Source organism: Nelumbo lutea, chromosome 2 (assembly GCF_056320005.1).
Source record: "Nelumbo lutea isolate HS-2025 chromosome 2, American lotus-T2T, whole genome shotgun sequence".
In the NCBI taxonomy this organism is placed as follows: Eukaryota; Viridiplantae; Streptophyta; class Magnoliopsida; order Proteales; family Nelumbonaceae; genus Nelumbo; species Nelumbo lutea.
This window is the reverse complement of record NC_142685.1, coordinates 66,387,038-66,531,216: the sequence shown is the minus strand read 5'-3', so window position 1 is coordinate 66,531,216 and position 144,179 is coordinate 66,387,038. Positions and strand designations below refer to the sequence as shown.

The following is a 144,179-nucleotide window of genomic DNA, read 5'->3' as shown; positions in this document are numbered from 1 at the left end:
CTGCTTGGAAAACAGATGGAAGAGGTGGGGTGAGGGAGAGGAAGATAGTGAAGGTGGAAATAAATTTGTATTTATCATCTGACGTAATAGCTTCATTATTCTCAACCGTCTCAATTACTCTTGCATTAAATTGTTTTTATGAAGATTAAATCCAAAATAGCGCCTTCTTTTCAATGCTCGAACTACCCAACCCCACTTCCTCCCCATCCCCTCCAACCCCATTTAAACTTTTTACTTTGATATTTGATAACACCCCCCTCTCTGTCTATCTTTTTATCCATAATCCATTAGATCTGTAATTCTTTTTTTTTCTGCCCCTAACAAAATCCTATATGGATAAATGTCAACAAGAGAGACTAGAGATTTCTTCAAGGTTCAAGGTAAAAGCTCCTGTTTACATTGCATACACATGCTTAACAAAAATAATCTTTGCTTTAGAAAACCATGTTCTTCAATTTATAGCTTTCAAAAAAGGTTTTTATAATTTCTTAATGCAATTTGTTGGTCTATCCTTGTTTTTCGGGAATTTCACTGTTTACCTTTTTATCACTTCCCTAAATATTAAATATTAAAAAACTAAAAATAGATATTATATACATATATACAGAGAGAGAGAGAGAGAGAGAGAGAGGTTTATACGTAACATCTGATGATGAGAAAGTCTGGGCAGTTGCAGTTAACCCATTTACATTATCTTCAGCCAAAGTGGGAGAGAAGCAGAACTAAGCAGAACACTATCTATATTGATATTGCCGATATTCCATGGTTAGATCGTGAGAAAAACAAGAAAAAGAAAAAAAGTAGAAGCCGGCCGTGGGGAGAGAGAGAGAGAGACTATAGGAACTAGTGATAACTAATAACAGAGGTAGAATACTAGTTCTTCCTTGTCTTGTTGGTATTCTTACTGCTACTGCCGCTGTTGTTGTTATCGTTAAGGAAATCCAACAAAACGGTGCTCTTGCATTTCGGGCACTTGGGGTCGTCTTCCGACAACATAACGTACATGAGACAACGAGGGCAACCAACCAACACCATTGAGGTCGCTTCAGGACTGTTGGAATTGCGGTGGGTCTGTTCTGGACTCTGCTCCGATGACACACAGGAGCTTGGTGGAGACGGAGATGATGACCGGTCAGGCGACTCAACTTGCGGATTGGCTCTTGGTGGTGACAGGTTCAGCTTCAAGTCTAGCTTTGGGCTCTTCCCGTTGCGGCTCATGGCTGCCTCTGCGATCGAATGGCTTTGGGTGTCCTTGCTGGTGTAGCAGATGGCGCCGGTCTATGCATACAGAACCAAATTATAGAAATCATCTAAAACAAAGTCACCCCATATCTTTCTATCATAATGAAACAGTATCATCAAATCAAGCACAAACTAATTCAACAAAGATGAAGAGATAATGGTAAGTATGATTGTCTTTGTGTTAATAGAAATGGAGACCGTGAGACTCAGTCAAGGCACGTTACCTTGGGGTCAAGCAACTTCTGCCAACCTAAAGGAAGAGGAGGAGAAGGCTTCTGTAATTCGACCGAGGAAGAAGCAAGCTTAGAATGGAAGAGATCGAGCGTGACTGGGATGTTTCGGCCAGGATGGGCTAGGCCGACTGAAGTGGTGACATAACAACCAGCAACACCACCAAAACCAGCATCAGTTATGGGCGTACCGCCACTCCAATCAACACCACCACTAGTACCACCAACACGGTCTAGCTGTTGTTGTTGATGATGATGGTGTTTAACCTCTGTGGCCATTATATAATGAGCTGAAGGAGAGAGAGAGAGAGAGGGAGGGAGATGGATTTTCCTTAAATCTTAATTTATTAATGGAGAGGGTTGGAGGGTATATAGAGAGACAGTAGAGAGAGAGAGAGAGAAAGGAATAGAAATAGAGAGAGAGGGGGGGGGGGGGAGGGAGGATTGAATTGAATTGAAGGATTGATAGAAGATGAGTGTAAATTGAGGCCAGGAAATGTATTAATTGTGGAAAAAATCCCAAGATGTTTGCAGAAGAAAAAATGCAGTAAATATTGCAATTACAAGTGCAGGGTGCCTTCATTCATTGCTCACATAGTCGGTGTGTATGTGTAAGTATGTGAGAGAGGAGAATCGAATCCAACGGGCAACGGCTAAAAGAGGGAAAACAAAGAGTATATTGAACTCAAATTAAAGGAAGGCAGAAGAGAGAATAAAATAAACCAGAGAAGATTTTCAATTCTTCTCTTTCATCTCAGTGGCTTTTATCTATCTTGCTGTTCCTTTGCATCTTCTTTCGTTTCTGGTTTGGTGTTTTGGTTGTTTTCAATTTGAATAAATACACTGAAGGCAGCTTGTTCCTCTCAACTTGGTCTCACACATTGGCCTTGAGGGGCTCATGAGTCCTAATCTTCCCATCAATATGGTTCTATATCATCAACTTCTCAATTCTCATCACGATATTTTAGTAGTAATTTAAAGTAAGTGTGTTTTTAATTATAATAAACTAAAAAAATATCAATATGGGTAGGTATATACTCCAAATATAGGTTATTACTTGCCTACATGGCAATTGTTCTTTGACCATGTATTTATTTGAAAAATTATGGGGCCTATATTTAGGTCATTCATCAATTCTTTTAACTTAATTACCATCTCAAAAAACGAGAAATTGATGTTAGATTTTCATTTCTTCTGTATTTTTTCCATGTTTTTGAGTTTTCTTTACAATGTTAAGTTTCAGGTCATTTTCACAATTCTGTGTTTTAGTTCCTGAGTTTCCTCTCTCTCTCTCTCTCTCTCTCTGGGACTGTGGTATTGGTTGGGAACATAGTTTTTCTGGGTGAAGAGACATATCTACTCTTAGCTTTTTCTTTGGTAGTATTTACATGCATTGTAGTTAAGGAGGGTTTTTTTCCCTTCTTTTCCTAGTAAAAAAATACTGGGGCCGGCTAGCTATCTTATTTGGTCAAGTTATTTATTAATTTTAAGTGGGTTTATTGTATTAATACAAATAGGAATCTTAAATAAGTAAACAGAAATAGGAGTAAATGAGACTGGTTACTTAGTAAATGTATTGAATAATAAGCTGCTTTTTAGTAAATGGTTATTAAAATGGGTTTTTATGAAAGCCACCAAGGCCTAGTACTCGTGGAGCTTCTTCATTTATTCCATCTTATTTCTGGTCATGATGGGATAAGTACATATTTATGTCAGTCATTTACTACATGAAGATGGTATTTTCGTTAAATTATGAGGATTAGAAGGTCATTTTAGTATTAGATGTTTTTTTTTGTTAGTTCAACTACCTAACCAACGGTTTGGAAAGATAATATCAGCCATCCCATATAAACACCTTAACAAATATAGCAATATATTATCTATGAGAAGTATCCATCTCTCTATCTACATGGACCAGTAGGGCCATCACGTTCCCAAGAACCAAACCACCCACTAACCAGGGGCCTGGCCACCCCTCGTTTTGGCTGAGTCGGGTTTAGCCGTGGCTCCTTCTCATCAACTTGGCTAGGTTTCCCAACCACACAGCCAGCTTGTTAAACCAGGTTATATCTGTCAGGCCAGCCATGGACGGATACATTGAGGATATTACTGATTTCAGTGAACGGAATCAGTTTTCTATATATCAAGGAACATTTCAGCTAATTGTCTAGTAATTCTGAATGGCTGAGATAGGAAAATAATATAAAGCAAAATAATGGGTAGGGATTAATGAAGAATCTCTTCATCAAAATGGGTTGACTATTTTTATTTTGTTATTTAATATATATATATATATTGAAGAGAATGGAACATTACAGCAAATTCTAATTAATATTTGCATTGTTACTGTAATAATAATTCTTGTTTCTATCCAAGAACTACCAGTTCTTCTTCAATGAGGAAATGCTAAAAGGTATTCTCTTTGACTACTGAAAAAAATAATAATTGACCCTAATTTTCTGGATCTGGTGAAGTATTTATTTATTTCTTCCAAATATGTGCCTGTTTTAGCAGGGCTAATGTATTTGCATGTTCTCTCTTTCTTTCTCTATTATTCATTTTTCTCTGTTTTCTTTCTTTTGGGTAGAGTAGGATGTTCTTAGTAATTGCAGAGGAGAAAAAAATATCATCTTTCAGATCTATCACTACAGAGATCCAGAGTTATTTAAAGCACACAACAGTGATTTACAGAGCTCTAAGGGTAATGTAGTAATTGCAAAGTGGGTGAATTTGTTTTGGACGCTTCACGAGAAAGGGGGGATCCATTAAACACCTGTCTTAATTTTTGGGTTGAGAGGGAGAGGTGTAGGGTGTTTAATGGAGTGGGTAGTGGTCATAGTATATATTGAGGTGTGGCCTTAATAATAATTCAATATATTTCAAGTCAATGTTCAAGCTTGAATATATAAAATATCACCACCTATTAACCCATCACGTTTGGGAATAATACCAACTGCTTGATACATTCAATGTAAAGCTTCTTCCTGTTGGCCTATTGACATTATTGTTCAAACCTTTAAATTTATGATGTAATGATCTCTTTCACTCACACAATACAACAGTAATACATCCATATTCACAGAGGGAGAAAAAAGCAAAGTCCATGGTGGTTAAATCTAATTAGGTTTATACTATTTATGTGCATGTAGCTGGCTGGGGTAGTTTTTCTTTTAATTTTAATTCGTAAACAAGACCATGACATGTCAAGATAGGTTGAGTCATTCTGCAAGTAATTATGCTTATCCTTCACTCAAACTAGTTACTCATTGAATTAAAATTCCATGTGCTTGTGCTTTTTTGTTTCTTCTCCCCATGTTTTGATTTTTGAAACCCACCAAAGCTTTCAGCCCCTTCCCCCCAAAAATAATAATAATAAATAAGTAAAGAAAAAGAATAAAAAATAATTTAATTATTTGTACACGAGCCCATTTTCATTGGGGAACAAAATGTCATTAATTCATAGAATTCAAATTCTGTACGGCTAGATCTTTGTTTGGATTGGTGGAATTTGGTGGTGAAAGTGGAATTGTACACCCTTGGTTCTGCATGGATTACTTCCTCTTTGGAGTTTAGATTTTTTTTTAACTGGGGGTTTGGAATTCAGCAACTAGCTATTTTAAGCTTGCAAATCCAACATTTTTGTATGAGTTTCAACTTTCTTATCTTTAATTTTGTGTGTATGCGGGAGGGGTCTGGATTTCAGGGTTAGAAAAATGGAAATATACGAATTTAATTTAATTGGTTGCAGTTTCGTGAAATTCAAGATGACTATACCCTCAAATGAATATTTTCTAATTCCTCAAAAGTCAGAACTTGAAGATTTGAAATTCATCTTACTGCTACATGTTAAAAATGCACACAAATGGTGGAATTCGGGGACCAAAACATAAAAATCACCATAGCAGCCAAACAACACTTTCACAGTGTTTGTCAGTCTCCATTGGCCTTCTAAGGGCTCTATAATCTGGGTTATTGGAAGGAGACCATTAAAGGATGTGACATGTCACAAATAAGGTCATTCTAGTCATTATATGTGCAGTAAAGGAGGCTGTTTTGGTAATTACGCACTAACATTATTATCCATCTCAAGTTGTACATCACATCAAATCCCAGCTGGCTACCTGCACAAACTGTCACATCCTAATTGGCACCCTTTACTTCGTACTGGTTCTATGCAGCAGGTCTTTATATAAGATTTGGATCCTTCATTCCCATGCACAGTTCTGACTTGGGCTTGGGTCCTACTCCTAGACAGGTAGAAAGTAGAAACCTCTATCAGTTATTCCCCATTTTATGGGGTGTCGTGCAAAGGGTAATTTGGTCTGGATGCTAAAAAGTGAAGGGTATTTTGGCCATTAAAGGGAGCTGAGTAGTTAGGGTTTTGAGTAGGATAGCCAATTGAAGACCAGAGGAGTGAAATTCCAAACTCACACACTACTTAGCATTTGCATGTTCACTACTGCCTCTATGGGTGCTCTATTCCACTTCATATTCATGTACTTGACCAAGCTGTGGTCCGTTCTCTCCCTGCCTTAAATGTCTTATTATCTGTTTCTTGGTGCTATACTATCTCGGTAGAATGTGTCGTCAGCTGCAGAGAGAGAGATGTTGCATTGACCCTTGACAGGAGGGTGAAGTCTCTTGAATTTGAGACCAACCTGGCCTTTGTATGAACATTCAATAATGTTGGCTACCCAACTGTTGGTGGGTGACAAGCCTGGTCCTCTAGAAGAGATAGATACTTTGAAGAACAACTTTTCATCACGGCCTGGTCTTCTTAGTTCGGCTCTAATTACTTCCTCTATCTATGAAGGCAATATCGTGTTGGGTTTCTACTTTTTAGTACTCTAGAGCCATGCATCTCTTTAAATTAGGGCTGTTCATAAGAAGGCCCAATCTGACTAAACCGATGAACTCGGACTGGTCCAACCTGAGTTGGTCGGGTTATTTTCAGCACGGGTCAGTTTCAGGTTGTAAAACATTATAAACTGATGGTTTGGATCGGTTTCGGTTTTCACAAGAAAACCGAAATTGACCCAAACCAAACCGACTAATTGTCCTTTTATGAAGTTTAAATTAATTAAGCCCCATAACTAATTGTCCCTCTTCAAATCTATTACATTAGCTAGGTTAATGATTGTAATTAATTATCCTAAAGTCTCCCTATAGAATTCACCCAAATTCCAATTAAGACAATTAAACTTCAAAATGAATATATAATCAAAGGGATAGGTTGGTGGTTTTGGAGATAAAACTTAATTACTGAAAAGATATATAACATATATACCTCCATAATAGGCATTATTATTATATATGGGTTTTGCTCTTCTTCTCCTCTTCAAAGTCCAAACTGTGGACTAGAGGTATATCCTGTTTATCAAAAACAAGGCTTTTCCCGTGTTCACTACCTCACATACTGTGGTGCCACAGTCCCCACATATATATTGCAGTTGAGTTTCTGTCAAACATGGTTGAACTTAGAGCCGAAACCGACCCAAATTGATCCAACCCGACTCAAACCGACTAGGTCGGTTTTGCTTAATACTGGGTCGATTTCGGTTTCAAGTTCAAGGAACCCGACCAAGTCGGGTCGGTTGGAAAAACCTCAGTAAACTGACCCATGAACAGCCCTACTTTAAATGGTAGCCCCTTTGGATCGGCATCTTGGTTCATGCTACCCCAAATGTGTGGCTTTAGCCCTACACCATTTTTTTAATGCCACATGACACCTCACCAGTCACATTGCGTGGTATTTATTTTGTTAAAAATCTGAAACTAGCCAACATGCATTGTGTTTCTTGTTATGCCATATGGCATGGTATCGAGACCGTCGTGTCATAATGGCTCAAGTGACTAAACTGAATGACTTATTGCCAATGTTTTAAAAAATGGACTCGGAAACGGTCGTTCTGATCACCGGTTTCTGGTTCGATGGTCCGATCATCTGATTCGAACAGACAATCCTTTCTAACAAATAAATTAAAAATATAAAAAATTATTGAATGAGTCAACAGGTTGACGATTCAACTGCACAAGTCAATGGATTATTGACTTTTTCAACAGTTTTTGACAAAAAATCCGAGTTTGGAATAAAATAGAACCGATTGCCTGAATAGTTTCCGAGCCAAACAGTCTAACCACAGACCGTCCGAATCAACAGTGGTTCAAAAACCTTGGTTCTATCTTTTTGGTGGTTATAATAATCATGTAATAAAACATTTAGGTATACAATAATTGACCCAATATCCCGTTCACGGTTCAACTGAACTCACACCCTACTAATGACTTATCATTAAAGAGATAAAAAAATTACTTAATTCAGCCACTTCAGCTGTATCCATATTCTGTTAAGCTCGGACAATTATGTTTTTTGTTCTTTTGATGAAAGTTGAAAGATGTATAGTTTGAAGTCTACAAGTGAAACACAAGTTTAGTTTATTCACCCGCACGTGACGGGGACCAAGTGCTGGATCAATGTACTCTCACTTTCAGTTTCAGCGTCCTTCATTAATGCAACACGGTCTCTCTCTTTCTCTCTCCATATGATTCTGAACATTTGACCAAGTGATATTCTCTTACGTTGGTCTCTCCTCTAATTTTGACCAAATCTTTCTTCTTTGATAACTTGAGACAAGGAAAGACAAAAACTAGCTGAGAAAAAACCCGCCTCAGAAATTTCGGAACTGAACGAACAGGTTGAGAAAAGTTTTATGCCCTTTATTCGCTAATGAGTGGCTCGTGAGGAAGTCTATTGGGCTCGAAAAGTTGGGATTGATTGGATCAATGTGTAAGATAAAAATAATACTTTTTTCCATACCACAACCAGATAAGAAAAAATAAGAACAAAAATTTCTTAAGTAGCCAAGGAGAGATAGCCGAATTTTTGAGTAATTCTTTTGAATCTAGATTTGGATCAGGTGGTTCTGATGGCATTGAAGAGTGTATTGTGAGTATTGATCCTCCTATTATTGGGAGGTCAGTTTGTAATACGGTTAAAGCTTTCTTTCACTCAGGAACAATGAATAGGATCCTTAACAAAACCTTCATTGCTATCATTCCCAAAATTTAGAATCCTGAGACTGCAAATAATTACAGGCCAATAAGTCTATATAATGTTATTTATAAGATTATCTCAAAAACCCTGATTAATAGGATCAAGCCTTTCTTAGATGACATCATTTCCCCGTTTTAAAGTGCTTTTGTCCCAAACAGATAAATCACTGATAATATTCTTATAGCCCATGAAATGTTTCACACCATGAAAAGAAAAAAAAGGCAAAGAAGGTTTAATGGCTTGCAAAATTGATATGAAAAAGACTTATGATAGGCTAGAATGGAACTTTATAGAAAATGTTTTGATTAAATTTGGGTTCCATGAAAAGTGGGCTGGGTGGGCTATAGAGTGTATTAAGTTGGTAACTTACCAAATTCTTTTAAATGGGACTCCCACCAGAAGTTTTATTCCTTAATTATAGAGAAATTAGACAGGGTGATCCCCTATTCCTGTATATTTATGTAACTTGTGTTGCAGTTCTCACTAGGAATTTGGTCAAGGAGGTGGACTTGCCAAAGTCCCCGATTGGTTTTAAAGCCTCGAGAAATGGGCCCAAAATTCCTATCATGCAATTTGTAGATGATTGTCTCATTTTTGCAAAAAAATCGATTCCTGCTTATCTCAAAATTAGGGATCTTCTAGAAAGGTTTGCGTGAACTTCTGGCCAATCTCCAAAATTTTTAAAATCTAATATTTTCTTCTCAAAAAAATATCCATCATAGAATAAAAAAATTTATGAAGAGTCATCAAAATTCCGACAGAGGAATAATGACCTTTACTTGGGAACTCCAGTTTTTAATAGTAAATTCAACAAAAATACCTTTGAATTCCTCAAGTAGAAAATTAATGAAAAGCTAAAGGGGTGGAGGAAGAACTCTCTCTCCCTTGCCGAAAGAATCACGCTAATAAATTCATCTATTGTAATGAGGTCGTACAAAATTCCTAAGAGTGTGATTGATGACATCAACAAATACCAAAAGACAATTCTTATGGACAAATAATAGTGAGAGGAAACCCTTCCACTTAGTTAATTGGACTGGTGTATGTGCCACCAAAAAATGGTGTGGTTGGGTCTCAAAAACATTGAATGGGTAAATTATGCTTGTCTAGTAAAGCTTGGATGGAAAATAGTCAAAGAAAATGACAACTTGTGGGTTCAAGTTGTCACGAGCAAGTACCTTAATAAAGAGAATTCTTGGGAAGTTAAAAAGAGAAAGGAAAATTCTTGGGCTTGGAAAGGAATTCTCTCAGCTACAAATCTTTTAAGGGAAGGCATTGAATGGGAAGTAGGCAATGGAGAAAAAATAAAATTTTGGAATGATGTTTGGACTGATAATACCCCGATAAGAAGTTGTGTGAATAGGACGCCATATCTAATGAAAACTTGAAAGTGAGTGAGGTGATAGATATAGAAAGAAGAGTGTGAAAAGAACAACTAATAAGGAACTTAGTTACACACCAAGTGTGGAAAAAGATAAGGACAATTTTCATTCCTTTGGCCCCTAAAGAAGACAGATTAATATATAGATCAAATATGGATGGGGAGTTCTCAATTAAAACTGCCGATTTAAAGGCAAGTACTTCAGATAGTATTCCTCTTAGGAGACTAGTGAGATCACAAAAGTATGGAACCTAAACACCACTCCCCCAAATACAAGACCTTTATGTACCTCCTCCTCTCTAATAAACTTCCATAAAAAATGAACTTTCTTAATAGAGGAATGAAGATTGATGGGTCTTGTAGTATTTGTGGTGAAAGTGAGGACGATTTGAACCACATTTTTGTCAATTGCAACCATGCAAAACAGATTTGGCTGATTACCCAAAGTACATTCAAGTTCACAAGTGAGTTAATTTTTTCAATTCAGGAGTGGAAAAAGTTGAATAATAATGATCTAAATATTTGTCAAAATTCAGATATTAAGGAAAAACTTGTAATTTTACTTTGGCATATTTGGAAAAATAGAAATGAGAAAACTTTCAAAAATAAAATCTTACCTCCGACTATCATTCTTGATAGAGCTCTCAGCAGCTCTTTTTGGGAGATTAAATCATCTCCTAAGGAAAAGAAGAAAAAGGAAAAGAGTTGAATCCTGGTCAAATGGATGAGTCCATGTTTAGAATCTTTAGATGCTATTAAAATAAATTTTGATGCTTCATGTGTAAATGGTCACTGTTCTATAGGTTGTGTTGCAAGGGATCACTTGGGAAATATTCTTGACCTAAAAGCCTACAAAATTGGATTTACCACTGTTAATTTAACCGAAGCTTGTGCTGCTTGGGAGGCCCACAATATAGCAAGCAATTTCAGAAACAGGTACATCGTTATTGAAGGTGATTCAAAGCTCGTCATTGACTGCCTCAATGACAAAACCAAACAGTTGTGGAGATTAAAGCATATCATTGAAGATTGCAAGACCATGAGATATAGCTTGGAAGGAAAAGTTCAGTATTAGCTTGTTTTAAGAGAAGAAAATATAGCTGCAAATTGGTTAGCTAACAAAGCTCATGAAGTTTCTGTTTTGAATGGACTGATTCCTAGACCTTTAACATTAACCTCTTGCTTAGATTTTTGGGGACGTGATACCCCAAGAGCTGTGTAGCCGATCTATTATTATCCCATTTTATCAAAAAAAGAAAAAAAGTAACCCACTAGGCAACATTGGTGTATTAATTGGTTTGTTCCAGCAGAGAAACGGATTTGATTTACAATATCACAGATTTTGAAATGAGGATTGTTAATGTTGTGTTGCATTATTCATATGGCCCCTATTTGGGATTTGGGTAATATCATCAAATACCCAAAGAAAAAAAGAAAAACAGTCAGCTGCTTTAGTTCATTACTCGTGGATTTGCAATGCAACAATATCCAAACTAAGTCTTTGAAAAGGTCTATCCAAACATGACCTTAATATTTGAAATTCTCTACTCTCTAGACATCCCCTCCATGATCCTGACCCTTGGAAGCTAGTGAGTCTCTTTGGCATTTTGCATGGTGTGTGCCATTACTACTACAACTTCCATTTGGTTTTTAATTGCATAGATATATTTAATTGGAATAGTTACCCTCCTATTGCCTTTGTATACATTGACCAAAATACCCTCTTGTAATGCACGTGTCACATCTGGACTGGTGGTGCTACACAAATTGGGAACACCTCCACCCATTTATACTTCAATTGCTCCTCAACATTAACAATATTTGCCAAAAAAGAAAAAAAATACATTAATGGTACGTAATGGTACCAAAGACTAGTTGGCTGTCTATGTTGGCGAGTTAAAGCCTGACCGAATCCGATATTAGGGATACTTGTAGAAAAGAAAAATTTGATATTAGAGGTGTAGCTTGAGGTTAGGTCGAACCCAATCCGAAAATGTTGGTTGGTTGAAGGTCGGTTAGGGCTGGGGTTAGGGTTGAAAATATGAATCTAAACGTTACTTATTGGGTAAGATTATGATTTAGAATTGAAGCCTTGGGCAACCTGACCGATTTGCATAACTTCTTATTTGTATATATAAATATTGGGAAAATCTATGATGTGGAAAAGATATGATATTGAAAGAGTTTTCATCAATCGAAACCCATTCATAAATTTTGATAAATAAGACTTTATTGGTTGCCATGTTTATGATTCCAGTTAATTGGTCTGGCATTTTTCGGATATCATATCTTTATTATATTATATTTGAACCCATAAACAATATATAAATATGGGTGGAAAATTTTAATATATCTATCTATCTATCTATATACTTGATTGATTATGACATGATATACGATATGGATTGATTAATTACAAATTTTTCCAGTGCCATGGTCGAACCTGCATTTCTAAAGTATCATAGCTTTATTCATGTAATTGTGAGCAAGGTTCTAAATATCGATACTCCCTCGGTGTATTAGGCTTTTTTTTTTATTTTTTCAAAACCGGTTCAGGGGGGCTGGTTTAAGGCTCCTCCACCCCCTGAACTGGTCAGAACCCCAATACACCCTCTATAGGGCATATTGGGGTGCCCCAATACGATACGTATCGGCCCATATGTGTTGATACTTTGAACCTTGATTGTGAGTATTACTCCAATGAGAAAATCTATGATGCAGAAAAGATATGATATAGAAAGAGTTTTGACCAATCAAAACCCACCCATGAATTTTGATAAATAACACCTTATTTGCTACCACATTTATGATTTCAATTTATTGGTTAGTTGTTTTTTCGATATTATATCTTTTCCATATCATAGTCGAACCTACTCCAATTTAACCTGATGTCATTGGGTTGGATTAGGTTATAGTTGACCTAATGGACCTTGACCTTCACCCTATTTGATATGAGACTGGATCTGCTCCTCACATTTCGTGCCTCACACGCACATCCGATCATGCATTGGGAACATCTCCTGTACTTATTAGTTATTATTCATGGGAGATATTCCCAATGCACGGTGAATGTGCCTGTGAGGCACCCATTTGTGAGGAGAAGATCCCGTCACATCTGATACCCAACTGATCCTTAGGCTGTGTTTGGTTTGAAGGAAATGGTACGGAAAGGAAGGGAAAGGTAGGGAAACCTATATACCTTTACCTTACTTTCCCTACCATTTCCTTCAAACCAAACACAACTTTAGTAGATTGGACAATGAGTTACAGGTTCACCGTGCAAGCCCCAAAAGCAGGTGATGTCAATGCCAATATCTTTACTACCAACAATTGCAGCTATGTGGTATGAATATAGAATTAACTTGGTAGGGAAAAAAACTGATTAGGTGGGTGGGAACACCCCAAATGGAAATTTATAAATTTCTTTTGATAAATTACTGAAACCTCCCTTGAAGTTTTTGACAGTTGCTGAAATCTCCACTGAAGCTTGGTAAGTGCAATTACGTCTCCTGAACTTTTAACATAGTTGCAATATGTTAGAATCTTCTAATAAAAGGCACAAAATTGTTCAAAATACCCCTACAATTACAACTGAGGCTGATTTTTATAGGAAAAAACAATACAAACTTTATGGATAACAAAAGAAAAAAAGAGTTTAAATTTGTACCTTTACCTTTGCGTGATTGATATGAAGGGAAAATGTGAAAAAATAAATCAATTTTGGAAAAGAGATTGGAAGGGCTTGGAGTAGTGATTGATATGAAGAGAAAATTTGGAAAATAAGCATTTTAGTCAAAAGTAATTGCTCACCAATAAAGGGGTAGCCAACTTGGTGCAGTGGGGTGGTGCAGTTTCGAATCCCACTATTATCATCTTTGTAAGAAAAGAGCTGCATAGGTAATGTCATACTGTTCACTTGAAAGGGTAATGACCCCTATGGGGGTATCAAGCAGTGATTAATACAAAAAAAAAGTTAATTGCTTAGTATTTTGGACATTTTCATGCTTCTTGTTAGAGAATTCTAAAGGAGGGGTCTACTTACACTGTATTAGAAAGTTCAGGGGCGGTGATTACAGTTACCAAACTTCTAAAGAGGTTTCAATAACAGTCATAAACTTCAGGGGAGGTTTTAACAATTTACTTAATTTCTTAACGTGTACTTCAGAATCTCATATACATGATCTACAGAACTTGATTGTGCTCTTTCCACGAAGCTTCCATTCAGCCCTCAATGAATTGGAAGCAAAGCATTAAGTGATGGCCTAGTGATTACCTCTAAGCCTCTATGTATACCAGAGAGGGAAGAGATCGAGAGAGAGAGAGGGGGGGGGGGCGCTCTAGTCTTTAAGTATCCCATCTAGCTGTTGTAGTCTTTAAGTGGTATCCCATCTAGCTGTTGTAGTCTTTAAGTATCCCATCTATCTGAGAAGCATTGAAGCACCATTTACGGATCAATTGCTTATGCCAACCAAACTCCACCAAGCACGTCAAGACAATTGAAATCCCCAACCAAGCTATTAAGAACATTCATGGGTCCTTTGTATACATATATGTATTCTCCTTTTTTAAATGCATTCAGTGAGAGTGTGAGAGAGACCCCAAATCAGAGAAAGCACTTAAATGGTGGTTTTAAAGCATCCCATCTGTAAATCTTGTTGCATTTTCCTATGAGATCCTTCAATGCCATTAACTGTAACACCAAATAAAAGATACCCAAGTAATGCCAGGCTACAGTCTCTCATATGTGACATTGGAGGTTAAACACACACTCTTCAACGAGTCGATGTCGTAAATTTCTAGCATGCCAAAGGGTGATTTTGTCATTAACATGAGTCAGTCCCTCATGCTTCTTTACGTGGAATTAAGGGGTTTCAGTTCATTGACCAACCTGCCACCCTGCAATATCTTATTTTGTTTCAAATCAAAGCCCAGACTAGAGTTGGGTGAACTTGGGTAATTTGGTCGGTCTGTTACTCCCTCATTCATCGAGAACGTCGTTAATAGAGAGAGGGATTTCAAGACTCGATCACTCGATGAATGAAATAAACATACAAACACAGCTTGTATCCCTCAAGATGGCCCCCACCAAAATGTCTAGACGAGTGGTGTAAGATGCAACAGTATGCAGTATCCGGAAAAGGGGTTTTTACTGTTCAGTCCACTCTAGAAATCCTAAATGTATACAGTTGGATAGGTGCCAGTTCTGAATTGATGTTAATTCATAGGCGGGTATGGGTGTTATAGGCATGATTTTTAAAATCGACTCAGTGACCGAATCAGTCAAGGGTTTGGTTATCGGGTTAAACGGTCCGACTGTTTAAACTGAATGTCTGGCCCGTTCTGATAGAAAAATAAAAAAATAAAAAACAGTCAAAACCGTTCAAACGGTTCAAATGGTTAACCGCTCGATTCAGTGATTCGCTGAACAAAATCAACAATTTTGGAGGAAAATCCGGTTTTTTGGGGAAAAATGGAATGATCAACTAACCCGGTCCCAATTTTTTCGGTCCAACCATCTGATCCAGTCCGGTTTTGAAAACTAGGGTTATAGGTGAGGGTGTTTATAAATTTGAATTGTTGTAGGTATGCAATTCAAATCAGAATTCTGAGGTATATTGCAGTGTAAATATAAAAAAAAAAAGCATTTCTAATGTATATAGAAATTATAATAAATTTGTACCTTTACAGTTATTCTGATTATGATAAGCATATGGCTGAAACATATTTTGTTAATTGCCTTGGAACTTGGACAAAAGACAAGTTTTAATGTAATAGGTCTTCGATGGGGGATTGGGGAGAACCTTCCTGTGTCATTAACGAAATAAATTTCTGTTTAATTGGGTCAAAAAGCCAAATTTTAGACATTGGTTTTCATGGAAAATGATATTTTCTTTGGCCCAACTTTCATTCTTGTTCATTCTTTCCAATAATAAAATTCTAGAATATACAAAAATGGGTAGAAATAAGTAGAATGATAAAATGTTGCTACAATTCAAACACGTCCTTTGAAAAAGAATTGAATTTTTTATGACACTAATAAGAATAAATTTTGAATCCGTGTAATTAATTACAATATTTTTGTGAATCAGTTAACACTTATTTAAAACAATTAAAAAGAAATTAATTTGTTGAATTGAGAATGCAATTGTGCAAATGATGAAAAGAACTTAGAACTTCAAAGTAGAAGTGAAATTTAAAATTTGTAAAATTAAAAACAAAATTAATAACATGATGTACAAAATATGTAACAATTTCATCAAATTGATAATAGTATATTCAATAAAGATAATATCATTTTTTTTTTCAAAACTAGACCGGATTGGACCGTCAAACTGGAAAAATTGGGAATCGATCACCTGATTGGCTCCGTTTTACCCCCAAACCATTATTTGGCCTAAAACCGTTGATTTTGTCAATGAATTGCTAACCTGAGCAGTTGAACTATCAAACCATTTGACTTGGGAAAGGTTTTTGACCGTTTTTTGGGTTTTTTAAAAATTTAAAACTTTTTATTATTTTTGTTAGAACGGGCCATCCGTTTGGACAAAATGGTCGAACCGTTCGACCTGAAAACCAGACCCTAGAATGATTCTCTGTCCAGTCCAATTTTAAAAACCTTGATAATATATTAATAAATTCATAAAATCATTTAGTAATTATTTTCATTTCTCAAAGAAGCTTTATGTTGGCCTACGTCTCAAAAACCGCGAGCATAGATTTTCAATGACAAATGCTTGATGGTCAATAGCTATCAATATATGTTTTTACAATAGACTATTGGCCATCCGTTGATAAAAATCTATGCTGGTGGGTTTTGAGATTTAAACCGTCAATTTATGTTTGTGAGTTGATGAAGGGTGATTTGGCCCGACTTAGTAAAAAGGGTATACGTGGACACGACCTAATCAAGAGATGACAATTCAGCCTGACAAGCTCAGCTCGCAACAATTGAGCTCGTGTATTCAGTCACCTCGGCACAAAGGCCACCTCGGCTTAAGGCTCACCTTAGAGCAGGGCCACCTCGGCGCAAGTCTCACCTCGGCATCGAGACATCTCGGTATCCAAGCCAATTTGGAACTAAAAGACTGAAGTACCAGATCGGAACTAGCAACTCGAAGCACCATGTAACTGACTCCCATGTAACCAACTCCAGAGGCCTCTCCAACGAATCCCAAATTCCTCGAGATCACGATGAGTTAATAGACCCCGACTTTTTCGGGGTATCCAAGCAAGTTTGGAACTAAAAAACCAAAGTACCAGATCGGAACCAGCAACTCGAAGTGCCACGTAACTGACTCCCGCGTAACCAACTCCAAAGGTCTCTCCAATGAATCATAAATCCCTCGAGATTACGATGAGTTAATAGACCCCAACTTTTTCGGGATCATGATAATGACTTATCCTGACTCCGCTGGAATCGGAGGTGGAATGAGATAAGCCTTACTTGTATACTGCTCCTTCGAAAATGGAGCGAACTCTATCTCCACATCCCGGATATCCCGAAACTCTTTCGTGTGCCCCATGACTACTCAACTATATAAAGGTTCCAACCCTGATGGCACAAGGTATGCGTGATTTTTCTGCTCTCTAGCTCTCTATCCCTCTATACTTTCAAAGCTATTCAGCTCGCATCAGATTACTAACTTAAGCATCAGAGTGATCTCACCAGGCTAGCCACCCCGGGTTCTCTGATCTTGTTTTGCAGATCCACCTAGATCGTGCAACATCATGCGAACCGTGTATATAGAGAACTTACCTCGACATAGCATTCTCCGGGGGGCAGGAGAGGTCGCTCCTATAGCACAAGTAAAGTCGAGCTAGATTGACCCACTTGTGAGTTATCTGCTTCACGGGACCCTCCTAGCAGAACGTAAAGCGGCCCGAAGGGTAGAGCGCCAGTCAGCTAAGTATGTCATCATAGACGAACAGCTATACAGGAGATCTTTCACGCTCCCCTACTTGCGCTGCTTGCGACCCTCATAGGCCAATCTCATTCTCCGTGATACCCATGAAGGTTTGTGTGGTGGACACTTGGGGGGTAGGGCTCTCACCCAGAAGGCATTACAACAAGGTTATTACTGGCCCATGATGAAGGCAGACACACTCAAGATCGTCAAGAAGTGCACAAATTGTCATAGGCACGCCAACATCCACAACCGACTTGCTACCGATCTAAAATACCTCACCAACCCATGGCCCTTCGCACAATGGGGAATCGACATACTTGGCCTATTCCCGCCTGCGACAGGACAGAGGAGATTTCTGTTCGTAGTAGTGGACTATTTTGCGAAGTGGGTGGAAGCGGAACCCCTAACAACGATCACAACCCACAACATACAAAACTTCTTATAGAGAAACATAGTGTGTCGCTTCGGGCTACCTCGGGTACTCATCTTCGACAACGGAAAACTATTCGAGGATGTCAAGTTTCAGAATTGGTGTGTTGAGATGGAAATTCAGAAAAACTTCACCTCGGTGGCACACCCCCAGGCGAACGGCAAGTAGAAGTCACCAACAGAGCCATACTCCGTGTGCTGAAAGCTCGCTTAGCTCGAGCCAAAGGGTTGTGGGTAGACGAACTGCCTAGTGTGTTCCGAGCCTATAGGACCACCATTAAGATTGTCACAGGTGAGACTCTCTTCAACCTAACTTACGGCATAGAAGCGGTGATCCCAGTAGAAATCAAGGTGCCTACACTGCGCTTGGAGGCCTACGACGAGGAGACAAATAATGACGAGCTCCATACCAACCTAGACCTGCTGGAAGAAGTACGAGACCTGACATACATCCAGACTGTAGCTTACCAACAAAGAGTAGCTCGGTACTATAACGCCCGGGTCAAGAAATGACACTTCTGTGTCGATGACCTGATTCTTCAGAAGGTAATAGTACCTGAGCCTGGTATTGGAAAGCTCGGACCAAACTAGGAAGGTCCGTACCGAATAAGACGGGTATTCGGGAAGGTATGTACGAGCTCAAGACCTTAGAAGGGAAGCAAGTACCTCGAGCGTGGAACATCGGCAACCTGAGAAGATACTACTTGTGATCACCGAACTGGAGAGAGGACTGTGAGTCACTCCCAAAAGCCCAAGGGTCATGATGTCGAGCTGACATATGACCTCGACACTATGAGCAAGTCCTAGTCACCTCTTCGGCATGGGCAGACAAGTCCTAATTGTCTCTTTGGCATATGCAAATCAACCCTCATGCCTAAGGCATAGGCAGTTCGGGTATAAACCCTACGACGTCTAGCCTACTTCAGCATATTACAACAAGTTAATCCCACTTGAAGTCAAGCCCGATGGCTCGACTCTAAGGGACAATCGGCACTTAAATGAGTAGCCCATGCACGGATAGGTCGGTTATATACCCTACAATGCCCGCCCACCTCGATGTACAATATACTAAGTTACCCCTACTCCTAGTCTAGTTCGTTAGCTCGACAGTTCAGGGTAACCTACACTTGGAAAAATTCTGTTTCGGTCATCCCTACTTGTAGTCTAGCTCGGTAGCTTGACAGTTCAGGGTAACCTACACATTTCTACTCCTACTTGGTTTAGTTCGCCAGTTCGGGAGTTATGTACACTTAGAACATTTTTGCACAAAGAGTCGAAATGTTTGTGTTTCATTGATGTAAAGTTTTTGAGTACAAGCCAAAAAAAAGAGAAATTTCTACTATAAACCAAGATCGGAGGCCCGGGGTACACTATAGAAGATTGGGAGACTTCTAGTTGTCTCGGGGCTCCTCGCCCTTGTCCGAGGCTTCAATAGGAGGGTCTGTCTTCATACAGCTCACATCAGCACCAGTTTCCTCATGTTATCGAGCAGGTCACTGTCACTTTTTGCTTCCGAGTCCGGATCTTCAGCAGCTTCGGTGACCATTTCCTTTGTAATCCTCGAGGTGGTAATAGTATTGAGATCGAGCTGAGGGAAGTCGCGTCGGGTCAACCACCTACTGAGCTTGAAGCCTTTGCAGTAGCTCGCGGTTCCCACTTCGATCATCTCTTTCCGGTACTCCTCCGAGGCCTTGTATTCCTCGATGGCCTTGACCTTGGTCTCCTCCACAGCTTGAAGGAGTATCTTAGTCCGCTCCTTTACGTGGGCCTTGAGATTCTTCGCCTCCCTCTACAGTGCCGCTTTCTGCTCTGCGAGCTCCTCCTTCTCGGACATCAGTAGCGTGATCAGCTCCTTCTTAGCCCGCCATCATTCTTCAGCTGGTTAACTTCATTGCGGCCAAGTTTAGCTCGAAGTGAGCCTCATGGGAAGAAGACTCAGCTACGAAAGCCGCTTCAGATGCACCTCGAACTGGTAAGTCAGGGCGTGGATAGCGGAGTTCATCTGCCAAGAGAAGAGAACAAGAGTTATCACAAGAGAAGCTAAGTACAAAATTGAAGAAGTTAAGTCAGAAAACCTACCACCATACAGTGGGTAGCCACTCGTGCTCTGAGCTGAGCGACCGATAGTTTGGCCCAGCCAACAACCTCTTCGGCGTATACTGCGCTTTGGCTCTTGAGAAGGCTGTATTTCGGAGTCAAAATGCTTCGAGCTGCTTCATCACTGCCTGAAAAAGCGGTAGCTATAGGGGCGGGCTCTGAAGACATTGCCTCCTCGGGTGCGCAGGGCGGGGAGAGCTTCGTGGATTCCTCCTCGACCAGGTCGATCATGAGAGGTTGCTCGGCAGATAAGGGCTGCTCGGGCTCTGGAATAGCAGCCTGCGGAGACTCAACGTGAGCTCTTTTCGAAGCTTGCTTCTTCTTCCCCTTCTTCATACTTCTGAAAAGATCGGTTGCGGGGATGTCCATGATAGCTGCAACCAAAGCACAGTTAGAAACAATACCAAGATAAAGCAAAGGAAATACAACAAATGACTACCTACCAGGACTCAAACCGGCCTACACGAGCTTGTCCTCAGTCACATAGTCCATGAACTTCAAACCAAGCTCTGCCTAAGATCGGAGCGCTTCCCTTGTCTTCAGGTCCAATCTAACACCAGGGTCTTGGATGGCCGCCCTCCAGTGGGTCGGGAAAGGCCACCCCTTAGTGTTGTGGACCACAAAGTAACGTCTTTTCCAGGCTGGGACCTTGCTTGGGAGCTCGTGCAAGAGTCTATAGCCGGGGCTTCGACATAGGTAGTAAGTTTGCCTGTGTTTGGGCAGAACACAGGACAAGTTCTTCTTTATAGAAAGGATAGAAGAGAAGATATCAAGGTCAGGAGGAAGATTATAGTCGTGGAAAAGGGAGATTGTTCCTACTACATTACGAATGGAGTTCGAGTGCAGCTAGTCAATGGTAATGTTAAAAAGATTTATGACTTTGACTATCAACGGGTGAAGCAGAAGACGAAGACTAGCTACGAGTTGTTCCTCAAAGATCATGATCTCGTCGTGACCGTGCTCACAAGGGAAGTTGCCTAGGGGGATACTATAGACTAAATTGTTCGGAAGCTTATACCGAGCTACTAGGGATAGGAGCCTGTCTGCCGTCATTGTCAACGGACCAAAGTTATCTGGCTTCCAACCTCAATGCAAGGTGAATGCTAGATCACCTAAGGCCTCTCGCTCCCACCGGGGTGATTCAACTTCAGGAGGATTGTGGACCCCATCTTGACCCGAAGTAACTTCTTCGGTATGATGACCTAAGTCGAGGTACCTACCTCGGCCCCAATGGATTCACCGATCCCATCTAAAAGACTATCGAAACTAAAGCTGGACATGGAAAGACACAGAATAAGAAAAGAGAGTTAGGGAAGACTCACTGAAGGAAAGACCGAGGAGAGGAAGACGATCTCGAAAGAACACCAAACTGAAGAAGACACCGAGCTAAAGGATTTGAGTACGACCTAAGGCTGAAGTCTAGCAAATTTGTGGCAAAGCAAATGAGTCTCGGGCCCCCTATTTATAGCCATTGTGTCTGAGAATCAATGGTCAAGATTGAAGTGATCGAACAACTCCTAGGAAAACCAGCTGTGTGACCCCCAAGGTTGAAATTGGTTTAGCACGTGTTTTGATGTCCGTGGAGTTTATAGATAGCGTGACATCCGTGTGTAGATTAAACACAACCTGGGTTATTCCTGGTTGAGTCGGGCGGCCGAACAGGTCCAACCAATGATTTGCTTGACAAGCCGCCAAATAGGTCTGACCATCACATGAAACAAAATTCTCCTGGACTCGTCATGAACTCCCCGCACCGAGTCAAGATCCCTGGCTCGGGGAGTGAGGGGCAATTGATGAAGGGTGATTTGGCCCGACCTAGTAAAAAGGGGACACGTGGACACGACCTCACCAAGAGATGACAACTCAGCCTGACAAGCTCAGCTCACAACAATTGAGCTTGCGTATTTAGTCATCGTGGCACAAAGGCCACCTCGGCTTAAGGCTCACCTCGGAGCAGGGCCACCTCGACGCAAGTCTTACCTCGACATTGAGGCATCTCGTTATCCAAGCCAGTTCGAAACTAAAAGACCGAAGTACCAGTTCGGAACCAACAACTCAAAGCGCCACGTAACTGACTCCCGCGTAACCAACTCCAGAGGTCTCTCCAACAAATCCCAAATCCCTCGAGATCACGATGAGTTAACAGACCCCGACTTTTTCGAGATCACGATAAGGACTTATCCTGACTCTGCCGGAATCGGAGGTGGAATGAGATAAGCCTTACCTGTATACTGCTCCTTCAAAAACGAAGTGAACTCTATCTTCCCATCTCGGATATCTCGGAACTCTTTCGTGTGCCCCACAACTACTCAACTATATAAAAGCTCCAACCCCGATGGCACAAGATACAAGTGATTTTTTTGCTCTCTAGTTCTATAGCCCTCTATACTTTCAAAGCTATTAAGCTAGCATCATATTACTAACTTAAGCATTGTAGCGACCTCACTAGGCTAGCCACCCCGGGTTCTCTGATCTTGTTTTGCAGATCCACCTAGCTCACTGTTCGACTGAAAGCCAGATCACCCTCCAACAGGGAGGAGTGAGATCGCACAACATCATCAGCATAGGGATTTTTTCTTTTAAAGAATGAAATAAACAGTATAAAGTACCATTGTTTTTCATGTTATAAGTTAGTTCAATTTTTATGCCATGAACTACAATGAAAATGGCCTTAGTTTTTCCAACTTGTTACTAGTTCTTAAAAAATGTTTTTTTTTTCAAAACTTAGGTTGTGCTCCGTTCGGCTATTTTATCATATTATGCTAAAAGCAAAAAGAATAAAGGTGGGTGTATTGTTGACAAGGCATTTATCACTTTTTAATTATCGATCAATGTGTTTAATGATTTTTTATTGATATATACACAACATACCAAGCATTATACTTAACAAACACACTAACTTATTCACGTAGGTGGTGTTGGTGCTTGGATTGGTCGAGCACAACAAGGTAAATATGTTCCGCTTCATGGACGAGCTGACTAGAAGGATCTGAGCTGTGGTCGGATGAGGTAAAGTCGAGGGCGAGGATCAATGATGTCTGAGTAGGGCCGAGGCCGAGGACCGGTACTGTCTGAAGAAGGTCGAGATCGAGGACCAATTTTGTCTATAGAGTGTCGAGAACCTGCGAAGCAAGGAACGTCAGAGGCCCTGGGTGAAGACCCGAGGCGAGGATTCCAACGGTCAAGTTAGTAGGGCGTAGTAGGGAGAGCGGACGAGGTCCGAAGGGTTCGGATGAGGTGGCCTGGTAACTGGGAGATAGAGTGCAAGTTCAGGGTCTGGGTCCTAAGAAGTCGTTCCTCAGAAAAGATCCCTTACCTTGGGGGAGTGATGCCCTATTTATACTTGAGGTCGCCTAATGGCGGACGCTGCAGACAGTCAAGATGTGATCCGTCCCTGAGTGGGCGGCCATCCGAGCTCGCCACGTGTGGTTGTGCCATTGGTCCTGTGCTGGGAATTGACCCCTACCTTGTCTGACGCACTGACTCGCTTCAAGCCTGGCCACATGTCGACGTGCCAAAGGCCTGCCAAATGCGCCTACATCACTTGCCTCCCACTCTCGAGGCCATGGTGGAGGTCTTAGCTTAGGACCTCTGCTCTGATCGAAGAGAGTGTTCTTATTGGTAGGTACTGAGCGGCATTCTGTGGCAAGGGCCTAGGTTGTGGTCAAGCTGGAGAGAGTAGTCTTCTAGCGAGGAGGTGTTGGTCCCGATTTCGAGGTGCGTCCGTCGAGGCGAAGCCGTTGGGGCGCATCCACCAAGGTGAGACCACCGGGGTGCGTCCGCCAAGGCGAAGCCATTGGGGCACATCTACTAAGGTGAGACCATCAGGGTGCGCCTGTTGAGGCTAAGTTGTCGAGGCGCATCTGCCGAGGTGAGATCATTGGGGTGCGTCCGCTGAGGCGAAGCCGTCGGGGCGCATCTACCGAGGTGAGATTGTTAGGGTGCAACCGCTGAGGCAAGCTGTCGGGGTGCATATGAGGTGAGACCACTGGGTGCGTCCACCAAGGCGAAGCCATCGGGGCGCATCCACCAAGGTGAGACCGCTAGGGTGCATCCACTGAGGCGAAGCTGTTGGGGCGCATCTGCCGAGGTGAGATCGCTAGGGTGCATCCGCCGAGGTGAGACCATCGGGGTGCGTCCGCCGAGGTGAAACCATCGGGGCGCATCCGTTGAGGTGAGACAGTCAGGGTGCGTCTGCCGAGGCAAATCCATCGAGGCGCATCCACTGAGGTGAGACCGTCGGGGGTGCGTCCGCCGAGGCAAAGCCATCAGGGTGCATCCACCGAGGTGAGACCATCAGGGTGTGTCCGCTGGGGCGAATCCGTTGGGGTGCATCCACCGTGTGAGACTGCAGGGGTGCATACACCGCGGTGAGATCGTCAGGGTGCGTCTACCAGGGCGCATCTGCTGAGGTGTTGGAGTTATTTCCTTCATCATGTTTGTTCAAGTGGGGGACCAATGCTAGCGCTCAAACTTGTAAGATAACTCTCTCACATGGAGGGTCTCACCGAGGCTGAGGTTAAAATCGAGGGCCTTTCTGTCGGCGGCCACCCAAGGGGCCGTGTGCCTTGGAACGTAGTCCAGTCCAAGTATGTGACCTTGGCAAAGGCTGCATGCTGCGGAAGGGCGCTCGGTCGAAACTAGAACATATGTGCTGAGGATTTGAGGTGAGATAAAAGAGACTTGCTTTATTACAAAAATGGCTTTTACATAGTTGGCCAAAGTCAAGCTCTTGTGGTCACATGGTTTGGCTTGCAGATGCAATCAAGGCCGAGGTGATGACGATGACTGACTACGACAATGGCCGTTGAGACGGGGTGATGATATCAATGTCAACAGCGCCGAGGTGCTTCCCATCGTCATGGTCGTCATCACGGCTGTCCTGTCATTGGTGATCACCATGGTCGATTTCGGCATCGATGTCGATGTCGGCCTCTCCACCTGGGCATTTGTCGACCGAGGCTTCTTTGGCAGCGGTATACTTTTGTGCCTTTTCCATAAATTCTGCTTTGGTTTTGGGCGGAGTTTTGGTGACAGAATTCTTTAAGGGCCGACTCGGGGAGGAGGCCTTGGATCGCTACGTGCACGAAGACCATGGGGTTGAGGTCGCGGACCTCCATTTCTTCTTTCTTGAAGCGGTCAATGTAGGACTGTAGGCTCTCGCCACGTCGCTATTGGATGGCCATGAGTGAGACGATGCTCTTCTGGTGCCGCCAACTGCTAATGAAGTGGGTGAGGAAGAGATGGACGAACTGGTCCTAGGAGCTGATGGAAGAGAGGGGGAGCCCGAAAAACCATCGTTGAGATTCCCACCTGAAGGTTGCTGGAAAGCTCGACACTTCAATACACCGGAGTACCCATACAGGAGCACAAGTGCCTAGAAGCTCTCCAAGTGTTCCTCTGGGTCCAAGGTGCCATCATAAGTCTCCAACGTGGGAGCTTTGAAATGAGGCGGAAGAGGTTTTGAGGTGATGGCGGCGGTGAAGGCATCCATCCTGGTGGGAGGGTGCTAAGTAGCCGAGGCATTGCCTCGGCTCTCCTTGACTCGCCGAATTTCATCCTTTACTGCACCGATCTATGCTCGTATGTTGGCAATCTGATGGTTGATGAGCACCCTGGCTTTGTCTTGGTCTTCGTGGTAGCAGGACAGGCCGACTGCACCTCGGTTTCTTTTGGTCCGTCGATCGTTGAGGTAGTCTCGGAGGTCCAATGTGTGAGGCGGTTGGAGGGTCCTCGGCGGCTGACTCACACTCTAGTCGCTTCCGCCAGACGTTGAGGGGTCGACCTTGGGGGGCGCAACAGGGCGCTTAGCCGACTGAGCCCGCAAAGGGCGTCTGCGACGATGCCCCCGGTTTTCAGCGAGGCAGCCACTCTATGGGTGGCCTCTTGCTGGTTGTCGCACCTCGTCCAGCCTCTACGTGAGGTCGTCGAGCCAGTCAAGGACTGTTTGGACTTGGTACCTGGTGACCAATTTCCATGTAACTTTCCTATGCCTAGCCAATTCGTTGGAAGCTGAGTCATTGGGGGGAGATCTTAGTAGTCAGTTCCCATCGACGATGCCAATTGTTGATGCTCGGATTGGCCGAGGACAACAAGGTAAATTTGCTTTGCTTTCTGGACGAGTTGACTAGGAGGATCTGAGCTGTGGTCAACCAAGGTAGAGCTGAGGACGAGGATCAATGATGTCCGAGTAGAGCCGAGGCTGAGGACTAATGGGGTCTATGGAGTGCCAAGAACCTGTAAGAAGTCGACATTGTGGTGTGGCTGATATCATATGGGTCTGATGTGGAATCCTCTCCTATGAGAGTGGGACATTTTATTCATCCTTCCAATTCCTGGGCCATAGACTTTCTACAACATCTCCCCCCGGAGCCCTGAAGAAGTCAATTGTGTTGTGAACATTCAGATGATATTTGGCATTGATGATGAAGTGTTATATAGGATCTCCTTCAGAATTTGAAGAATCATTGATTTTTTTATTGTTTGATTGGTCAATTATATCAGCCAAAAATTGATTATTGAAATCAGTCCATTTCAGAAATCACCTTTTCTGGTGATTTTCTGATTTTTAATTGATTCCGATTTTTGGAGGATGACATGGCATTCACTAATGCATTGAATAATAATTTTAATAAAAAATAATTGGCTTTTGAAAATCAGTACCAAATAAATTCAGAGCCGATTTCTCAAAAAATTTTTGATGATTTTTCAAAAATCACTATTCCAAAAATCAGTGGTTTCAGAATAATCGGTAAAGAAAAATCATCATCGATGCCAAATATCATCTCAGTTACCAAGGCTTGAGATTGATATAACAGATACCTTAATTTGGAGCAAAACACCATATGGTGGATTTATGTGCTCATCAGCTCTAAGATCAACATCATATGTGGGATGTTAAAGTCCTCAAACCCTCCTTGCAGTTGTTCTTATGGAGATCTATACATAATTAATATTACTCCCCACAAAGGACATTTTGTTGAAAAGAAAATTACCATTGAATCCACTTTGCCCAATTTGTCAAGCCACAAATGAGACTCTTATTTACTCGCTATTTTATTGTCATGGTCCTCAGGCTGTGTGGCTTGGGTCTTGCATGGACTTTCGAGTTGATGATTTTCAGTTCCACGATCTCAGGTGGTTTATTTTACTTTGATGGGAGAGAGATGTGACTTTGGGTAAGTTATAGGATGGATGCCTTCTTTGAGGAGCAATGTTTATGAAGAGCATTTGGGTAGCCAGAAATAAGGGTCCATCTGATTTTTTGTCGGAATTAGAATCAAAATCCTTTGAAATTGGAATAGTCTATTAGAATTGAAGTCATATAGAATAGGAATTCATTCTCAAGGGAAGGGGAAGGAATGGCCATTCCCTCAAATGGGGGAATGCTATGACACCAGGAATGAGAATAGGTTTCCGATTCTTCCCAACCAAACAGTTGGAATTGGAATGATCCATTCCAATTCCAATTCCAGACCCCTATTCCCGTGAAACAAATGGACCTAAATGTATTTTTGAGGGCATGCATTTTCTCCACATGCAAGGTTCAAAATATCGATATAGTTCGATATGCCAATAGGGACGTATAGAACTGTATCGTGAGTTGCTCCCTTTTTTTAAGTTTTTTTCTTTTTCAACCTGATTCAGAGAAGTCAGTTTAAGGCCCATCTACCACCTCAACCAGGTTTGACCCTGAAACACCCCTTAGAGGAGTGTATCAAGAAGCTCTTGATACAATACATATTAACTGATACGACCCAATACATATCGAAATTTTGAACCTTGTCTATATGCCATCATTGCTGAGGCACATTCATATACGGATTTTTACATCGGGTGCAGGCCATGCTGATATGCAGTCTATTTGGGTACCCAGTATGACAATTGAATGGTGGAGCAAACCCCCGACATGGAGCTATAAAAATAAATGTGGACGCTGCAATGAAAGATTCTTCATCTGCAGTGGGCTTAGTGTTCGTGATCATACAGGTACTCTATTGCTTGCCCATGCAATACCTATTCATTCTCAATGTCCCAACTCAGCTGAAGCAACGAATTTTCTTCAGGGTCTTCTTCTCTTGAGAGATCTTAAGGTTTGTTTGACGGAGTCCGGATCTCCTGTTCACATAAACTCTGCCCATGTCTACCCACATAACATCGCAATCACATATGGAGAATATCTCATCCTCCTACCTGATATTATGCAGGGGGAGATATTTCCAATTCATGAGAGTAGTGTGTTGTGAATAGACGTGAGAAGAGTTCCCGTGGACAAATGATCCGGAGTCTGTTTGACGTCATAGTTGAAGGTGATGATGCTTTTACTATATTGTTCAACTTCTGTTGGTAGATACACTACAACTACCATGTATATGGAGCTGCCCATGCTGTGGCGCGTACAACTTGTTTAACCCTCAAGTTGTATCGGGTCTTCTTACTGCTGTCTGATATGAAGGTTGCATAAAAATTTGAACATTTAATGGTGATGAATACATGCAGATAGTAGAATGATCAACACCAACGTCATGTTCTAACCAGACTGTCAGATGGTGGTACACACTTTATGGTGGCACTAGAATAATATCTGTATTTCCGTTTCTTTCTTATCAGTTGTTTTTTTTCTTTTCAATCAAAAATATTATTCTTTGTAAAAGCTAAAATTATATAAAAAATTACAAAATATACCAACTAGTTGGAGTATCTAGATATGCCAAAGTATCAAGTTTACCAAAATATCTATCTTATGTTTTGTCCATGTTCAGTTCCAAGACATGTGAGTGTCCCAAATTAGAAAACCTCATCCCCTCTTCCAGAAGGGTTGATCAATCCCCTCTCCTTCAAGGACTCTAGTGAAACCTCATCCCCTTCTTGGAACCCAGCATCTGCTATATCTCTCAAGTTCACAGGGACATACTTTGGCAGCCCAACATGCATACCTTTTTCACAATTAGCAAACAAATCAGTGCATGGAATTCAAAAGAAAGGGATTTTTTTTTTTTTAAATAAACATTCCTAGAATCTTTGCCAAGAATATGCATATCAAACCACATCCAAGTTTGATTCAATTAATAAACACCTATACTAAAGCAGGGCCTAGTAGCCGTTGGAGCATATCTATCCAAGTCAGATTAACCATCTTTAAAAAATAGGGAAAATTGAAAAAAAAAAGAAAAAACAAATAAATAAACTACATGACTCTTTGACTTGTGCACCTAAGATGTCTAATTCTTGCTCATATAAATACAGTTTGATATCCATTCTCAACATGAATTATGGCAACCTATATCAGTATTGACAACCTTCACTCTGAATTTTCTAGAGCATAAAACCTTGTCCAAAAACCTTTATCAATGATCTTAGGAATAGAAACATAGTTATTAAAAGTTATGCTCTCTTTCAAATCCCCCATAAATGCCTATAAGGAACATTTAACTACACCTGTTGCTAGAAGATCCAATTTCCATTTGGCTATTAAGTCAAGAATATCCTCTTGGGGTACCCAATACCAAAAAACAATAAATAAACATATGATTGGCTGATCCATGATTCTAATGTAATAAAGAGATGGTATTTTTTTTCTCAATCAATAGCAATGTTGTTTCTCCTTTCCTTTTGTTTGTTAAAGTGATGTCCCTACCAAGGTTAATTCATGAAGAGATGGCTTTGTGTGTGTGTGTGTGTTTTTAATAACAAAAGAAAATTCATTAAGAAAGAGAAAAAGGGAATATGGCTTTGTGGACTTAAAAACAAACTTAAGGAAAATAAATGGTTGACCATGAATCGTGAAATTAGAGTTTAGAGGGTGCCACGACAAGCCAACAATATGGCTGATACCTTGGATAAACAGCCTATCCTCAGGTTCTCTGTAAATTTGCTGTTTTTTTTAATAAAGTTTCAGTTATCTATTAAAAAAAACATCAGCTGTACTTCTTTTTAAGTTCAGTTTAAAATTTGTAACATGTTTATCCATAGCATCGCTCATACCCTACAAAGCTTCCTGATAGAATCCAGCTAGCATCATTTGCAGCCCAAGCACATGCCCATACTCCTCAAGCACCCGTTCAGCACATAATGCCCAACCCACAACTTTCAAAACTACCTAAAAAGGGAAAATCTATGTGGAGGTGTCTGAAAGCTGCAACAGTACGGACAATTTGGGAAGAACAAAATTGTAGAGTTTTTCTAGAAAAAGAGAAAAGCTTTGAAGAGGTAAGGGACAGAGTTTTGATTAGAGCAGTACACTGGCTGAAGTCCAAAGATCCTTTTTCAAATTTATCAATGGACAATCTGCTCAGAAACCAGAAAGAAGTTGTTGAATCGTCATTACCTAAGGTTGTTTCTAATTACCAATGGTATCCACCAGAAAGAGGTTGTATTAAATTCAAATTTGATGGTAGTAGTTTGGGAAACCCAGGACCAGTGAGAAATTTTAGATATTTTCCCCTACAATTGAATGATTCAGTATTCTAATTTGAAATACCCTTTTTCACTATGTTTTGTCATTCAATGGTTATGAATGGTTATTGGTTGTTTTGGATATGTGTAATTCTCCTTTTCACTCTTCTATTGTCTTTCACTTGGAAGTTTGAACCTTTTGAGTTCTTCCTTTTACATTATGATATTCCATAGAAAATTCAGATTCTTTAAGGAATAATGGATGCCTAAATCCCTTTGTTTTATTGTTTTTTCTCTTTGCAGTGACTAATTGAATATGGAGCAGTTCCAGTTTTATGCAAATATTCTTTTCATTTTTTTAATGATTACTATCCTGTATTTTTCACTTTAGTTTTGTTGAGAAATTTCAGATGGACTTCTTCTGTTTGTTGCAATAACTGGGTAGTTCTTCGAGTAATGCCACCCATTTTTCTAAACTTTAATTTGCTGCTCAATTGTTAGTTTGAGTTGAAGTTCTATCTCTTGGAGTACACAGGTGAATTTTCCAAATTTTCTAATGTCTCTAATTTCTGTTTCTTCACAAGGAAGCTTCACCATCCTGTAAATATTAGAAAAAATTGGGAAAATCACATAGAGACATCTCACTTGGCCATTAAAATGACAATATAACCTATTAAAAATCGAAATGACAGAACAGAATGTTGGTATATTAAATGTCTTTAAGGTCAGATACATCCTGAAGGCTTTAAAGTCCTTGGTCACCTGGGAATTAAAGAAGCTAAAGAACTGTCATCATCCTTCATCAACAACATTTTCAAGAGGACTCCAACATCAGCAAATTTTAATAGCCTAACCGATGCTTTGGCAAGGGAAAGGATCACAAGACTAGAACTGGTTTTGGGGGCATCAGGTCAGGGGGCTAACACTTGAGATGTATTTGTAGTATTCTTATAGTTATGCCTTGTCAGCCATGTGTTTGTAATTGTCTCTATCAATGCTGGTCCTCTAGGGACTTTTTCTATCTATAATCTCATTAGTAGAAGTTCTTTGAGTGCTGTTTCTGATCAATGAAACTATAATCGCATAATCTCATTAATTTTATGAAATTATATGTTATGCAGTACCTATACTAAAAGATCTAACCATAATCTTTTAAATTTAGATATACAACACGAAACTAAATTGTTTATTTCCATGTAAAAAATTAAAAAATAAAAACTAAAGAAAATTATATTTTAACATTTTGTCTTGAATCCTTTTCCCCATGCCTCCATTCATATTTTGAAACTTGTCCACAATATTTTTTAGGTTTCCAGGAACTTCTTTGATTTAAAAAAAAAACAAAAGTCTTCTATTTATATGCACTAAAGCTTTACAGTGACCGACTAAAAAATTTGTTTACAATTTATCCACAAAAATCTTACAAACAGGAGATATATTTTAACCTGCAAGAGTTCTTCTTGGAGGAAATCCCAGGAAATGAGATCAATAATATATACAAGAATTGTATCATACCTGTCCATATCAGTCACAATGCTTTAATCCATAGAAGACACCAAAGAAGAATCCTTTACTTCACCACCTAGGGGGAAAACCATGAGTTACTCTCAATTGATAATTTGAGCATGATCCTGCAGGAAAAAAACAATTGGACTTTTAAGTAAAAATACCTTTGGTTCATCAGGTGCAAGCAAAGAAATTCTTATGAGCACAGATATCATTCCTAGTATAAACATTGTTGTCCTGATGGCATCAAAGACCTGTTTAATAATCAGTAATAAGCTTGTCATCCTGAGTTAAGAGAACCCTACAAGGTAAAAGATTGATATGTGCCCCAGGTTGACCTGATATTCTTGGAAGTAGACAAATCATGTAAAAATGGAGAAGGTCCAAGCAATCTGAAACACTGGGACAATAAGAATAGCATCGAATAGTATGGATCAAGTTAGTAGTTTGGAAAACTAGTAATTTCTAAGTAGGTTTTACAATGTAATACATATCTGAAACCTTCATATAAAATGAGTTGATTATTAAAATCATTACCCAAAATCCAGCTGTACTAAGAAATAAAAGAAGCATGGTGTATGTGAACCAGCTATGCAGCTGATAACCACTGGACATGGTTAATCTTAACAAATTGGACTTGGAAAACAAGATCAAATAAATAAAGTATGAATTTTAGATACAAATTCAACTCAACTTGGCCTTAATCCCAGCTATTTGAGCTTGCAACACAAATCCTGCCCTGTCATTGTGCTCTATCAAGAGCCATATTGCATGTGAAGCTTTATGAACTTTAGATACAAAAATAAGGAAAATTTAAGGTTGCTGTTTCATCATTATGTGAAAAAGGCAATTTACAAGGATTTTGCAAACAACACCGAGCATGATCCCACAACACCAGAGACGACAGCATAGGAAAAAGGCAGCAACATGTTACTGTACTTCTCTACCAATTGCTCTGGTGTATAAACTGCAAAAGAGAGAGAATAAATGGATTTTTCATCAACTGAGGAATCCAGCATTAGCCCATAATCCACATGAATATGGAAACTTGTTACATAAATGAATTTCCTACTAGGAGATTAACTACACTAAACATTTACCTTATTAGATGATAGTGACCATAACCTCTATCATTTTCTTTCTGATCAAAAAGAGAAAGAAAAGAAAAAAACTATCATATTCTTCAGACAGCAACCTTAATGGGGGAACATTGCAAAATCAGAAAAGTATAAGGTTTGATGAACAAACGACACATGGGTCATATCCTTCAGCAGCTACTGTGCATTTCCTCTCCAAACAAATGACTCATGGGTCATGGCATGTGGGTTGTGAATCACTGCTCCTCCATCCACATTCCCTGAAACAAGAGAGAATTTAAATGTGATGCAGAATAAGTTCCAGCTGTAATTTTGTGGCCTGACTCCTTTCACATCTAAGTTAAGATGGTTGAAGAAATTTTCCTACAAAAGGTGTTTCTTGAAACACCATAAATTCTAACAGAAGTCATTAAAAAAAAAGACCTTGGTCTCCATGATTGCAAAGGTGGAAAGACATCTTCTGTAAGCAGGTTCTATCAATCATAAATTCCTACAGTTTTTGTGCTAATGTCTTAATTAATAACTCGTTTCAGTTGACATATGGAAACAGGATTTTTGTGGCTAAACAAGGCTATATATAATACCGAGAGAAGCAAGACAAAAATTAGAAACAATAAGCAAAAATTTTAATGCAAAATAATGGCCTTAAAACCCATGATATTGAATATATAATACCGAGAGAAGGAAGAGAGAGAGAGAGAGAGAGAGAGAGAGAGAGAGAGAGAGAGAGAGCAACTGCAACTCTTAACTACATCATCACTGTACTAGAAGTAGCGCTGGATTTGAACACAATTGTTTATCCAAAACCTAGGAAAAGGAGAACACTACGTCTAACAAAATTCCCGTTGAACCAAATGTAGGTCAATCATGAGTACAATATTAAAGATTCTGAGTGAAATCCATACCCAAAAGATGATAAACCAAACGTAATCCACAGGAAGAGAAAACGAACAATACTAGATCCGATTGTTTAAAATAAATTCAAAGCTAAAAGTGATGGAAACATGCAAATTTATTTATAAAAGAGCATAGCCAATATATTTTGATCAGGGAATTAAAGGAACAACGATTCCAAATAAAATAAAGAAGAAATCCGAACAACTTTGAATAGAGGAGTTGAAAGGGCCTACAGAGAGGACGAAAGGATATGGCACCAACCGCCTATGCTCTGCTTCGAACGTCAAGCCTCTATTAAAATTTAATTTTCATTCCTCAATCCTTCTAGGGCTTCTCTATATCTCCATGTTTTGAGTTCATCTTGTTCTCCATCTACTAGGCTTCTAGGTCAAACAAAACGCAAGGATCGATGCCGGAGCTTTCTCCATTGGTTGATTCACGAAAATAGTGGAGCCTTCGCAAGCTTGCAATGCCGACTTTTCACTAGTTCTTAGACATTTCCTCGGTCAATCGTTCCCAGCAGAAAGATGATTGTCTGAAGCCTTCGTGAATATGAAAAGTAGCAGAGGTATTCTTCCTCCTTGATCGATCTCTTGGATTCCCTTTGGATTAAAAGTTAGATCCCCTCTCTTTGAACTTGAATGCAAGGCGCGAAGGAGCGAAACAATGTGGGATTCCCTCTATTTGAAGGCGCGAAGGAGCGGTTCAAATTTAGTTCAAACTTATACACGACTGAAAGACCGCCAGCAATACCTTTTGTTGTTTATGTGACCGCCGGCTCTAAACCGCCGCCTTAGGACGTTTTTCTTGTAATGTAAGTAGAGTCACATTGCAACCGTACATTGAAAACATCTCCCATGAATAGCAACATATATGTACGAGAGGTTTCTGATGCTTTACCAGAAAAAAAAAAAAAAAGGAAATGTTTCTAATGTGTGACTACAATGTCCTTTAGCCACAGGGGAGCCAATCCAAAGGGCCCTTGTCACACATTGCTGTTTAGGCCCTATTTGCTTTTTGGGAAGTTATTTACTTGGGTAAATACACTTATCTGAGAAACATAAACAATGCATCTATCCATGTGCTTTTATCTTTCAGGTAAATAAGACAATAATTGTTTTAAGCTTTAACCATAAAAAACCATTATCAATTTTGTCATATTCAAGTTTTGACATTGTGAAAAAGTTATTTATTCACCTAAGAAATGAGTATTATTTACGAGGACAAGTGATACCTAGGAAAAATGAACATGCACTCTCGAAATTTATGAACACCAAAATTTCCCCTCTCAAAATCCAAAAAACGAGCACACTCTTAGGAGATAGTGGAATTTGTAAGATTCAATAGTCCTTCATTCGATTCTTTTAAGATCTCAAATAAAGATAAAGCTCAGTTCAAATGTAAATATTTAAAGTGCAAGACCTTTTATTTTGTATTATTTTTTATATATTTGCATTTGCACTCTTTCTAAACTGAGCCGAAGAGATGATAACCCCAAACCAGTCCAAGGTATACTTCCTATATAGTTAGCCCATGAAACTAATTAGGTACAGGGTCTGATATTAATACTACACTTAAATCGCGTCAATACATTATAAACCGAGCCTACCTTCCAGTTGGATTTCAGACCTTCAAACAGCACATTTAATGCCTTTTAATAAAGCGAATGTGAACCAAACGACAGCCAAAACTACCACATACAGGACATCAACCTAGCAACGCTGTCAGCTCAAACCACGTAACCACGTTAGTAGGAAATCACTTAATCCCAGATTTATTAACCTTTCACCAAGAGTGGACAATTCACACCCTAACTTGCCAAAAATATACAGTATCAAGTGTAATGTCTGCTCTTTTACATTTATATCTGATATCATATTATTACACTTACACATGGTAGATATAAAATAAATAAACCCTGATATGACTAAAGATCAGGGTTCGTTCAATTCAATGATAAAAAGTTGAAGTTGAAACTTACGAAGAAAAGTGCAGATATATACTAGCCATTAGCTCTGCACTTCATCTTTTTAATCTCTCAAAGCAAATAGCTTCATTTGATACATCTCGACCTGTTTTGTCTCAAACAACATATTTCGATAAATGATACGGAAAAATGCAAGTGCAGTAACAAATTGCATGACGGATGGCTTAAAACTGAGAGGACAAACCAAACAAGCTTTTCCATTAACGGCAGATGGATTTGAAAGTACAGAAAAGTAACTCTAACAAGAAATATGGCAACAGAACCGGAAAAATCAGGCAAGAGGGGAGAGAAATATGCCGGAGAATTTTCAGTGGAAGAGTATGGGTTATTAAAGAAATTGTTAGGAGAGAGGGGATGAAAGTAATAAAAAACTATTTTGGTTGAATATTCCTTTGACATGGTATATATATTAATATTAAAGTATTTTTTATTAAGTGGCTCGCATTATAATTAATTAATTAAAATTTTAGCATAAGACATGGATGGGCCCATGTTTATCCATAAGCTTCCACATGAGGCCTGTTAGAGAATAGATTGTGTTCAATTGAATTGAACAGTTGAAAGAGATTGCTACTATAGTTGCTACAACTTGACCTAGCTTTCTTCTCATGGCTTATCATATGGATGGCTAAATTCAACCAAGTGATGGTGGCTCAGTTGATAAGTTCTCTTGTTGGTTGTAGTATAGACTTGGGATCAAATCCCGTTTCACTAAGGATGAGGGGTTATGGGTATGGGGATGGAGTAGCCCCAACCGGAAATTTTTGTCAGGTGCTACCATCATTAAAGTAAGAAAACTCAGAAAAAAAAATAGAAAAACATTAATATAAATATTCATTATTAACCATTTCCTTTTCCCACTCTAAGTTCTTTTTTCGAGATGGGATTCCGAATATGGTGCTCACACCCTACTCACAGCCCCTTGCGGTTGTACATTGAGAATATTTTTCCATAAATAAAAACATACATGTAGGGAGATATTCACAATATATGATTGCAAGTGGCTGTCAAGATGGCGTGAGCACCATCTTGAGAGGACTGAATCCGATTTTTTTTTCTTGTCTTCTCTCTCTATCTTTTGTGTTGTATTCTTTACTTTGGATTGCTTTTACGCTAAATCCAACATTTGTTTTAACCCTTTAATTAAATTAATCATTTTATTACAATAATTATTAATTTTTAAGATTATAAGAGAGAATTGGAATCACAACTGCACATCTCACCATGAAACAGAGACCCGTCATGTATGAAATGTGGAGTATTAAATTATGTTGGACGGGTGTTGCAACATATTTTGTTGGTAGGTGATTCGGACTCTATAAAAGGTACCTATGCTTTTAATGAAATTTGATAGTTTTACGTTTGGGACAAATCTTTATCTATTTTGAATTGATCATACAAATTTATTTAATTGGAGTCAATTTTGAAAAAAGGAATTTAAATCTAAAGTAAATTGTGAATAATCTCCAAAAATTTTAGAAAGAGTTCAATTGCTCACCTCACGATGTAATTCGGCCTACGGTTAAAATCATTATCTAGTTTTGGGTTCCACGAGGACTATGTTTCAGTCGATCAATGCCGGCCACACGTTATCTTTCTGTTACGGAGCAACGGCATGGGAAACATTTAGGACATTTTTATCATAAAATTGCTTTGAGAGGGTCGTTTGGTCATTCCTGGCTAGTATTTTCATTAGAAAAGCAATAATGAAAAAGATATACCACTTCTGGCATGACAACTAACACTGAAGGCAAACTGGCCAGGGAGTTGATGGCTGGAATTCATTATACAATCAAAAGATAGAGTTTTTAAGTAAAAAAACTAGAGTAGCGAACCAAGTAAAACAATTAAGGTGCATTTGGAAGCGATGTAAATCAAGAATGGATGCAAAAATTTACATCCGTTCTGTTTTATAGGCATTTGGAAGGAATATATAATTATGATTGATGTAAAATTCTATTCCGGTTTAGATTTGTTAGCGTTTAGATGGAATAGAATTTTACATCGTGAATCAATGTAAAATCTCATCAAGCATAAAGTTTTACCTCGACAATCGGTGTAAAAATTATATCGATTTTATCGATGTAAAACTTTACAATTTTTTACACCGATTTTCAAAATGTAACAGTCAGCTATATATGACATTTTACACCCAGATCCAAACGAAACCTTAAGAATTAATAAAGCATGTTTGGCCAAATTGTGAGCAACTTGATTAAAAGAACGTTGAATCCAATGAACTGAACAATGAGAGATTCTAGAAATGATGAGTCTGCAATCTTCTATATAGTGTGTCTGATCTTTCAAGGAGGTGAGAGATCATATATCATATATCAAATTATTTGTTAGGGAGGGGATAAGGTCATATATCATTTTTTTTAAACAAAAAAAAAAAAAGTGAAGCAAAGTTTTAAATATTAACTTACTTATTCTCACAAAAAAATATTAACTTTTCGTGAGGAGCATCGACGGGAAAGATTTTGGTGGCGTTGAGTTTCTTCATTCGAAACACATGAAATGGTAAAAGGGTAAAATGGGTATTAAAAAAATAATGTATCAATCAACCGTTTTCCGTCTAACATATTAACGGAAGGGAGGTTTGTGTTTAGTTTTTCAAAAATTCAGGGGAGGTTTTTATTAAAGTAAAACTTGAGGGGAGGTTTTTATGATTACCAGAAACTTAAAGGGAGGTTTTTATATTTTACCCTAATATTTATGATAAAAGGTATGGGTGCAACTTGGTGCGGATCAATCTTTTGTTAGGTTGGGGTTAGCTAGGGATGAATTACTTGACAACCCAACTTAATCTATCCTGACCCAAAGTTCAAAACATCAGTACAGTAAATACTTATGTTTTATATCAACCCCTCAACCCTCGTGCAAGTGAGATTCAACCCCAAGTATTTATTACAATCCACTGTGATGGGATTTTCGACAAGCAAAAATTCTGTACATACTCTAAAAGTATAGAATTCCGGCATGATTTTTTGCAAGTAAAAATTCTGTACACATTGTAAAAATATAGAAATCTCACCCTATATACATTGAGAATATCTCCCCATGAATTTAACATAAATGTATAGGAGATATTCTTAATGTGCAACTAGATGTTATGTGAGCAAAGTTTTTTCTTTGCAGGAGAACTGGGCTTTGGCAGAACTTTTGTTTGCAGAACATTCTCAATGTTCTTTATCTTACTAAATATGCCATGGAATCAAAAGAAGTTGCATTCTCAAAATGCTTATTTCACTTTCCAAAATACTTGGATAAAATTTGATGGTGTGAATAACAACACTAGGACTCAATACAAATGCAAATATGTACAGCGTAAATTGAGGTTTTGCACTCTACATATTTGCATTTGTACTCCTTTCAAACTCAGCCTAAATAATAGTCCTGGGTGTGGGGGGGGGGAGATGTCTGGTTCAAAGCCATCCCTATTTATAGTTCTAGAGCCACAAACAATCTTATCTAAAACTAGAAAAAAAAAAAAAGAAGAGAAACTAGTTTTACAGGCAACATAAATCACCTGAACATGACCTCTGCTTGGTGACTCAGACCGTCACAATCTCTCTATGGTCCTATCAGTAATAATGTTGACAAATCAAATTGCGCCCAGCGAAAGTTTGAAGCACATCAAACTTGTCGGTTGAATTGAAAACTTATGATACTCTAGTCACTTCAATTTAGGCCGTGACCATTAATGGCTTCGGATTTTAACAATGGAAACTAGAATGCATCACCCGATCCTTTCATGATAGAAGTGTTTAGGATTGTCATGAATGATTTCAGTTAGTGATAAATATGATTTCTGACTGCAGATACTACTTACAACTAACTTAACCAAACAATCTGAACCAACTCTACATGAGTAATGGCCTCTACAACTAACTCAATTTAACTACTTATCAACAAAAACTTACTTAATTCCTATCTTCAGGCTTAAAGAAAAAAAAGATGGAGAAAGAAACTCTCATTCTAAATAACAAGTTATTTTATTGAAGTGGGCAATTAAAAAAAAAAAAACAGAAAAAGAAATTGACTACAATTATTCTTATAAAGCAGGAGTGCGATTTGACTGAAACCCATCATGATCAGGTATATATGTATGTGTGTATACACACATGAACATACATATGTATTATGTACATAATTATACATGCATGTTTGTTTATATGCAAAATATACCAAATTCCTATTTGAAGATTTAAAATTGTGATACTAAATAGGTTCATGCAACTTTTTAATAAATTTGGCCTACCAGGCTATTTGTGATACTAAATAGCCTGATTGACCAACCCAAGCCTAGCTTAGGCCCAACCTAAGTATGTCAAATTTTAGTTTGGCTAGGCCTGTTTGAGAGTGCTGAGGGTTTGATTGAGCCACTTTCCAATTTCACTATTACCAAGTTGTTTTGGAGAAGTCACCAGAAGAAGGTTGAGTAGAAAGCCGTACTTTTGGCCATAAGAAAGCTATTTTGGGATTTTTGTGGTTATCTACCAAACATAAGCTGTCTGAGTGGGGCCAGTTCATAAATACATGAAAACTTAAGAATGGCAATGGGGCGGGTCGGGGCGGGGGCGGGGGTGGGGAGTCTTTCTCCATCCCCGTCCCCGCAAAAATCCCCATCCTTGTCCCCGTCTCCGTCCCCACTAACGGGGACAAGGTTATCCCCATCTCCGTTCCCATGGGGATCCCCATTCCTCATGATTTTTTATAATGTTAACCATTTTATTTTTTGTTTTTTATTTTATTAAAAAATAAAAATAAAATAATTAAAAGTTACAATCTTATTAAAAAGATTCAAACATATTCAACCATATTTTTTAAAATATTAATATATAGATGTATGTGTGCATATATATATATATATATATAAACATATACATACATATATGCATATATATTAGTAGGGATCCCATGGGGCGAGGGGGAGAATCAGGATTCTCTCATTCCCTGCCCAATCCCCACTAATGGGGATGAAAATTACTCTGTCCTTGTCCCCACGAGGGGAAAATCATCTCCATTGCCACCCTATTTGGGGCAGATCCCCATGGAGATTGGAGAAATAAGGAAAATTGCTATCCCTATGAATGCTCTACCAAACGGGCACAATCCTTGAATAGTTGCAATTGATACTTGGAATAGAATCTTGCCTTTACTATGGATAGCTCAATTGCCATCAAAACAACAACAAAGTGAACCCGTGTTAAAATGAAACATCACAATTCACAAGTGACATTTTTGTAGTTGTTTAAGTCTTGAATGTGATTTGTATGTACACTTTTTAAAACGTGAATAACTGAAAAGTAAGTAAAACATATTAACATTTTTAATATGATTTTACTTTGTTTTATTGTGCAGCTTATATACCATAGTGGGGCTTTAATAATAAATTGAAAAAGAAAGAAATCCTTATTAGTCATTGCTTTCTAACTCTTTGCAAAAAGTGTGATGTCCAAATTGATAGTAAAACCATAGTTCAAAGTATCAAAATATTGTACAACATAATAATATATATCATTTTTCAAGGTCATCAAAACACTAAATACAAAGATTCAAGTTATTAACCCTCCTAGTAGTTTATCTTTAATTAATAAAAAAGGAAGTATTCATGGTTTTAAGTAGTGATGACAATTTTCCCTATCCCTACCAAGTAGACCTGGCAAAAAGTTGACCTGACCTACGAAATCGACCCAATCCAACTCGAAAAACAGGGTTAGGGTCTCATATTTAGCTATCCGAATGTGAAAATGACCCAACCCAACCCAACCTGAAAAAACTGGGTTGGGTTGGGTCAACCCGCTGACCCGATTGTCAAGTCTAATTGGGATTATTTATGCATTGTTAGAAGTTTCCACTCTTTAATTTTTTCTATTTAGCCTTTACTTTTTATTGTTTACTCTTTAAATTGTTAAATGTTCAAGTTTTTTATTTTATATTTGGAATTTTAAGATTAATTCTTATAATTTTGATATTTTTCATGTAAATTTTCTTTATTTTTTTAAATTTCAATTATTTTTCTGGATGACCCGAATTGGGCCATGGGTCAACCCTAACCCAAACATATAGGGTAAGGGTCTAGCATTTGACAACCCAACCCGAAATTCAACTTGACCCAAAATCAACCCGAAATACCTTGACCCAACTCGAACTTGACCCACCCAACCCAATTGCCAGGTCTACTACCAAGTACCCAATTTCCCCAACTATGATGGGGTCAAGGATGGGGAGTGAATTCCTCGCCCCACCCCGATCCTAATTATATATATATTAAATATATAAATATATAATATTATTTATTTTATATATAAAACATATTTAAAAATTTTGTTATTTTAAGTAAATCTATTCTCTAAAAATCTTTTAATTTAAAAATTTTGGGGATTCACATCCCTGGTGGGGAACCTATCTCCTTCGGGAATCAAGGATAGAGGGTCATTTTTATCCCCAGTGGGGCGGCTATCCTGGAATCTCGTTCATGAACTAAATGAACTTACTCATCTTGTCATCTTGCTAATTTTAGGTTAAAATCCCTTGGCCCCATGAGAAGCACTTTCTTGACAATAGGAAGAAAGCTTGAAGAGACATGAACTTCCAAAATGCAAATAAACTACAACCTAAACGCAGCTTTAAAAAGCCAAAAACTGTATGCCCATAGACTCATAAATCCAAATACATGCACATTGCAAATTTGAAATTCTTTATGCACAAGAAGAACAATCTAGTTAGCATTTAGCATGGACTAATTTAATGGATCTTTTGGCCTACCAAATATTTTTATCGAATTCTTTATTACATTTTCATTTTAGGAATTGAGGGTTCATTTGGTTTGTGGGAATAGGGGTCTGGAATTGAAACCAGTATGGTCCATTATGCTTCTAACTGCTTGGTTGGGTGGAATCGGAATCTCATTCCCATTCTTGGTGGAATGCCTGATATTCTTAAGTTTTGAAGGATAGGAAAACCCAACTATCCTATCTAATCATAAAACATGCATTGGCACAACTTCTAAGTGAAAATATAATTAATAGTTTTTTTTTTTTATTTTTAAATATTACAAAAAATAAAAATAAATAAACATTGTATAATATATTTAAAAAATAATTATTGAAGAAGAAATTTCAATTGCTCAATGGATATGGATATGATAGATCATCCACAGATCTATAATATATTTAATCCTTATGATTAGATCATAAAATATAATTAACTATTACTTATTTTTTAGTTCTAAAAATATAAAAATCAAAAATAAAAATGAAGAAGAAATTTCAATTGCTATATGGATATTATAGATAATCCATGGATCTAAAACATACTAAGTCTTTATAGGTATGGTAAAAAAATATATTTTCAATTTTTTTTGTTATTTTATATTTTTCCAAATCTTCATAAAATTTCTATAAATCTATTCATAACATAAAAATATGATTTTGAATATAATAATTGTAGATCAACATAAATTTAAACATTTCCAAGCATTCAAGTAAAAAACATCACAAGATATTATGTATAATTGGGAAAACTTACTTTTTGTAATATTTTTCAAAACTTGAAAAAACTTCAATAGCATTGATGATTCACTTGTTTTTTGCCTTTTTTTTCTTTTGCATATCTAGCACCCTATAAACGTGGTTTTGAGTTTTAGAGTCATTTGGGGGTGAAAAAAAGGCTTATTTCCCCTTTTATGTTTTTTTTTTTTTATTTTTATTTTTTATTTGTATCTTTTTTGTAGTGTTTCGATCGATATACTATCGATATGGTCCAATACAGATCCAATATAGTGGAAAAAAGACAATACCACTGATTTTCCACTATATTTCATATCAAGCGTTAAAAGATACAATACAATACGCCCGTATCAGACGTATCATATCGAAATTTGAAAACTTGGTGAGGACCATTCTGTGAGGAAATCCAAACTCATAAGCATGGGTTGGGAAGCACTCGGCACTCTAGATGGCGGAACTCTTTATTTCCAAATATTTGTATCTTATGAATTCTCCATATTTGTTTACAAAATAATTGCCCCATATTTGAATGGATGGAGAGGAATAATCATTTGAACTTCATCAAGCCACCAATCTAAGTAGCCAATCCACAATTGACTTCCAAGGAGAGTTCTCCGTACGGATGTAAAGCCATGACCCAAACCATATTTTCCGTGCCCCATTGCAATAGAAAATGTAATGAGCTCTTCCCAAATCATACATATATAATACCATATATGTATTTGTAATTACTTATATATACCCTGTATATTTAAGAAAGTACTTAAACCTACTTATATATACCTTATTGACCTTTCAAATGATAAGTCTAACAGATAAATTGTAAAAGACAAAAATGTCCTTAATGTTCATTAAATTTTCAAAACATACTTTTTCTTCTTCTCAGTTGTATTTCCATAACAGTAATGGACGCCTTGCTTAAACAAAGATGATTGTTGGAAGTCCATTTAATTTTGGTTAGCAGCCAAGTAAGAGACACCCAAGATCAATAGAGTTGAGAGCAAAGGCCAGCAACACTTGGCTCTTCCCTTAGGGTAGGTTTTGAAAGTTCAGGGTAGACACAAGTAGTTTCCTAAAACAGGGTATATAACTATATATAATTAACCCTAATAATTATGGACCCAACCAGACCTTATTGTGCTGCGACTGTGTAGATGGAAAAGTAAAAGAAAAACCAGAGTGTTGATCTACCATCTGCTAACTAAGAGCCCATTTGGAAGGGCTTCGGTTTTGGTTGAACTTCATCACTGAGCCACTTTGAAGAAGGCAAGAAGCTACTGAAACTAAATTCACCAGAATACTGGTTTGTGTTAGCTCAACAAAAATATATTTAGGCTTTCCAGTTTTTCACCAAATATAGCTTCTGAGCTTTTCGTGTGGAGCCCACCTTGCAAAGACAGAAGCCTCTGTGAAAACCCTTACAAACATGCACCAAGTGCTCTTTTGGGAGAGGAGTGAAATGCACAGCTTTTGGCTTTCTGAGGTAGGCCCCACATGGACTGACATTAAGTTATTTGCTGAAAAATCCAGAGTTCAAACTGGCTATCCACAAGGTTTAAAGTATTGATTCATATCACGCTGTATCACGTGTATCATATCGGTGTCCAAGGTCACCGAGACTCAAAATACTAAGAGTAAGGGAATATTAATGCTTAACATTCATCTTAACAAACTCATGTAAATATCAAAGTGAGTAGCTCAAGTTAAATGGTCGAGTGGAAAAACTAGAAAGGATGGAATTATGAATGAAGTCAAAAGAAGTCATCCAAAGGAACCTAGGAATAGCCCTAATATATGATAAATGAGAGAGTAGACTAAGACGATTTGGTCACATGCATAAAAGACCACCGACAACTCCAGTTAGAAGAAGTGATTTGTTACAACTTGAAGAGACTAGGAGAGCTAGGGGTAGGCCAAAAAGGATATGAATAGTAGTAGTAAGAAATGAATTAGGCACTAATAATTTAACAGTGGACATGGCTTTAAATAGAACAGATTGGTGAAACAGGGTTCATCTAGCCAACCCAAAATAGTTGGACGAGGCATGATGATAATGATGATGAAATATCAAATTGTAAAAAAATAAAAAAAGAAAACCGACCATTCCAAACACAAAATACACATTTTTTTGGTATCTTGCATGTTGATATTTTAAACCTTGACTCTCCACTGACTTTTGGATGGATTAGTAGTCCTAATCCACCTTTATATGCAAGGCACAGAGAAAACCCAAATGAATTTGAATGTAGAAACTTCATTGTCACATTGCAATGATTAGAGGAAAGTTGAAAGAACTCAATGATCATATCACACTAATGCTACACAAATTTATGTAATGGTAAGTAAATTACAATTCTGTCTGCCGGCCATTTCCGGGGCTCTACTGGTTTGTTGATTATGCATTTCCCCATTTTTTAGGTACTCTCAAAAACATCCAAAAAAAAAAAGAAAATTCTCCCTAATTAAAGATGAGCCAATGACTATCTTGTTCTAGATATCTATCCCCTACTTGATCTCTGCAATCCAAACACCACTATTTTTTCCTGAGCAGTTTTTTTTTCCACCCACCTTTCCTAATCTCTTTTATAGACCTTTAAGGCTAAAAATTGATGCTATTGGTACAAATACAGAAGAAAAAAATAGAAATTTATGGGCAGAAAATGCATACTTCGTTTGATTTTGATTTCTGCAATGACCATGACGCCCTTCACTAGTGACCAAGTTCCCTTTAACCTTGGAAAACCTAAGACACCAGCACCAATACGAAAATTACCAAAAGGGAAGTCAGTGACTCAATCTGGAAATAGTAGATAACTACCTTTTAAAAATACTTACTCCACAATTAACTTAACATGCAAATGACAAATACAACCCACCAAGAGCAAATAGGTATGATCAAGATCATATTAACATGAATTATAGCAACATGCAAATTGACACCTCTAGGCACAGGTATTTGGAAGTAATTTCTAAGATGGTAATCAAGAGCTAGCACCTTACAAGAAAAATGAAGATCAAAGCCACCAAAAAGGCCCCACTATCCTGGTGAGTTGTTTAATTTGTATCAGATGCATATAAATTAACTAGTAACAGGTAACAACATCTACAACCTACAAAGAACAAACAGGCATGGTCCAAATTATTTTACCATCAATGGTTGCAGCATACAAACTGAACAGATTTAACAAAGAAACATACAGCTTGACACTTTCAGACTTGAGTACAATTTTTTTTTTTTTCAATCAAGGGCTAGAACCTCCCCAGCAAAAAGGCAAACATCAAAGCCAACAAAGAGGCCCACTGCCCAGCAATGAGATTATTTCACAGACCACAATCCAACTACTCCAGGCCTATATGGCTAAAGAAGTAATGACTTGCCCAAAATTTCTTAGAGAGAAAATCAGTTATGACAGGATTTTGATATCTCATATTTCAGAAGAATGGAGAATGCTGCCATATACCATAAAGATATGTCTAATATACCCCAAATGGATTGATTGGCATCCGAAAAGGAAATCAAATAAATATAACCCATCACACTGGGTAAGAGGCTCTAAATGCAAAAGTTAGTAAAGACTTAAAGAACTTGTCAGATAACTCATTAGATAGAGTGGAGTAAAATTCCTTGTAATACCAAAACCAAGTCAAAATAACTCATTGCACCTAACTCAAAGCAACAAACCAAATGACAAACTTGATTTCTAGGATTCCTAAACTAGTTCTCCAGAAAGGCTTATGCTTGGTTTACATATAAATAATGTAACACATACTTCACAAAAATATGGAACAATATGCAATTATTTTGAAAAACATATAATACATGAGTAATACTGATTTTCAGAAAGTACGGAATATCTTCTTTTTAATATGTTTTTATATATACGGATATATTTATAGATATATTTATACTTTCATATTTATATTCATATGCATACATATTAAATGTTATAGATACATTTGTGGATAAAATGTCATAGTTCTAAATTCATACTTTTTAACAGAAATGTGTTACTAATCTTTTTACCATATCACAAACTAACTAAACATATGAACTATTCTTTTATTTGAACCACTATAATGTAACTTGAACCCTATAATACTTGTGTTGCATACATATTTACTAAGGACTAGAAGGTCCATTGGGATTGAAGTACAACATTTGATTCATATTCGTTCATATCTGTTTTTAGCTACGAAGAAATAATAAACATGAATATGAAAGGCACACAGTTCTTCCACATCATCCTGTTGTATTTAGGGCTGCACGTTGGGTTGCCCCAACTTGAAGAACTTCAACTACATCAGGTTTGGGCCTATCAAAAATGACAAAATTCCCAACTCAACCCAAGTTGCATACTTAGTTGTTATTGTGATATCATAAAGTATTGGTATGATACAAGATACCTCTTCCTCATCTGTATGCTAATCATGCTCAATTTGTTTCTCAATGGTATCTTAGTTGTGAGTGTACCCTAGTTGCATCATGGGACCACAATAACTTCCCACATGTTTCATTTTTTCAGGATCAAAACCTACCATATAGGTCCCACTTAAAGAGGCCTATAGCAAAAATAGTATGGTTCAAATGACTTTTGATCATCTGACTTTATGGAATTTGTATGAAATCGAATACTTGAACTTTCCTTATTGACAACAACCAAAAATATTATAAATGTACTTAAAAATGGATTACAAGAAATTTGCCAAGCACCAAAGCTACCTTCCAAATCAGTAACCAAGGAATCAATGAGATCAGTAGCAGCAATGATCTCAACCCTCTCCTGGAATCGAGCTTGAGTTTCCACAGAAGTCCATGATCCAAAGCATAGAGGCAATAGGAAACAAGAGACTTTTTATTTTTTCTAAGGAAAATAGTTAAGAAAAATAAGTCTTTCAATAGATGATTATTCCACCAAGAACCTAACCAGAATTTGGTCTTATCTCTAGAGAGACTTGATACCTAATGTGCTAGGTAAAGGCTTAGTGATGGCAAACATAGCTATCCAGGGTGAAGCATAAGTCCAGTAAACATGCTTGCATATGGAATTCTGTTTTGCCATTCCACTTCAGCGCCATATCCATTGTCAAATTATGAGTACTTAAATCATTTCATACTACTTCAACCTATGTCCTTTTTTCCCTACCCCTAGCTTTTCTAACCCCTTCAACTTGTAATAGATTGCTTCATATCAGTGCTGTAGATGGTCTTCTCTGCACAAGACCAAACCATCTTAGTTTACTTGCTCTCATTTTATCACCTATTGGAGATACTTCTAGGTTCCTTTAAATTCATTTATGAGCCTGTCTGGTGCAGGAGCTGAAGAGTCAAAATTGGAATTTTATGAAATTTTGTATTTTTGGACAGTACGGGTATTTTTGTCATTTTGCAATTTTCTGTGGGGTGGTCCAATGATAGGGTTTAATTTTCCTAGTTATAGTTTGTTTATGTTTAAAATTTCAGTCATTGCATAAGTAGGATTAGAGTTATTAAGTCTTCTTTGAATTGAAATACGATATGACAGATTTGAGTTCTACTAGGATTTTGGGTCTAACAGTTTGACTCCTAGGATTATTATGACTTTAGAGTCTATAAATATGTATGGACATTTTACACAAAGGAAATGAAGTTTATGAGTTTTCTTCAGCTTATGCTAGCTATGGTGAGTGATTCCCATGCCCTAGAGTGATTCTAGGCACCCTGTGAGTGATTCCAGGTATTTTCTCTCTTCTTTCTCTCCCTATTTTCTCTCTTATTCCTTCAAGAAGCCATTACAGCCAACAACAGCCATAACATTCTGATCAAAGAAGACCATTCAAAGAACTAGAACTGAGTTGGTCCTACATCATTGTCCTTCCTAGTTTTTCCAATCATCCATGTCATTCACATTTCTACCAATCTCATTTTTTGGGCATGTTGGTTTTTGACCGCCAAAGCTATGCAGAATTCTCTTAATCACAGCATGCCACAAATTATCAAGCTCCAAAGGGAAACACTACAAGCATTTACCAAGATGAGAAAGATTCCTAAGGAAATGCCAACCCATACCTAAACCTCTTTAACATTTACACTTACATACCATTTCCCAATATTGTAACTTCTTTCTTATTCTTTTCATCACTGTTTAAATATGTAATCAATCATGATCCAAGCTAATTTTTGTTTAAACTAATCTCCTTGTGGGCACATGGAGGACTATATGGTTTTATGAGTCCTCTAGCCCTGTTTTTCTAATGAAGGGAAGATGTTTCAGTTTGAATAAATTAAAAAAATAGTCTATTTTTGGAAATTAGTTTGTTTTAAAGTGCAAAAAAATGTGGACAAGTCATAAATTAGTTGATACAAATAAAAGTACTAGTATAGTTACTAAACAATCATTAAGTGAAGTAACCAATGATGAAATTAATATCAACAATTAAAAGCAAAACCTCTATATCTACATTTTGTTCATACATGCATTATAGCTCCTAAATTTGTAGATGGTTAAAGTGTATTTTTTCTTTTACATTTTCTTATTATTTTTAATATTTCAAATACTAGAACTAGTATCCCTATGTATCTGTAAAATTTACTTTCATTTCTTAAGTTTATATCTCCAACAATTGATGCATGATTTCCATGTCTAAAAATAATATAACTCTTAAAATTGATTTATTGATAGACATACTGATATTGATATCTCACTCCTTAACTTCAAGGAATCCAAATTCTGAATTTGTTAGAAAAGCACGTAATATCTGTATCCACAGGTTTCCCCTAGGAAAGACAAGGGGCTGGGATGAAGAAGCCCTTTAAAACTTCCAATTTCTGGCCCATCCTGAAAGCTCACAACTCAATTTCTGGCCCATCAGAGGACGCATGATCATATATAAAAGATCAGAAATAACTCCTCATTAAAAAAATTACAAGGGTAAGAAGATATGGCGTATAAAGAGTGTCCTTTCAATGGTTGACTTGAGTTGGAACCCACCTAGTCTGACATAGATAAGCGAAATGGTCTCTTTAATGTCATTAAGATAATATGCCAGTCTCCGTGGTCTCTTTCTCAGGTAATACTCCAAATAATAGTGTTGGCAGAATAGCCCTCAATAATCCAAGGGATGAACTACCTGTATTTAGCAACCCTTACCCCATGAGAAGAGCCACTTCTTCAGCTTTGGCAGAATTGGCATCCCCAGTCAGACCATCAAAGACCCACATAATACTGCAATAAAAAAAGGGGGGGGGGGATGCATCCCCAGTAAATTTCTTCTAAGAAATCCTTAGCAGTCAATACCCATTACTTTAGAAAATGAAGAGCATAAGTTTAAAAGGGAAAGGAATCTTCCCCTTAGAGTATCAAAGGACTCATGCTTGTTTTCAAAAATGCACCTGTTTTCTTCAAACTGCCCATATATCTAACTGCATGGATAGCTGCTTTCCAGTAAATTTTGCCTTCAATTTAACTGAAACACAATTAAAGTTTTTTTTTATGTAATGATCTCTGACCCAGGCTTTATTGCCTTATTCCAAGGACATGATGACAGTCCATGTTATGAAGATATGGTGATGCTTACTTGTTGACAAAGAGATGGAAAGGTGTGTTTAATATTCTTATGCTGTTTGATCTGAAAGCTTGTTGGTGAAAGGAGTGCTCCAAGGGCCAAGTCTATATGAAGTTCTTCAATAATGCCATAGTTAGGTGTACAACATGGGTAGGCTCAGGTTGAGCATTTGTTAAAATTTGAATAGTCCTGGATTCAGTGTAATTTCTTCAAATTGGGCATGCAACTTGGATTCCTGGTCACGGTTAGAAAATAGGCAGAGAACTCTCTGCTTGATGCTGAATTTTGGGAACTTAATGATTCCAAGAACCAAGGTGTTTTCTTGGACAGTAGCTTTGGAGAGAGGTTTTACCTTTGATAATCAATGTGTGCATGTGTGGGGAAGCTAATGAGAGTGTCAGAAAGATTTAATGTGAGAAATGACCATGAGATATCACATGGATGGCCATTTGGGTGGCTCTCATGTGAAGATTTTTGGACTGTGACCCTTTTTGTGAAGGGCATGGAAGAAAAGAAATTGAAGGGCCTTTGACATGATTGGAAGAAACACTTTTAGGCATCTATGGCTGACATGGGATTTTCCTTTTTATTTTGGGGTTCTTGATTGGACATCATTCTACCTAATTTTAAGGGAGTGGACATAATTTTCTTGGGGATATAGTGGAACTAGTTAGTACTGTATATACAAAGTTTATCTTATTGTCCCAACACCTCTTATTGATATGTCCTTTCTTCTTTGATAAATATTCTGTTATGCACCAAAAGAAAATCATTCAGATTTCATTTTTGAAATGTTTCAAGTTCTTCCACAGTTTTGTAGACCTCTCAATAGAAACATGCTGGAGCAAACAGAAGCTTCCTAAAATTGTCCACTCCAATCAACTTAGGGGCTATTTGATAATGGCTTAAGTGGCTGATGACTTGTTAGCTTGTTTGTTAGTGGACTAGAAAAAAAAGCAATAAGTCACTCGGTCACCAGTTCAGTTTCTCAAACAGCCTCTTAAGAGACCCAACATTCAGATCCAGCGTTAAAGATGTAATTTCTGAAACATGTACAGAACACCCAAGAAAGGATAGCACAACTTCCCAATATATTCACAGAAACATTTTTCTTCTGGCTTAGTTAAATGTTTTGAAATCACTCCAAGAAACATAAACTACCTAAAATAACAAAATGCCTAAAAAGAATGAGTATATTCCAGTTAGCAAAGAAACCGTATTTCATTGAAAGTTAATGGAAAACAATAACCACTTGGTAGTCTTATTAGAAAAAAAAAACAAGTATCTAATTTCCTTTTTGGTAATGAAACAAGAATCCAATATAGGTGCATATCAAGTAGCATAGAAAACTCAAAGAAATAACTTAAATTTTCAAGTTTTCTCAGATCCATACCTAATATTAGAGCCGGGACTTTCATTTACAGCAAACAGCCACATGGACATGTAATCCAGATATGGTCAGGACACAGCATAGATATGGAATTTACACTGGATATTGAAGCAATATGGATATGCAACTCATCTTGTATTGCTCTAATGTAATTCACAACATGTCAATGCAAAACATCATTGTGCCCTTTCTGTTGCTTGTCAACTAAAAACAGAATCTGTGGGCACTTATATCATCATTCTCTCCATCCTCTTCATCATCACTGTCATCATCATATTTGCCAACATCATTCTCACTCTCATAATATACACCATTATCATCGTTCAAATATGCACCATCATCTCTGGCCATCTGACCATAATTTTTATTAGTAGTGGTGTATGAGTTCCAAGCAGGAGGAAAGGTCTTTTGCAAGGCTTCTGTAAGCTCACCACCTGTCCTCTCAATCTTGCGTAAACATTTTGACCAATGAACTGCAGTCCCCATATCAACAGTCAACCCTAGTTCTACCATTTCTTTACAAACAGAAAGAATTCCTGAGTAAATGTATTCTTCGGCAACAGTAGCCCTTGAAAGTAATGATGTCATCAGACAATGGTAAACAGCTTTGTCAGGCTTCAAACCGGCCGACTTCATTTCTTCAAAGCATATCAAAGCCTTCTCTGGGAGGGAGGCACGGGCCCATCCATGTATCAGTGTAGTATATGTTTTCACATTAGGCTGCACTCCAATAACTTCCATTTCCTCAACTGTCTTAGTTGCTCTCTGCACACAGAATTCTTTCCTTGGAAGTTGAACTGTACAAATATATTTTCTGATAAAATATAACACATGAATAGTTTAACTAATCACCTAGGGACATACCTGCATGTCTCCAGCCTTGCAGCATGCATTTATAAAAGAGGTGTAGGTGTGGATATCAGGAAGAACCCTTTCTTGCCTCATTTGTTGCATCAGATCAGCAGCCTCCCATACATCACCCCTTCGAGCCCACCTACATAACAGAAATACTATACATGGATAAATATGGGAGAACAACTAATCTAAGAAAGCTAACTTTGAGTACAGAGACACATATAGGAGGTATGTAATAAACAAAGAGATGCAGATGTAGAAGTTGGGGTAGAAGGGGAAAGGGGATAGACAATACAGTTAAAGTTTCAAGTGAAATGCAATTGGAAAAAAAATCAAGTGAAAGGTAGGGGAGGTGGTTAGCTGAGGCTAAAGCCTTGTCCCAACTGTACGGGGTTGGCTACATGAATCCTGTTTTGCCATTCCATTCTGTTCAGTGCCATGAGAAAGGGTGGTTACTTTCCTAGGGATGAGAGTGATTGCAACTGAACCAGATGAATGAAAGAAGCTGGTTTCTGGGTGTTACTTTTGTAAGAAGGTTGTTCTTGGCCAGTTGTTTAAAGGAGCTTCATGCTTGGAATTTTAGTTTAAAAGAGGGGTTTTATGCTTCATATGGATTTGCAAGGGAAGGTACTACCATATAGGGAAGGGATGGATGTAATTTTTTTTCTTTTTTCGCTTTAGCTCTTTTGGTGATTCACTATAACCTGGTTTTGTATCTTCATTTTTCATTAATAAATTTTCCTTTAATTATAAAAGGAAATTATTCTATACAATGTAAAGTTATCCTACCCATCAATTAATATGTTGTAGACAAAGGTGTTTCTTGGAATTTTTTGAGCACTCATTTCCCTTGTTACTGCTAAAGCACTTTGCATCCTGCCTGACTTGCAACATGCCTTGAGTAGTGCCTGGTATGAAAAAACATCAAGCTCTAGCCCCTCCTCTTTTATTTTGGTGAAATACTCAAAGGCTTTTCCAGTATCTCCCTGAGAAGCATAACCATGCATGATGGTTGTATAGGTATGCTCATTAGGATTTACACCAGCATGCAACATCTCATCAACTACTTCAAGAGCCTTTTCCATCTGCAATAAATAAAATCATAATAATGTCAACAAGAAAACAAAAGGAGAGACAAATTGCAATAGCTCTGTTAATTTCTTGAATATGAATAGTGTCTATGGTGCATGCTGTTTGTATGCTCATTGTTCTAACTTCTAAAATGTCCAATTGATGGTGGCCACCCCTGATTGAACAATCAAAGAAGTCACTGAAAATAGACCAAAAAGGAAACCTAAGGATAGGAATTAACATCTGCTTGTTTTTGTTGCTTCATGAGCAAACAAGAGATTATGCATTCGTTGGAATGTCAATGTCCCCGGGAAGCATAACCATGGATGATGATTGTATAGGTATGCCCATTAGAATTTACACCAGCATGAACATCTCATCAACTACTTCAAGGGCCTTCTCCATCTGCAATAAATAAGAACAAAATAACAACAACAAGAAAACAAAAGGAGACATAAGATCCCCTAGCTTTATTAACTTCTTGAATATGACTAGAGAAAAGGAATTGGTGGTGTTTTCAGAAATCATTTTGGAAATATCTTGATAGTGTTTTCAAGATGTATTGGAAATGCAAATTCCATAGTTGCTGAACTACAGGCAGTGATACAAAGGACTGAAACTAGCTTTACAATCATAATATCAGGACAGGCGGTGGAAGAAGACTTGAAAACAAATTTTAGCTGGCTGAGGGAAGAAATGGAAGGACCATGCAGACTTAGACATAGAATAAGGGAATCCAGATCACTGTGTATAACATTACAGGCAGAAAAACATTGAGTGCCTAGATGAGCAAAGTCGATGTCTGATTTCATGGTCATACATACATACATATGTATGTGGTGTTGAAAGGGACCCTTGACATAGCAGCTTATATTGTAATTTTATTCATCTTTCTTCTATTTCTACTCTCCTTGAAGTACACCTTGTACATTTTTGTTGATATGGAAAAAAGTTTCTTTTATCGATACATACATACATGTTGTTTGTATGCTCATTGTTCTAATGTCCAATCAATAGAGGTCAATACTTGATTGAACAGTCAAATAAGTCACTGAAAATGGACCAAGAAGGAAACTTATGGTAAGGAGTTAATATCTGCTTGTTATTGTTGCTTTATAAGCAGGCAGGAGACTATGCATTGATTGGAAAGTCAATGTCCATGAGCATTTTCACATAGCTAGAAGTATTTCATGTACATTTTAGTAAAATTGCCCAGGCTTAACACCTTTATCTCAAGTAAAATTACCTGTCTCTTTTCAACAAGGCCAAGAATTAGAGCATTGAAATTGTGCACAGTTGGAATGCATCCACATCGCCTCATCATATTGAAAACCTGTAGGGCTCTTCTCATCTCCCCAGCTTTTGCAAAACCATGTATGATTGGCATAAATGTCCGGGAAGTAGGCCTATGCTTCTCTTTCTGCATTTCTTCGACAATACGAATGGCCCGATCCATGTTACCCATCCCACAGAATGCTCTAATAATGTTATTGTAGAGCACCACATCAGGCTTTAATCCTGCTTTCACCACATCCTCAAAAATCGCAAATGCATTTGCCCAATCATTTAGTTTCAAAAACCCATTAACCAACATGGAATAGGTTTTCATATTATGTTTTATGCCACATGATTCCATCAATTTCCCAATCTCCAAGGCTTTGGATACTTTTCCAATCTGAAAAAGTGTATGTACATGGAGTCACATGAGTGTTTAAATATCAGCATAAAAAAACTACATGTATCAAGACAAATGATAGAACAAGAGCATGTAAGGACTAAACAGTTAGAAAAGGCATGCACTTGTAGCATACTTGATGATAATGATAATGATAATCATAATCATAATAATAATAAATGCTGTGTAACTTTATAAAGCCCTCCAAAATAGTAGCTTAAGGCTTTGGTTACATTTCTATATGTTTCATAGCATGCTTACAGAAGTGATGTTAATCTCTCAGTTTTGTGAGACCAAGCTCCTCTATACATAAGGAAGATTGGTGTTTCAAGTTATCCTCCATATTCATTGGTAGGAAAATTTAGATTCTAGGGGCTAGACAATCTCTGGAAATAGGGCTTCTCTTCTGCTCATCTGCTAAATACATACTGGAATCTTTCCCATGGTAACCTAACTAAGTGGAGGTGAGAAGGTCTACAAGTATTGCCTGCTTCATTCCCTATTCAGGAAGCATATTTCAGTGCAATAGCCACTTGTGCATAGCATAGTGACATGGACATCAAAATGGTCCTAAAGTTGCAAGACTTCTATTCTTTTCCTGAGTTGTTTCTCTTTTTTCTTTTAAATTTCAAATTGTAGGGGTAATTTCTGTTAGACAGTGTATGCCCTTAGCTCCAATCAGAATGATGTACATTATGCCATTTAATGTGTGGTGATTCGTGGGGATTGGGAGAGAGAGAGAGAGAGAGAGAGAGGAAGAGAGAGGTACGGTTGAGAGAAAAAGTATCTACTGGCTGCCGCCAGTTTTCTATTTATATTAACTTCATAAAAGAATCTGAAATTACAAGTATGCCCCTAGCGGCATATCCTAGAATTAGAATAATAAGAAAAAAGAAAGAAGAAAAACAAGTAACTGTAACTGTCCTACTAACAGCAGCTATAAAGTAACAATTAAGTAAGCCTTACAACACTCCCCCTCAAGTTGGGCTGAAGATGTCTATCATGCCCAGCTTGTCACATAACTCATTGTGCCGCGAGCACGGAAGCCCCTTTGTAAGGACATCAGCAAGTTGTTCCTTGGAGTTGACATAAGGGATGCAAATTTCCCTTTTTTCCAGTTTCTCCCTTATGAAGTGTTTATCCACCTCAATATGCTTGGTCCTCTCATGTAGGACTGGGTTGCTGGCGATGTTTATTGCAGCCTTATTGTCACAGTAAAGGGACATAGGACTATGAACAACAACTCCAAGCTCCCCTAGAAGGTTCTTTAGCCAAAGGACTTCAGCCACCCCATGTGCCATAGCTCTATATTCAGCTTCAGCACTTGACCTTGCTACCACACTTTGCTTCTTGCTCTTCTAGGTCACCAGATTTCCTCCCACAAATGTGCAATACCCACTAGTGGACTTTCTATCATTCATAGCTCCTGCCCAATCAGCATCTGTAAAGACTTCCACCTTTAGGTGATTGTGCTTACTCAATAGTAGGCCTGTTCCTAGATATTTCTTTAAGTATCTAAGGAATCTCTCTGCTGCCTCCATGTGTGGCTTCTTAGGAGAGTGCATAAACTGGCTCAGGACCCCCAACAGAATAGGCAATGTCTAGACGGGTCATGGACAGATAAATCAACTTTCCCACTAACTTTTGGAACTGCTTCACATCTTTCAGAGGTTCATCAACACAGTCACCTAGCTTGTGGTCCACATCCATAGGAGTATCTGCCGGCCTTGCACCTAATTTACCTGTATCCCGTAATAGATCAAGGGTGTATTTCCTTTGAGAGACAAAGATACCCTTTTCTGAGCGGGCAACTTCAATCCCAAGGAAATACTTCAGGAGTCCTAGATCTTTCACTTCAAATTTAGATGCAAGGAATTGTTTCAAGTTCTGTATCTCTGAGCTCCAACTTCCTGTAATGATGATATCATCTACATACACTATCAATACAACAACCTGCTCCTGACATCTCTTCACAAAGAGTGTATGATCAGACTGACATTGTTTGAATCCCATCTCTTGAACTTCCATGTGAAACTTATTGAACCAGGCTCTGGGAGACTGTTTTAAGCCACGGAGAGACTTCCGTAGCTTGCAAACCTTATTTTCACTTCCCTTGGCACAAAATCCAGGAGGTTGAACCATGTATACCTCTTCTTCTAAGTCACCATTTAGGAAAGCATTCTTTATGTCCAGTTGATGCAATTCTCAGTTAAAATTAGCAGCTAAGGACAGGAGAACCCTAATCGAGTTCATCTTAGTCACCGGGGCAAAAGTCTCATCATAGTCAACCCCATATACTTGTGTGTACCCTTTGGCTACTAGTCTTGCTTTGTACCTTTCAACTGTTCCATCTGCCTTGTGCTTAACCGTGAACACCCATTTGCACCCCACGGGGTCTTTCCCCTTTGGAGGATCCACCAATTCCCAAGTTTGATTTTTGTGGAGGGCATTAATCTCCTCCTTCATGGCATCTACCCATTCAGGGCATTTTAAGGCTTCTGCAACATTTTTGGGAACAGGGATGCAATCAACTGCCGATAGGAAGGCTTGGTACGAGAGAGAAATGTGGTCATAGGAGACAAAGTGGGTAATGGGGTGTTTGGTAGTGCAAGACCTGACTCCCTTTCGTTGGGCAATAGGGATGTCAAGGTCATCCATAGTAGGAGTAGGGTTAGGGGGTGGACTTACCTCCTGGGAGTCTGATGATGTTAGTTGCTCAGTGTTTGGCTGCTCCACATTTCTATCTGCTGATCTCTTCGACATGTACATTGGAAGACACGGAAGGGAGTAAGGTCCGGAATAGAAGGAAGAGATACCTGACCCTGCTTCTCCTCTTCCACACTACGACTCTCCCCCTGAGGAGGAGGGAAGAATGGCTCGGACTCAAAGAAGGACACGTCCATAGACAAAAAATTTACGACTAAATGGATCAAAGCACCGATATCCTTTTTGAGAGGAGGGGTACCCCAGAAAGACACAAGGAATGGACCGAGGATCTAACTTACCTCGGGATGGAGACAAATCATGGACAAAGGCCCAACAACCAAAGACTCGCATGGGGATGGAAAATAAAGGAGACTGAGGGTACAATAACTAATGAGGGGCCATGTAGTTCAATACTCTGGAGGGCATGCGGTTGATGACATACACAACCGCAAGTATAGCATCCACCCAAAACCTTTTTGGGACATTCATGTGTAACATCATCCCGCAGGCTACCTCAAGGTGTTTGTTTTTCCTTTATGCAACACCATTTTGTTGTGGTGTTCTGGCGCATGAGCTCCTATGAATAGATCCGTGGGAGGAGAAGAACTCATTGAGCTCCCCATGGAAGTATTCCTTCACATTATCAGATTGGAAGATCTGTATTTCAACATGGAACTGCGTAAACACCATCCTCTGGAAGTCTTTCACTATCTTTGGAACCTCGTCTCTGCTACGCATAGGAATTACCCATGTATAGCAAGAGTAATCATCGATCAATGTAATAAAGTACTTATATCCGCCCTCAGAGATTACATTGGTAGGCCCCCATACATCAGAATACACAACATGAAAAGGAACCTTTGATCTTTTATTACTTGAGTGGAAAGTTGTTCTACATTGTTTGCTCAACTGACACGTTTGACACATGAACTCTGACACTGAACATGATTTAAGTAAAACTGGAAACAAACATTTTATTATTTCGAAAAAACATGACTTAAACGACTATGCCACAAGAAAGTTTGACTCTTATTTGACTGACTACGCGACTCCGAGGATGACACCGAGAGACCAGCTTTGTTGTCGAGAATGTAGAGACCATCCTCTAGGCTTCCTCTACCAATCGTCCTCCCAGAAGTTAGATCTTGAAAAACACATGAGTCAGCAAAAAAGGTCACACTACAATTCAAGGAGCTTGTAATGCTACTAATTGAAAGCAAGTTTATGGGAAGCTGAGGGGCGTGCAATACACAATTTGGGTTAAGGCCATGGGGAAAAGATATTGATCTTTGGCCTGCAATGGAAGAAAAAGAACCATCTGCAAGTCTCACTCTATCCCTTCCTGACAAAAGGCTATAAGACTGGAATAAGTTAGGCTTACTGGTCATGTGGTTAGAGGCCCCTGAGTCAATGATCCAAGGGGAATCTGTGGGAGTGACATGGAATGCAGAAGCCATATTACCTGAAGTAGATGCAAATGAAGTAGAGGGAGTACCAGTGACTGAGCTGTCAATTTGCCGCAAGGCCCTACCATAAGATTCCAGGTGCTCTCTGAATGAATTCATTATATCCTCCTTGGGATCAGACTTATTAGGGTGGTCCCGGGTACTACCGGCAACTTGAGTATCTTGGGTTGCCACATGTGCTGTGCTCATTTTCTTCAAATGACCTTTACCTTGTTCTTGATTCTTTGCTGCCCACTTGGGTTTCCCGTGGATGTCCCAACAAGTGTCACGTGTATGTCGTGAACGCCTACAGTGGATACAGAATAGCTTATCTTTATCATCCGCCTTCTTAGGGTCACTTTTCTTTCCTGTGGAGCTATTATTCACTGCAGCCAAGGCAACTTGCTGCTCCCCCTCAGCTATAACCATCACATTCCGCCTACTTTCTTCAGATTGGACAAGGGAGTATACCTCGTGAACCGTAGGCAACTCTTTGCTTCCTAGGATCTGCACCCTTAACAGTTCATATGCAGGGTTCAGCCCCAACAAGAAAGCAAACACACGTTGCTAAGAGACCAGCTTCCTGTAGGCCTTAGTATCATCATTGTGCTTCCACTCTATGGCTTGATAATGGTCTAATTCCTTCCATATGGAGGTAAGGGCTGAATAGTATGAGGACAAGCTACGGTTTCCCTGTTTACATGTTGAGGATTCAGCTTGCAACTGGTAAACCTTGGCGTAATGCCTTTGCTTAGAATAGGTAGTCTGCCTACATAAAATTCTTTTTCACATCAGGTTCCATGGCTGCGAGGAGCCAAGACATCACCATACTATTTTTTTGGTCCCACCTATCATGTTCAGCCATCTCACCCTTGGGTTTTTTCACCCTTCCATTGATGTAACTAGCTTTACCCCTTGCCGTTACATAGAGTTTTACACTCTTAACCCACTCCAAGTAGTTCAGACCGTTTAAAGGGGTAATTGGCATGGGAAAAACCATTTCACCTCCCATACCCGTTGTGCTGCGGGTTGGTGTAGCTCCCGATGAAGTTAATTCATGACTTGCCATTGAATACTACTGAAAACCAGTCCAAATACCACTCAACAACATAGCCGCCACAACCAGAATGTGAGCAACTCAGGGTTTACTCCTAGAATGTGAGCAAAAGAACATTAAATATTGCTGAGAACACAGGGAATACTGCTGAGAACAAGGGGTTCAGTCAACACAACGTCCAAACAGAACAATAAACCAATCTGGTAATCGGTTCAGCACCACCAATAGACATTACAATCAGTCTGACTGTAGTTCACACACTCTAACCATCCAACGTCCAAACAAATAACTATATAATCAAGGCATGAGCCCTACGCACCATTGGCCAAAGAAGACTGAGACAAACTGAAACAAAAAACACACCTATTCAGCACTTGTACGAAGGTGCTAAGCTGAACTTGATTTCACAGCATCGAAAGAGGAGTCTGCACCAGCATCACCCTTCTCCGACTAGGGTTTCATTGCTATTACAGCCAGGAAAAAGAAATCACAAAAGCTGCCGCCAGAAACTGCTAGGGTTTCCCAAAAAAACTGTTGCCAGAACTGCTAGGGTTTTTGCAGAAACAGCCGCTAGAATCTACTAGGTTTTCTGCAGAAACAGTTGCCAGAAACCTGCTAGGGTCTCTGCAGAAACAGCCACGTCCAAACACTTTTAAGAAACCTGATACCAGGATCGTAGGTCTTTTTCAACCCAGAAAACCAGCTCTGATACCATGTGGTGATTCGTGGAGATTGGGAGAGAGAGAGAGAGAGAGAGAGAGAGAGGAAGAGAGAGGTACGATTGAGAGAAAAAGTATCTACTGGCTGCCTCTAGTTTTCTATTTATATTAACTTCATAAAAGAATCTGAAATTACAAGTATGCCCCTGGCGGCATATCCTAGAATCAGAATAATAAGAAAAAGAAAGAAGAAAAACAAGCAACTGTAACTGTCCTACTAACAGCAACTATAAAGTAACAATTAAGTAAGCCTTACAACATAATGTAAATGAATAAAGTACATATTTGATTCATGTTATTATGGTGTGTTTCTGTGTAATACCCTTAAACTGGACACATATGAGACTCGTGTTAGTTTAGAATCTTCATAGCCGTTGGATAGATCTGGGGGGATTTATCCTGCCAAGGCTGACAGTGATGTGCTGCCAAGTTGGTTGGGGTGGCTTGTCTCAGTTGCCAGGGTGAGACCTGAGGTACATGTAGTGTGGGTTTTCTTGAAATCCTAAACCATACCAGAATTCTAGTATTGCCCTGGACCTTGGAGATAGATGGGTAAAACTGGAATGTTACACCTGGCCCTAGACTCGATTATGATATTACACTAGGTGTCGGATTGGGCTGTCTTTGATATGCCAATCAGTGAGATCCTTAGAGGGGGTCAAAACCTGGGTATGTTGGGACAGTTCGAGAATTCATCTGAGTGGGTGATCATAGTGACAGGATCAGCCCCTTTGTTGAACAAAGTGAATGGTCGATGATGCACTCTCTCTGATGGAAACCTAAACTGCCGGTAGTTGATTTCAACTGTTGAAATTTGTTTTGCAAAATATATTTATATAGAGATATACATATATATATATATATATATTATGGTTTCGAAATGTTTGCAAAAGGTTTTAATTCCTGGGATCCATGTGAGTAGAGAGTGCAACACTGTACCTTGTAGCCGAGGGAGAGGTCCTCTCTTGTCGGGCAGTGTTTGATCATTATGGGCTGAGAGATTAAGTGTAAGACCATTGAGGGTAATACCTGATGGGCTCAGGGGTTCACTGTCTCCTATAGTGAATTCGGCCAAGCCTTGTAATAGAGGCTGGGCTGAACCCATGTGGCTGATGTGTAGATCAATGTTTGGGTCCCACGCCATACAAGGATAACCAACTGGGCAACAGTTAGGAGGCTAAGTGAGCAGATGGACTTAATGGGCCTAAAGCCCAATTCAAACTGGCTTAATGAGATTAATTAAAAGAGGGCGGTTTTGGGATTTAGATCAACAGATAGGATAAGGGATTATCCCTATCCACTCAGAGAGTCCAGATCCAAATAAAGATTTGGATCAGGAAACTCCTAATTAGATTAGGAAGGTTGATCTTTATCTACAGATAAGATAAGGGATTATCCTTATCTCTTAAAGAGAGTCCAGATCCAAATACAAGATTTGGATTAGGAAACTCTTAATGGGATTAAGAGAACCTCTCTTTAAGGCTATAAATAGGAGACCAGGGCGAATCATTAGAGAACAACAAAAATCATCTGACTGACTGCTGAATTCCAGAGAGAGACAACACAGTTTGACTGCACTGTCTCCTCACCTGCTCTTGCCGCCATACCAGTTCGATCTCCACCTGTGGAAGCGATCAAGAAGAGTTCTTGATATTACCTTTTGGCAGAAAAAGGTAATCTGAAGTCGTGCTCACTAGCCCTCCATCAGATTCTTGCTGAAGAACCATCCTGATGATTCTATTTTATCCTGCACCGTGTCATCTTCGGTGGAAGCAGTCTTTGGATCTTTCCTTGGGCGTGAACACCTTCATTGGAGTTTATTACTACTTCGTATCGGGTATATCCCTCCACTCCCTTTTGGTTTCAAATATGTTTTGGTTTGGGTTCAAGATTGATCATTGAAAATGCAGTTTTCTAAAATAGGGAATGTGATTCCCACATGGGAGAGAAATTTTTGAAATTTCGCCTGACCTTCCTGCAGGGTTCGGCCATCCATATGATGGATCTCTGATCCCTTCAATTTCATGGTCACACTTACACTTGTTTTGTTCATCATTAACTGTAGGTTGTGAGGTAAGACCTTGGCCTTTTGTTTACTTAGGTTTACCTTTGGGAGGAAACCCTAGGTTAGATAACCCTAGGTTTACAATTGGGAGGTACCCAATTGTGGAGAGGTTCACAAAGAGGTTAGCAAGGTGGAAGAGGAACTACTTCTCTTGAGGGGGTAGATAACCTTAATTAGATCTACATTGGCCAACACTTCTTGTCCACCTTCAAATTACCTGTTAAGGTTACAAATCAGCTTGAAAAGGTTATGAGAGACTTTCTTTGGGAGTTAGGAGGCTCTGAAAAGGACCATAAGGTGAAGTGGGAAGTAGTGTCTAGAAAGAGGGACCAAGGAAGCTTAAGCATTGGTAATATTTGTAGAGATAAAGAGAGTTAGCCGAGGGGCTATTTTATGCTTTGTTGTACTTTAATTTCTTTTGTACACTGCTATCTGTATATTAAGGACAGATTGGTCCTTTTACCTTTTAATATAAATAATCCGAAGTTTACCCTACATTCAAACTATTTCAGGCATATGTTGCTACCCAGTTTGAGGACAAGATATGTGTCCTATGGTCAGATTCAAGGGGAGAGTACTTTGATAGGGATTTTCATACCTACTTGAAACAATAGGGCATCCAATACCAAAAATCCTATCCTGGTACTCCACAACAAAATGGAGTCACATGGGTCACACTTTTGCACACCTACAAACAGGGCATCTAATCTGCTGCTCTTGTTCTATCATTTGTCTCATCTTCTTCACCTCCCTCTCTTTCCAACCTCTCCATATTTTCCACCTTTCCATCAACAACAACCATGCCATTGTGTGCAAGTCAAGACACTCCAAGCCCTGCCGCTTCATCCTTTTCAATCTCTTTCTCCTCCGTACCCTGAACTCCAATGTTACATTCCCTATTAGCACCGTTTCCCTCATCTCCTCCTTGAACAAAAGAAGGGGAAGATGAAATATCCTTAGCGGTAATCTTCATCTCCCCTCCAAGACCAACCACGTGTTCACTTACTGTCTCATGTGCTTCCTCACTAACCACTATCATACAATCCTGCTAAGGTCATCGATTTTGGGCTTCATATAAACAGGCTAATATGACATTTTACCATCCACATGACCACTGCTAAGGTCACACCCAGTAGCATGCTCCAAACCCTCATCCCGATTTGACCCGTTAACCCGTTCTTACCCTTCCTCTTGATACTACTTCGACTTCTCCACCAAAGACCCAGGCATATGCACATGTGTCATATTTACTCTATCTTTTGCCCTTTCGCCTTCTTGGCTGCCATGTAATCCTTCCCTCTCTATCTCTTCATCTTCTTGGTTTTCCTTCGCCTATCCAATTTCCAATGCACTGTCTTTTTCTTCATTTTCTTTGATTCGGCCAGTTTCTTCCACGTAAAACCCAATGTGCCATGTCTTCATCTTCTTCCTTTGACGCTTCAGTTTCCAAAGCAAGCCAGAATGTTCTCTGTTAGAATGCTCAAGTCAGGGGTATTTTGGTCATTCTAGTGTATCTTATTGAAAGTGAAATGTCTATTGTATCTGATTTTAAGTTGTATCCCATCTTCTATGAGGGACAAAATTGTCTTTCTTGTAACTCAAGTTTTATGAATAAAAGTCAAGTGGGTCGGCTAGGAGAGTGACTTTTGAACATCCTTTCTTCTAGTCTGGCCGAATACTCTTCTCCTCTCCTTCTTCTTCTTTATTCTTCTCTACTTTGACCTAGAATCAATTAGGGTTTATTCACATGGTATCAGAGCATTAAGGTCTCGTGTTCTTTTTCTTGCTGCTGTCTTCTTCCTGGGTTTGCCGCCAGCTTCACAGTAGGTTTCATCATCCTACAGCTGACCTGATTGAAGACTCGATAAAGGGCTGAAAAGGAGTTGCCGTTTTGAGGGCCTGGAGGTGAGAATGCCTCTGGCTGGTGTTGTGGTGGTCGTTGAAGTGGTATACTAGACCCTCTATTCAGTGTACGAAAAGGGCTGGACATATACAGGCATGGACACTGCTGCCGTGTGTTCAGAAATGGACTGTGAATGATGATTTTTTTTGTGTGCTTCAAAAGCTAGTTGTTGTGGTGCTGGGTGAAACTGATACACATATCAGTCATGTTTTTTTTTTGTTTTTTCTTGCTCGCATGTGTGCTGAAAGAAGAGTAGTAGACTGCTGATGTCCTCGACAGCAGTGGTGTGGTGGCTGACATATCTATGATTATAAATGCTTAAAAGTGAACCCCTAGACCTTGTGTGTAATCAGTTCTGCAGTATGAAGAACAAGTGTTCGATGAAATGACTGAGAAATTTCAGTAGTGGTGTGTTGGTGGTAAATGGTCCTGCAGTGTGCAGTCCAAGTGTTTGATGTGTTGACTGAATGATTTCAGCTTTAGAGTGTAGTGTGTAATGTGCAGTTGAAGAAAGTGGGTTGGCGGTATCATAAGTGAGATAAGTCTTGTGACAAGTGTGAGATTGTGGTGTATATTCAAAGGAGAAATAATTGAGATGGCTTCAACTGTAGTTGGGAATGACAACAAAACAGGCATCATGCTTTCTTCAAATTATCTAAGTGTTCAAATGACATCCATCAAGTTGAATGGTGAGAACTATGTACCATGGGCAAAATCTGTGGAGGTGTTCTTGAAGGCCAAGAGGAAAATAAAACATGTGAGGGAGGAGAAACCTTCCTCTGATTCTCCTGGGTTCATTGATTGGGAACAAGATGATGCACAAATAATGACATGGCTTTGGAACAGCATGGAACCAAAGATTAGTGTGAACTTCATGTTCCTAGATACAGCCAAAGGGATCTGGGATCATGCTAAAAAGTTGTATTCTAGACAAAACAACACAACTAGGGTATATTAGTTATATCAAGAGTATTTCAATTTGAAGCAAGGAAGTCAAAGCTTAGAAGAGTATTATGCAAGTTTGAGGAACATCCGCAATGAGCTAAATGTGTATCACCCTCTAACATCAGATGTCCAGATCCAACAACAACAACGTGAACAACTTGATGTGACTAGGTTTCTTGTGGGCTTGAAGGCTGAGTATGAGCCTGTCAGAGCACAGATATTGGGGGGATCAACTCTCCCCTCACTTGAAGAAGTTTTTGCTCGTCTTAAGAGGACATCCATTGAGCCGGTGGAACATTCTTCCTTCTCTGATAGATCTGGTTTGGTAGTGACTAAAGGGAGTGGCCGTGGAAGTAGAAGTGGTGGTGGTAGCAGTGGCCCTCCAAGCAACCGTGGTGGACACATGTTTAACTGGGCCAGTGGCCGGACCGGAGGCTGAGAGTCAGGGGGAGGCCGTGGAAAAGGAAGGGGTAATGCTTAGAGAAAATGTACACATTGTGGCTTAGAGGGCACACAGTTAATTTCTGCTATGATTTGCGTGGTCCACCCAACACTTGGGCTAACCATGTTACATCTAAGAGTAGTAGCACAATTACTGAAAGCCAGCAAACTGCCCCAACCCCTTCCACACCCACTTGTGCTTCCGAGCAAGAAATGGTGAGTGTACCACGGGCAATATATGAGCAGTTCCTTCAAACATCTCAGCAGAACACAGCTACACTTGCCCATTCAGGTATGACTTATTTAGCTTCCAAAGCCTCACCCTGGATCAGTGATTCTGGCGCCTCGGACCATATGTCTGGGACTCTTGATGTATTTTCTTCCCTTTCTCGCGCCTCCACATCTCAGACAGTTACACTTGCTAATGGTTCTACATCTCCTATTAGTGGTGTTGGTGATGTTGATCTCTCCTCATTGTCTTTAGCATCTGTTTTATATGTTCCTAAGTTCCCTTTTAACCTTATGTCTGTTAGTAGATTAACCAAGTCCCTTAATTGTTCTGTAACCTTCTATCCTTCTTCTTGTGTGTTTCAGGATCTCAAGACGGGGACGAAGATTGGTGGAGGGCATGAAGCCGGTGGTTTGTATTACCTTGATGGTGGTGGCCCTCCAGTGGCTTTTCAGTCGTCTCTTACTCCTCTCCAATGGCACTGCAGACTTGGTCATCTCTCTCTCAAGGCTTTGAAGTTGCTAGTTCCTTCCTTGAGTCATCTTCATCATTAGATTGTGAGTCATGTCAGTTGGGAAAACATCATCGAGTCTCATTTAGACCAAGAACTGATAGTCGTGTCTCAAGTCCTTTTGTTTTAGTTCGCTCTGATGTATGGGGCCCAGTTAAAGTGGTGTCATACAATGGGTTTAAGTATTTTGTAATCTTTGATGATGACTTTTCAAGGATGACATGGATCTATCTTATGAAAGACCATAGTTAATTGTTCTCTATTTTTCAGAAATTTCATGCTGAAATACGTACTCAATTTGGTGTTCATATGAAAATACTTCGCTCCGATAATGCCAAAGAATACGTCTCCTCACCATTTCAGCAATACCTAGAACATCATTGAATAATTCATCAAACTTCTTGTGCCTACACCCTGCAACAAAACGGTGTAGCTGAACGGACAAATACACCTTGAAACCGCTCGGTCCTTGATGATCAATATGCATGTCCCAAAGCATTTTTGGAGTGATGCTGTTCTTACATCCTGTTTTTTGATAAATCGGATGCCCATGTCACTCCTTGGAAGTCAATCCCCTTTCTTCGTGTTGCTCCCAACTTTGTCTCCCTTTCCTCTCACCCCAAGAGTCTTTGGCTATGTTTGTTTTGTTCAACACTTGGGGCCTTGAGTAGACAAGCTAGATGCTCGAGCTACGAAGTGTATTTTTCTTGGCTACACAAGGACTCAGAAAGGGTACAAGTGTTATAACCCTAAGTTTCATAAATTGTTTGTGTGCCCTGATGTCACCTTCTTTGAATCAGTTCCTTTTTTCTCCGATGCAGGGGCCTCTTCTTCTCCCTCTGTGGTTCCTCTTCCTGTTCCGGTTGTGGACCCCCTTCCCGTAGCTCCCACTCCTGCTGCAGATGCACATCATATGCCTGTTACTACAGAGAGGCCACCAATTACTCAAGTGTATACCCGCAGAAGTGTTTCAGCACCCGTCGACAGATCCTGCTACTACTCCTCCCTCAGATCTTCATCTCCCTATTGCTTTGCGGAAAGGAAAACGTACTTGTACTTCTCATCCCATTTCAGACTATGTTTCCACTGCTCACCTTTCTGCTTCTCATTGCAAGTTTATATCATTACTCTCATCGATTCTCATTCCCAAGACTGTACAGGAAGCCCTTACCTCTCCAGGGTGGCGACAAGCCATGGAAGAAGAACTCTCTGCTCTACAACATAATCATACGTGGGAACTCACCACCCTTCCTCCTGGTAAGCACACTGTTGGGTGTAAATGGGTCTATACAGTGAAGTATCTTCCTGATGGCAGTGTGGAACGATTGAAGGCACGGTTAGTGGCCAAGGGCTATTCTCAATTATATGGTGTGGACTATATGGAGACATTCTCTCCTGTGGCTAAAATTGGTTCAATTCGGGTGTTGATCTCACTGGCTACTATGTATGATTGGCCTCTCCTACAACTTGACATCAAAAATGCTTTCCTACATGGTGATCTTGTTGAGGAGGTGCATATGGAGCAACCACCAGGGTTTGTTGCTCAGGGGGAGGCTGGTAAGGTGTGTAGGCTCAAAAAGGCAATCTATGGACTGAAACAATCTCCTCGTGCATGGTTCGGCAGGTTCAATGAAGTGGTGAAGGCCTTTGGGATGAAACAGTGTCAAGTTGATCATTCTGTGTTTAGCTATAACTCGAAAGATGGAAAAATCTTGCCAGTCGTGTATGTGGATGATATTGTCATAACTAGAAGTGACAACAATGGAATTGACAGGCTGAAAAAATTCTTACAAGACCACTTCAATACGAAAGATCTGGGGAAGCTAAAGTATTTCTTAGGAATAGAAGTTGCGAGGTCAAAATAGGGGATCAACCTATGTCAGAGGAATATGTTCTTGATCTACTTGAAGAAACAGGGTTGTTAGGTGCTAAACCAGCAGAGACTCCTATGGAACTCAATGCCAAGTTAAGTGTGGATGCAGGTGAAGAGTTTGATGATCCTGGAAGATACAGAAAGTTGGTGGGAAAGTTTAACTACCTGACCATTACCCGACCAGATATATCATTTGCTGTGAGTGTGGTGAGTCAGTTTATGCAGCATCCCCGGGTTCCTCACTGGGAAGCTGTTTTGAGAATTGTTAGGTACCTAAAGGGTGCTCTAGGTCGTGGTTTGTTATACCAAAAGGGAGGAACTCTTGAGATAGTAGGGTACACAGATGCTGATTGGGCTAGCTCTATATTAGACAGGAGGTCAACCATAGGGTATTGTACCTTCCTGGGTGGCAATCTTGTAACTTGGAAGAGCAAGAAGCAAACAGTGGTGGCAAGAAGTAGTGCGGAAGTAGAGTACAGGGCTATGGCCCATACCACATGTGAACTAGTATGACTGAAGAACCTACTACAGGAGATGGGTTTCTCAATTGACAAACCCCTGAAACTATACTATGATAACCAAGCTGTTGTTCGCATCTCATCCAATCCCGTCTTCCATGAAAGAACTAAACATATTGAGGTAGATTGTCACTTTGTGAGAGAGAAAGTGATAAGTGGGATAATAACTACATCTCAGGTGAGCTCAAGAAATCAGTGGGCAAATCTCTTCACAAAAGGATTGTCTCGGGGAAGAATAGATTACATTTGTAACAAGCTGGGACTATATGATATATACTCTCCAGCTTGAGGGGGAGTGTTAGAATGCTCGAGTCAGGGGTATTTTGGTCATTTTGGTGTATCTTATTGAAAGTGAAATGTCTATTGTATCTGAGTTTAAGTTATGTGTCCCATCTTCTATGAGGGACAAAATTGTCTTTCTTGTAACTCAAGTTTTATGAATAAAAGTAAAGTGGGTCGGCTAGGAGAGTGACTTTTGAACATCCTCTCTTCTAGTCTGGCCGAATACTCTTCTCCTCTCCTTCTTCTTCTTTCTCGTTTCTTTCTTCTTTCTTCTTCTCTACTTTGACCTAGAATCAACTAGGGTTTATTCACATTCTCCAAGCATCATCAAAGAACACCTCCATAGATCGAGGAATGTTCCCTAGATTCATCCCTGTTATACAATACCCTTCTAAGACTCCACTGCACGCAGCAATGACTTTGTTGAAGAATTGCTCATGCTAGAGGTTGAATGGTAGGCCCAAAATCTTGATGATTAGACTACCTTCCGACCCTCTTTCTTCATTGCAGTTGGGCGACCAATCTTCTATAGTCACCTTTTCCCCAAAAGGTATAAGGATTGCCGTTTTTTTTAGTTTAAGTTTTTCCATTATCAAACTCATTACTTCATTCCAGTCTTCCACTTTTTTATCTATCGTAATAACTATTGTACAGGAAGAAGAGAGAAAGGGAGAGAGGAGAGGAGAGATGAGAGGACTGAAAGCCCAAAAAGATACTGTAGGCGACGTAGTATGTTATATTTATACTAGGGCGACAACAACTAAACATAAAGAAAAGGAAAAGTACAATAGTACCCCTGCAGTACTATACATATATAAAATGACATTTGTTAACACTCCTCAAGTTGGAGCATAGATATCAATCATGCCCAACTTGTCACATAGATCATGATGTCTTGAGTGGTGTAGTCATTTTGTAAAGATGTCTGCAAGTTGGTCCTCAGAGCTGACATAGGGAGTACACACTTCGCCTGTGATGACTTTCTCTCTGATAAAATGCTTGTCGACTTCGATGTGTTTTGTTCTATCATGTAGCACTGGGTTAGCAGCAATGTTTATGGCTGCTTTGTTATCACAGAATAGGGTCATCGGCGTGTCCACTGGAAAACCCAACTCACTCAACAGATTCTTTATCCACATACTTTCAGCCACTCCATGAGCCATTGCTCGATATTCAACTTCAACACTGGATCTAGCCACCACACTTTGCTTTTTACTTCTCCAGGTAACTAGGTTTCCTCCTATGAAGGTGCAGTAGCCACTAGAGACTTTCTGTCATTTTGATATCCAGCCCAATCTGCATCAGTATACACTTCAACTTTCAAATGTCTGTGTCTTCAGAACAACAAGCCAACACCTGGAAAACTTTTAAGATATCGAAGGATTCTTTCTGCTGCTTCAAGATGAGTTAACATAGGTGCATGCATAAACTGGCTAAGGACACCAACAACATAAGCAATGTCTGGGCAGGTCATAGAAAGATATAACAATCTCCCTACAAGTCTCTGAAACTGTTTCACATCCTTGATAGGTTCACCTTGGCTGTCACCAAATTTATGGTTGGGATCAATGGGAGAGTCAACTGGCTTCACTCCCATTTTCCAGTATCCTGGAGTAAATCTAGGACATACTTCTTTTGGGAAATGAAGATACCCCTTTTTGAGCGGGCAACTTCAATTCCATGGAAGTATCTTGGAGGCCCTAGATCCTTTGCTTCAAACTGTGTGGCAAGAAAACTCTTCAACCTCTGGATTTCATCATTCCAGTCACCAGTGACAATTATATCATCAACATATACTATCAAAGCAGCAATTTTACCTTCTCCTCTTTTCACAAGCAGTGTGTGATCAGATTGACATTGCTCATATCCTTTCTGCTGAACCACAACATGGAATATGCTGAATCAAGCTCTTGGTGATTGTTTCAGCCCGTATAAAGACTTCTTCAACTTGCACACCTTCTATTCATTGCCTTGAGACTGAAAACCAGGGGGTTGTATCATGTAAAATTCCTCTTCAAGGTCACCATTCAAGAATGCATTCTTGATGTCAAGCTGATGTAGATCCCGGTCAAGGTTAGCAGCAAGAGAGAATAGAACTCTAATGGAGTTCATCTTGGCAACAGGAGCAAAGGTCTCTGCATAATCAACTTCGTACACCTGAGTAAACCCCTTTGCCACTAAACGAGCTTTATACCTCTCCGCCGTGCCATCAGCCCTATGTTTGACTGTGAACACCCATTTACATCCAACTGGATCCTTTCCCTTAGGAAGATCTACAAGTTCCCATGTGCCATTTTTATGAAGGGCATAATTTCTTCCTTCATAGCATTTGTCCATTCAGGTACTGAAAGAGCTTCTGCCACATTCTTAGGGATATGAACACTGTCAATGGAAGTAAGAAATGCACGAAAAGAGGGTGAAATGTTCTCATAGGAAACAAAGTGGGAAATGGGATGTTTAGTGGTGCACGATCTAACACCTTTCCTGTGAGCAATAGGAAGGTCAAGGTCATTAGCAATAGAGGTATCAATTGTAATGGGGTCAGGGACATCATTGGGAACCAATGTACCTGAGTGAGTATGATCCGCCCCCAAGGAGTTTGATGGCATTGGAGGTACAACTTCTAGATTCTCCACAACTCTTGAATTTGGTTGGCCTTTGTGACGACGGAAGAAGACACAAAAAGGCGGAGGATCAGGAAGAGGAGGGAGCTGAACCAATTTCTCCACATTCCTACACTCCCCCTTAGGAGAAACAGGGAAAAAAGGCTCATTCTCAAAGAAAGAGACATTCATGGAAACATAGAATTTCCGAGAAACAGGATCAAAACAACGGTATCCCTTCTGAGTGAAGGAGTACCCCAGGAATATGCAAGGAATAGCACGAGAATCCAATTTCCCACGAGTGGGAGACAGATTTTGGACAAAGCACCGACAACCAAATACGCGAGGAGGAATGGGAAGAAGAGGGGCCTTAGGGAAGAGAAGCTAATGTGGGGCTTTGCACTCTAACCAACGAGAGGGCATACGGTTAATGAGGTAGGTAGAACAAAGGACAACCTCACGCCAAAAACGTTCAGGGACATTCATATGGAGTAATAAACCCCGGGCCACTTCAAGGAGATGGCGGTTCTTTCGTTCAACAACACCATTTGTTGTGGTGTTCGGGCATAAGAGCTACGGTGAAGTGAACCACGCAAAGCAAAGAATTCTGTGAGATCACTATGAAAATACTCTTTCGCATTATCTGACTGGAAAATTTGGATTTCAGTTTGAAATTGAGTGAAGACCATCCGCTGAAAATCTTGGATAATTTTTGGTACTTTCTCCCTGGTTCGCATGGGATATTCCCAAGTATATCTAAAATAATCATCAATGATGGTGATAAAATACTTGTAACCACTCTTAGATGGTAAAGTAACAGGGCCCCACACATCAAAATGAACAATGTGAAAAGGAAATTCAGATTTACTATTTTTTGGAAGAAAATGAGTACAATGTTTACTCAATTGACACGTTTGACAAGAGAAATCTGAAATAGACATTGACTTAAACAGATCTAGAAACACCACTTTCAAAGACTTAAAAGATAAATGACTAAGGCGACAATGCCATAAATAAACTTGACTCTTACAAGACTGACTCTTAGACTCTGTAACATGAAGACCAACCTTATTCTCCAGCATGTAAAGTCCATCAACCATACGTCCTCTACTAATCGTCTTCCCCGAGGCCAGATCCTGGATCACATAGTAAGAAGGGAAAAAGGTCACTGAGCAGTTTAAGGAATTAGTAACACTACTAACAGAGAACAAATTAATGGAAAATTTTGGAACATGTAAAACATTAGAGAGGGTAAGGCCAAGGGGAAGAGAGACAATTCCTTGACCAGCTATGGAAGCATATGATCCATCAGCTAGTCTCACCTTGTCTCTACCAGAAAGAAGGCGATAGGTTTGAAAGTAAGAGGACATACCAGTCATGTGTTTTGACACTCCAAAATCAATGATCCATGGAGAGTCAAGTGTATAAGAAGCAACATAGAAAGCTGTGGCAGAACCTAATGTAGACGCAAATGAGGTTGAGGGAGGAGCATCCATCTGACGGATTGCTCTACCATAGAGCTCTAAATGGTCATGGAAGGAATTCATAATATCCTCCCTTGGGTCAGATCCAGATGAATGTGTCTGAGTCACAATATGGATGGTGGGCTGATTCTCTCGAGTAGCCATGTTGGCCATAGTGTGTTTCTTTGTACCTTGCTGTCCTGACCTTTTATTCACATCTAAACTTTGACTCTTATTCAGATCTTGAGCCCATTTCATCTTTCCATGAAGATCCCAGCATGTATCTCGGGTGTGTCGGGGCTTCTGGCAATGAGTACACCACAATTTATCTTTGTCATCCATTTTTTTCTGAAGATCTCCTTTCTTGGAAGAATTTCCTCCACTAGTAGTAACACTCCCTTTCGCGGCCAACACAACTACATCTCCACCAGAACTGTTCATCAAATTCCTTCTGCTTTCTTTAGATTGTACAAGAGCATAAACTTCTTGGATTGATGGAAGATCCTTAGAACCGAGGATCTGGACCCTGATAGACTCATATGTAGGGTTCAAACATGTAAGAAAGCAAACACTCTCTGCTGGGAGATGAGTTTTTTGTACAGTTTTGCATCTTCATCACACTTCCATTCCACACTCTGATAATAATCCAGCTCCTTTCAGACAGAAGTCAAGTCAGAGTAATATACAGATAGACACCTCTCCCCCTGTTTACAAGTAGATGATTATGCCTGTAGTTGGTAGATTTTTGCATAGTGTCGCAGTTCCGAATATGTTAATTTTGCTTGTTCCCAGATCTCATTTTCCGTTTCAGCCCACATGAAATTCCTCCTTAATTGAGGTTGCATAGAAATTAAAAGCCAAGACATAACCATGCTGTTTCCCTGATTCCATCTATCATATTCAGCACTCCCAGAATGTGGTTCTTTTATTCTCCCATTAATATAACCTATCTTCCCCCTTGCAGTGATATACAGCTTGATCCCTCTTGACCACTCTAAATAATTTAAACCATCAAGAGGGACAACAGCCATGGGAAAGGATAGGTCCACACCCCCACTCATTCCATTCAGCGTTGAGGAAACTCCGGATGTAGCAGAATCTTCACCACTCATGATTTCAGATTCAAAAACAACACCCAAAAGAGGAACACAGCCTTAAGAAGTTGTTACAGAAGGTACCAGCCACTTCCAGACCTTCAGTCCACAAAAAAGCTGCTGTTACAGCCACTTACGACCTACGGTTTCACAGGGATCAAATGACCCCACAAAAAAAAAGGAAAAGAAAGAGGTGCAGCTCACCTCACATCCAATCGGCAGACCTAGAACAGGTCCAGCACAGGCACACGACCAGAAAGGAGAAGAGAGTAAACAAAAGGTACTTCAGTCGAACATCAGGACAGCTGAACAGCAGATGAGAACAAAGTAAAAGAAGGTTATTTCAGTCGAACATCAGGGCAGCCGAACAGCAGATGAACAGCAGATGATAACTTCTGAAAGTCTGTCACCCTCAAAACAAAGTCTTCTACATGCTGGAAGAGGAAAAGACAGACTGCTCAACTTCACCCTTCAGATCTGGACGTCCTGCTCTGATACCTGTTGTACAGGAAGAAGAGAGAAAGGGAGAGAGGAGAGGAGAGACGAGAGGACTGAGAGCCCAAAAAGATACTGCAGGCGGCGCAATATGTTATATTTATACTAGGGCGACAACAACTAAACATAAAGAAAAGGAAAAGTACAATAGTACCCCTGCGGTACTATACATATATAAAATAACATTTGTTAACAATAACCATCCTCCCTTCCCAGTCGTTCTTTCCTTCTTCACTTTCATTCTCCCTCCCTCTTCAACTCTCTTCCCTTTATCTACGTTTATTCGAGATTTTTCTCCAGGATGTTTGGTATTCCATTTTCTCTCACCTCTTCGTATTTCAACTGGAAATATTCAATGACGTTAGCCACTTTCATCCATTTAGCCTACTCTCTGGTAGGCAAATCATTAGTCTATTTCCTTGGCCAAAAAATTCTGATAAGGTAATATACCAACGCCTGCTGTTTCTTCTACACTCAAGCAGGAACTGCTTTTCTCCTCTATCTATCTTGTTCCTCCAGTTCTCTTTCTTCACTGAGAAGATCAAACCATCTATGAATCCTTTGAACCATTTCAGAGCCACCAGATCCAAAATAACCGCTGCTTGTTTATTCTCTCTAATTTTCAGGTTTGTTTCTCCTTTAAACTTAGAAGCCTCCAAAAGAAACCTTTTCTTCTCCATCTTGTCGCTGGAAAGAAGTGCCACTAGCACACACATTAAATTAAACAACAGTTGCACTTTTTCTTTTTCTCTGAGTTTCCATCTTTAACTTTTATCATACAAAGTTATAACCTCCTTTAGTTGCTATGAATTAATATATTTAAGATATTTTTAGATATGATGATTTGCCATGTATTAAGAGGAAATTTAATGTTCTTAATAAAAAATTGCTGTTTTTTTCAAGTAAATTCATGCTGAATGGTATATAAAACTAGGGAACTAACCAAGAGTAGGTTCTTTATTTTATAAAATTCTTATTGCCTAGGCTGACATAGTTGACAACCAAATGTCACCCTGATTTTAGGTTGAACTTGGGGGCTACGGCCTTTGGCTCCAATTAAATCATCAAATAAAGAGATTAGAAGGAATCCACCAGAATGATTTAAACGGAGTTTCCCAGAGAATGAACTCTGAGAAAGTAGAGTAGAAATTCATATAATAAGTAGTAAAAATGAACAAACATGTTCAATAAAAAAAGATTTATTCTTCTTTCTAGATTCTTTTTTTTTTCTTACAATGCAATCTGGATTCTCGGATTTTTCAAACAAAACATCAATATGAGTTTTAGTTCAGAATGGAATTTTGATTCAATTGAGAAGTAGGCCTATTTATTTCTGGTTCTAGGACCAGCAGTTCTAGAGGTCGACTTGGTTATTTCAAATTGTTTCTCATTATTAAGAAAAGGTAACGAAGAAAAAAAATACAAGGTTGTTTTATAGCAATAGTAATTAATCAAAGGGCTGTGCATTTGACAGCACTTGCAACAATACAAATAGAAACAACAGAAGTTTAACTAATATATCATAAGACGATCAAAGTCTTCACTAATTGCATTGAAAAAGCAAATTCCTCTTACCTTTGTATAAAGATTGATAAGGCAACCAAAGCTTATTACTGAAGGCCTGAAACCACATTCCTGCAGCAATGTTTATAGAAAAGATCAGAGCAAATGACTAAAGAATGAAAAACAAAATAACATCTATAATATTAATCAATTATCTTGAGGAATCATTTAAATTAGCTGGCCTTCTTCTGACATCATTTAATATAAGGCTTTCTAACTTAAAGTGTACAGCACTTTACAGCTATGTTACACAGACATGTCAAGGACATGGTAGTAGGCAAAGCGTCACCACATCAGATCATCAGATCATACAACCTAAAAATTCAAGTCTTTGATGACACAATGTGCAGCCATTTGAAGTGCCCCTGCAACATAGCTTACAGGGCAACAATAACAATAATAGGTTATATTTGCTACCAAAGCAGCAAACATGGAAGCACTAGTTCCAAAGAACAGCATGGAGAATCCATAGTATATTCCCTTTGAAAACAAAGTCATCTTTGAGAAGGATTAGGATAGCATTTAAGGGCATACATTTCTTGTATGTTTTTATTTTTTTCAGGTGGCAATTTTAGCATCCTTTCTTTTCCTTTGTTAAATATTTTGATAAAATCCTCTTGTTACAGACAATAACAATAATTATGATAATAATTTCTAAAGTACATTCTGCAATATTCTCTTTTTAGACAACATGATAAAAAAATCCAAACATACTAGAAACAGACTCATCGTCTTTTTTCTTTCTCTCTCTTTCTTTCTCTTCTAATCAGTAAAATGAAGAGAAGACCCTCTCATACAATCTCTGTATGTGCCAGTGTTTGGTCCAAACCTATTAATTCATGTGGAATCTTGTTAATATTTGACAAGAAGGTTTAAACTTCATAATCATGTTTCAATTGGTTCCAATTTTGAAATGCATACCAGGCTTCATATACATGCATTATGTCCCCAGATGGTTCTGATGTTGTTGATATAATGACATTACGATGATGAAACTGTGATGACAACAACATGATGACCAAGAATAATATGATGATGCTGATAGTTGTGACTTGCAGGTTTTACTGTCATATATATATATATACACAAGTAAGAGCCAATATTTCCTAGTGAGATTGGTAGCATGGGGGGGGGGGGGGGGGGGAGACTTACCAATGAAGGGATGGATCATGTGGAAACGACAAGAGTCCATATTTTAACCAATTAGGATAGAAGGATGGCTGTTACCACCCTCTTTTAACCAATCCCCTCTCTCTCATATTATTTGTATACATGAATATAATCTAATATCTTGATATAAGAGTCCATATTTCACTACTTAACGGTCTCACCCATTCAACCTGAATAGTCAAACTGATGACCTGTTACTAGAAAGAAAACCAAGCCAGTCTCCAGTTTTTAAAATATTGCAACCGACAATTCTCACATAGTAAACTTGACACTTCAACTAATTGAAACAACTTAGGAAACAAATACCCTTTTTATTAATAACAAATGAAATTTTATCTTATAGTAGGAAATGGGTATACATTCAGATATACATAGCAATACAGAAAAAAAATATATATATATCAAAAAAGTACATAGCCCACCCCTGCTCCTGCTCCCTGAGGAAGACCCAATGAGTCTATAAATACCTCAATACCATCTTCATAATTGCTTGGGAATGTTCTAAAAAAAATTGCAAAAAAATATATAGCTTTCCTGTCTTTTGGATAAATCTCCAAGAGCAGGAACAACCATTCAAGTCTTTTTCTTTCTTTTCTTTGTTTTTTTTGAATGGCAACAACCATCCAAGTCTTCATACAAAAAACTTCCTATAACCCGCCAACTGTGTATATTGATCATCCCTTTGAGATCTCATTGATCATATAGCTAAATTGGCTTCACCCTGGAGTCAATTACTCTGATGCCAATTTGATTAATTATTTGTAGATTTTTTGGTCTGATAAAACTGATTTAGATCTATCACAGTAGAAAGATGGAAAGAAATATAGAAAAGAAGACAAGAAAATAGGTTGAAGAGAAGAACTTTAAGGTGTGATCCACATTCCCATTAGTTATACCAACTTACAGTAGCAACAACAGACCAGTATATCCCTGGTTGCATATCCTCCATAACCAAGACATAAACAAAAATATAATAAAATAGAATACACAACCCCCCCACCCCTAAAAGAGTCCTACTTAAACCTAAATACTGATGAAACCAGAAAATATACACACTGTTTAACAATTATGTAATAATCTATCTTGCTGAGTAGAATAAGAAGCATTTTTTTTTATAAATGAATAAGAAGCATGTTTTCATCCATGAAATAATAGAAAAGTGAGAGGAAGAAGAGAAGGAAGGGAAAAGAAGAGAGAATGGTTTGGGAGCCAAAAAGATAGGCTGGCGGCACCCCTTCTATTTATATTAGGATGATAAAAAAATAAGACAGAGTTACAATATTACCCCTGGTGGCACACTCTAATAAAAGAACTAATAAAAACAAATAAGAAAGTATGCTGACAGCAACTGAACTGCTACATTCACAAAGAAAGGCACAAAACAGCAACTGAACTGCTCAACAAAGGTCAACCGAACTGCCAAAACTAAGAAACCATAGCTGTATAGTAAATTGTAATTGTTTCGAGTCCACATACACTAGGACCTAATCAACCCCAGTCACATACACCACGCGGCAAGGATAATTAGCCCACATATACCCTACAAAGGAGTCACACAACTCCTTACCCATACAAGTAAGAAAGTACACACCCAATGAGAAAACTTCACTGCATCAAACTGTCACCACTTAATCAACTTAGTGTTACAACCAAGAGAGAACAGAAGAGGAGAAATAAACTGATCTGATCAGGTCAATTAGAGATCCTTCACTCCACAGTCCAAAAACAAAGAATTCTGGGTAAGAACAACGATCTGAATGCTCCTAGTGCACAACAACCAGCTCTGATACCATGTTTTCATCCAAAAAATAATAGAAAAGTGACAAGAAGAAGAGGAGAAGATAGATAATTACAATATTACCCTTGGAAGCAAACTCTAATAAAAGAAAAAATAAAAACAAATGAGCATGCTGACAGCATAATGACGGTAACAGTAAACTGACAACAAAGTAATAAACTGATCTTGTGGAATTGTTTCAGGCATTAGGACAAGATCATTAATTTTGCCTGCTCTTTCACTTCTTACAAATGCTAAAATACAGAGAAGCAAAACAACAAAGATACAATTGAGGTAGAGGTACATTTGCACATCCTTTCAGTAGAATGTTTATTTTCCCGTTTCATTACCAAACAGCTTTAAAATAACAATTAAATGATGTATATACAAAACAAGCCCTTGCATCACAAAACCAACAAATGTCTTTTCTAAAGAGCATACCTTAAGTCTTTCAAACACTATCAAACATTTTTCCTCATTGCCAATATTTGTATAACCATCCATCATGGTATGATATATATCAATGGGAGCATCAATCCCTTCTTCTTCCATCTCTTTTACCAGCTCTTCAGCTCGATCCATATCACAGGTTTGACTGCATTTTTATTTCCAAAAGAAAAATTAGCATCAGAAAGGACCTAAGAGGAATCTTATATCTCCACCCAAGATATGCATGTTACAATATATTTTGAGAAGCCACTAAGAAAAGCACATAATGAAAAAAGAATCAAATGCAAAATAAAATTAAGCCTCTAAACCTGGAATCAGTCAACCCAAGAATCAGACCCATCAGCAAGCTGATTTAAACCTTGATTCAGACATGCTCAACCCAAGCAGAAATAGCAACCCAGTTAGTAGCTGGACTAAACAAGATCTGGCCCCACCAATGTATTTTATTCAGTGCATTGCTACTTCTCCTTTCAAAAGTTCATTTTCCTACTAACTAGGAAGAAAACAAGGACAAAAGACCCTAGCCTACCAAAAATAAAGCTGTCCAAGAAGAAGTTAGTAATTGGTCCTAGGGCTGTAGTCAGGTCGGATCCAGCCACATCTGAATCCCATCCAATTATTGAACATTGAAACCCAAGATCCAAAATCCAATCAGATCTAGAGATCTAAAATCTGATTCAGATTTAACCCAGGTCCATTTTGTATTTCCCTAAAATAAAGAAAAATAAAAAATAAAAAAGCTAATTATCTACATATCAATATGATATATTGAATTTATTTTACAAATAATAATATTTGTAAAATCCCTGGATCCCACAAGAAATCCCTCACCAACTTTTCCAATTTTTTACTCACACTCACTGGCATCTTAAAAAACAAACATCAAATACACAGGCAAATTGACCAATGTGGCTCTTATCAGTGTGATTCTTCCCCCTAAAGATAGATAGCTTTTCTTCCAAGATGTGAGTCTCTTGACAAATCTTTTTTTTTTTTTTTGATAAATAGTCTCTTGATAAATCTTTCTACTACAGGATCCCAAAAGCTACTCTTTTTTGAATTATCTCCCAAAGGAAGCCTAAATACTTCAGTGGCCAATATAACACATCACTTACCCAAATGTTAGCATACTCCAGTATCTCCCCTTCTTCCATGTTAATACCTACAATACAACTTTTGTCAAAATTCACCTTAAGGTTGGAATTAACTCAAAAAGTTATACAGTCAACTTGAGATTCCTAACCCAGTTTCTATTTCCTCCTTCGCAAAAATGCAAAGCATCATCTACAAATTGCAAGTGTGCAACTAGAACATTGCCATGACCATTTTTCTAGCCCCTTAACAACTCTTGTAAATCTACCCTAATAATAAGCATTCCAAGGACCTCAACTATCAAAGTGAATAGAAAAGGAGAGAGGAGATCTCCTTGCCTAATCCCTCTCAAGGCCAAGAAGAAATCCACCACAATTCCATTCACCAATAAAGAGTAATGACAGGTCTTAACACATCCTCTAATCCATTTACACCATCTCCCCCCAAATCCAAAGCTCCTCAAAAGTTCCAATAAAAAGGACCAATCCACCATATCATAAGATTTCTCCAAATCCAATTTACAAACAAATATTTTCATTCTAGCTCTTTTTAAATCCTCTACACATTCATTGACAATTAGGATTTGGTCAATGATTTGCCTTCCCCTTACAAAAGCACCCTGATTTGAGGAGATAATGAGAGGGAGAGCAACCCTAATCCTCAAAAATAGAACCTTAGCAATTATTTTATAGAGATTGTTCACGAAGACAAAGGGACGGAAATCACGAGATGTGTTGCATCACTTTTCTTAGGCACCAAAGCAATGAAAATCAAATTAAAGCCTAGATTAATTACTCCCCTTTCATAAAACTTTTCAAGCACTCCCAACATACCTTCTTTCAAAATGTCCAAGTAATCTTGGTAGAAAGCCATTGTGAAACCATCCAGTCCTAGTGCTTTGCATCTATCCATTGAGAAAATATCCTCCCTAATTTCCTCTTGCTCAAATCTCCTCTCCAACCAATTCTTCATTTCACCCAGGATCATCGACCAATCAAGCCCCTCAAGCCATACTTTTTGCTTCAAAGGTCTTCTATAGATTGATCTAAAATGTTCTTTAAAGGCCCCAACTATCTTATTCTAATATGTCATAGAAATCCTATCAACTAAAAATCTTGAGATATTATTCCTCCTCTTCCTACCACAAGCCATTGCATGGAAGAATTTTGTGTTCCTATCACCCTCCTTAATCCACTTGTGCCTTGACTTCCATCTCCAACTTATTTCCTCCTTATGAAGAATACCTTCCAATCGCTTACTCAGGGACCATCTTGATTCGTTGTCACCTTCCTCAAAGGTACCTCTCCTCCTTTTTATCTAATTCATCTATTTTGTTAACCAAAGATTACTTTCTCTCTTCAATCCTCCCAAATTCCAAATTGTTCCAATACTTGATTTTGATTTTAATTAATGCAATTTCTTGTGAAATTTCATCCCTTCCCATTCAACTCTTGGGTTGCTCTCCCCCCACCACTCTCTAATCTTTTGTATAAATCTCGGATGACACAACCACATGTTCTCAAAATGAAAAGGAGTCAGTCCTTTACCAACAAAATCCTCCTTGCAAATGGATATAGGTCAATCATCCGAGGTAAGCCTAGGAAGAGTTCTAGACATTAAACCACACCAATGCTCCTCCCAATCCACTAAGAAAAGAAATCTATCTAGTTTGGAGCAAATTGAGCTATCTTAGAGATTGGACCAGGTGTAGCTACTATGAATAAGAGGCAACTCTTTAAGTTCAAACACATTGACAAACTGATTGCATCTTCTCCTACTTGTGGTGATACCCTTTCTCCTATTATCTGTTTATTCAATGAATCTGATCACATTAAAGTCTCTGCCAATGCACTAAGGTCCCTCTCACATTCCTCTTATATCTCCCAATTCCTTCCACATTTCATTCCTCTCCCTATATCCATTCGGACCATACAGATTTCCGATTCAAAACCATCCTCCACTCGCCAAAATTTTATAGATACCATGAATTTTCCCACAAGTTCTTTATTTCCAGTCCTCTCTCCACAAAGTAACCATACCCCCAAAAGACCCCAAGATGGAGCCATGCCCAACTCACTCCCCTTGCCCTCCATACACTTCTTGCCCACCTACTATCAAACTCTACCAATTTGGTTTCCAGAAGGACAATTACATCTGGGTTCTCTTTCCTAACCACTTCCTTAATAATTGCTCTCTTTCCGGCACTACCTAGACCATGGGCATTCCAGCTTAAGATCTTCCTGCTTAATATCTCTCTACTCCCCTCCTATTAATCCTCTTCCTACTTTCTCTCCTTTGTCCTTTCCCTTCTCACACTAAACTCCTTGTCTCCTTCAATGTCCATCTTCAATCTTTCAACTTCGCTCAATTTTCTTTTTCTCACCTTTTCTTCACCCTTTTTCTTCCTTAAATAATTTTGCACATTGATTGGCTCCTTGACACTACACCCAAGTTAATCCACCAAATCCTCATTCTTGACATCTTTCTTTTCCATTGTACCTGCTTTATCTACTTCTCTTTCACTCCCACTCCCCTCTACCCTCCCAACTTCAGTGCCACACTCCTTAATTCTATTAATGTCACCTTTTCCCTCAAATTCTTTTCTCTTTAACTCCTCAAATAGAGCCTCTATCATTTCCCAAATTCTTCTACCTTCCTCCACATCCAGGACCTTAATTGTCCCATCTCCTTCCTTATCCTCAATCTCTCCATTCACCCTTTGATCAACAATCTCCTAATCTTGTAACACTAACGGCTGTAGAGAACCTAGAGGACAGCTGACATGCACAAAGCTAATAGTTAGTATCCAAAACCAAAATGAACATTGTACCTGAACAAGAATGCTGAGAAGGCTGAAGCAAAGTTCATCAGTAGATTTCTGTTGGGAACATCCCCCCATCTATGTTAGTACTCGCTATTCACCCTTAGGAATTTGTTGCTTATCCCCACTTAATGTCTCTCTGCTAGGCCTTTGAAGATCCTCAACACTTACAGACACCCTATCAGTAACTGTTGTTTTGGTCTGGATTTTCTTTGTTCAGGCATCAAAGGTTTTCCCTAACGACCATGTGTGAAATTTCTTTCTAGCAACTCCTGTGAGTCCCTGTCCAATGTAGGCCAGTCTAGTTTGTTCGCCTCCAAGCATAATGAGATGTTGGATCTGCTGAATCTATTACAGGGCCAAAATATTGACATGCTTAGTGAAGACAAGTGGGTATGAAAATGGAGTAAGGATGGTAATTTTTCAGTCAAGTCCTTGTCATTTAAACTTGGCAGTTCTGGGCTGGTTATCTTTCCCTGTAAACAGATCTGGAATGCAGTTTCTCCATCTAAGTCAAATTTTCTGGTGTGGACTATGGTGCTTAATAAGTGCCTATCAAAAATCAGCCTGGAAAGGAGGAGTCTGCAGCTCTCAAACCTTGCTTGTGGGCTGTGTGGACTGATGCCTGAAAGTACAGATCATCTAAGTATACACTGTTCAATTTCTTCTAGAGTGTGGGAGCATTTTTTAAGTCTGCTGGAGTTTGTTGGGTCATGCTGAGATCTGTCAAAGACCTCCTATTTAGCTGGAATCAGGCATGGTTGAGGAAAAAAGGAAGACTAGTCTGGAAAACAATTCCTGAAGCAGTACTGTGGTCCTTGTGGTCAGAAAGAAACAATAGAGTTTTCTCTAACAAGTCAAAAAGCCCAGATGAGCTAGTTAAGCAGTCAGTCAGCAAGCTGATCTCCTGGGTGTCGGTTACTGCTGATTTTAAGCACCTGAATGTAGCTGAGTTGTTTAGCTAGTTAGTTCTTCTTTCCACCACTCTTAAAATTATTTATGAATCTGGGATGGATACTTTCAAATCTAAACAGTGTTGGGTCTCTTGCCACCACTTCTTGACCTAGCTTCATTGGACAATGATCTGAGGTAATTCTAGGCAAGGCTCTAGCCACCAGCCCTTCCCAATGGGATTCCCAATCCAAGGAAGAAAAGAAATCTATCCGGTTTGGAACAAGTTGGAATGGCTTCATAAATAGTCCAAGTGAAGCTGGTCTGAAGCAAGCATAGTTCCTTCAACTCACAAGAGTTTATGAACCTATTGAAATTCCTTATTCTAGTGGTTATCCTCTGATGTGGCCTTTTTTGTTTTTCTGAAGAGGCAAAGTAAAGACGTATTAATCAAAAAGAAAAGGATTACAAGTGTGACTGTTCACTGTAGAACAAGGCTCTATGCATACTAACACCTTTCAATCACCACCCCAAAAAAATCAACCTCCAAAAAAGGAGAGAAAACATCCTGCTCAAAAAGTGGATTAACACTTAACCAGCCTCTAAGAGTCTCCACTATTAGATTTCTCAGCTGCTCTTCTTGAAAGAGTTCCTGCTCAAAAATCCTTCTTTTCCTTTCGCCCAAATGACCCACAGAACTGCTGGAGGCAAAGTTGACCAATTAATTTTCCCTTTCTTGCACATATTCCCCATATTCCAGATTTCTAGCATGGATTTGAGAGATCTAGGAATGCAACTTTGGAAGGAAATTACCTTGAAAAAGTTAACCCAAATTCTGCGAGAGAACTCACAGTGTAGAAATAAGTGATTGGAATTCTCTACCTCCTTGTTACATAAAACACACAAACAGTCTGGAAGGCTTTTCTGCAGCTACCTAAGAAAATACCTTCACTTTGGATGGAGCAATCACCCCCCCCCACACACACACACATACACACTATTTTAACTGGGAAGGAGCTGTCCTCTTCTGATCTCAGGCCACTGTAAAATGATTTCACATAGAAGGCTCCAGACTTGGACCAAATCCAAACACTTTTGTCAGGGATCTGTGGATTAAATCGCAGGTTTTGCAATCTGGATAGCAGATCAGCAATTTGGACCACTTCCCAATCATTAAAATTCCTCCAAAATACTAGGGATCAAGTCACCATGTTCCCATCTCTGACAAAGTAATCAGCCACTAAAGCTTCTTTATCCACAGCTAGAGAGAATAATTTTGGGTTTACTTCCAAAAGGGGTACATTGGAGCACCAAGAATCTTTCCAGAATTTCAATCTAGTGCCTTTCCCCACCATGTACATGATCCCTTTCAGGAATTGAGGGAAAGCTTTGGAGATTCCTTTCCACACTCCACAACCATAAGGGCAAGTAGAATCAACTGCATCCCATCAGTTGAAAAACAGTCCTAGAAGTAGGGACTGTGCTAGAAAACAAAGAAAAACTAACAAGAGAAGATTAGAGAAGAAGAGAGAGCTGCGGCAAGAAGGGTTAGAGGATGAGGAGTTCGAACTTAACCTCCCTCTAACACTCTAATACTCTTTTATTAAGTTAATCTTTTAGTAATTACAAGAGAAGTCCTTAGTTGGACAAGAAATTACAAAAAAATGAACATAGAAGAGTATGGACCCAGAATAAGGTCCATTACAGAGAAGAACATAAAGATAATATACAGTAACAGCCTATGGGCCATTCGGCCCATCTTCTCTACACTCCCCCTCAAGCTGAGCATAGCTATCAATCATGCCTAGCTTGCCAGTGTCATGATGAAGCCTTGCCTTGGAAATGCCCTTGGTGAGAAAGTCTGCCAATTGTCCTTCAAAAGTAATGAATGGAAGACACACTTCTCCGGAGGAGACTCTTTCTCGAATAAAATGTCTATCAACTTCAATATGTTTTGTTCGATCATGTTGTACCGGGTTGTGAGCAATGTTGATGGCAGCCTAATTATCACAGTACAACATCATGGGTTTGTCATGATCAATCCCAAGTTCTTCCATTAAGGACCTTAGCCACAACAATTCCGAGACTCCATGTGCCATGGCTCTATACTCTGCTTCTGCGGAGGATCTGGCCACAACAGATTGTTTCTTACTCCTCCAAGACACAACATTACCAGCCACCAGACTACAATATCCTGAAGTAGATCTCCTGTCATCAATATTCCCAGCCCAATCAACATCAGTATAGGCTTCAAGTTTCAGGTGATCATGCTTGGTAAATAGGATTCCTTTCCCTGGAGAGCCTTTCAGATAGCACAAAATCCGTTTTGCTGCTGCCATATGAGTATCTCTAGGAGCATGCATGAACTGGCTAATGCAACTGACAGCATATGCAATATCTGGTCTAGTCATGCATAGGTACAGAAGCTTCCCAAGAAGTCTCTGAAAAACCCCTTTGTCTTCCAACAAAGTTCCATCTGTAGCTGAAAGTTTGTGACTCATATCAATGGGAGTTGCAGCTAGTCTTGTACCCAGTTTTCCAATTTCAGACAACAAATCAAGAACATATTTCCTTTGGGAAATAAGAATCCCATCCTTGGATCTGGCAACTTCTATGCCAAGGAAGTATCTCAACCCCCCTAGATCCTTAATCTCAAATTCTGTACGAAGGAAAAACTTAAGAGCCAGAATGCCTGAGGCATCATCACCAGTCACTATAATGTCATCAACATACACAATGAGATACACTGCTAGAGATCTACTTTTCTTCACAAACAGAGTATGATCTGACTGTGTCTGAACATAGCCGAATTTAACAAGTGCAGCTCTAAATCTCTCAAACCAGGCTCTAGGAGATTGTTTAAGACCATAAAGAGATTTCTTCAATTTACATACCTTTCCTTGCATATCTTTCCCATACATCCCTGGAGGAAGACACATGTAGACCTCCTCATGTAAGTCACCATTCAGAAATGCATTCTTTACATCTAACTGATAGAGAGGCCAATCAAAGTGAACTACCAGAGATAAAAGAACCCTGACAAATGTCATCTTGGCAACAAGAGCAAAAGTCTCCAGGTAGTCAATCCCATATGTTTGTGTGTAGCCTTTTGCAACAAGTCTGGCCTTGTACCTCTCAATAGTTCCATCAGCCCTGTATTTAATGGTAAAAACCCACTTGCACCCAATTGGATCCTTCCCTTTAGGCAAATCCACCACCTCCCAAGTACCATTTGCATGTAGAGGATCCATTTCGGTCTCCATGGCATCTCTCCATTCTAGAATCCCAAGAGCTTCTGAGACAGACCTAGGAATGGGGTTAGAAGCAACAGAAGAGAGATAGGCAAAGTATGAAGGAGAAAGCAGGTCATAAGAAAGGTGTTTGGAAATGCAGTGTGCAGTACACTTCCGCTTCCCTTTCCTAACAGCAATGGGGACATCAAGGTCTGGGAAGGATGATTCCAAAGGAGCTGAAGCAGTACCTGTTATCTCATTTGTGATTGGGAATGTATGAGCTTCATCTGTTGTAAAGGAAACTACTTGCTCATTCCTAGATCTCTGCCTTTGATACACTTTGGGATTATGGACAGGACGAGGGGGTAAAGAAATAGGGGCACTAGGACAAGAGGTATGAAGTGATTGATCCTCCTTTGACTCATTTGGTGAGGATACAAGTTTGTCAAGTGACTCAACTGGGACAGGAAGAGAAAGAGCAAAAATTTGTGACAGACTCTCCCCCTGTGGACAATGTCCATCCTGAGAGGAACCATAAAAAGGAGAAAGTTCATTAAAGGTAACATCCATAGAGACATGTCGGGTGCCAGTCTTTGGATCAAAACAACAATAACCCTTTTGTGTGGGGGAGTAACCAAGGAAGATGCATTTGTGGGCTTTTGGTTCAAACTTATGTCTTTGCACACTTGGAATGTGAACATAGCAGGTACAGCCAAACACACGAAAAGGAATTGGGAAGAAATCCTTGTTTGAATGAAGAAGACTGAAGGGGGATTTAAACCCTAAAACCATGGATGGCATACGGTTTATGAGATAGGTAGCAGTAAGTACAACATCACCCCAAAATCTTGTGGGAACATGTGAGGCAAACAAAAGGCTCCTTGCAACTTCAACAATATGTCTATTTTTTCTCTCAGCAACTCCATTTTGTTCAGGGGTTCTAACACAGGAGCTTTGATGAACAACCCCCATGTCAGAGAGATACAAGAATAAACTCTTCTCAAAATACTCTTTTGCATTGTCAGATCTGAAAACCTTAATTCTGGTATCAAATTGAGTTAAAACAAGCTCATGAAATTGCCTCACAAGTCTTGGGACTTCATCCTGGGATTTCATTAAGTATATCCAAGTGAATCTAGAGAAGTCATCAATAAACAAGATAAAATATCTATAACCCCCCCATAGAGGATAAGTGGTATGGCCCCCACACATCAGAGTGCATAGTATGAAAAGGAAAAGAGGATCTTTTATTGCTCACAGGGTAATTTTTTCTACAATGCTTTGACAACTGATAGGACTCACAATTGAGAGTGAACACACTGACTCCCTTAAATAGTTTTGGAAACAAATGGCTTAAAGCAGAAAAAGATAAATGACCCAACCAACAATGACTCAACATGATTTGACTAACAGACCCTGAAAAAGTAGAACCAAAAGCAGCACTCTTGGGATGATCAAAGCATTGGCCAGGGGTGTCGAGCAAGTATATTCCATTCGCTTCATGGCCACTCCCAATCACCTTCTGAGACTTCAGGTCCTGAAACACACAGTGAGAAGGGAAAAAGGTTACACAACAATTCAATGACTTGGTCAGGCTACTTACAGATAATAAGTTGGTATTTAATTTAGGCACATGAAGAGTGGAAGATAAGAGTAAGGAGTCTGTAGCCTTGACAGTTCCCTTGCCGGAAATAGGGGCAAGAGAACCATCAGCTAAGGTGATTTTGTCATGACCATGAAGTAAATCATATGAAACAAACAAAGTGGAAAGGTTGGTCATGTGATCAGAAGCACCTGAGTCTATGATCCAAGGGGTTTTGTGTTTACCTGAGGTGGATGCATGGTTAGCAGAAGCCCTTATACCTAAGTGAGCAAATGCAATGGTGGCTGGACTTCCAGAAGGGGTGGATGATGAAGATACACCTTCAAACTGACTGATCATCTTTCCAAACTTCTCATATTTAGCTTTCATGGCTGCCGACTGTGCACTGGTAGACTCAACCTCTGTATCTGTGCTTGTGGCTGTATGTGCATTTCCTGTCTTTCTACTATCATTCTTCTTCTGGAATCTGATAGGTACAAGATTGGGATGCAATTTCCAACACTTGTCCTTTGTGTGTTTCGGCTTCTTACAATATTCACACACCACCTCCTTCCTTCCTGTGCCACTGTGAGCTTCTGTAACCCCTTTGGGTTTAATTCCCATATTTGCAAAATGATCATTGATACCGACTCCTTGAACCTGCACTTGCCTCCTACTTTCTTCACTGCTGACCAAAGTATATGCTTGTGACAATGAAACATCTTCCTTGGACAAGATGTTTTGCTTTGTAATGTCATATTCAAAATTCAGCCCTATCAAGAACTCAAAGACCCTATTCCGTTCAACCAATTTCTTGTATGTTTCAGCATCCTTAGGGGTATCCCATGTCACAGCCTCTATCAAATCAATCTCTTGCCATATAGATTTTAGGGCTGAGAAGTATGTTGCAAGTGACTTCTCCCCCTGTCTTAGATTCTTCACATCACTTCTTAGTTTGTAAGCTCTAGCAACATTCAACTTCTGGGAGTAAGTTTCTGCAACACTATCCCAGATTTCTTTAGCCAAATTCATCCACAGATAATGTTGACTAATCTGTGGCTGCATTGAGTTCACAAGCCACCCAATCACTGTGTAGTTTTCTTGCACCCATCTCTCATAAGATGGATCATCCTCTGGAGGAGCTTTCTTGCTCCCAGAAATAAAACCCCATTTTCCTTTGCTACAAATATAGATTTTCACTGATTGTGACCAAGCCAAGTAGTTGGTCCCATCAAGCTTGACTGTAGTTACAGCCAACATAGAATCGGTTGGGGTTCCCAAAACCTGCCCATATTCAGCAGAATTCTTGTTTTCAAGGTTTGAGAAATCCATCATGCAAAGTTCGGTGGTAGTTCTTTCTTTACTGTTTCAGCCTTCAAAGGACACCCAGCAAACCTCCAATCACAAGGTATTTCAGGTTCCAACAGCTGTTGTCCCAAAGAGGAAAAAAAGGGCCACAGTCCTTAAGAGACCTTTTGTCGAACACTCAGTATGCAGTACTTAACAGCCTACTGTTAACTAGAAGAAACCACTTCAAAGTGTTCAGTATAGGTCCAAGAAGAGGCTGGAATGAAGATGAGACTAGTATCACTTAGTTTTAAATCAGTTTTAGCAGCTTCCCAATCCAATAATCAGCCAAATAGCACTTCCAAAGCAACCCAGAAATTTCTGAGTAGAATCAGTCCAGCAACAGTGGGCCGAATGGAGGTGGGCTTTAAATGCTTTAACAGTCCTCCCAAACAACAAAAAATAACCCAGCAAAGGACTGAGAAAAGACTTACAGTAAGAGAGTCTCTGGTTTGAACTATAAACTAGGCCGAACACTTGTTCTCTAAGATGACTTCGAAATCCTTTTTCTCTGATTTCGAATCGGGCCAAACAACTTGTTCTCTGATTCTTCCTAGTCACCGAACCCTTCTCCCAGTGTATAGAAACTTGGGCACCCTCCAATGACCTCCAAGAACCAGGCGGATGACTGTAAACTTTCAACCCTAGAACCTCCTCATGTAGTTGGCTGAACTAGAACCACATGAGGGACACGCCAAGCAATGGCCTGCTCTGATACCAAGTTGAAAAACAGTCCTAGAAGTAGGGACTATGCTAGAAAACAAAGAAAAACTAACAAGAGAAGATTAGAGAAGATTAGAGAAGAAGAGAGAGCTACGGCAAGAAAGGTTAGTAATTACAAGAGAGGTCCTTAGTTGGACAAGAAATTGCAAAAAAAGGAACGTAGAAGAGTATGGGCCCAGAATAAGGCCCATTACAGAGAAGAACATAAAGATAATATATAGTAACAGCCTATGGGCCATTCGGCCCATCTTCTCTACACCATCCATTATTTTGAATGCCATATTTCTGAAAAATGACCTTCCTCCACAGCTCATTCGGTTCATTAAAGAACCTCTAGAACCATCTACCCAGAAGGACCTAGCTGAAGAGCTTTAATTTTCTAATACCCAGACCCCCACTTTTAAGAGACTTACAAATTTTATCCCAGCCCACCAGATGGTATTTTTGGGAATCCTTCCAACCAATCCACAAAAAGTCTCTAATTGCTTTTTCAATCAAAAAAGCTACCTCTATAGGGATAGGAAAGAGAGACATGTAACAGACCAGAATGCTGGCCAGCACACTTTTTATCAAATGTTAACTTACCACATTTAGACAGATACCTTGCTTTCCAAGATAGCTTTTTGTTAACCCTCTCCACAACTGGATCCCAAATACTCTTAAAGATACATTTTACCCCTAAAGGCAAGCCCAACTATTTTAACAGAAAAGAAACAATTTTACACCCCAAAAGATCTGCCAACTCAGTCAAATTTTCCACTTTCCTTACAGCCACCATCTGGGTGTTTGCCAGGTTAGCCTTCAGCTCAATACCACCTTAAACCAACAAAACAGGTACCTCAAAGCCAACACTTGCTCTGCATCGCATCACAAAAAATAGGGTGTCATTTACAATTTGAAGGGAATTCCTTCCCCACTACTTCCAACATCAAAGCCTTTGAAGCAACCATCATCTACAGCGTAGTCATCTTACTTAATCCCTCCATCACTATCAAAGATAACGAGGGTGATAAAGGATCACCTTGTCTGATGTCAGTTATTGGTTTCGTTTGAAAAAGCAACTCTTTTGGGGACATAAATGTGTTTTCCAGCAAAGCTAGAATCCTTTCTTTGGAGTTGGCAGCTGAAAGGTCTCAACAGAAAGGGAAAGGGTGGGGTGTACCCTACCAAAGTTTCTTGCTATTGTAGGGAGTTTTCTTCTTTTATTCTTAATATAATACTATACCTTTTTTTCAAAAAAGTTAAAAGCAACTATATAGATAATGCTCAAATCAAATGGTTAAAACCAGTGTTTAGAAAACCATACTGGACCGGACGGTTGAACTGTGACCCGGGGCCCTGACCAGTTTGGTCATACTCCAATAACCGGACTTGCTCAAAACCCATTGAAAACCAGCTAACCGATTGGTTGAACGAGAAAACCAGTGAACTGGTCCCGGTTTCATGAAACCGCTCGGGTCCATACAAAAGTGAATTTTTTTTTTGATAGATAAAGATTTTAAATTTCAAATAATATGCCCATACATAAGTGAAATTTTAAAATGTTGTTAACAAGAATTTGAACTCAAGACCTCTTATTTTCACAGATTAATTAATTACCACTAATCACCTCTTTACTTATGCTAATTAATGACTATTTATTATACATATTACATTATTATGCACGTATTTTAAAGAAAATGTAAGTTAAAAGGCTTGAAATCTAGTCATTTGTTTTAAAACTTAAGAAGCTTGCCATCCATCCACCATATTTAAGTACATTAAAAGTTGTAAAATATATTATATATAGTATTTATATGACCCCCATAGTATATATATATATGCCACATCATCACGGTTCGACCCCGGTCGAACCTATGACCCGTGAACCTCTCCCTTCTCCGGTTCTATGCCCAGTCCGGTTCTCTGAACATTGGTTAAAACTTAAAAATGAGTTGATTAGACTTGTTTTGGCATGATCATTATTTTAGTTGGGAACCCATTCAACAGTAGCTCCCGATTCTTGATACAAGACAGGTGACAGATATAGGGAGCTCAAGAGTCAAGACCTGTATATGTGTCTTCCCCTGGACCAAAGACATTCCATAAGTTTCATTCACAGAATCCGAAAACATTCAAACATCAGAAAACAAAATGTTTTCATTTCTACGAAAACTAACCAAACCATTTTTACATCTTTCTTTATTGCTATAATTGCATATGTTGGGGTGCTTGATGCAAAACAAAAACCTGATCCTATATGTATATGTATGCATGTATCTATGAGAGAGATGACAACGGTGGCTCTTATCACAAGTCAATAAAACCACATACTAGGTGTGAAATGGTGCAACCATAGTAATCAAGATGATGCCTAGGTGACCAGGCATCATATGGGGGCTTGCCTACAGACCACGTTTTCGGCATGCACATTGGGCATAGGCTCCTTATTAGATATTTTGGTTATGTGTTTCCATACAGTGATATGCATGGAATCAAAAAATATATGTATTACAAGTCTTTATTGTACTTTTATTCAAGTTCACAATGCAACTGGAATACCTAATGATGCTTGATTGGTAATCTGCTTAATCCCTTCTAAATTGTTTTTGGATATGCCTTTGCTGCAATGTTTAAATTCTTAGAATTCATGTGCTATCCATTGCTTATTTGCTTGGATTCTTTCTGCAACACTTGTTTTCTTGGATTCAACGCATTGCTTATTTGCCTTTTTTATTGCATTTCATTACTATAACACTCATTTTCTTCAATTTATTGACTTTCTGCCTTGCTTTTCTGCCTAGATATAATAAAAATAAATTTGGTATTAATGTACTGTTTGCATGTTGCATTGTTTTTCCACTTACATTTGTGCTATTATGGTTCATGATCTTTTACATGCCTTATTGCTTTGTGTGTACAAGTGATTTTATTCTTTAGAACATTGTGATTTATTACTAGGAATGATATTGGCTTATGAAATAAATAATGTCTTGATTTCAGTATTATTTTTAATATAAAATAGCAAGAGACTGAACATATGTTGTATACCTATAATAATTCTATAAACCAGAGTAAAACCACCACCTAAACCACGCCTAGGCAATGCCTAGGTGGGCAACTAAGCACTTAGGCGACAAGGCAGTACCTTGTCTATTAACCCTGCCTCATACCTTGATAACTAGGGGTGCAACAATACATTCAAGTAATCCAACAAGAAAGAGCTTACAGTACCACATGGAGTCAAAGATTTCCAAAATAGTTCTTATAATTGAATCATCTGTCAACCACAATAGCTAAAATTGACTTACACAAGACACTTACAGCCTTCAGACTATAATAGAAAGGGAAACTGAAAACAGTGAGTATTCGAGCAGAAAAAAAAAATGGTGAGTGTTCAAGCAAGGGAATAACATTGGCTAAGATTGCTGGTGATAGTATAATTTCAAGGGAGAAGCTTTCGCCATGGGTAAGCAAAGAGAATGCTTTTGAGTTTGATGTTGATGCAATAGAAGATTCAAGGGGGTGAATTTATATTTGAACAGCGGTAGGAATTACATCTCCTTAGGAGGAAGAATAATAGTGATAAAATCCACTTTAGCAAACTTGTCAGAATACTACCTTTCAGTCTTTAGGATGCCAGAGGGAGGTTCTGAAAATAGTAAAGTTATGAGGGGCTTTTTATGGGAGCCTGGTGGAGGTAGGAAGGATCATTTGGTAAAATGGAAAACTGTGTGTAAGGCAAGAAACAAGGAGGTTTGGGTTTAGGGAATACAGGGAAGAAGAATTTGGCATTGTTGGGTAAGTGGTTGTGGACACCAAGAGATGGTCATTGGAGAGGGAAAGACTTTCAAATGAAGTGGTGGAAAGTATAAATGGGCGAGCAGGTAAATGGTTGGGATGCTGATCTATCTCAACGAACCACTTTGTCTTCACCATGGAAAGCCATACATAGCAATCTTCCTCGGTTTCTAAGCCTTACTAGGTATAATGCATGTACTAGAGATAAGGTTTTATTCTAGGAAGACCTTTGGATTGGTAATTCTACTCTGTGACCATTTTCCCTCTTTGTATTCCCTTTCCTTGTTTAAAAAATGAACCTATCAAAGATTTTCCTCCTTTTCCCCCTTGACAGCTATTAGTTGGGATTTGGGTTTCAAAAGACGCCTAAGAGATCAAGAGTTTTTTTTTTTGATAAATAATGATAATTTTATTAAAGACAATGAAAGGGATTACAATAACAGCATCCAAACAAAGAGGCACAGGGTGCTTTCCCCATTACAGAATCAGAATTACAAGTGAGGCACAAATAGTTCAGACTTTTTTTTTGGAAGATAAAATAAAAATTTTATTAAAAGGAAAAGAACTACATCAAGACAAGAGGGTGATAAGAAATCACCACACAACTTCTACAACAAGGCCACAAAGTCTTTAAAAACAACAACTAGGAATGAATCCAGAACTTCAAGACAAAACCAGAGACAAATAAAAGCTAAATCAGAACAACACCTTCGATCCATAGCCTTACTTCCCGATTCAAGAAATTATAATCTTTAAGCGCATCCTTGAATGCCACAGAAAGCGAACTCCCAAGTCAGACCTGAGCCTGCTACAAAGCCTCAAAAGCTCCCTCCCCATCAAGAAGGCTGCTTTGCATCACCCCATCATTCTTCATCCACTATTCCTTCCTCTCCCTCTTCACCTTCATCCCAAGCCTCCCCTCCTTCCCCCAAAACTCTTGGTTTATTAGACTCTTCCCTTCTTTTTCTTTCAAATTGTTCAATTGCTTTTCTAACCGCTGCTCCCCCCCCCCCTCCCACAAGAAGAATAATCCAAGAGACTTCAATCTCCACCTGTCTACCCACTAGTCTATCTATATCCGCCCTGTCCTTCTCAGGATTGCCATCCTTAGAAGACTCTTGATTTCCATTTCCCCCTACCTTTCTTCCCCCCTCTCTTCTTTCCCCTTCTTTCTCAGACTGAGATTCAATGGCTGCCTTATTTTCCATCATTCCTGTTCTTTCATCCTTCCTTCCTCCCTCCTCTGCCACCTTTTCAATGACCTCCTTCTCAACTAAGTTCTCTGCACCCTCCTTCTCTTTTATAATCTCTAACCCAAATCTTTCCCTCTTCTCCCTTGAGGACTCCACCTCTTTTTGATTGGAAGGAGTAGACTCAGAAGTCATGAGAGTGAGGTCTAAATCCAGAGCTATTACCTTATCTCTGTCTTTTGGTAAGGTTTGACCTTTAGCATTTAATTTTGATTTTTTTCTTTTGTATGTTCTTTTGAATCTGCAGAAGCGACCAGCCCCGACTAGCCCTTCCTTATGTCTATGAAAGACTTTAGTCACATGAACCAACTGCCTGTTTCCTTACCCTTTGGGCTCTCTAATCTCCCCTGTTTTAAGAGTGCCATTACCAGGAATTTCCGAATCTTCTTTCCCCCTTCTCCTCCCTAGGTCCACCCTAATTTTCCTACTAACACTGATTTCCTCGAGCCTTCCTCCTCGCACCTGCTCCAAATCCACTTTGCTTTCCCCCCCCCCCAACAATCCAGATCCAACTCCCTGCTGCCATACTTTCCTGAGCTTACCTCGTTAGTCAGTACTAAGTCTCGATCAATTGCTTCATACCTTTCAATCTCAACAGAATCCGTGGTGTTCACTATCGTTAAGCCCCGATGGTAATTCTCTGCCACAGCTCTAAATTGAACAATGCCTTCAGATGAATCTATTAAAAGCAAAGGAGGATCATCCGCAACCATAGTTGGACCTGTTTCAGCCTTCGAATTTCTTAGACATCTTGGTAAGCTCGTCTCTTCAGAACAGATGAATCTTGTGGTCACCCACTCCCAAATCTCTCTCTTCCTCTTTCCTAAGCTCTTGGGTGGTTTTGAAATTCGATTTTTAAAACCTACTGGTTTTCTGGCCTTCAACCAATTAATCTCCCAAACCTTCCCCCTCCTCCTTCTAGACAAACCAGCTTCAGCAAAACTTTTTTGCTGCCTCAAACGGTTCAAAATAGGAACCTGTTCAAGACTTAAGAAAGACGATGATGGACGTGAACTTCGATCTACAATCGCCCTATTCTTTGACATTACATGTTCAAAAGGCCTTGCAAAGAGATTGACAGGTTTGGCCAGCATCTTTCGAGCTATCATGTTTGCTCGGCCCATCTTGGCTTTTTGAGCAACAAAGTCCACCTGGCCCACGCTTCTCACCAAAAAAAAGGCGCCGGTTCAACACTTGTCTCTTCTGCATTTTTATCTTTCAGAATTACCTCGATGCCCTTCGAAAGAACCACCCTATAAATCTCCTCTTTAGAGGAATTTAAATTGCTTTCCTCTTTCATTAGTCTCTTTTCTTGCACCAGATCAGCAAACGTGTTCACCTTCTGAGGCTGGTGCTTCCTCTTCGCCCCCTTTCCTTCCACTCCCCTTCTGCCACGTGTTAACCGCTGAGCCAGCTCATCATCTTCTTCTGCCTTGGAGTATCCATTCCACAGTTCCACTTCACCTTCCGTAGCAATCCAAACCTTTCTCCAGCTTCCTTCAACCTACAGGTCACAGGAACGAGGGATGCAATCCAGCTTCACTCCAGTCAATTTGGTCTTTACTGCAAACAGATCTTCGAAACAGTAGTCCTCCAGAGATCCGCCTAATGAAGACACCATCCTCCAGAGACCCACTTTTTAACCATAACCACCCCTGCAACAAATTTAACTGATGAAACTTCCACTACTTCGTCTCCTACGTCAACAATGGCCTTATTGTTGTAAAAGGTGAAAACGCAATGCTGTTTTTGATCTTCAATTCTTCCACCACTGGCCTCATAACTGGTTTCCAATCTCTCACTTCCTCATTTACAGTAAAAACGTACCTCTTCTACCAGTTACCATTTTCCACCTCCAGCAACAACTTTGGTGTATTATGCAAGCTAGCAAAGAGAAACGGTCCTTGTTCGCTCTGTTGTTCATCTCGATCTAATGGAGCATCCCTGTTGAATTCGGAGTTTCACCTCCGTTTCTACAGTGTGCTCAACTTCCGTAAGGATTTCCATCATTTTCTCTCAGAGATTCCAAAGCGATGAAACAGAGGTACCTTTGCATTTCTTCTAAAATCCTCAACCAGCCACTTCTTCCCTTCCCTTCCAGCAAGCATATCATTTGCCTACTATCTTCTTCAGTGAACTCTGTTACAGTTACAGCGACCATCCACAAAACCCTTCAGCCACCGTATTGCTTCTTCAGTTAGAAGAATTGTAGCTTTCCCCTCCTCTCTTAACTTCAGATATCTTCGACCCTGGCGTTTACAATCCTATAAAATCAAACTTTTTGCTTCAACCTGTAAAGGCCTCTTACAAATCTTTGTCTCCATTCCTTACCTCACTCAGTGGCACCACAGACTTACCTGCTGATCTCCAAAGCTACATGGTCAAGCTTTGGAGGACAGTAACCATTTGTTCCTCAACCTCAAATCCTTCCAAGCCTAGAAGATAACATCAATCATAATCTCTGAGGAATCAGTAAGAAGATAACAAGAATTTCCTATGAATTGAAGAGGTGTTGCCTGCAACCCAAGAGATGGAAAGCTTTTCCCATGAAATGAAAGTAAAACAAATCTCAGACCAGATGCCTGGTTCTGCCGGAACAAGCCAAAGGAGATGGAAGTGAGATCGATGTTCCTGTAATAGCCGCCATTGATCGATCAAATCTAAGAACAGAGGTTTGGATTCTAACCTAAAACAAGAAAATATGTACTAGAGAAGAGGGAATGGAGAAATTGAAGCTGAGGCTGGCGGATAGCACGAAGAGTGTGAGGTCATATCTCTTATGTACCCCCTGTTTTGCAACAAAAAAAACAGTTATCCCATTTGCTGACCTCCTTTCTTATTGGACGATAATTGTCATATCTCTTTTTTTTTTTTGATAAATGAGAGTAGTTTTATTGAAATAAATATCAGAAATACAAGCAGCCTAGGAAGAGGCATGAGATGTTACCTCCCCCAAGGACTGAATCATAAACACTAAACATGCCCAAACCACCATTTAAATCTTTTATTGATTTCATGTATTTCCAGACCACTATTTCTGGTTCCTTCAACCACCCTATTATCAATTTAGAGTCACCTTCAAATATCAATCTGTCATAGTTTAGGTCTCTAGCAATTTGTACTCCTTGCAGAACTGCTTGGAGCTCAGTGTACACCAAATCCCCTTCCCCAACAAGGCCTGAAAATACAAGAATGTGTCCATCAGTATTTCTAAAAACTCCTTTTTGTGCCAGCCGGCCCTCCTTACCGGATCATGAGCTTGATCAGGTTACTTCGCTTTTGAAGATTCTTCACAGTAGAACTTCTTGATACAGATTCCCAATTTCACCAAACATCATCAAAAGAGAAGTCTGAGAAGAGGTCTAAAGATTTAGCCCAATGTATAGCCCTATTTACTACACATCCCCACACTGTCTCAATTTTTTCTGTGCCATCGAAAATTCTGCTATTCCTCTCTTCCTAGGGCCAAGTGGCATAGGAGTTTTCAGAAATCAGAAATACTGGACACATTCCTAGGGCCCTAAGGGATCATGAGTTTGATCAAGTTGCTTTTCTTTTGAAAATTATTGAGCCCTTTACTTTGGACCTCTCCTTAACATATTCCAGAGTTTGGACCCCTCACCCCAAAGGTGTTTTCTTTTGTGTTTCCTTCTCTTCTTTATGCTAGGACTCCTCACCCCCTTCTCTCCCTTCTAAAGAAGTCCGGGCCAAACCTATCCCACCCAAGGTTAGTGCTCTCTGCTGGGAAGCCTTCCATGTAAAGTTAAATACCATGGACATTTTGAAAAAAAAAATGCCTTCTCTTTGTTTATCCCCTAATTGGTATACCCTCTGTAAAGCTAATTAAGAGAGCTTTTACAACTTGTTTATCTCCTATGAAGTGGTTGCAAGACTTTGGGAAAGGTTATTTGTACTTCTTGGGAGTAGATGGTCAGTGCCTCTGTAGATTAGTGGTCTTTTCAACCCAACTATATTCAATTGGTCTAAGCAGCAGCGTAGAATTCTGTGGAGATGTGACAGACCTATGTTGATTTGGACAATTTGGGAAGACAGGAAAGCTAGAATTTTCAATGATGAAGAAAGGACAGAGGTTCTTTGGGAATGTTTCATCAGGAGAGTAATACATTTTTTTATGAATAACAGAATCATTTCATTAATGAAAGATGAAGAAAAGTACAATGGTAGGGGAGATAAACTGTCTTAACTCCCCCAAATTAAATCTTAAATCTTTTGTCCCTTTTCTCCTTTGATGATATTTAGTGGAATTGGGAAGCTGTGGCAAACTGTTCAGATGCTAAAGAAGGTTTCTTAAAAACTAAACTTTGATGGAAGCAACCCTGGAAATCCAGGGCCATCAGGAGTAGGGGTGTGTTCAGGGTTGCAGGTGGGCAAATAGTTGCTTTATATTCAGGCTTGGTTGCTTTGGGGGACTATCTTTGTTGAGTTCCAAGCAGTATTACAGGGGGTGCAGTTTGAAAGACAGCGAAATATGGACAGATTGATAATTGAGGGGATTCTAAGCTGGTAGTTGGGTGGCTGACAGATTCAGACTCTGTTATTTGCACCTACAGGGAAGTTGTGAAATGATTCAAATAGTTAACCTCTAATATGACTATAAGGATTCTTTGGAAAAGGAGGTTAGCTAATGGGATAGAAGATTACTTAGCCAAGCAAGGGGTGCATAGAGAAAAAAAAAAGTTTTGGGCTCAATAGTAATTTGCTTTATAACTGAGGATGCATCTCGCACCTCCACTTGGGAAGCCTCTTTGTATACTCTCTGGTTTAATTATTAATAAATCATTTCTTTATTGATCAAAAAAAAAATGTTTCAACTGTGGTAGTGCAGTAAGGGAGGAGGAAGTGAAAGCGGTGGTAAAGTGCCTACCTGTTTTGAGAGAGAGGTTGGTGGATACGAAGGAGGTGTGGAGGGTGAAGAGGCAGGAAGAAGGGGAGTAGAGGTGAAGTCAGAAGACATTCAAGTGCTATAAAGGAGACGGGACCACGGGAGGATGCAAATTGGCAAGCTTCAGGAAGGAAGGTGGTTGGGGAAGAGGGAAGAGTCACTAGGGATGATGAAGCAAGAGAAGGAAGTGAAGGCACATCTACTCAAGTCTATAAAAGGAAAAGAGGATATAAAACCAAATCTTTAGAGGACGATGGGGATGAAATTGATGAGACTTGAGAAGGAAGTGACCAAGAAAACAAAGCAATTCTTGATGAAGTTTACCACAATGGAAGAACAATTGATCTGGAGAAGGTAGTAAATACAGAAATGGAGCTTAGTAAGATGTAGGGTTTATTTTTCTTGGGAGGAGATGATTTTACAAGGAAGGCTTTTAGAGAATTAGAAAAGGGTTGGAAAAAGAGTAAGGCAGCTTTGGAAGAGGTAGAGGTTATTGTTAGGGCTGAAGATAATATTGATAGAAGGAAGTCAGTGGGAGAGGCAGGGGATGGAATCCGATGGAGACAAAAGGAGGGTGAGGTAATTGTAGTCCAGACTTTAGAGAATAATGCAGTGTTGGATCTAGAGAGGATCAAGGCGATCAACAACTCCAAGGATCCAAAAGACCCAAAAAAAACACTCTAATGCAGTAAGATGCGTCAAAAATCAGAGAGATGTCTAAAATGTTCTGGTCTCAAAAGTGAAGAAAACTATGAAAGCTCCAAAGAGAAATAAAGAGGTTCTTCTTCAAGCCACTGGAGGAGCTGCAAGTTACAGTGAAGTGGTGGTGAATGTGTTGAGGACTGTAGTGTTTTGGTGTCTGTGTTTTCTTCTTTGGAAGTTCATGGGGGTTATAGCATTCTAGATTCGGGTCGATACAGTGGCCTGTTATTGAGTTGTTTGATTGAAAGTTATTTTTTGTTATGTTTGTAAAGGTTGTTTGGAGCAGGGTAGTTGTTGTTTAGTCGTTTGTAGTGGTGAGAGTATGAAGTTGACAGTGGTAGATGAAAGGTATGGCTGAGGAATTGAGTGTGTTGGAGGTTGCTTTGATGTTTTTCCTCTATTGGTTGACTTCTGGTCACCTTTCGTTTACCTTCTTTCTTCTTTTAATAAGTTTTTATTTTATATTCAAAAAAAAAAAAAAAAAAAGGCATCACATAAACTGATGAACCAAGATCTTATAACAGAATACTCACCAATGGGCATAAATTATGTTACCATATATGATAGCATTCAAGGTTGTATGCCTCTCTTTGGCTTCCTTGAACCATTTATCTGCAGCTCTTCCAATAGAAAATAAACAAGTATTAGGGAAACATACAAGATCACATGCCTATGATTGTTTTATCATCAATAACAAAGCATATGCCCAGGCTTTCATCCAACCAATTTCACTGCCTAAAGATTATGATGATATAAAAAGATAGGCTGCTCTTAAAATAATGTGTTTACAAGAAAGATAATAATAGAGATTCCATGATTATAAGTAATTTTAACATGGGAGTGGGGACTTTCATGTCCAATGAACAGCTCAAAGGATAATAAGCAACTGCAAGTGAATGCATGTAATTAATAAGTGCAAGAAAATAAAAAGAAACACCATAATCCTACAAGAATGATACTTTGGTTATATGTGACAAACCATATTTTTCTAGTTGAACTGACAAAAGTAGATATTTTGGCTATATATAGATAGGACACATCAACACATAGATGCAGTATCATCACCAACAATTTCTAAATTATTAAAACATCTTCCAATACCCAAAATCTAAAGACAAAAATATGCCTAGGTACTAATACATGTCTGCTGAAGACTTCATTCAAGTTAACAAGGAACTACACTCCAAGTTAATTAACTCCTGTAGAGAAGATGGGCCGAATGAACCATAGGCTGTTTATCCTTTTTTATCTTTTATGTTCTTTGCTGTAATGGGCCTTATTCTGGGCCTATTCTTTCTATGTTATGTTCTTTTAATTTCCTGCCCAACTAAGGGCCTCTTTGTAAATTATCAAAGTTTAACTTAATAAAATAGTCTTAGGGGTGTAAGAGTGGAGATTAAGATTTGAAACTCTCTTACTCTGAACCCCTATTGCCGCCATCTTCTTCTTCATCTTCTCTTCCTTAGAAGAATGATTTCTGTTATTTTATTTTGATTTCTGCATCTGTTCTAAACAGTCCTTTATTCTCAAAAGACTGTTTTTCTTCTTGGTATCAAAGCAGGCTCTCTTTTCCCTTTTTTTGTTCTATCGTACAGACTGTTAAAGAGACTTTGTTCAGCCCAGTTGTTAGTGGTTTCTGGAGAGAAGAGGATTGACTTTGTCGCCTCCTTGGCTGATTCAAGTGTATTGCTCGAAACCCTAATTTTCTGGAGAAATCTGTTTGCGAGCCCCGTAGGGTGTTTGGACTGGGCGTTCAGTGTCTGGAGGATTTCTGATTTTCCTTCTTGAAGATCGAACCAAGTTGTTTGGTGTTTCGTGTAGTCTTCATTTGGTGTCCTTTGAAGTTGGTTGAAATCTTTTTGAAGTGTTTAAAGATATGAACTCCTCAGAGATTGAAAACAAAAATGTTGCTGAATCCGGGCAGGTTCCGGGAGCCTCTGTTGACTCTCTACTAATTGTGACCACAGTCAAGATGGATGGAACTAATTATCTGGCATGGTTACAATCGGTAAAGATTCATATCTATAGTAGAGGAAAGTGGGGTTTTATCTCCGGGAGCAAAAAGGCTCCCTCAAAAGATGATCCATCTTATGAGAAGTGGATGCAAGAAAATTATACTGTTATTGGGTGGCTTGTGAACTCAATGCAGCCACAGATTAGTCAACACTATTTGTGGATGAATTCAGTAAAGGAAATATGGGATAGTGTTGCTGAAACCTATTCCCAAAAATTAAATGTGGCCAGAGCTTACAAGTTGAGAAGTGATGTGAAGAATTTAAGACAGGGGGAGAAACCTTTAGCTGTATACTTCTCAACACTGAAGTCTTTGTGGCAAGAAATAGATTTGATAGAAGCTATAACCTAGGACACCACTAATGATGCAAAGACCTACAGAAAACTGGTTGAGAGAAACAGGGTGTTTGAGTTCTTAACTGGACTAAACCCAGAGTATGATATTACAAAACAAAATATTTTATCCAAGGATAGTGTCACACTATCACAAGCATATGCCTTGGTAAGTAGTGAAGAAAGAAGAAGGCTTGTCCAGGTTCAAGGGGCTGGTCTAAATGATCACTTTGCTAATATGGGAGTAATACCCAAAGGGGTTGCAGCGACTCCAAGTGGCTCAGGGAAGAAAGAGGTTGTCTGTGAGTACTGTAAAAGGCCAAAACACACTAAAGACAAGTGTTGGAAATTACATCCTGAGCTTGTACCTCTTCGGTTTCAGAAGAAGCATGATAATAAAAGGGCAGGGAGTGCTAATGTTGTTGCTGGTCTAGATAATGACAAATATCACACTGAAGAGATGACAGCTAGTGCGCAGTTAGCAGCCATGAAAGCAGAATATGAGAAGTTTGGGAGGATGATCAGTCACCTAGAGGGTGTGACTTCTTCTTCCAACCCTTCAGAAAATTCAACATCTTCTGCATTTGCTCATTCAGGTATAAGGGCTTCTACCAATCATGCAACCATTTCAGGTAATCGTAGAATCCCTTGGATTATTGATTCAGGTGCTTCTAATCATATGACCAACCTTTCTACCATGTTTGTTTCATATGATTTACTTCTTGGACGTGACAAAATCACCCTAGCCGATGGCTCTCTTGCCCCTATCTCCGGCAAGGGAACCATCAAGGCTACAGACTCCTTGGTTCTTCCTTCTGCTCTTCATGTACCTAAACTAAATACAAACTTGTTATCTGTAAGTAGTCTAACTAAGACATTAAACTATTGTTATCAGAAGGTGATTGGGAGTGGCCGTGAGGCGAATGGAATATACCTGCTTGACACTCCGGGACAGTGCCCTGAACAACCTAGAAAAGCTGCTTTTGGGTCTATATCTACAGAGTCTATCAGTCAAGTCATGTTATGTCATTTTCGTTTGGGTCATCTTTCTTTTTCTGCATTGAGTCATTTATTCCTTGAACTGTTTAAGGGAATTAGTTTGTCCAGTCTTCATTGTGAGTCTTGTGAGTTGTCAAGGCATTGTAGAAACAGTTATCCCTTGAGTAATAAAAGATCTTTTCTCCTTTTAATATTGTGCACTCTGATGTGTGGGGGCCTTACCACTTACCCTCTATGGGTGGCTACAAATATTTTATCTTGTTCATTGATGACTTTTCTCGGTTTACTTGGATATTCCTGATGAAATCCCGTGATGAAGTTCCCAAACTTGTGAGGCAATTCCATGAATTTGTCCTAACCCAATTAGATACCAGGATTAAAATTTTCAGATCTGACAATGCAAAAGAATATTTTGAGAAGAACTTGTCCTGCTATCTCACTGATTTAGGGGTTATTCATCAAAGCTCCTGTGTTAGGACCCCAAAACAGAATGGAGTTGCTGAAAGAAAAAATAGACATATTGTTGAAGTCGCAAGAAGTATTCTGTTTGCCTCACATGTCCCTACAAAGTTTTGGGGTGATGTTGTTCTCACTGCTACCTACCTTATAAACCGTATGCCATCTAGGGTTTTGGGTTTTAAGTCTCCTTTCAATCTCCTTCATTCGGACAAGGAGGTTTTTTCTATTCCTCTTCGTGTCTTTGGTTGCACCTGTTATGTACATATTCCTAGTGTCCAAAGACATAAATTTGAACCAAAAGCCCACAAGTGTATCTTCCTTGGTTATTCCCCCATATAGAAGGGTTACTGTTGCTTTGATCCAAAGACTAGTACTCGATATGTCACAATGGATGTCACCTTTGATGAGCTTTCTTCCTTTTATGGTTCCTCTCTGGAGGGACATTGTCCAAAGGGGGAGAATTTGTCACAGGTCTTTGCTCTTCCTCTTCCTGTCCCAGTTAAGTCTTTTACTGAGTCTCTTCCTCCTTCAAATGAATCAAGGGAGGATCAATCATTCCACTCTTCCTGTCCCAATGTTCTTCCCCCTTTACCTCCTCATCCTCTTTTTAATCCCATGATGTATCAAAGGCAAAGATCCAGAAATAAGCAGGTTGTTTCCCCTACAACACATGAGCCTCATGCACTTCCAATTACAGATGAGACAGTAGGTACTGTTTCAGCCCCTTTGGACCCATCCTTCCCAGACCTTGATATCCCCATTGCTATTAGGAAAGGAAAAAGAAAGTGTACTACACATTGCATTTCCAAACACCTTTCTTATAGTTTGCTTTCTCCTTCATATTTTGCCTACCTTTCTTCTGTTGCCTCTAATCCAATTCCTAGGTATGTGTCAGAAGCTCTTGATATTCTAGAATGGAGGGATGCTATGAGATCAGAAATTGATGCCCTACACAAGAATGACACTTGGGAAGTGGTTGATTTGCCTGAAGGGAAGGATCCAGTTGGCTGTAAGTGGGTCTTTACTATCAAATATCATGCTGATGGCACCATTGAGAAGTACAAGGCTAGGTTGGTTGCAAAAGGTTATACAGAGACATATGGGATTGATTATCTAGAGACCTTTGCCCCTGTTGCCAAGATGACTTCTGTGACAGTTCTTCTATCTTTGACTGCTCACTCAGACTGGCCACTTTATCAACTGGATGTAAAGAATGCATTTCTGAATGGAGAATTACATGAGGAGGTTTATATGTCTCTTCCTCCAGGGATGTATGAAACGGATATGAAAGGAAAGGTATGCAAGCTGAAGAGATCTCTTAATGGACTAAAACAATCCCCTAGAGCATGGTTTGAGAGGTTTAGGGCTGCCCTTGTTAACTTTGGTTATGCACAGACACAGTCTAATCATACTCTCTTTGTGAAGAGGAGTGGATTCCTGGCAGTGTACCTGATTGTGTATGTTGATGATATTGTTGTGACTGGTAATGATGTCTCGGGAATTAATGATCTCAAATCTTTTCTTCATACAGAGTCTAAGATCAAAGATCTGGGGGAATTGAGATACTTTCTTGGCATAGAAGTTGCTAGATCCAATGATGGGATTCTTATCTCTCATAGGAAGTATGTTCTTGATTTGCTCTTTGAAACAGGGAAGATGGGTGCTAAACCAGTTGCTACTCCTATTGATACGAGTCATAAACTCTCTGCTTCAGATGGAATATTGTTAGAAGACAAAGGAGTCTTCTAGAGACTCCTTGGAAAACTTCTTTATCTATGCATGACTCGGCCAGACATTGCATATGCTGTCAGTTGCATCAACCAATTCATGCATGCTCCCCGGGATACTCATATGGCAGCAACAGAGCGAATCCTGTGTTATTTGAAGGGCTCCCCTGGAAAGGGAATTCTATTTTCCAAGCATGGCCATATGAAACTTGAAACCTATACAGATGCTGACTGGGCTGGAAACATTGATGACAGAAGATCTACTTCTGGGTACTACAGCTTGGTGGCAGGTAATATTGTCTCTTGTAGAAGCAAGAAACAATCTGTTGTTGCTCGATCTTCAGTAGAAGCAGAATACAGAGCCATGGCGCATGGAGTTTCTGAACTATTGTGGCTAAAATCATTGATGGAGGAACTGGGGATTGAGCATGATAAGCCAATGATGTTATACTATGATAATCAGGCCGCCATCAATATTGCTCACAACCCAGTACAACATGACAGAACTAAGCATATTGAAGTTGACAGACACTTCATTTAAGAAAGGGTGGCTTCTGGTGAATTATGTCTACCTTTCATCACCTCTGAAGGACAATTAGCAGATTTCCTCACCAAGGGCATTCCCAAGGCTAAACTTCAGCAAGATACTGGCAAGCTTGGCATGACTGACATCTATGCTCAGTTTGAGGGGGAGTGTAGAGAAGATGGGTCGAATGGCCCAAAGGCTGTTTATCCTTTTTTATCTTTTATGTTCTTTGCTGTAATGGGCCTTATTCTGGGTCTATTCTTTCTATGTTATGTTCTTTTAATTTTTTGCCCAACTAAGGGCCTCTTTGTAAATTATCAAAGTTTAACTTAATAAAATAGTGTTAGGGGTGTAAGAGTGGAGATTAAGGTTCGAAACTCTCTTACTCTAAACCCCTATTGTCGCCATCTTCTTCTTCATCTTCTCTTCCTTAGAAGAATGATTTCTGTTATTTTATTTTGATTTATGCATCTGTTCTAAATAGTCCTTTATTCTCAAAAGACTGTTTTTCTTCTACTCCAAAAAAAATAACTTGGTTTTTGGATGGTGATAATAGCTGTAAGTTATTAGTTCCATTTCAAAACTATTCTCAACTCTTGTTTATAATGTTTATATAATTACTGAACTTCATGGAAAAAAGCAATTGTATGAAAAAATGGTTCTAATGTCTATATTATCTATCATCTAAGATTCATATGGTGCATGTGTGCAAGGAAGATATCTTCAAAGTGTACTCGTAGCTTTAATAACAACTACTAAAATATCCAATATTTTACTCAACCTCATCTCCCAATCTAAAAAGAGTTTTAAATAAAAAGATGGCAACCAAAACAATAAGGTAATTCTAGTTAGCCCCACAAAAACAACTTAGTTTTTTGAATAGTGATAGTATCTATATGTTATTGCAGTCAGTCTGATAATGGTCGAGTGACACTGCTTCTTCAGTTCAAACCAAGGAATCCCTTCGATATGATCCAAAATGGATCTTGTTATATCATTGATCAGAGATTTCTACATGAAGAATACGAATTGGAATTTGAAGGGAAAGGTAGCTCTTAACCCACAACAAATGGAGGAGGATTTATTCAATCACATAATTTGGGCTCCTAAAATATGGCACCCATGTGGCAGTCTATTTGATTGTATCAAAAGACCCAATAAATTGGGATTTCCCTAATGGGCTAGGTCATTTTTGGGAAAATGAATCATTTATCATAAAGAAGATGAGCTTCAAGAGAATAATACAGAGTTCTTGCAAAGTTGAACCATGCAATACTAGGCACGAGATAGATCTTCCAAAGAATAAGGCTTTTTTCGAATAAGCAGATTCATCTGGAACCCTGGAAATAGGGTTGGAAATTTTGACCCCAACCCATTTGACCTACTCATTTAAATAGTGGATCAATATGTGTCAATTGACCCACTTGGGTCAAGGGAAAAGGGTCAGGGTGGGTTGGGTCATGGATACCCATTGGGTCAAGATGGGTAAAGCTCACCACTCATAACTTCTTAATCGGTCACCACCAATAGTGCTTTGCCGCCACTTTTCTCTTCTTCTCCACTAGAAAAGCAACCTTTGTTTTCTTCTAGTTTGAACATTTCTTCTTCTTCACTAGTGACCACTAACAACGCTTTGCCACTCCTTTTCTTCCTCTCCACCAAAAAAACGATCTTTGTTCTCTTTTTGTACTCCTTCAATACAAAGAAGATTGACCCCCCCCACCCCTTGGCATATCACCGAGATTGATCTGACTATGGTGTGGGTTGATCTGACCAATGGGCCTCTTCCCTCTTTTTATTCTTCTAATCACCGGTAGCTCAAGCAACAAAACAGGGTTCAAGGATGTTTTGGTATAGAGAAGATAGAACCCCCCAAAATTGCCAGGGTTGATCTCATCTTCTATTAGTGCTAGTTGACAGAGGATGTCAATGCTACTTGATAGAGGATGCCCAATTACTCTGGAATTTTGAAATTTTTGTTTATGACTAATGTCTCATGCTAGTTGACAGAGGATGGTCGATGCCACTCGATAAAGGAGGTCGACTTCTGCTACTCGTCAAAATACTCTAGTACCAACAATTTTATTTTTGCAATTTTGAATTTTTTATCACATTTTCTTTATTTTTAATTTATGTTTTTATTGAAATTGAAACTTGAAATATATATTTTTTTAATTTTTTATCATTCTCTACAATTTCTACTTTTTTGGTCATATATATTAAATTTTTCTCATTTTCTTTTTCTTTTTTTTGCAATTTTTTCTTTTTTTTTGTTGAAATATATAATTTTTTGAAAATTTTATCATCTTTTGCATTTTCTACAATTATTGTTTTTTAGTTGAAACATATACTTTTGAATTTTTTATATTTTTATGTGTTTTTTGCAAATTTTGCTTTTTTTAGTTGATATATATAGCTATATATATATGATTTTTTATCATTTTATGTATTTTTTCTACAATTTCTATTTTTGGCTGAAAAACATATTTTTTGAATTTTTTATCAATTTAAGTAATTTTTTTAATTTTCATATATGCGGGTGACCCGACCCATATCTACCATGTTGAAGTCATGAAAAAGGACAAATGGTTCTCTTAGATTTGATTTTTGGATATACGGGTTGACCCTTGACCCAACCTAGTTGTGGCATTTGATGGAAAAAATGTAAAAAAATAAAAATAAAACAAAGGAAATAATCATTTATATTTGGTGAGGGTCAATACGGGTGGGCAAGGGTCAAGGTGGGTTGTGACCCACTAACAAGCATTTATAGTGGGTCATAGTGGGTTAGTGGGTCAATATGGATGAATTGGTACACACCCAACCCAACTCAACACCCAACACACCCATTTGCCACCCCTACATGTAGATCAATTCTTTTTTTTTTTCTATTCAAAGATCAGCCCTCTATTCTTTGTGTTTTCATGTGAGAATTCTTTGCAAATGAAGAGATATCAAAGGGGCTTCTTACTTCCCAAACAAATCCTCCTACATCTATATATAAACATTGGTTCATCAAGAATATGCAAGAAAAGCACTTCAAATTGTTGATTTATCGCCAAAGATGACTTAGAACCAATAATCTATTATCTAATGGATCTTTCCATTCTAATACTCTCTGAGAATTATCAATATTTATCAAATCTCTTCCTATCTAACAGAAAACTATTGGTTCAAATGACAAAAAGAAACATTGTTGAAACCATAGTGTTATCCTACCTTGTGTGTTTTAGACCTAAAGCAGCTAACTTTTCAGTTTTTAAATTTGACTAACAGGGGATGCTAGGGTTGTGGAGGTTGAGTGCCCCTGGAGGAATTACATCCCCAAAGAAACATGAAATAATACCTCATGTATATGCACAAATTGATGGAACTGTGAAGTACCAAGCAATAATTTTAAGCCACCATGTGGGCTGCATGCTGCATTTAACATGATCAAGATATCTCTAATAAGTAGTCATCACTTTGCTTCCAATATTACCCATTCGGGTCGGCCATAAGCTAGAGTTTTCACTTTTTACCACAATGAGGACTGGGTCATTGTTTTTACTTGGACTTGTTTTTTTTAGAGTAAAAATAAACTTTATTAAAAGAAAAAGGATCTACAAGCAGAGCAGCCACCAAAAATAAAAGGCCCATTTCCCACAATAGACATGTTAAACAGAACCATCCCAAAGCCCAACACACCCAAAACACAAACCTCCTAAATCCGAACCAAAATGACCCACTTAGAAACACCAAAATCTTGGCCAACCATTGCCATAACCATACCCAAAAGAACCACACCTGTAACCCTAGAATAACCCACATCAACAAACAACAATTTTGGAACAACTTGCATTGAATCTAAAACAAGCCTCTGCTACAATACATAGCTTTGATATGGATTTGCCTCCTCTTCCACCCCTTCCTCATCCCTCTGTATTTTTCAGGCCTCTTCCTTTTCTAACCAAGCAATCAATGTAGAAATCTATCATATGCTTTACCCTCTTACATCTAGGAATGCCTCCAAGTTTGTAACTTGCTCATATCACTATCCAAAAACATGCTCTAGAAGATGGATGTAGAAAATCTCATTTTCAGTGTGGTTTGTCAAAATTGAATGAGACACTTGACCATTTAGAGAGTTTCACCTTGTAAGACAACTACATACTCAGTGTTTTTCCAGGAAGTATTCCATTTAGAGGTCAAAATTGTCTCCACCACAATGTTTAAGATACTTCTTGCCAACTTGTGTCATAGTTTGGATTGACCAACAAGGAAACTCTTACATGTTATAGAGTTAGAAGATGGACGGGCCATTTGATAAGCTTAAGTGCAATGCAATGGAAGTGAATGACTTTCTGCTTTGTCTTTAATGGATAAAACAATTAAATAAGTAAATATTCAATGGTGCAGTTGTCAACCTAACTTCAGCTTCAGCCATTAAAAGAGATTATGAACCTCTTTAAAAGACAAAATAACAAGTCATTCAGTTCAACCATTTCAGCAGTTACAAACAGCTCTTAAGTCTAGCCCCCATGGTAGGAGACGTTATGATTGAAATTGTTGCAAAGATAAAATTCAATCAAGCGTTGGAGGTCATGTTATGACCTCAACAAACAACTCTTTGGGTCAACCATCTAGGTCAAATGGGTCAACCCATGAGGTAGTAGGAGACATTATCAAACAACTCAGTTTGTTATTTCTTGACCTATAGTGTTTATATAATTACTAAACTTTAATTAGAAAATGGATTGTGCAAAAGATGCTCCACTGCTTATAGTTATTTCTACTATATCTAATATATATAATGTTCATACATACAAGGAGGGTATCTTGCCTTCAGAGGTTACTCTTAGATTGAATTGAACTATAAAAAGATTCCGCCTTCCCACTCAACCATGGCTAAATAAAAGAAATCTAATTAAAAGAAGCTACAAATAATACAGTAATTAAGAACAAAGGGCTAGTGCATGCTTTTATAGCTTACTTAGAAATTTGAAGTTTTGATCAAGTTAACAACTCTTAATATGTGATAAAAACAAAGTTGTCAAGGATACACCTAGGCAGGTGCCTAGGTGACAAGGCGCCCTCGAGGCTTTTCTCGCCTAATCACCAAGCAGTTTTGCACACTGTGTTATAAAATACTTTTATATTCTAAATTTTTTGAGATCATAATTATATAATAGACATTATTAAACAAAAATATTCATTTTATGTGTTTATATACTAATTTCTTTTTATTATTTTCTTATTTGTTAGGGTTTAATCACATTGCTAAATGTTGTATTTAACCCTGAAAGACTTCAAAACCTGAACCAATAAGGAAGAACTTAAAATTTTGCCTAATCAGATCATTATCTTCTTGTTCAGTCCCCATATCTTTTGAATTTTCTTTTCTTCTTTTTCTTATGAATATGTTGATTTTCTATACTTTAGCATGAACATTATACTTTTCTTATGAAAGTTATGGATAATTATTAAGGAAATATGGTTATGGAACCTAGGGAACTACCCTAGGATATATGTTTTTTACTTGAAAAAAAAAATACATTGCCCAGTCGATGCCTAGGCAACTAGGCTACAAGGCACTCCCCTGTCGCCTAGCCTTACCTAGGAGCCTTGAAAATTTTGTAAAAGAAGGGCTAACAACCAAATCCCAATAACATGTACTGATTACTGAACCTTTATACATGACAAAGAAGGGCTAACAACCAAAGAGGCTTATTATGCTAAAACAATATAGGAATAGGACCAGTCAAAATGCACAGCTTCCCTCCAAGTTAATTGGAATTGCTTGTTAAAAAAATGGAGTGGATGTCAAAAAAATATTAAGGGGATAAAGGTGCACAACTCCCTATATATCATTCCAATATCTACATCAGACCTAATTACAAAATAAATGTCCCTGAGAAAGATAGGAAACTGTATTACACTAACCAACAAATGAAAACTAGAACATTTGAATTGCAAATATACATGTTTTACTTACTCAGCATCACCAATTTTGGCAAATCCCCCCACAATAATACTATACGTCACCAAACTCGCTTCGATGCCCTCTTCCTTCATTTTCCTTAAACAAGATAGTGCTTCATTCATGTCTCTACCAACTGCATAAGCGTGAATAAGGCTGCATGAAATGAACTACCTTTAATCTCAGAAGACAACAAATCCCGATAACTTAATAGGTAAATTACTTGTACCTTCCCTCGGGTTTACCTATTAACTTACTCAACCCTTATATTTTGGAGTTTGAGTTACTTATTCCAGCCCTCCATTAACTTGCTGTCATCTTCAGTGGAAAGTGTTCACATGACATTTAGAATTTTTTAAAATTCTGTAATACCCTGTATGGCACCTTCCCGTATGTTATATGAATAACCCTCGTTCATATTTCTTAAATAAGGGACAAATTAACGTTAAGGTGGGAATGAAAAGTTGAAAATAGGTTCAAGAAAAATAAAATAAATTAAAATTTTGAGATAGTAAACTCTATTTAGTGTTTAAAGATGAGGTTACCTTTATCAACATCAAAATATATTTAGAGACAAAGCTGGTATTTTATTATTAAAGGCATTTTGGCAAAATACTTAATTCTGTCTCTTCTGTTAACAAACCCCCTATAGTTTTGTGGTCAAGGGGGTAAAAGCTAATAGGTAAACCTAAGGGAAGGTCCTAGTATTTGATCAAAACCCCACAGGAGGTATAAGTAGTTTCCCAAACTTTGTAAAAAAGCACATAAAAGCGCAGCCAACTATTACTTGCACATAAACAAATTAACTATTGCATCACTATTATAAAATACGTAGAGAGAGGGAAAGAAACAAATGCACTTCACTGAAGTTCATTAGAGAATATCAAATGATGAGATGGATAAACAGCAGTTGCTATACTAAAATCGGAACAAAGTAAATTGAAAAGAATGCAGATAGGTAAGGACTAAGGAGTACATACTTCGTATAGACATGTGAGGTTGGTTCTATTCCCCTTGCTCGCATTCGCTCAAAAGCTTCACGTGCATGATGCATGTCTCCTCGACGTGCATAATAGTTGATCAATAGCCCAAACTCTCTTCTAGAAGGCTGATAATCCAAATACAGAAACCTTTATTTATACAGGACTTGAGTTAAAGTTAATATAGATGTTTACAACAGGAGAAATAATCCACATTATCTATTGAGTACTGAAGACTTAGATGTTGTACATGTACAGAGAACCACTGCAAGCCTATAGTTGGTACCTAAGGGTTGGGGCCTTAAAAAAACCTAGGCGATAGTTGACTTCTAGGTGAAACTTTAACTACACTTTGGAAAACACCTCAAGGTTCAATCTTGAGGCTTTCACTTAAAAATATAAGGCATATTCCTCAAAATCTGAGACAATGTATATATTTATGTTTCAACAAATTTAAAAGTGTTTCAAGATATCTTACATCTAAAGCTTGGTTATGGTTTATTAACAATTTATAAGACTAGTATGAGATTCTCTAAAGATAATTATTTCGTATAACCCTTATTTATGTGATCATTTATTCACCTATTTGTTCTTCATGATTCACATATAGAAAGGCAATCATATTGTGCATATTTCTATACTTTTCCTTATTTTAGTTTCAAATTGTTCTTAATGAAACTCATGAGATGAGGCTTATGCCTCACACATCCAAGAGCCTTGGTGCTTGGTGTAACACCTCTACATTTTTTTTTTTTTTTGATAATTTGTAACACCTCTACATTTTTAAAATTGGTATTACAGACAAATCCGTATATACATAGAAAAGGATTGGGTTCACAAATGCAGGTTCTCTCTCCTCACTATTGTTCTTCATGACCCTCTCAAAAAAGTGTTTTTTTTTAAATAAAAAACCATGAAATAAATACAATGGTATTAGAATTAAGTGTTCAATTTACATTGGAAAATGAAATTTGGTATGCCTATTAAAATTTTGTCAAAATTTTATCAATGTGTGTACTAAGTCCTATGTCCTTAACTCTCTAATCAATCTTCTCTTGATCAACTACTCATTAATTATCACATAGAGCATTTTAACTAGGGCAATGGAGCAGGTCAAGCCAAGATCCAAACCTGTAACATACCCACAGAATTAGAGAAAGATGGACAATATAGAAGTGTGTAACTTCAGTCCGATATGAGAGAAGAATACTATTGAGTTGGGCCTAGTTGTTTTTATTCTTATTTTAAGTTATCTAGTTAGGAAGTTGTTGGGCTTTAGGCCCATTGGTTTATGTTTTTAAGTTGTGTCTGTTCAGCTACATTAGTAGCCGCCCTACTAAGGGCATCCTTGTAATATCTCATCCTTTCAGTTAAGTATAAATTATAATGAGGGGTTGGCGGCTAGGGTTTATCTAAGAATCCTGGTTGACTTCCTACTCTTTTCTCCTCCTCTTTTCTTCTCTACTGCTGAAATCTTCATTTTCCTCCTCTTTCCCTTCACAAGAAATTCAACTAAATCTGCAATCAGTGGTTTCTACTAATACTACTTGCATTAAAAGAAAATTAAAGAAAAATGATTATAAGGCCAGCAACATTCTACAAGTAGAGTGTTGGGCAATCAAGAAACAATATGTCCAAACAATCAATGTAGCAGAAATATGAATGTTGACATGGATGAGTGGGAAAACTACAAACAATAAGATAAAAAATGAACATAATCAAAGAAACATGGGAAAAGCTCCAATAAGTGATATACTGAGGGAAAGTAGACTATGATGGTTTGGTCACGTATAGAGAAAGAGAAGACCATCTACAGAACCAGTAATAAGGGATCTATTATAAGTTAAAGGATCTAGAATAGCTAGGGCCAGACTAAAAAGGGCATGAATTGTAGTGAAAACGATTTTAAGAGCACATAATTTACAATGAATATGGAACTCAATGGAGCAAAATGATAGAATAGGATTAATGTAACCAACGATCAAAGTATCAGTATCGGGTATCATATCGTATAAGTCAGATACGGATATGGATACGCTTTGGAAACGCATAGATATGAATGAAAGGTATAGAAACGCTTGGATACGCTAGTGAAATTCATACAAACCACATAAATACATTAATCATACTAAACCAAAAGCTGAATTATCTACGAATAAGGTATAAACACATGTGAAATGCATACTTCAATAGGTTATATGAAGAGAAATATTACAGCAAACAATACTAGGACTCTAGAACATTCAAACATTGTACAATAATTATCACTCTTTCAATTTTATAATTATAATTTTCAATTTTTATTAATTATGGGTATATTTATTAATTTAGTATTTTATTTAAATAACAACTACTTTTTAAATAATAAATATGCTTTCATTTTTAACATATAATGTTTTATTTTACACATAATTGTAAAATAAAACAAATAAATCATTTAAGATAGATAAAATAAATTATATTTAATTTTCAGTTTTTATTAAATTTTTTGGGAAAATTAAATCTTAAGTTATTCGTTTCAGTGTGTATAATTATAATTTTCTGTTTTCCATTAATTTTGTTGGGAAAATTTATTTATTTAGAATTTTTATATATTAACTCTATTTTTTCAAATAATAACTATGTTTTCATTTTTAACATATAATTATGTGTAAAATAAAATATATAAATCATCTAAGGTAGATGAAATATATTATTTATATATTTTTTAGCTTTTATTAAATTTTTTGGAAAAATTAAATCTTAAATTATTTATTTCAGTTTTCATACTACTATTTTTTAACTTGTATTAAAGATGAAAAACAATCCAAAAGTACTCAATGTACAATTTTGTCAAACTAGACACGGATACACCTCCATATCGGTGTGTATCGGACCATATCCATCAATACGGTGCGATACGGCCCAATATGAAGGCCTATCATACTATACACACGACTCACAGGATACGTATCCAATCGTAGCATATCCTATATCCATGGTCATGGATACAGATACGATACACCTCGTATCGGGAGTATCGTACCGATACCTTAATCCTTGAATGTAACCAATCCCATATGGTTGGGACAAGGCTTAATGAAGTTCAGTTGAGTATCAATAACATAGTATTTTATTAATATGAAAATTAAGCATGGTACAACAGAAAGCAATGGGGAAGAGGTAACCTCCCCAAGAAACAAAAAACAGGTTACAACCCAGCCTAGGAGGCCAGAACATTTGTTCCCTTCCCACCCCTTGCTTATCAAGTGCATCCACAAAAGAATTGGCACTTCTCTTTACCCATTGAATCTGAATCTCTACTCACTGAGTTAACCGTATTGAATTGAGTTGAGTGTGTTTTAAATTTAGCTAGGGAATTTAATGTCAAATTAGGAATTTTTTTTTTGTAAATTTTATTATTTTTGAACTAGAAATTTGGAGTCTATAAAAATGGTACTGTAATGGCATGAACCTATCATTACATTGAATCTAAGTTTTCTATTGAGAATTTATAAGTTTTTCCTTGTCAATTTAAAAGGCCTTCTTGCAAATTCAACAGTTCTCTTAATAGGGGACAAGACAGCAATCTTGTTCTCTATCCTTTCATGCCTACCACTATGTTAAAAATAGCAAAGGAGCATCTAGTGGTTATCTAACAAAAAGATCCCAAAAAATAACAGCACCAATACCTAGTTTGCTAAGCTAAACTTTGAGTCAAATTAGAATTCTGGAGTTTTTAAAGTATGGCACTAAAGTGGCGCAAATCTAGTAATGAACGACATTTGAGTCTTTGATTGAGATCTTTCCAATTTTATATTGTGAACTCAAGAATTCTCTTAATTTGGGTGAGATGGTGATCTTGCTTAGTTGCTCTTAACCCTTTTACATCTACCACCATGTCAAGAAAGGAGCATGGATTACTTCTCCACAAGAAAGTTCCTAATAAATAATAAAATGAATATCTTCAGACTCTAAATATGTTACATGGTCAGAATACTAGACCACGTATAGTATTTTGGCTTTTGGGGCAAAAAAGGTGATATGGCAAGGGCTCTTCATTTTCTGAAACCCAAGCACACTAACGAACAGACACAATTTCATAATAACATGCCATATTTCTATTTAAACAATTTTTTTATTAAAACACTACAAACCTCATCTCCTTTTGATACTGTTGCTAAAATATCACTCATACAATGCTAGTTTGTTCTAAGAAATTCTCTATCATGTTCAAAATTTACATGAATAAGCTACATAAGGAACATATCTTTCAGAAATACAAATGGTATTACATATCTACATTTTGGGTTTTCCAATGTCAGTAGTGGCAGGAAGCCAGGAGGAACCAACATAAAGAATAAGAAAATACATCCCACTTGTATGGAAACAGATAAGAGAATCAGTCATAATCATTCTATTAATAAAATTAAAAGTAAAATAAAGAATGATGCAGGCATCCCCAGCATCATTGCATTATAATAGTCCTATGTAATTTATGTCCATAAGGTGATTGAATTAGCAAGTATATAAAAAAATCTGGAAATTCATCAGAATAATGAAATTTGAGTTTAAAACTTGTCACAGATTGGTAGGAATCCTAAAATGTTGACAATTCAAAATAGCTTGCAATTGGAACCTTTCGAACTACATTGAACCAAGACGAAAAGCTACTCATATTCATATAAGTTGTACAATTACCAACTACCAAGAACCAAGAAAGAAAAGACGCTATTATAGAATTATTCTCAAAAAAAAGGAAAAAAATAACTATCGTATTGTACAAGTAGCATCCAGACATGTCCTGTCCCGTCTTAATGAAATCAAGTTTCGCATTCAAAAGTATACTACAAAATCCTTTCAGTATAACCTACCTTCTTAATCTTTTCAAAGGACTGAACAACAGCCTGCCAATTCTCCGGTTCAGTCTCAAGAACCTTCCTGAACTCCCTGCGGGAAATGTCCCTCTCTTCGTGCCACTTAGACCTATACTCTGTTCCGTCAGACCCAGCCACCCATCTCGCTCTCTCCGCCGACCTTGCTTTCAGTCTCCTCCCATCGTCCAACTTCACGGTCAGAATCCTCCCATGAAATTCCACACCGTCAAACTCCACTGCCTTTGAAGCTGAGTTCGTAGATGTTGGGCCACCATAAATGATGAAGCCATAGCCAACATTCCTCTCGGGATCATCATGGCCTTTTATCAGTATCACATTCTTAATGGGCCCGAACTGCCGGAAAAATTCTGCAACTTCGTTTTTCTTAATCCAGAGGGGTAGGTTGCCAACAAATATTTTACCTTCTTGCCTGAATTCAGGGGTCGAGGTACTCTCAGAGCCTGCATTGGCTGAAGATTCATCTTTTACGTCTTCCCCATCAATAACTGGAACCGCTTCTTCTATTGGCGCCGGCGGGGGAGGAGGAGGAGGAGAGATTTTGCTGGAAAGCCATAGTTTGTTTGCAAGGTTGTCTTGATTTTGAGAGGTTTCGGATGGACCTGTGAAATTCCATAGTGGGTTGGTGGAGATTCTAGGCTGTGGAGGGTTGGATTTGGCGGGGGGAGATTTGAGTGTTTTGGGGCGGCGGACGTTATCAGAAAGGCGGGAAGGGTTGGCAGACGTCTCAGATTCCGGAGAGAATTTTGCCGATAGTTTAAGGGTGAGAGGAAATGATTGGGATTTTCCGGCGAAGGTGGAGGGAGAGAAGGGTGAGGAGTGACACTGGTGTGTGGAAGAGATTGAAAAAATATCCATCATCGTTTGGTCATGGACAGAGAAGAGGTCCAACAACCTCTACTTTGCAACTGTTTTATAAAAGGAATCTTTTGCATATCCGTTTTTTTAGATTTTTCCGGTTTCAAGTCTTTGCAGCATCATTTTTTCACTTCTAAGATCAGCTTTGCGTTATCCATAAAAATTAAATTAATAAAGTTTTGCATATAAACAAAATCGGATACATTTGCAAAAAATAAAATAAAATAAATTGCAAAAACAGCGACCTGTCACGGGGGTAGTTCGCGGCAACAAAAATGTCTGTTGGGATCAAAATGCCCTGATTTAAAAAGCCCTCCATTCTTCTCTTAAGACACTCTTTCACTCCGTTCTTGTTGCATATCTCAGTAGGCCTGTTTATGGGTCGGATTCGGGCCGGATTTTGCTTCTTTTTAAACAGAAAATTACTGGGCCCGAGTCCGAATATGATCCAACCATTGGGCCTAGATTTTGAGCCTAAATCTAGCCCTATATAAAGCCCAAAACCCAATTTGATATGTATTTTATAACATATTAATTATATATTATATTATATGATACTTTATATATTATATAATATTTTATACATTTAATATATGTAATACCTTTTTGTTATTAATTTTATTATTATATAATATATATTATGTATTATTAGCATATATATTATATTTTTGTTATATATTTAATATTATCAGGCTAGGCTTATTTGTGAAAGCCCGATCCCAACTCGAAAAATAGTCTGGCCCGATTTTTAGAGCCTGAGTCCAAACTTGCGGGCTTAAAGATTTATCTAAACCCGATTTAAGAAGGGTCGGGCTGAGCCAACCTATCGGACTACCCGGCCCATGAATAGGCCTACCTTCCACTCATTATTGTTCTTGTTTAGGATCTTTCTCTAATGGTGGGTGAAAAAGGTCTCCATCAAGGTCAAGTAGACACCCGACCTCAAACACCCGTTCAAAGTGTAAGTCGAAGATGATTTCTTTCTTCTCTTAATTTGCTATTGATTATTGTTTATTCTTCCTTCCTTTAGATTTGGTCTTCAAATATCTGAGTTTGTTTATACCAATGCCTAGGGGTGACCATGGGTCGGGCCGGTTGGGCTTTGCACTTATAATAAGGGCTATAGCTTAGGCCCAAGCTTGGCCCGGGGTTCCAGCCTATAACATAAGCTCTCACCCAGGTCTACACGGGCCTAGGCCGAGTCGGGCCTAATTCTAGGCCAATGTCTTTCATATATAAAACATTACATATCTATAATATTTTATATTTAATGGCATAACATGCATAGAAACTTTTATTTATATATTATATAATATAAAATATTACATATAATATAAATTATACATGTCATGTTATAATATTTATATATAAAATATAATATAATGTAAAATAACAGTTATACATATGTATACATTATACACAAAATGCGTAAGTTTAAATATATGCGGGCTGGGCTAGGCTTGAAGTATTAAGCCCAAGCCTGACCCTAAAATTTGCGGGCCTCATGTGGGTTCGGGCCCAGGCCGGGCCTGAACACAAAACCCAGGCCCAAGCCCAAAATTTCCAAGCCAGATTGAAATGATCCCCTACCAATGCCATCATTTATAACCCAATTCTCCCATCTTTTTTATTGCTTAATGATGTCACGCAATTTGGAAGCTCCCTCGTGTCTGATGACTTGGGATCCGACTTGGATGTCTATTAGGCTAGGCCGAGTTGTTCTAGACTGAGCTAGAGATGACCAAGCTGTTTCATTCTGCAAGAGAGACAGTTAGAGTGCCCGGGTGTCTTTTACCCAGGGAGGGCACTCTGGTGCTTAAGTCAAAAGATGTTTGGGGGTTCTTGAGAGATTGAGAGAGATTTAGAGAGTTCAGTGCGCATACCTTTTCAAGTGGGATTGGGTGCTTTTTATATGTCGTAGGGCTCAAGGCCTTCAGGGTAACGGATTTGAGCACCCTACGAAGCTGTTTTTGTTTTATCTAGCGTGCTAATGTGTTAATTGCGAGATCCTTGTGGAGGTTACAGTCTACTAGAGTAAAGTCGAGGCGTACAGCACAGCGGGACCATTGTAACAGTCGAGACATCGGCGCGTTACAAGGGGTGGTTAGCAAGCTCTCTCTTGCAGGTCACCTTGAATCTCTATAGCTCGATCGACTCCTAGGTTAGTTTGTTGTAATCTTACAGGATCTATGGTCTTGTTGAGGTGGAGGTCAGCCTGGGCGAGGTGCTCCGAGCTAAATTTGTCAACTTCATTTGCTGGCTCGGTCCCGAGGTGTCGACTAGAGGCCACGTGTCACTATTTGATTGAGAGGACCAAATTACCCTTCATCAATTGCCCCCACTCTCGAGCCAATGTCGGCTCGATGAAGAGAGTAGCTCTTAGTGGGGGTAATTGGTCTGGTTAGTTCGTAGGTCTTTTGGCTCACTTTATTAGCTCGATCTGAGGTTGGGTGGACCGTGGCTTCTCTTTCAGACTTTGAATTCGAAGAGAAAAGAGAGAGCGCGGGGAAAATTTTCAAAGAGGTGCATGACTTGTGCATGTGCTGCTTTTCGAATTTTGAAAAGGCCGTGCCCATTAAGCACGCGAATTTTGGAATTTGAAAACATCTTGTGCGCACTACTAGCTATAACCCAGCTGACAGCACACCTGTACCGTCGATCTTCTCACTTGTCGGGTTATAAATCTGGGGTCCCCCATTGAGTTCCCGACACACTATTTCTCTTTTGAAGTTTTTTGGGTGGTGCCTGGTCAGAGGAGGTTACGAGCTGAGTTGGTTTGTTAGTCTGAGCTCCGCTCTCTATTGGTCAGAGTTTCACCATCACCATCTTCAATCTTCTTTCATTTCTCTAGTGAGTACCTGGTCTTTGTAAAGTCTGATAGTCCATCTAGGGGTAGGCTGCCCAATCATAGGTGGGATAGTGAGGCGAGTTCCTCGGGGGAGGACTCATATGGAGTGTACTGCATTGGTGCTTTGGTGGGGAAGAGGCATGAGGTTGAGCAAGTCATAGATATGTTCGGCCCAACCAAACTGTCTGGGGAGCAAATAGTCGAGCTATGTCATAGGTACCAAATCCCTAATGAGTACAGATGGATCGAGTCGAATGCTAACCACTATCCTTGGGACCATGACCATGACACGTTATCTATCTATGAGGAGACGTTGGCTACTGGTCTTCGCCTCCCCTTCATCCTTTCATAATTGTTGTCTTGAGGCGTTATCGTATATCTCTGGGTCAGCTCGCCTCCAATGCAGTCCGAACTTTGGTGGGGCTGATTAGCTTGTGCCACGATCATAACTTTCCATTGAGTTTTGAGGTCTTCTCTTCTTTAGTTCACATGAAAAAAATCTCGGGTCCCTTCTGCTTCTGTCTTCCCTTTCGCAGCGGGAGGAAGGTACTAGTAAATTTCGCCAACAAAGTTAAGGGGTGGAAGAAAAACTTTTTCTTTCTTGCTAAGGACTGTAGCTGGGATGTGGACACCGTCTGGTATAGTAGCTATCAGAGTGATGTTGAGAGCAAAGATGTTGAGCTAGAGGTCGTGCTTCAGGAGCTCATCCATGAAAAGGTTCAGGTAGAGAGGCTTTTGGCCAAGCACATGCTTGTACAGGTTGGCCTGAGTCGTGTAGGTAAGTGGGCCATTGAGGCGTGGCATCTACACTTTTGTATTTCCTTCGCATCTAGTTTGGCGGTCTAACTATTTGTCTTTTCTTCCGATATGGTGAGCTTGGCTTCCATGATGGCGGTTGACAAAGAGAAGAGGTTGTCTAGAAGAAGCGAAGGGCAGATCGTCGTTCTTCTACGAAGGGGACCTTGGCTAGTGCCGAGGTGAGGACGACATCGACCTAGAGGGAGATGACAAACGATGTGCATTGATTAGTACCCTGGCCCTGTCACCTTCCAACCTCTGGTCGGCCAGGAGGAGCACAAGGCAGGCCCCTATGTCGAGGACATTCCTCCCTTTGTTCCCCACGTCGTCAATGTCTCAGTGATTGATTGCACAAACAACCCTCATGTAGCTCTCTGGGTAGCTAGGGGTATGCTCCTCCCTGAGGATGTGCGCCACTATAGCGAGTTAGACTCCACCGATGCTGGAGCTTGGATGACCCAGTGCAGCATCTAGGTTTGTCTTTTTATAGATTCATTGTTTTTGTTTGCAAAGCATCTTATTTCGATTGTGATTTTTATAGGAAAACACCTTCAGGCAAGTCTTGTTGGATTACATTCATTCGGGCAAGGAAGAGTTAGCATGCAAGCAAGGATTAACTCGCTTCAGGTTGAGATGCAGAAGCTTCGGGTCGATTCTAAGGAGGACTATCAACGCTTTTATGAGGTGAACCAGAAGTTGTAGCGCGAGCTGACCGAGGCATAACGCGGGTTGGCAGAGGCTCAGGCTCAACTAGAGGAGGGGCGGTTAAAGTATGCTTAGGATCTGCTCCGAGCTGGGGATGAGGTTGTTGCTCACTTCTTGGAGTCATTGGAGTATGAGAAAAAGAGTGCAGAGGACGGCATCCCTTCAATGAAGAAGGGTTTCAAGCTATGTCGTCGCTATTTAAAGGTGCTACATCCTTCCTTCGACTTTGGTTCTTCCTCCATGCGTAATGTATTAGGTGACCTCATTACACAAGTGGACAAGGAGCCCTTGACCCCCGAGAAGGAGGAGGATGATGGCAAGGAAGGGGATGAGGAGGGCGATGACAACGATGTCTAGGGCGGTGACAACGAGTAGCTCGGCTGGTCTATTGGTGGTGATCTTCTGTTGTTCCATGAGCGGGTGTGCTCCTGTAAGTTCTTCTTGGGCTTGTTCCCTGTTAATGTTCAAACTATTGAGAGAGTTCTTTTATAGTATATGTATGGTCATCGGCCTTCTACTTTTAATGAAACTTGGCATTTTCATAACTTTAGCCTTTACCACTATTATTTAGCTCAGCCAAATTGTTGTCACACTGGTCAGACACATTTCTGTAATTTCAGCTCATTGGTTTTTCCTTCCGTGCTCCTTGACCAAGTTGTCGCCTCGTCTTGGGGTGCCTTAGCGACCTTTAGCAAACTTGCAAATGCAGCTCGGAACACTTCACTTCAAAGGTAATGCCTATGCAGGAGACTCTGTAGGGGCCTTCCTGATAACCCTACATTTTGATGCCTTAAAGGCATCAATTCAAGGGTATTTTCGGCCTTATAATAGTCAAAGTATACCATTTTCCCAGTTAAAAATCAATTATGTGACCTCTGAGGGTCTTTGTGCAAATTATGTAGAAAACTGTGAAGTTTTTTAGGCTGAAATGCAATTTTTGGGAAGCTGGTGTGAAGATCAGTTGAAAGAGGGGGTGTTTTTGTAAAGAACTGAGGACAAAAGGGCTTCTCCTATCTGCTAACCCCAGTTGGCGCCCATCCTATTGTATTACCATGCTCCCCTCTCCTTAGCAAACCCTAGGGAGTCTTTTCAACCTAATCTTTTTACAATCTTTTCACTCTTAGCAAACCCTAGCCTCCCCTAGGTGTTTAATCTCCACCCTCCTCCTCTTTTAATCTCAACCACTCATTTTAGGGCTCTTATTTATAGCTTTTAAACCCTAGGGTGCCACCTGTTCTGCTAATCCTTACCATTCAGCCTCTCACCTCGAAATCTCAGCCACTCCCTCCATCTTATATCCCAACCATTCAATTTAGGGCACCACCTATTGTTTTAATCTTAACCCTTCAACCCAAGATGTTCTAATCTACACCCTCCATTTCTGGGCGCCCAAATCTCAGCACTACATAATATTGGGCACCCTCTCCTTTTATTTTTAGCCATAGGATCACCTCAGAACCATCATAGCCATCAATTAGAAACCATAGGGCATCCCTAACTTTGCTAAATCCTAGCTGCCGCCCCCCTCCCCCCCCCCCCCATCTTTCTCCCTATTTCCAGTTGTATCCACCATTCTTTATAAAATGGGCCCTAGGGGCCCTGTGGAAGGGGCTAATCAATTCACCTAGTTAATAAGGCTAAGGTTTCTTGAGGAGTTCAATGGTTGTAGAAGGGAAGGATGCCCAATTCTTGTCAGGAGGGGTTTCTACAAGCTGTTCAACCATTCTACAACTATCGCCACTTGATATGATCAACCACTCTTTTATTTTCTTTATTTTATTTTCTAATATTTTTTTTTGCAATCTTTTGTAGATCTAAATTCATTTGGTTCAAGGCTAATGTGTCTCAAGGGGTTCGAGGGTTGTAGAAATGACGGACACCCAGTTCTTGTCAGGAGGGGTTCCTACAAGTTGTTCAACCATTCTGCAACTACCGCCATCGGATCCGAATTCTAGATCATTTTTTTTATTTGTTTCTTTTATTTCCTTTGTTGATTCCCATACTTTATTAAATTCTGATTTTTATTTATTATTTTGTTTAAATTCAAAACACTTAATTTCAGCAATAATAGATTTTATTTTCATATTTTCTGCCATTTTCAATTGCATTCTCTAGTTCGGATCTAAGTACATATTAATTTTTCACTTGCTTCCCTATGGATACGACCCATTCTCACCTATTTACTACATTAGTAGTTGTTTGAGAAATGAAAAAATTTTATAAATGTTTAAACTGGTGTTCTGGAGTGTTTAACAATGCACTTCCGGACACACCACTTCCCAATTCGGATTCAGCTTTCCTACACCGGGCTCAAACACCATAACTTTCTGATTACCAAGTCGCCAACCCTAAATTGACATTTCTTAACTCGAGCATTATAATATTGAGCCACACGTTGTTGGTATGCTACAGTTCGAATGTAGGCTTGGTCTCTCACCCTTCTATCATGTCAAGATTTGTTCGTAGATCTTCTTCATTGGTGTCTTTGCAGAATGCTTCAGACCGTAGTGTTGGTACTTCCATCTTTGTTGGTATTACCACCTCGGTTCCATGCGTCAAGTTAAAAGGTGTTTCACCAATTGCTATTTTGACAGTTGTTCGGTAGGCCCATAGCACACTAAGTAGCTTGTCCACCCACAAACCTTTAGCTCGGGATAGCCAAGCTTTGAGGCCACGGAGGATGGCCCTGTTGGTTATCTCAGCCTGACAGTTTGCCTAGGGGTGAGCAACCGAGGTGAAATTTTGCCTTATTCCCATCTACGCACACTAGTCCTAGAATTTCATGTCTTCAAACTACTTCCCATTGTTTGAGATCAATACTCTTGGTAGGCCAAACCTACAGACGATATTCCTCTAGAAGAAATTTTGGATGTTGTGAGCTATTATAGTAACCAATGGCTTGACTTCCACCCATTTTGTGAAATAGTCTATTGCCACTACTAGAAACTCTTTTTGACCCTTCACTGGTGGGAAGCGGCCCAGCAAGTCTATCCCCCATTGCACAAACGACCACGGGTTGGTTAAATATTTTAGATTGGCTGCTAGCTAGTGTAGTATGTTGGCATGTTGCTGGCATTTATAACATCTCCAGACCAGCTCGATCGCATCTACTTTCATGGTGGGCCAGTAGTACCCTTGTTGTAGGGCCTTCTAAGCTAGGACCCTGCCCCCAAGTGTCCTCTACAGAGCCCTTCGTGGATTTCATGTAATACCCAGTTTACCTCAACTCGGTGTAGGCACCAGAGATATGGCGACGTGAAAGACCTTCTATAGAGCTGCTCGCCTACTATCACGTAGTGAATTACTTCTTGTCGTTCTGTCTGCCAAGTTGCATTTTGTTCTTTCGGCAATATGCCTTAGGTAGTCGAAAATTGGATCTATCCATCTCGGCTCTGCAGTTGATATTTGGACGACCTCTTCTGCCCCTTTCTCTATCAACAGGCAAGGTAGCTCTTCTATGTGGACTGTTCTTTTGGTCGAGTCTATTGCACTCGCCAACCTGGAGTGGGTGTCGGCTTCTGTCTTTTCCTATCTCAGAATTTGTTGGAGATGCTAAGAATGAAAGTTGGGCAGGAGTTCTCTCACCTTGGCTAGATAGGCAAATATGGTAGGTTCTCGAGCCTTATACTCACCATTTACTTGGTTTACCACAAGTTGGGAGTCACTACAAACCATTAGATGCTTGGCCTTAACTTCTTTTGCTAGTGCTAGCCTAGCTATAAGTGCCTCATACTTAGCCTTGTTGTTTGAAGCTTAGAACAAAAATCGGAGTGTGTATTCTAATTTCACCTTGCTAGGTTCGTAGAGTATCAACCTAGCTCCGCTTCCATTCTAATTAGACGAGCTATCCACATGAAGTATCTAGGGCTCCTCATCCTAGCTCACGACCTTACGAGTTGGAGCCAGTGCCACACTAGTTGAAGCTTCTGACGTGGTTATGAGCTTGGTCATTTCATGGGTTGGTGAGCTAAAGGTACACTCGGCAATAAAGTCTGGCAGAACCTACGCTTTTATTGATGGTCGCGACTCATAATGGATGTCGTATTCTCTAGCTCTATTGCCCATTTTGTCAATCTCCCCAAGACCTCGAGCTTCTGAAGGATTTGCCTCAGAGGTTGATCAGTCAGGGCTATGATGGTAAGGGCTTGGAAGTAGGGCATTAGTTTTTGGGCTGCCAATACTAGTGCAAAGGTGAACTTCTCTGTGTTTGGGTACCTCGTCTCAGTAGTGTGCAGGACTTTGCTCACATAGTAGATAGGCCGCTGCACTTTATCTACTTCTCTTATCAGGATAGAGCAAACCACCTCGTCACCCATGGAGAGGTAAAGTTTGAGCTCGTCCTCGGTCTTAGGTTTTGTCAATAGGGGAGGCAAACAGACATATCTTTTTAACTCATCGAAGGTGAGCTAACACTCCTCAGTCCAGTCAAAACTTTGGTTTTTTCTTTATAGCTTTAAAGAAGGGTAAGCATTTCCCAATTGACTTAGACATAAATCGGTTTAGGGCAACTATTTGACTAGTTAATTTTTGGGTCTCCTTAATAGAGTTAGGAGGTTGCATGTCTAGGATTGCCTAAATTTTTTTTGGGTTCGCCTCGATACCATGTCGGCTAACAATGTACCCAAGGAACTTACCCAAGGTCACTCCAAAGGCACACTTGTTTGGATTAAGTTTTAAGTTATGTCATCTCAAAACATTGAAAATGAGGTCTAGGTTGGTGAATAAATCATTTGAAAAATGAGTTTTAACTACCATATCATCAACATAACATACCATTTTATTTCCAATTAAGTCAGAAAACACATGATTTAAAAGTTGTTGGAAGGTTGCTCCAGCGTTTTGTAGTCCAAAGGGCATGACATTATAGCTATACAGGCCCATTTCAGTTATAAAGGCCATTTTTCTTGGTCTGTCGGGTCCATCAGAATTTGGTTATAGCTGGATTATGCGTCCATAAAACTCAACAGCTCAAATCCAGAGGTCATGTCCACCAAGAGGTCTATCTAGGGCAAGGGGAAGCTGTCTTTGGGGCAAGCTCGGTTTAGGTCTGTGTAAACGACGCACATGAGCCACTTGCCATTGCCCTTTTTTACCAGCACTAGATTTGCTATCCAGTTTGGGTACTTGACAAAGTCCGCTATCAGTAGCTTCCCCCCCTCTTCATCTACTACTTGCCATCTTTCCGGGGTGAGGTTCCCTTTCCTCTATTGGATTGGTCTACCTATTGGGTCAACATTTAATTTATGAGTTATAAGTTCAGGGTCTATGCCAAGCATTTTTGTAGCTGACTAGGAGAAAACATCCAAATTATTAAGCAAAAATCTTACTAGCTTGGAGCGCACAGGGTCTGTCAGGCGAGCTCTTATCTATAGTGTCTTTTCTAGCTTCGTTTTGGAAATCGGAACTGAAATGGTTTCTTTGGTACGTCGAGCTTTCCCATCTGTATTCTCAAGTGGTGGCTCCAAGTCGATGTCAATGGCAATCTTGCCTTTTGCCTTCAAGGCAGCCATGTAGCACTTATGGGTTTCCAACTGATCACCTCACAATACTCCAATGCCTGTGTTAGTAGGGAATTTCACCGCCAGATGGTATGTCGAAACAACAGCTTGGAGGGTATGTAGGATAGGTCGACTTAATATGGCATTGTATGGAGAAGGGGTGGCAACCACTAGGAATTCGTGGTCAAACCGCATCGTGTGGAGAGGTGAACTTGCTTTCACTAGTACTCTTACTTTGCTTGAAGGCCAAACTACCTCTCCGTTGAAGTCTATTAGGGGGACATTGGCGGGCTGTAGGTTGGCTTTGCCGAGCTCCATTTGCTCAAAGGCCTCCAAGAACAAGATATCAACCAAGCTACCAGAATTGACAAGAATTCTTTTCACCTTGAAGTCATTGATGAGTAGCCTTACTACCAAGGCATCATCATGCGGGTATTGGATTCCATGCATGTCATCCTTGTAAAGTAGATTACCTCTTCTCTCTTTGGGCGCTTCGACGGGTTGCTGTCTTCTTGGTTCAATTCCTTGATTGAGTTCTTACTTGCTGAGGTGGTGCATCCAACGATAATCGATCCTCTTGTGATCATATTGATGGTTCCCTAGATAGGTCGCTCTTGTTACTGGTTTCTGGGAGTTGCATCTTGCTCCCGACTTGCTTGGGGTACCTCTTTGCCTTGATCTTCAGGTCATCGTTCATCCTTGATGAATTGTTTTAGATAACCCCATTTGATCAGGTCTTCTATCTTGTTTTTAAGGTTCTAGCAATTTTTAGTGTTGTGTCCAACATCCCGATGGAAGTGGTAGTACTTGTTGGGGTTCCTGGTATTTGGGTTGCCCCTCATCCTAGGTGGCCACTTTACATGTTCATTAGATTTTATGTGCATTAAAATTTCTTCCCTTTTTGTATTCAGGGTGGTAAAAGTCTTATTATATAGAGGTGGAGTATCTTGTCATTGAATTGAGCTCTGAGGTGGCAACTTGCTTTTCCTCCACGACGAGTTGTTGCACCTCCTCCTTGGCGACCTGCTTCTTCTAGGAGATTTGCTTCTCTTCTTCTTCTTGCTGCTGCTTGCTTCTTCCTCAGCTTGCTTTCTCTTTTTAATCAGCTCAGATTTCAACCCCACAACTTCTTATGCTTTCATGAACTGATTTTCCACGACGAGGAACTTTTCCATGGTTTCCGGTGGGTTTAGCTCCATTTCCCAACGTAGTTCGGGATGGCATACACCATTTTTGGCTACTGTTAATTGCACGACGAGGTCCATATCTAGAATCTACAAGCGTTCCATGTTGAATCTCCATACATATTCGTGTAGTGTCTCATTTGGTTTTCTGGACTACATTGAGCATGCAACTCACAGACTTTGAGTGCCTACTTCTGGTTGAGAACTGGTCCTAGTTTTTGACGGAACCTGGGACCAACATTGAGTACAAGAGCCAGGCTTCTTCTTTTAATGTGGTCAGGAAGGTGATGCACATACTTGCATCGTTAGTCTAATGGAGCAATATTAGGGCTTGAAAACTGCTCGAATGTTTATTTGGATTTGTGGTTCCCTTGTATGTTTTGAGGGGTGGTGCCCTAAAGTTTATAGATCTTGGCGCCTTAAGAATCTCTAGCGCAAGGGGGATGCACGAGTTAGTCATGGCTGCCTAGGTGGCACACCAGCCTAACTTATTGCTTTGCTGCTTACCTTACTTTCTTCCTTATTGTTTGCTTTGCTTTCTGATGCTTCCCTGGTTGGAGCGGGCTGGCTTTTCTTCCCGGCTCGGTGAGCATGCCTCCCATGCTTTTTCTTGGTCCCCATTGACGAGCTATTAGCCTTGATCCCGATGGGTGCCATAGCTTGGCTTTCCACTGGTAGTTGATTGTTGTTGAGAGCCATGTCATCAACACGAGGCTGGTTGTTGGTATTCCTTGGTACCTTGTTGGAGACTTGGATATGGCTATGGACCTGGGATGGAGCCGAGTCATTGTGGCTGACTTGATTCAGGCTGGGGTTCTACTGTGGTACTTGTTGGGGAGGTACCTGCCCAAGAGGCACTTGCTGATGCTATTGCTACTGCTGTTATGGCTGTGGCTCCTGCTACGGAGGCGAATTTGTTTTCCCAGGATTTGAGTTGCTCACTCATTTCCTGTACACACTGCACCATCATAGAATTGATGCATGTCAACTACTACAGGAGCCATCGTGGACTCTACTGTAGGAGGAGGCACGCTCACATTCTCCGGTGCAGCGATTGGGTGCAAGGGGACATTGATTTGGGTGATGGTAATAGTGGGGATCTGACCATTGTTATTGTTACTGGCAAGCTGGTTGCTTGAGGATGCCATTTCTTAGCTTTCAAAGACTATAATAGAGGACTTAGCTTTTGTTGCATTTCCCATAGACAATGCTTATTGATGTTGCGCAATTTGGAAGCTCCCCCGTGTCTGATGACTCGGGATCTGACTCGGATGTCTATTAGGCTGGGCAGCTGTTCTAGGCTGAGTTGTTTCATTCTGCAAGAGAGATAACTAGAGTGCCCGGGTGTCTTTTACCTAGGGAGGGCACTCCAATGCTTAAGCCAAAAGATGTTTAGGAGTTCTTGAGAGACTGAGAGAGCTTTAGAGAGTTTAGTGCACATACCTTTTCAAGTGGGATTGGGTGCTATTTATAGGCCCCTGGGCTCAGGGCCTTCAGGGTAACGGAACTGAGCACCCTGTAGAGTTATTTCCATTTTATTTGGCACATTAATTTGTCAGTTGTGAGATCCTCATGGAGGTTATGGTTTACCAGAGTAAAGTCGAGGTGTGTGACACGACGGATTGTTCCAACGGTTGAGATGTCGACGCTCTTGGCAGCGTGTTATAGGGGGTGGTTAGTGAGCTCTCTCTCGCAAGTCGCCTTGAATCTCTATAGTTCGACTGGCTCCTAGGTTAGCTCGCCGTAATCTTACGGTATCTATTAGTTCAGTCTTGCTGAGGTGGAGGTTGGCTTGGGCAAGGTGCTCTGAGCTAAATTTGTCGACCTGGTTTGCTGACTCGGTCCCGAAGTGTCAACTGGAGGCCACGTATCACTATTTGACTAGAAGGATCAAATTACCCCTCATCACTTTAACATACGTGTAGTTTCACTGATCTAAAAAAAACATGCGTGTAGTTTCTCCTTGGCTTCTACCTTAGTTTTGATTCATTGTTTTTTCTTTGTACTGGATCTTAAAGGAGAGAGACGTGTGGATCTTAAAGGACATAAATTTCCTAAAGTTTTTGATTATTTGACTTGTTGGATCCTTAGACCATCTAGATGGGGAATAACTTTGACCAGAAATATTCATCTCATATATCAAACATGATTTATAAGCTTTTTATTATTGGTGTTGTTTGTCTTGGTTCTTTTCTTTAAAAAGTTAGTTATTGCTACCAGATTATAGAGGCCATAGTTTAGGTTGGGATTTGCAAGTTGATATTCATAATGGTCAAGAAAATCTTGTAGCTGACTTGGCAATTGGCAACCATATGAATTACAAATTTACAATTATGTCCACTAGGTTGGCACATATGAATTCTGAACCCTAGTCTGACCACATTCTTTCACATACACAAGAGAGAGATATTACATTTGACAATTGGATGAAAGAACAAATATTGTCATTAGCCTATGGATCACATGAGAGAGATACTTGCACATGTTTTACTTTTTTATCAATAGCAAGACAATTTTTTTTAATTATGAAAAGTGTTTTTAAGTTACATAAGTGGATAGCCTCAGCTAGACACATCATCAATGCAGTACTTAATGAAATTTTCTCATGCTGCTAACCCATCAGCTATATTCTTTGTACTCTAGGAACCCAACTAAAGTTAGTATTCAACTTTCTTAATTTTTTTTTTTTATTTTCCAACCAAGCCATGAGTTCTGCTCTTGTGAAGTCAGTTGCACTAATCGGTCCTAAAAAAATAGGGTGATTATATCCCCTACACTAATCTTGATCACCCGCAACTCCTTAAAGCCCTAGGTGTTGCCTAGATTGCAACCATCAAAGTTCATCTTGTGGAAGGGGAAAGGTGGTCTCCAAACATCAAAGTTCATATTGACCTTTCAACTCCTTTTCCTTTTTCCTTCTCCTTAGAGAATCTTGAATTGCTTTCCTCTCACAGCACCACAAAACTACCACTCTTATTCATCTCCAAAATATAGCTGATATACATTTTCAAGGGGAGGTTAATGTAGCTCTTGCTTTCAGACCCATATCCCATCTATTAGAATGAACACCATGAATATTGCCGAAACAATCAGGAAGGTGAAGCAAAAGGGTGGAGTGGAAAATATGAAGGGCATGAGATACTCTTTTTAATTTATATGGATTATAAATCAGTTTTCTTGAGAAATAATGCCAAAATTTTATCTCATATTATTTTTTCTTAATTTGATATATATAATATTGACTCGAGTCTACTTATGATCAATTAGTTTTCTGTTTTATATTCCATTTGAACAAATTTGGTTTGAGGGAAGGACCACAACCATTTTAGTTAGGATTTTGGTTACGACTTGGGCAAATTTGGCCATCCCTATCCACATTTCTTTGAATTTTAGAACCTTCACCTCTCATCCACAAGAACCACAACCATTCGATATCTCTTACTTGCATATTATTTACACTTAAGTCGCATTTGTTTGAGGTGGAAAATCAAACCGGGGTAAACTTTACACCCCGGTTCGGTTTTACATTCGTTTGGAAAGAGTGTAATTTTTCACCATAAATCAGTGTAAAACTTCATTTTGAATTTTCTTTACACTGATAGTCGATGTAAAATATACATTGAAATTATTGATGTAAAACTCATCGGCTTCTATCATCGAAGTAAAACTCCTCTCACCCTAACGTCTCTCTCCTCCATTCTCGGTCTACTCCATTTCAACAGCTGTTTTTCTCTCTCATCAGCGCCACTGCACCACCATTGAACATCTAGTACGAAACTCTTTCTCTCTCTCTCTCTCTTTCATTCTCTATCCTCTTTCACTCATCAGCCAAGCACGAGCATTGTCATCTTTGCGTTCATGTTTCCACTCTCTTGTTGCCTTCATTGTCTTCTCGTCCATACGAATGTCTAATAAGCAGGACAAGGATTTCCTTGAGGAGGTAACTAACTCATGATTAACTTTGTACCAAATTAATTTATGAGTCCATGCCTTAAAATGAAAAAGTTAATAGGTCTCTTTGGTAGTATGCAAAAATGGAACAATTTAGTACAAGGGGGAAGATCCCAACCCAACACTTACAACTATTGAGGTAAGGGTTGTATACCAATCCACTGATATTGACCCACTAACCCTATTAACTAGCTAGGTGGAAATTCTATTGTAAGAAGCATAATCTCAATAGTTGGCAAATAGGTGGGTTGGGTAAGGGTTGTATACCAACCCACTGATATTGACCCACTAACCCTATTAACTAGCTAGGTGGAAATTCTATTGTAAGAAGCATAATCTCAATAGTTGGCAAATGGGTGGGTTGGGTAAGGGTTGTATACGAACCCACTGATATTGACCCACTAACACATCATGACCCATCATCAATCCTTGCTAAAAGGTCATAACCCACCCTAACTCTGACCCACCCATATAAACCCACTTAATCCATCCATATTGACCATTAACCCACCCTCATCCATTCTGACCCACCTACCTCACCTATAAATACAAAAATGAGTCGGGATGTCCCATATACTTGGAATAATAATTTTTAAGAGGAACATCTCTCCCTCTCACAAGGTTGTCACATTGTAGAAATGGGTCGGGTCAACCCGTATAGCCGAAAATAACAAATTTTGGAGAGGAACATCTCTCAAGACTACCACATGGTAGAAATGGGTCAGGGAAACCTGTATACCCCAAAATAACATTTTTTAGAGAATAATCTCTCTCAAGGATGCCACGTGAAAGAACCAGGCCGAGTTGACCCGTATACTCGAAAAAAACATTTTTGAGAAAATCATCTCTTAAGACTACCATGTGACAGAAACAGGATGGGCTGACCTATATATCCGAAAAAACGTTTTTGAGAGAATCATCTCTCTCAAGACTACCATGTGACAAAAACAAGTCAGATCAACCCGTATACCTGAAAATGCAAAAATTGTATATAAATGCAAAACATAGTAGAAAATTACAAAAAATGCAAAAAATACCAAAAAATTACAAAAAATTTTGAAAAATATAGAAAACACCAAAAATTACAAAAAATGTAGAAAATACCAGAAATTTGTAGAAAATGCAGAACTTTTGCAGAAAAATAAGAAAAAGTGCAAAAAAATCAGAAAAAGCAGGAAATGCATGAAAACACTAGAAAAATGTAAAAGTTATGCAAAAAAGCACCAACAAATTGTAGAAAATGTAGAAAAATACAAAAAATTACAAAAAATGCAAAAGAATTGCAGGAAATGCATAACTTTTATAGAAGTGCTTTCGGAAAAGTTCTTTCATAAAAGTACTTCTATAAAAGTACTTATGTAAAAGTGCTTTCATAAAAGTACTTTTGTAAAAGTGCTTTTGTAATGTACTTTTATAAGTGTTTTTATGTTTTCATAAAAGTACTTTTGTAAAAGTGCTTTCATAAAAGTACTTTTATAAATGTGCTTTTATGCTTTCATAAAAGTGTTTTTGTAAATGTACTTTCATATAAAAGTCTTTTTGGAATTGTAATGAGATGTGGATGTGCTAGGAGGCTTGAGTTCGAGTCACTTCAACTGTTGTGTTGTTGAGATTTGGCAAGTATAGATAGACGCTTGACCTTGACCCAACCTATCTTGACCCGTGTGGTCCAACCCATCCTGACCCTAATGGGTACCCTCGACCCAACCCATCTTGACCTTCACCAACCCTAATGTATTACTCGACCCATATTGACTCGCCAATAGAATGGGTGGGTTCCAAGGTGGGTGGGTTAAATGAGTTGTGGTCAAGGTTGCAAGCCCTACTAGTTATTGATATTTTTTTGAAGAAAGAGAACTTGTATTATTAACAAAAAAGGAAGGATTCCATGTGAGGATGTACATGGATTTCATGTAAGAAGTTGGACAGTTTTCAAGGGCTTGAACCTGAACTTTAGCCCATGAAAAAGCATGTCTAGAGTCACCTTCCACCTAATTATTGATTGCTTGTTGAAGCAAATGGTCCAACTCTTCAACCCTAGAAATGGGGTTCTTGTATCAAGAGCTAAAGAGGAAAATTCCAACTCATGGGTCATTGCTAGACTATTATAAAGAAATAAAAGAAAGATGTAGGGTCAATAGTGTAAACAAAAAAAAAAAAAGAAAAAAGAAAAATATTTAAAGTGTAGAGAAACGAAAATAACAAGTTAAGAATGGCCAAAACAGCTTGAATGGAGACATAGAAGCCAATCTAATTTGTCCAAAGACTAGTGATCAAGTAAGACAACAATGGTGGTTAGGCAAGATCTAAATATGATAACCTTCATCACAAAATAAGGGATTAAGAGAGTTACTTTAATTTAGCATCTTCTTTAGTAATGTGGACATTTATTTTCTTAAATAATGAATTGACATTTATTATATTTTGTTTCAGCAAGAAACATTGAAGCGTCTTCTCCCTTGCTAATTTACAACATAAGCGTAGACAAGATGTTTATGAGGCACTAGATATTATTTCTCCGTTAACAGGTGCATCGATAGCAAACAATGAAGCATGTAATAAATTAGAGTCTCCACTAAACAATTTAGTACATGCAAGACATCAGAGGATATATAAAAGTTTGTGCTTGTGTTGCTAATATTACTTTAGACAGGAGTAAGAATTTGTCTCACAAAAATATAAAAAATGACATATTATTAAATAGTGGGGGCCTATGCGATGCAAGGACTTTATTAAGCAAAAGCTTAACAATAAAAACACATAAGGATTGCCAATTGTTTTTACTTTAACTTTTTAAATAATTAATAATTACTTATATTTTATATACTACTTTAATATTTTTTGAAATACAAAATGAAAATAATTAATTTCAGTTAGGGTTGTTCATAAAACCGATGAAATCAACGAAACCGACCAACCCAAACCAATTCTACTTGAGTTGGTCGATTTTCTAGTTTTTCCAATTGGCTTCAATTTAGCAATTTTCCAATCCAACCAAGTCAGGGTCAATTTCAATTTGGCCATTTGTAAACTGACCAAAATCGAATCAAGCCGACCATCTATCCATTAATCTATCTATCTATCTATCTATCTATATATATATATATATATATATATAATATTATATATAATATAATATATTATATTTTAAATATAATTTTTCTAAGACAAAAAAGTGGGAGAATTCCCATATTTCTTAGACTAAATTAAATATTATATATTGCAACTTTAAGTTTTATTAATTTATTTTTTATCATACCATTGTAATTTTTCAATTTAAATTTCATTATAGAGTTTAAATCTTTTAAACCAATACAACATGAGTTGGTCGGCTTTCACTAATGCTCGGTTTGGTTGGCCAAACAACATGCAACTAGATTGAACCGACCAATTAACACTCCTAATTTTAGCTAAATTAATAGTCTAATCTCTAATAAATAACAATAGTTTAATCTACAATAATTATTGAAAATTTATAGCTAAAATACATAATTATAAAAATAAAATAAGTAACTAATAAAAATACAATAAATACTTAAAATATATTAAACTAGTCAATAAATAGTGTAATATCAAATAATAGTTTAATCTCTAATAAATATTAATCAATAAAGCATAACAAAAATACTTCAATCTCCAATAATCATTGAAAATTTTCTGTTGAATAACAAAACAAAAATAGATTTATACATAATTATTGATAATATATTTTTCACAAAAATACAATAAATGATTACTAAAACTATGATACATATTAAATTTAGTATATATAAATATAATATTGATAAAAATTTAAAATAATTATTGATAAATATTCATTTTTCTGAAATTTATTTTATAGAATTATTAATTGATATAAGTGAAATAATGTTTTTATTATTAGTACATTAATGATTGTAATTATTATTTTGTCTCTTATATCTATTAAAAATATTTCTTTTATAATGTTATTACATGTTTTTGTTATTTGGAACCTTCAATACTTATAAATTATTTTTATGTTATATTCTTATTTTTAAATATATTATAATTTTTTTGACAAATTTTTTAAAGTTATTACATAATTATATTATTTAATCTATTTTTTTTCAAATAATATTTAAAATATTATTTAGTTATTAATTTATTTACATTTATTTATTTATTTACAATACTATTTAGTAATTTAAAATTTTAAAATATTTATTATTTTTTGAATTTAATAATCCATAAAAATATGATTTATATCATTATTACATAATTTTGATATTAACTTTGTAAAATATGAAAATATTATTAATTATAATATTATGAAATCTATTATAATTACTTTTATACTTTTATGAATGTTTTTAACTATTTAAAATTTAGTTATGTTGAATATTTCATTATTCAAAATATTTAGTTATCTAAATATTTAAATAATATGTAAAATATTTAAATTTTTTGTTATTTAAATTTAATTTATGTTAAAGTTGTTACATAATATTGAACATTTTTATATAGTTATTTAGATGTTTTAATATTTTGTTATTTAAAGTATTTAGTTATTGAAAGATTTAAATAATTTAAATTTAAAATTTTATTATTTTAATCATTTAAATATTTTTATTCAATTTTTAAATACTATTTAGTTATTAAATTGAACAATATGTAAAATCATAATTTATATTGTTATTACATAATTTTTATGAATTTAATAAAAATATAAAATTATTTATAATATGAATATTATTAAATATATTATAATTAATTTTTATATTTTTAATAAACATTTTAAAGTTATTACATAATTTCATTATAATATTTAAATAATTATCTAAATTTTTAATTGAAAGTTTCTTTAGATAGATATAGATGAAAAGTGGGGAGTGGATAAATAGGAAATTTGGATAATTTAGAAGAGAAAGTCTCTACCAAATTAGAGGTAACTTAGGAGATAAATAGGAATTAGAGATTATTTAGGAGAAAGTGGGGGGTAATAGTGCAACTTGGCTAGACATTAAAAAAGCAAATCTTTCTTTCTTGCTTGCCTTGAGAACTCTCTTGCCATGTGACCTATTGAGAAGGCTTGGAAGGGAGAGAGGAATCAAGGGAGAGACTCAATGAGAGAATGGGGATGGGGTAAGGGAGAAAGGAGAGAGTGAGAAGGGGAATGGGAGAAGAGGAGGGCTGCTGACGTGGACCATGTCTATGTGTGTGTCATTATCATATGAAGTTGTAACATCTAAACAAGTGATAATAAGCATTTTTTACAAGTATTAATTTTTAGAATAAAATTGGAAAAAATCTGTAATGTCAAAAGATTATGATGACAAAAAGACATGATAACGGGAAGGCTTTGACCAATCAAAACCCCCCAATGACTTTTGATTAAAACCCACCTAGTTGGACACCACTGTTATTATACCGGTTGATTGGTTATAAGTTTTTTCAACATCATGTCTTTTGGGCATCAAAGTCAAATCCTACAGATGCAACCACTTCTAAATTTTTTGTAATCTTTGTGCTTTTATCTTTTTTAAGTTTTATTAATTATTTGATATACATCAAGGGTTATTACATTTTACCCAAAAGGTTGAACTATTGACCCACCAACAACACAAATAATTCAATTTAAATTTTGTATTACCATCAATAAAAACAATTCTTCTTTATCACACTTTGTGGGATTCAAACTTAATCATCTAATTTTTGTTGATGACATACTCATCATGGGGCATAGTAAAAATTGTGAAGCTATTGAGGTAAAGGATATTCTTTCTTGATTTTGTAGCTGGTTTTCATGAATCGCCCCTTTGGTTTAGCAAAAACATGCATAAAAAAAACTCAAAGGTTGCTAATTATGAATTTGTGAGTAAAATCTTTGGATGACAAAGACACGTATCTCAGTTGTTAACTATTGGAAAGTAAGAAAGGGAAGGAGGAATATAAGCAGATTATAAAAGAAATTAAATCTTGTTTGCAACATTTGAAATGTGATTACTTTTCTCCTTCTCATGTGAAGAAGACAATTCTGCTCAAGAGCATTGTAGCGTATTGATCGCATTATACTACATGGCCTTTAAATTGTTCCCTCAGATCTATTGCAATGAAATTGCACTATTGGAGCATGAATTTGGTGGGGAGATATAGAGATAAAAAGGGTGATTCATCTAAAGAATTGGAAGGTGATGTTGAAGTCGAAGGAAGATTGAGTGAAAGTGAAAAAGCAAGAAAGAAAATTAATCAATTCTACTATAATAAAGATCTCCATGGAAAATCTGACTTTTTAATTTTTAATTATTTCATACCTGTAGAAGCTTGGTTTATCACGTCCAAAACCGAATTTTTCCTTGAAAAGTTATTCCAAATATCATGATCCAAGTAACCAAGTTGCTAAATCTATTTCTTTAATAAAAGTCACACTATTCCTTTTGTCTACTGCAACTGTTGCCTTGAATCTAGATCTATTGCGTACCATAATGAATATTAAGGTTTCTCAAAGAGATACCTTATCTCTCTATGCTCTTGGATTGGAATCTTTCATCTACTCTCTCTAATTTGTGGCCGGTTAGGATTGAAAAGACTTTCTAGTTTGGAAATT

The 144,179-nt window shown here is 38.6% G+C and overlaps 2 protein-coding genes and 1 long non-coding RNA gene across 7 annotated transcripts; all 3 read right to left on the bottom strand.

Annotated features, from left to right (window-relative positions):
* Positions 1 to 632: 632 nt before the first annotated feature.
* On the bottom strand, positions 633 to 2,362 carry LOC148871299 (uncharacterized). The gene is made up of 2 exons (XM_088968030.1): positions 1,467 to 2,362; positions 633 to 1,278 (listed from the first exon to the last, which is right to left on the bottom strand). The coding sequence occupies exons 1-2, from the start codon at positions 1,749 to 1,751 to the stop codon at positions 874 to 876; spliced, it is 690 nt and encodes a 229-aa protein (XP_088824156.1). The 5' UTR covers positions 1,752 to 2,362; the 3' UTR covers positions 633 to 873.
* A 26,538-nt stretch (positions 2,363 to 28,900) lies between these two features.
* Positions 28,901 to 35,079, bottom strand: LOC148871298 (uncharacterized). 5 transcript variants are annotated; one of them, XR_016106722.1, is made up of 8 exons: positions 34,469 to 35,079; positions 33,490 to 33,598; positions 33,342 to 33,382; positions 33,097 to 33,208; positions 32,936 to 32,993; positions 32,547 to 32,641; positions 32,251 to 32,366; positions 28,901 to 29,276 (listed from the first exon to the last, which is right to left on the bottom strand). It is a non-coding gene; the product is annotated as an uncharacterized LOC148871298 (long non-coding RNA). The 5 variants fall into 5 exon arrangements; XR_016106723.1 differs by having other exon boundaries at positions 33,495 to 33,598; positions 34,469 to 34,921; XR_016106725.1 differs by having other exon boundaries at positions 34,497 to 34,818.
* A 10,942-nt stretch (positions 35,080 to 46,021) lies between these two features.
* On the bottom strand, positions 46,022 to 122,718 carry LOC148871297 (pentatricopeptide (PPR) repeat-containing protein). Its single transcript, XM_088974129.1, has 11 exons — positions 121,752 to 122,718; positions 116,899 to 117,026; positions 115,934 to 116,074; positions 104,436 to 104,522; positions 81,570 to 81,723; positions 78,194 to 78,253; positions 55,841 to 56,269; positions 54,313 to 54,608; positions 53,533 to 53,662; positions 52,672 to 53,433; positions 46,022 to 46,479 (listed from the first exon to the last, which is right to left on the bottom strand). Exons 1-10 carry the CDS (start codon positions 122,631 to 122,633, stop codon positions 52,873 to 52,875), a joined length of 2,868 nt encoding a protein of 955 aa, XP_088830255.1. The 5' UTR covers positions 122,634 to 122,718; the 3' UTR covers positions 46,022 to 46,479; positions 52,672 to 52,872.
* Positions 122,719 to 144,179: the final 21,461 nt, after the last annotated feature.

What these genes read in the sequence shown, in the direction of transcription:
- LOC148871299 (XM_088968030.1), bottom strand. Translation starts at nt 1,751, where the DNA reads ATGGCCACAGAGGTTAAACACCATCATCATCAACAACAACAGCTAGAC. An exon ending in AGAAGTTGCTTGACCCCAAG is followed by an intron (nt 1,279 to 1,466) that starts GTAACGTGCCTT and finishes CTGTATGCATAG; the next exon opens with ACCGGCGCCATCTGCTACAC.
- LOC148871297 (XM_088974129.1), bottom strand. Translation starts at nt 122,633, where the DNA reads ATGATGGATATTTTTTCAATCTCTTCCACACACCAGTGTCACTCCTCA. An exon ending in TACAACATATTAATTGATGG is followed by an intron (nt 53,663 to 54,312) that starts GTAGGATAACTT and finishes TCTGTTATGTAG; the next exon opens with GTGGGCTCGAAGGGGTGATG. An exon ending in GCAAGGCTGGAGACATGCAG is followed by an intron (nt 53,434 to 53,532) that starts GTATGTCCCTAG and finishes TTCTGTGTGCAG; the next exon opens with AGAGCAACTAAGACAGTTGA.